This window comes from Miniopterus schreibersii (assembly GCF_964146895.1).
Source record: "Miniopterus schreibersii genome assembly, chromosome: 1".
Classification (NCBI taxonomy): domain Eukaryota; kingdom Metazoa; phylum Chordata; class Mammalia; order Chiroptera; family Miniopteridae; genus Miniopterus; species Miniopterus schreibersii.
Window position 1 is genome coordinate 166,923,832 of NC_138101.1, and position 144,179 is coordinate 167,068,010.

The following is a 144,179-nucleotide window of genomic DNA, read 5'->3' on the forward strand; positions in this document are numbered from 1 at the left end:
TCTGAGATTTGGAAATGAACATTGGCGTGTTTCATGCCTGGCACTTATTCCTAACAGATGCTATGCTGAGATGTTGGATGAGACCCCAACCCCTGCCTCAAGCCCCCCACACCCCCCAGGGGTGCATGACTGACACGTAAAGAGATAAACATGGCAGGGGGGGAGTCTAAGGAGGCGGGTACGAGGGGGTATCAGGGCCTGCCCCTGCTGCCTTATGACAATTCCTACAAGGCTGAGCTTTCCCCGGCAATGCAGCTGCTCTGTTTCGAAGCTCACCATTCTTTTTGATAGTTTAAAATCCTGGATGAACTAGTAGAGTCCACGAAGATAATTAGAACTACTAGTCATTTATGAACGTCCTCAAAAATAAGTGGTTGTAACTAACCCAATGTAAAAGTTACCAAAAAAGTTAAAATAATAAAAAGATGTATCTTCAACCAAACTAGGCAACATCTTAAATTCTGTACTAATTAGGAAGTTTATGACTGCAAGTAACAGAAAGTCTGACTCAGAATGATTTAATAAGGAAATATAACTCATGTAATGGGAACTCCAAGATACGGCAGGGTCAACAGCAGCATCAATCACCCAGATGTTTTCTGCCTCTCTTCACTGTTGTCCATAGGATTCCTCCGAAGGCGGGCTCCCTTTGTGTTCCTAATGTGGCTGCCCACAGCAGTTTTGGCTACACAATTCTTTTCCACATCCACTAGGTGGGAGAGCAAATGAAAGTCCTGACGGGCCAACTTAGTTCACATGCCTGCCTCTGAACCAGTAACTGTCACCAAAGGGGCTGCTACTTGCTGTTTGGCACAAACCTCTGTTACTGAACCAAAAACTGGCAAAAGGGGGAGAAGAAATTACTGTGATTGGTTTAGGTCAGAGCACCTTCCCTGAGTGGGAATGGATGGGCTGGAGCCCCCTTTCCCTGAATGTCCTGGGCTGCCAGTGGAGGTGCTGGAAGGCCTGAACAAAGTTTGGGTTCTGTTAAGAGGGAGGGAAAGAAGGATGGATGCAGAACAGGCGACCAAAAGTGATAACGGCAAAGCTCTGATCTACATACAATAATGTAGAAGCGCTGCCAGAGGCAGCAAAGGTCAACAGGGGCTGGTGAAGACACCAGGGGGACAGCTGCAGGGAGGTCTCAGACACATGTCCCCTGTGGTAGCCAGGAGAAGGAATTCAACACTCCCTGGTTAGGAATGAAGGGGACACCATGCTGAGGCTCTGCAGGACTTGCCAGGTGGCGCTGAGCCTGGCAGGGAAGGCGGGGTTAAATGAACACACACGCTCGCTGTGTTCGCAGGAAGCAGTCAGTCAGTGAAGTAGGGTAGGAAAAATACGTATGAATTGTGAATAGCCCCACAGTTGTTGAGCGCTGCTGACTGGGGTGCAAAAAAGGCAGAAACGTCACCACACACACACACACACACACACACACACACATCTTTGTGTTACAAGAACAGGGGAGAATTTTTGCCAGCTGAGAACAACACTTTCGTTCCCCCTTCACTCAAACCTCCTACAAATTGCTCTTCCAGGAAAGCTCATCTGATGATCTCATGTCTGTTTCTGCCACGCACTGCCTGCCTGCTCTTGGAAAGTCATCTAACCTCTCTGTACTTCATTTTACTCTTAAGTAAAAGAAAGATAATAGTGCCTACCCTCATAGGGCTGTTGTGAGGGTTAAGTATGTTAATCTATGTAAAGCACTTAGGAAAGCACTTGGAAGTTAGTAAGCACAGTGTGAGTGATGGTGGTGGTGGTGGTTAAAAGAGGGAAATATATATATGAATCAGCAGGAAAAACAAAAGAGAATAATATTGCCATTGAGCCACGGACATATTAAACAAACCTAAACCTGTGAAACGCTATGGTCCGTGGCTCCTTTGTACCTCCCAATTTCCTCCTTTTTGAATGAGTGTCTCCAGCCACCATTCTGTCCCTGTCCCACCACTGTATGTTTTAGGTGTCAAGGCAGATGACTGGTCACATTAGTTTCATGGGTCCACTGGGGGAGAGGCCTTGTGCTCCAGTTGGTGGACTTCGTGAGCTACCTGAGGAGCCTCCGCCACACTTGGGCATGACTTACATGACGAGATTGGGGACTTCCAGGTGCTGTAATGGGATGAGACTTTTGGAGAACGTGAGAGCAGGTGAGTGCATTTTGCATGCGGGAGGGACATGAATCATAGAGGGCCATTGGGTGGACAGACTCAAGGCTGACCCCAGTGAATCCCCATCTCCTAGTATTCACTCCCTGCAATCCCCTCCTCTTGAGCGTGAGTGGGACCTGTGACTTGCTTCTTATTGACAGAATACGGCATAGATGATGGAATGTCACTTCCATACATTGGATAAGATTGGGTAAGACCGTAACTTCCATCTTGCTAGTGGACTCTGTGGACTCTCCCCCTTGCTGGCTTTGATGAAGTGAGCTGCCATATGGAGGGGCCCAGGTGTCAAGGAACTTACAGTGGCCCCAGCAGCCATCCAGCAAGGAGCGGAGGCCCTCAGTCTGACGACCTACGAGAAACTGAATCCTGCCAACAGGATCCAAGCAAACAATGCAAAGGAGAAGGGCAGAGAAGACAGTGCACAGAAGAGAAAATACCAGGGCCTCTCAAACAAAGATAAAGATGCTCAGTGTCACTTGTAATAAGAAGAAACCAAATTAAAATAAGATACCATTTTTTAACCTATCAATTGACAAAGGTAAGTAAGTTGGATAACCCTGAGCTTGAGGAGCAGGGGAAACAGGCTCTCATGCATGTGAATATAAGTTGGTATCATCTCTACGGAGGGCAATTTGATAAAATACCTATCAAAATATCAAAATATGATGTAGCAATCCCATTTCTAGAAATTTTACTTACATATGTACCTGCACATGTACAGATATTCACTGAAGCACAGTTAGTAGTAGGGAAAGGCTGAAAATAACCAACATGTGTATTAACAAGGTACCGTTAAACCAGTTAAAATGAACAAATAAACAAGGGAGTTCTATTTGTACTGATACAGAACAGGTTCCAAGGTTGTTAAAAACAAAGAATGGAACATTGCGTAACATATGTTATTGGTGCAAAAATTTACACGCATTAGGCATGCTTGAACATGCAAAGAACACTTCTGGAAAAATACGCCAGAAACAGGTAAACAGTCCTTGCTTCCAGGATGGAGAACCAGGTGGCCGGGTGGCCAGAAGTGAGAGAGATACTTCTCATTCTCTAGACTTTTGAATATTTTAGACAAAAATTACAAATGTATCTTCTACTCATAGTTAATAAAAATTTGAAGAGAGGTTTTTGACGTCAAATGCCTCCTCCAGGACTTAAAGGGAGGAGTGCCTGCAGGCAGCCCGGGCGAGCCAGCGAATGCCCCTCTGCTGGCGCAGGAGGGAACGGCCACTGCATTTTTAAAGGGCATCTTAAAATAGTGTGTTCAAAGCTCAGTGGGCTGAGCCCTTTATGATTGTTGGTTAGAGGACGGCCAGAGATCATTTTCCAAGAGCCAACTTGGCGTCCTCTATGGTCCAGAAGGTGGTTTTTCCTGGGAAATGTTTAGGATTTGGAGAATGTGGCTGGGAGCGCTGACAGGCCCGCACAGACAGGCTGGGGACGGACGCCTCGGAGGAGTGCTCCCCATACAGCTTTGTTGCTCATTTTTTTTCTATGTTCATTCCAGCCAATGCCACTGCTCCTTTTTGCCCTGGGTCCAGCCTGTGGCACGGGCTCTGCAGCTGCTGCCACCGAGCCCCCCTTCCTCGTTCCCTCGTTCAGTCTGGAACGGTCCTTCTCTGGCACCTCTGCAGCTGTGACTCATTGCAAATGCTTTGCATTCCGGGATGTTCTGCCGGGTTTTGGGTCTCCCCTGTGGCTTGAAGCATTAGGCAAGTTGAAAGGGAGTTAAAAAGAGGCCCCACAGCTGCCAAAACATTGCAAGGATGAGGGGGAAAATTGTTAGGAAAACCGAAAAGGTTCTGTGCCGCCAGGACCCCAGCCAGCTGCTCCCTGGCTTGGGCCTGCCGGTAACCTGATCGGGCTGGGGGACGCCGTGGAGGCTGATGGGGGTGTCCAGCCCCAGTGAGGCCCATTCACACATCTAGAAGCACCGCGCACCATCTGGAGACCATCTCCATCTGTCCGGGAAGGCCTGGGTCAAAGCTACTCTGAAAAGCAGAAGTGTGTGTCTCATTCAGAAATGTTTGCAAGCATTAGTTTACCTTGGATTCACTGGAATTATTTTGTTAGCTCATTTCTCCTCCCTGCCACCTACGGCTGTACACAATTTATGTTTATATTCAGATCAGTTGACATCAACTTTTAAAACAGTAGTAGTTTTTTTTTTCTCCCTTAAAGCTATGGAACCCTATGTTGAAGACGGAGTAAAAGACGTAAATGCCAAACTGCCCAGGTTGATTACACAGGATGGGTAGGAGCTGGGGGAGGGAAAAGCCCTGCCCACTCCCCTTCCCCTTCCTTTCTTCCCTGTTGCTCTATGCAGACTCCAATGGGGCATAATTTAAAAATAACCTTTTAAATATATTTTATCAAGACAAATTTGCATATAACAAAATACATTTTGATGAGTTTGGGCAAATTTATAGACTCATGTAAGGCACAATTTGATACCACTGGCTAGCTCTGGCCGGGTAGCTCAGTTGGTTAGACCGACATCCCCAATAAGCCAAGGTTGTGGGATCAATCTCTAATCAGGGCACATACAAGAATCAACCAATGAATGCATAAATAAGTGGAACAGCAAATAGATGTTTCTCTCTCTCTCAAAAAAAAAAAAAAAATCAATCAATAATAATAATAATAATAAAAGTAACCACTGGCTTAGTAGATATAAACATGATGGAACAAATGTATATTTTTAAAGGGGGATCAACAGTAGTTAATACTCAAGCATGTTGTCCTAACCCCAGTGGTATGACATCATCACATTAAGGCCCTTCTACTATCTAACAAGTAATACTATTCAATTTAGTTTCACTTGGATTTCATAGAATAACACAACTTGAATTGAAAATAAAATTGAAGTGAAATGGAAAGAAATGCTCAATTTCCAGTTTTTTTCTTCTTTATAAGAAATATTAGCTCCTAAAAGATTAAGAAGAGATTTTTGCAAGTCATTATGTATTTTTTTGAACCAGATATTTTAATTTCATACATTGATTGACCCCTTCTAGAAAAGGTCAGTATAATAACATTCTGATACATTCTTCCATCTTCATTTCTTTTCTCCCCAACATTTTTTTTTTAGATTAAAAAAATATATATCTTTATTGATTTCAGAGAGAGGAAGGGAGAGGGAGAGAGAGACAGAAAGATGAGAGTCATTGATTGGCTGCCTCCTGCACGCCCCCTACTGGGGATCGAGCCCGCACCCCAGGCATGTGCCCTGACTGGGAATCGAACCTCGATCTCCTGGATCCTAGGTTGATGCTCAACCGCTGAGCCATGCTTGGCTGGGCTCTCTCCCCAACTTTCATACTCTTATTTTTGTATTGATGAGTTTGTAACATTAACATTCTCTTCAGTGACAGCCCAACAGTTTGTAGGGGTCTACATTTAGACGGATTTGATGTTCGCCAAAAGCCCTTTATATATGGCTTCTGTGTGCCTTTTTTTCTTGTTTTAATTCTCTTAAATGCCAGGATATCCCCGAGTAGTTTTTTTCTGAGAGATGCTCATGGGTACTGTGTTTCCTGATTTTTATGGGTTTGGGAAAGTCTGTTTTGCATATATACCAGAATGACAACTTCTTTGGAGATCAGATATCCTTGGGTTACACTCCTTTAGTCATTGCTCCTGTTTTCTGACATTAAATTTTCAGGTCAGTCCATCCCTGGTAGCTAATCTGATGTTGCTTGTCTCAACGCCTGAAGAAATCTTTTCCTTTTGAATTTCAATAGGTAGGCCAACAAGTGGCTCAGTGTTGGGTGTTCTCCCATGCAGAAGTTTTCTGAAACAATGTGTTTTTTAACTCTGTAGACTCACTTTTCTTTGTTTCAGGGATGGTCTCTCGAGTGTTTTTGTTTAATTTAACGGGTTTAATATCTCGGGGACACCATTTGTGATTATATTAGATAATCTTTAGTCTCCATTACCTATCTCCTTCGTTTTCCTTAGTTTTTTTTTAAACCTACATTTACTGTGATTACTCAAAACCTTGCTCTATGTTCGGAATTCAAGTTTTAGCTCTTTTTACTGTTTCCTTGCTGTTTTTACTTTGTTTTGTGGCTATGTTCTTTTGTCTCATTTTCTTTCAGCTCATTCTGCTTTTCACTTTCTTTTTTTTTTAATCACAGGATTTGAGCTCTTAATTCATCTTCTTAAAATATTAGTTTGTGGTATAAAGCACTTGTAGGCAATTTCTGTGTTTCTAGGGTTATTCTAAGTTGAGCCCTTTATCTGTTGTGTTTATGACCTTTTCCTTTTCTTTGAATTGTTAAAAAAGCAAGCATATTTGTAAAATTGCTTTGAAAATTTTTTTTCATTCTGCTGACATTTTATTTGGATTTTCTACTTTTTATTTGCTTTGAATCAGGATCCTCGACCTCTACAAATTTCTGAAACAAGCTTGTTCCCCTGTCTATTCCAGTTTGAGGGGTGGAAACATGTCTTCCCACTTTTCTGTTGGTGACCTAGCTGATGGCAGGGCGTGGAGGAGACAGGCTTCAACTGAGGCGATAGGCAGCCAGGACATTTGGGCTCTGCTTTTCTGAAATTTTGTTAACTATCCTGTACCAATTTTCCTCCATCCAGTTGCAGGATATATCTTCTTCTTGGGTGTGGGGGAAGGAATACTTTGAATTTGGAATTATTAACATATAGGATTAATCATCTAGACTGGGATTAAATAATTAGTCATGTGGATGGTTTAAGAGCCTTCCTCTGGCAATTAGTTATTGAAATCCATGGATCTGCTGGTAAATATTTGTTTTACTATTAAAAAAACTATGTGTTCACTTCATCAGGCATTGAGGTTTCCTTTTTCACCTGTATGTCTCTACTAGCCTCTGCATTTTAAATGTTGAAAATAATTTTTATATTAAATAATTTCAAAAGTTGCAAGAATAGCTTTCTAAGCCATGTGAGAGCAAATGCCCTGGAGCTTACTTTCCTGATGTGAGCATGAAGATTCCCCTTCCTGCTTCTTTCATTCTACTTGGTCTATTGAGACTAGTAAAAAAACAAATACAAGGAAAAACAATAACTAGAAAAATAATACTGTAAAATTAATATTTATTTCCCAAAGTTCAATAGTTTACTTCTAATTCCCATTATCTTTGGGAAATGAATAGAAAAGTTATGTTTTAAATTCTTGTTCTCTGATCTTATTACCTCTATACTTCTGGTGGCTACTGGACAGAACCTGTTAACTAGCAAAATGGTAGGTAAGGCTACTGGTGGAGATCTAGTATATCTAGATTTTTGCAGGGCATCTGATAAAACCTTTCTTAATGTCTGTTATTTAAGTGGCAGGATGGAGGTGTGTGTACAGGGTGATTAGGCAACTAGAACCATAGCTGTTGGGACAAACATTTCCTGAAGAGTAATGTGGTTCTCAAATCAGAGGGAAGCCTGGTCACAATGCTTACTTCCGACCCTATGCCGTGCAATCCTTTCATTGAGTCTAGAGAAACACAAAAGACTAGCTTGGAAAGTGTGTAGCAACAGAAACTTGGGAATGCAGACTATCTAACTGGATGGTAGCGTGAATGCATCATTGCTTGAAAGATATTATTTTCAAGTGATAAGTCCAAATTAACAAAATGAAAATTTGCATATAGATATTTATAATTTGGGTTGCCCGGTGTACGAAAGCATTTGTATTTGGGAGGAACCCTAAGAAAACAATAGGGAAGCACTATGGAGGAAAAATGGGCAGTTAGCTCCCTGGGAGCATGAGCCAGGACAGGACCTAAGCACAGCCAATCAAATACTGTCACCTGGGACTTTATATCCTGAGGGGGTGGCAACAAGGCTCAGGTCAATTAGGGTCTCTTCAGGGTGGCTCGGAGGGGAAGAGAATCTGGAAGGGCGAGGTGCACAGTGACAGCAAAACTTAGCACAGGCTGGTAGGCATCCTGGGTGCCGGCACCAGGCGTGGGGCACTGAGTGCCTTGCTGGCGAGTGGCATGTCCTGAGCAGCATGTTCCTGTGGTGACAACTCATCTGAGCCTTGCCTCCCTTGTCCTATCTGATCCATTTCCACCTTTCTTTGATTCTAGAAGCTACCAGATACCCATCCAGTACATTCCATTTCTGCCTAAGGAACCATCGTTGGTTTCTGTTATTTACAATCAAAGACCTTGACAAGTACAACATATCTGAATTCAGGATCCAAAATTCAACCGAGAAGACCTGGTTATTGGCCATTAATGTGGAAAAGACCTAGGACTTTTAGTGCACTGTGAGGTAATGGGTGCCAGCAAAGCGGCTACAGCGGGCAGGACAAAAAAGGCCAGAGCCTACTTCATTCTGCTGCTCTTGTTAACTGCAACTAGAGTATATTTAACTGCTCAAAGGGTTTTATTTTAATGCAGACAGGGACAAATTAAAGTGTGTACAGTTGGTGTTATGTTACCACTGCAATAATTTCATGAAAATGTAACGGTACAAAGACAGATGCAAAGTGGCCTTAAAAATAGAACGACACCCCCCACACACGTTCTTGGCTCTGGGTGTGTATTACAAAGAGGGAGAGAAAGTGAGAGCTGAAACTTTCCAGATGGGCCAAGGATGAGAAATGAGTGCTTTTGGACACTAACTTCTATCACTAGTAGAATGAGCCCAGAGGGACCATTTTCTGGGCTCCAACCAGACTAGAAAACACTTTCCTCTTAGGGGCACTTATTTGTGAGGTGCAGATATCTTCTTCCCCCAAAGTGCTCGTAAACTAACTAGTGGGACCAGAGATTCCAGATGACCCATTGTCTCCATCAGGGAGGAAATACAAAATCTAAATGTACTGAAATGTTCTAAAGTGTACTATTGTATTCTTGCTTTTCCTCTGGTTGCCAATGTGTTCAAATGAGTGATAAACCCCAAACCCTGTCCTTTCTTTGCAACATCATAATAAATCTAAGTCCACTTCTATCCTCAGAGTGTCCCTGAGGAGGATGTCGATTTTTAAAAATTTTTTAGACTCACTTGAGGACATTTTTTCTATTGCTTTTCAGGGAGAGAAAGAGAGAGCAACATGGCTGTGCGAGAAACACATTGGTTTCAATTGGTTGCCTCCGCACGCACCCCAACCAGGGCCGGGGATCGAGCCTGCAACCGAGGTATGTTCCCTGGGCCAGAACCGAACCCGGGACCCTTCAATCCTCGGACCTATGCTTTAACCACTGAGCCCAACTGGCCAGGGAGAGAATGTTGATTATTTTGAATTAACTATTTCAAGTAAGAAATAATAAATGTATCTTTTGAAAAATATGTTTTTATTGATTTCAGAGAGAGGAAGGGAGAGGGAGAGAGAGAGATAGAAGCATCAGTGATGAGAGAGTCATTGATCGGCTGCCTCCTGCACGCCCCCGACTGGGGATCGAGCCCGCAACCCGGGCATGTGCCCTGACCGGGAATCGAACTGTGATGTCCTGGTTCCTGGGTTGATGCTCAACCACTGAGCAACACTGGCCAGGCTAATAAATGTATCTCATCTGTGCATATATTACTTGCATATTTCTTCCATCTTCTATGTAGAATGTAAAAATTAAAATGTTTGAGGATATTTTATGAGAAATCAAAACCTCTGAAGGTAGTTAAACTCTTTGCTAGCTTATATGTAAACTGGTTCTACCACTCCCAGAATCCACTAGCATCAAGAATGGAGAGAAATGGAGAAATGGAGGCCTCTCCGCCTTCAACTCTCCTTGGCAGAGCACGCAGGACCAAGGCTTCCCCTTGGGAAATACAATCTGGGAATTCAATACTGGCAGAATTTGGAGAGCCAAACAAGAGCTTCATTCAGGCCCATGAGGGTTTCTACAAATAATGCTGCTGTGAGAATCTTCCTGACTACTGAGCATGCATATTAACCAGCTTAACTTTTGTTCCTTGTTTTTAGTTATGGCAAATAATCTGGGTCAAGCCATTCGCCCTTCTCCCTGTCCTGTCTTGTGATACATATTTCTACAAAGTCTGATGGAGGCTAGTGGAGCAACCTGCACCAATAGGACAGGCTGTGAGCTCCTTCAGGTCGGGGGTGGGAGCAGTGGGAGAGGGAAGCTTGGCTTAATGAGTTTTCTCTCTCCATCACTTAAGACAGTCAGAGCACCAAGTAAAAAGCTGTTAGACTGAATTGAATGAAAAGAAACAGAACTAACTGTTTCATCATAATATCAAAATGACACACAAGGAATATCTGCTAGGTTGCTAAGGAATTAGATGAATAGATACAGAAACTTTTTGGCAGGGATAGAAGCTAGGGATGTATTTTTCCTTGATCTTCAGATTATAGCTTGGCTCATTGTATAATAATTTATTAAGAAATAAGGGAACAGAGGAAGGCCATTTTAAAGAAAGTCAATAAGAACAGCATATTTTTACTCCGATTGTTTTATTAGATTTGTTGCTTAGGAAAAATTAATTGCCAACAATTCCAAAATCAAAAGCAACAAGACAGTTAAATTTATAATTATATTTACCTAAAAGAAAAAAAATGAGAGCTTCATTGCACTTCTCTTCACTAAAATTTAATTCTCCCCCTTTGAAAAAATAAAAAAACCAACAAAGTTACTAATTAAACCATTTTTAACCCTTTGCGGTCATATTAAATTTGGACATGAGTGTCGTACTGGTAGGAATTAATTTCCATTGAAAGAGCAGTGATACATAACATGCAAGATTATGAAGGATAAACAAGAGAAATTATGAACTGATACATGAATGGAGTTAAGATTCGTATGGTTCCTTGCTGTGGTGGCTGAGAGCAGACATACAACCGCAAAGGGTTAATGGAGAAAGCACACATACTAAAAATAGAAAATGGATTAATAACCACAGACATAGGGGAAATTAAAAGACTTCTAAAAGCTAATTTTGCTCAGCTCTATGCAAATAAAAATTTTTAAGTGCACAAAATGGATGTCTTTCTCATAAAATATTAATTGCCAATGTCATCCCCAGAAGAGATAGACAAAACACAGCAATTACGATGACTTTTGTCAACTTCCCTACAAAAATAAACACATAAGTAATGCCCTAGTCACATAATTTTACTAGTAAATTCTACCAACTTTTAAGTAATAGATGACACCAAGTGTTCTAAAAACATGTAGAAAAGAAGGAAACCTGCATGCCTCATGAGGAAGCCAGACTATAACTGATACCAAAACTCAAAAAAGGTAAAACAAAACATAAACCAGAGACAAAAAGCACTTATGAATATGAATGCACAGATGCCAAGGAGTGTATTGGCAGATAGATTCAGCATCACACAAAAAGAATAGCACACCATGATAAAGATTCATGTAAGAAATCCAAAGATGATTCCACCTTAGGGGATATATCCATATACTTCACCATATTAGTGTTTAAAAAGAGAAAAGTTGCCCAGCTGGGCATGGATCAGTGGTTGAGCATTGACCTAGGATCCAGGAGATCGAGGTTCGATTCCTGGTTGGGGCACATGCCCGGGTGGTGGGCTCGATCCCCAGTTGGGGGGGGCATGCAGGAGGCAGCCAGTCAATGACTCTCTCATCATTGATGTTTCTATCTGTCTCCCTCTCCCTTCATCTCTCTGAAATCAGTAAAGATATATTAAAAGAAAAGAGAAAAGTCATATAATTATTTCCATAAATGCTGAAAAAGAATTTGAAAATTTCAATCATTCTTGATTGAAACACTTAAATATGTATACATATATTATATTATATGCATGTGATACAACCAGAAAATTGATGCTGCATAGGGAAATACCAGGATCACTACCTTTACCATTATAATCAACCATCATTGTTCTAGAGTTAGCAACCTACACAATTAGACAACAGAAATAAATAAGAGGTATGAACATTGGATTTTAAATATAGAGTTAGGATTAATCATTATTTATAATTAATATAATTACACACCTGAAAAACTCAAGAAAGTCACCTGAAAAACTATGACGAATAACACTAAGGTAATTATAAACAAAGTAAATATAAAAAAAACGCATTAGTATTCCTATTAGGAAAGCTATATGGTTGCCAATGTTTAACTAACCTTTGTTTGGCTCACAGAATCGAATATTTCACATGGGTCAGCCTAACATATACAAATAACAACCACCCAGAAAACACAACGGGTAAAAGGGGCCATATATAATGGTCGCGAAAAGACAAACTACTTCAGGATAAAATGAAATAATGTTCACAATCTATACAAATAACACTTTCAAAAACTCTAAGGGACACAAACCAAAACTTAATGGAAAAGCACATTCTTTTCTTAGGCCAAGGGCTTCAATATCAATAAAGATATCTTCCTCCTCCCAATTAATCTAGAAATTGGACAATGTCAATGAAAACACCAAGAGGAATTTTTTAGAAGTAGAAAGGCTGATTTTGAAGTTCTTATTGGAAAACAAAACAAAACAAAAAAACCTCAAAGTAATAACTGAGAACCTTACTTTAAAAAAAAAAAAGGAGAAGCCCTGGCTCGTGTGGCTCAGTGGTAGAGTGTTGGCCCGCGTGCCAAAGGGCCTTGGGCTCGATTCCCAGTCAAGGGCATGTACCTGGGTTGTAGCTTCATTCCCTGGCCCCATCATGGTGTGTGTGGGAGGCAACCAATGGGTGTGTCTCACATCGATGTTTCTCTCTCTCTCTCTCTCTCCCCTCTCCCCTGTCCCTCCCTTCCACTCTCTCTAAAAATCAATGGGGAAAAAATCCTCAGGTGAGCATGAACAACAACAAAATAATAAATAAATAAATAAATAAATAAATAAATAAATAAATAAATAAATAAGTAAATAAAATAAAAGTAGTACAATTAGGGGAAAGCAGCCCTAGGAGACAGCATAACATTATAAAACTATCACAACAGTGTGCTTTGTGAATGAAGCCAATGGAATCGATTGCAGAATCCAGAAATAGACGTATACATGAACCATTTTAGCATGATAAAAATGGCATTTTAATTAAATAGGGGAAGGATAGATCATTCAGTAAAAAAATGTTTCAACAGTTAACTGAGTATGTGAAAAAAATACTTCACTCTATATACCAATATAAATTTGAAGTAGATCAGCAGATTTAAGTGTCAACAAACTGATTCATAAAAGTACCAGAAAAAACAATCATGGAAAAATTTTTATGAGTAAATACTTAGGAATTTCTTTGGAGAGAGAATTTAAGAAGTTCTTTGGAGGAAGCAAGTATTTAAAAAAAAAAAAAATCTCAGGAAAGTCCTAAGAAGTCTGACTTCCTAGTTAAGAACTGGACTAGGTTAGCCTAACCCCCTAAAGGAAGGAAGGAGTGGGGAATCCCAAGCACCCCTATGTGCCTGCTAATGCTGTTGATAAGTAAATGTATTGCCTACTTCATAATCTCGCTGTGCAGGCTTTGAGTGGAGGGAGGTATAATCTGGATGTCGGTCGGATTATTTTCTCCTTTGAAATTCAAAGGAAATTAGCTCAAGCTCTTGGGTCCCTCCTCAGGGAAATTTGGGCATTTAATTTAAGCATTTTCCAATCACCTCTGGATTTGGAGAATTGATTTCTCAACTGTTTTGCCCTACTACATGCTTTTACTATTACATTGCTTTCTCCCAAGTGAGGAATATCAGCCCTTCCCCCTTGTTCCCCTTAAATTATCATTCACACAGGCACCTGTCCGCAGGGCCACCTTTTCAGAAGGCTGCTTGGTTTCCACTTCCCTTGGAGACCCTTTTCACATCCCCCTACCTTAAATTTACCTGGGCTCTAGGGTTCTCTCCTCCTCAGCTCAGTTCTCTTTACATCCAGAACTATTCTGATCTTTTCCAGGCCTGCCTTTGAATACCCCAAAACTCCTTAGTGTGTTTAATGAGCAGTGGCTCCTCTAAGGGAGGAGCCTTGGGCCTGCGAGGTGAAGTCCTGGCAAAGGCTTTGTGTGTGGCTTTTGTGTGAAATTGGGAGCAGATATTCCTCCACTGGTAGAAATTATTGTTCCATTGTCTTGAGAAGGCAGAAGTGGCTACGGTCAGGTGTAACCTTCTATAACTTGCTGCTTCTCCATCACAGAAAGAACGAACCCAATTTCACAGCCGCCTGGGTACATTTCCCCCCTTGCCCAACATTTTTCGCCCCAGGAAAGAAACAAACAATTCAAATGCAAAGCAAAAGAAAACAGCAAACTCACTGTGGAGTTCCCAGGTCCTCGAGAAAGCGCTTGATCTAAATCCCCGTGAGTGTATTTAAATCCCGTTTCTCCAGTGTTCGGGCCCCTCCAAGCCTAGGATTCACGGGCAAGTGTTATGATTTTAAAAGTTATTTCAGTTATTAGATTGACTTACAGCCATGTCTGGGCCAACAGTTGTTACTGAAGTTCTTTCAGAAGACTGGGAGAGTTACATCACCCTACTTCTAAAGATCCCAAGCCTTTATTTCTCTAAATGTCAGGGACACTTCTTCCTATTTCTTACATTCTACAATCTCCCAATGCCTCATATGCCCAATACTCTCAAAAGGAGGAGGAACATTTACATTCCATGGTATTTAGACTGTGATATGTAGGTTTATTGTTTGTTGTTTCTTAAAAACATACAAAAGCTCTTTGGGATAGGCAACTCATGCATACAATTAAAAATTTAAAAGGCACAAAAGACTACAGAGCTAAAAGGGAGTCTCCCTCCCCGCTCCTGTCCCTCAGTTATCTAATTCTAATTTGCAGAGAAAACCACGAGGATTAGTTGATCTTTCAGAGGTATTTTATATTACCCCTCACCCATAATAGTATACATTCTATATACTCCACACTCCACATTCTATACATACTGTTCTGCATTCTGGTTTCCACTTAACCATATAGCCTGAGGATTGTTTCACACCTGTGCTTGATAGAACTGCCTTATCTTTAACTTTTTTAAACTTTAAGCTGCATATCATTCCACTTCATGGAGGTAACATCATTTATTTAATTATTCCCAATCGGTGGCCATTTACATTGTTATAATCTTTTGTTGTCACCAATTCGGCAATGAATTACTTCATATGTAGGTCATTTAGCATGCACGAGAATATCTGAAGGATAACTTTGTAAAAGCAGAATTGCTGAGTTCAAGGGTATGGGCATTTTCCACTTTAATAGCTGTTGCCAACCTGCCCTCCAAAGGGGTTTCCTGTCTCCACTAGTGAACATCTGAGGGTCCCTGTTTCCTACTACTTTGACCAACAGAGTATGTTATCAAGCTTTTTGAACTCAGGCATTCTGATAGTTGAGAAGTGGTATCTCGTACTTTCAATTTAGGTTCTTTTCACGGAGTGACTTAAAATGTCACCTTCATATACTAAATCTGTCTATTTGATGCATTTCTGGTTGTTCTTGTTTACTCCTTTGGTCTCTCTGGTCTTTTCATTCACTATTACCTTATCACAGCAGCTCCTTGCTGTGTCTTACTCTACAGTAGACATAATCACCTATATTCTTCTTCTTTCTCCTAAGAAACTTCCTGGATATTCTCGTTTCTTTCTATATGAATTTGAGAAAGTTTTTCTGGCTTCAAAAAAACATCCTGTTGCATTTTTATTGAGATCACACCATATTAATAGATTATTTAGGAATACTGTTGCTCACTTGCTAAAGCTTCTCATTAAAGGCTTACCATTTCTTGTCCATATCTTTTGAGTCATGTCTTCCTTGTGCTTAAAACATCTTAAATAAAATGCTTTATTAATTCTTCACAGCATCTTTGGAAACAGGGAAGACAGAAGATAAGGGATTAGCCCGAACATAGTTGAAAGAAAGTCCTAATCCAGTTTTACATCTGGTATTTGATAATGCCTCACCAGTAGGTTTCAAGCAAATTCAAACACAAAACAAACTTTGAAACCAAGGATTACATTTTCTCATAGCAAAAAGCTAGCCATCTGCAAGCACAATTCTGCAGTACCTCTTGGATCATGATCTGTGGCCAAGCACTGTTGAAGGCATTTCGATCATTGAGTAATAATCTCAAAAGACTTTTGAAACCAGAATTGGCTTGAATGCTGTACAATGACACCCAGGATCCTGGCCTATTTCCCAAAATTCTTTTTTGGTTTTCTAGCAAGTTTGGTCATGCTTGGGAACTCGCTGAATATGGTACTTGGACCAGTGACTTCCTGAATGGGACATTGGGATCAATGGCATTTGTCTGCCCAAGGGTTTTAGGACTATAATTTTTAACATACTGCAGTTCCTTACTGAACTGGTGCCCAGGCAGCCCTGGCACAGGGTGCAGGCAGGAACGGCAGTTTGTGAATTGGTTATGGAAGGCAATGATCTTAAAAATGTTCTATTACAAATAAGGAGTTACATACTTACATACCTGGGCATACTGGCATTGCTGCTGGAGGGTGGTCAAGTCTTTAAATAAATAGCTAATGGATTTAAAAGCTATCTTTGTGCCACTCACTAAAGGTCAGCCAGACTTGATAAACAGTTGGTTATCTGCAGCAATCTAGGCACTTCCTACCATCACCCTGGTTCAGGTAATACAGGGAGAGTGGAGAAAGAGCCTGCATTAGTTACTGAATTACTTAGGACACACGTATGTGTTGACATACGTCTGAGGGCATTTTTGGATTGCATTTTCACAACAAGTATTGTTTTCATAATTGTGTTTCAGTCAACATGTTTCTTCTCAATGCCATGTGTAATTAAGAGCCTATTTGGGTAAAGTATTTTTAAAATGTATAGCAGTATGATATAGGTAACGTCTGAGGTTTTTGCTACCACATAAATGAGAACATTCTTTAGCTGGTTCCTCTGCAACAAAAAGACTACTGTGTTCTGAACTGGAATGTTATGCAAGAATCCAAACAGCATAGTTTACTGAATGCTCAGCCTGTTTAGTGCCATACCAAAAAGTAGGACAAAGGCTAAACGCAAAAATGTGGGGCAAGTTTTAAGCAATGAAGTTAAAGGCATATGGATGATGAAATATTTAATTATCGAGGCAGAGACTAGGCTGTAAAATCTAACTATAAAAGTACAGAGATGAGCTGTGAATGGGACAGCTGTTTGATTCAGTGATCTCACTGGTTCGCTGAGCATTAAGAGTGTTGCCAGAATCATGAAATTAGACCCCTCCAAACAGAACGGTGATGGTGTCGCATATCACTTGCCTTGTATTTCCACTATAATGGCAACACCTTAGGCCATAAATATTAACGACTTATACAGGAGAAATTAACGGTGAGGCAAAAGGAGTAGCAAAAGAAAACTGTTACAGTAAACGAGGTATATGGCATTTTCAAGCCTAGACAAATAACATAACACAAACTTTATGGTTCTTATATTAATAAGATTTTGTATCAACCAAGTCATGAGACATACTTTTTACAAACAGGCCTGTGCTCCCGAGTCTTAAAATTTACCTTAAGTATAATTAAGTTCTGAGGTCACAGGACTCAACAAATCTCAGATGAGTAGAAACCTGAAATGGAAAACATGATTTAAACTAAAGGGAATTCCAGTTTCTCTTGATGACAGTTTTTTATTTCCCTAGGGGCCCTGTGTGGCTGAGAACTGAGTGCCTTTGTATATATGAATTATTCTAGAGAACTGTCTGAAAGGTTTCAGGGTCTGAATTCTGGAAAAGACGGGGATTATGACAGGTTATAATACAGGGTATATTCTTAAACCTGGGGAATGTGGACTGACCATTCCCGAGACTATTCTACTCCTGGGTGAGAATATTTAGCTGCTGTCTGCACTGAAAGGAACTCAGATAAGATTACATTCATTGGGCAACTCACTTGTCAAGACACCAGCCATTCTGCTCATAGCCCAGACGGAGGCCACGCAGGATGTGATCACATTGGCTTATTCCTCTCGAGAAATATGCTTGTTTCTCTCCCACTTGCAGGCACTGTGGTTGTTTCCCCAGCAATCGAGACCACCAGCAGAGGAATTACCGAGAATTCTGAGTTACAATCCTCAGGCCTCTCCCTAGGGATGTGTATGTGGGGTCTGGTCCCAAGGCCCACCTAGAATGCTCTCCCCACACTGCTGGGGTAGGAAGCCGAGCGCAGGCTCAAGCTCTGGCACACGGCTGCGCCACCATCAGCTGGCAGCTGTGTGACCAGGGTCCCTTTACCCGAACCTTTCTGTGCCTTGCTTGGTTTCCTTGTTGAAAACGAAGGCCTAACTACAATGTTTACCTCATAGGGGTACTGTGCACATTAAACGAGGAAACACATCGACAGCCTCTAGAACAGCACCGGGTTGGATAGATAGCAAACTGGTCAATGTTAGCAGTGACTTTAATCGAAGCCACATGATGGGCGATTTTATCCATCTGGCAAGCCAGCAAGCTGCCACCTGTGTACATAGAGGGGAAAATCAGCAGAGAAACCTTTGAAACAGGTAGCAGCAGCAAATCTTCACAGCCATGCGTGCCATTGAGAAAAATTCCCAGGATTTGAGGTGTCAGAAACAAATGCCCAACTTGGTGTTCTCTGAGGAGCAGGCTCAGGCAGCCCCCAAACAAGATGCCTGTTGCTCCCATTGCCCAGGTAACTTCCACGGGCTGACTCCCGACTAGTCCTTGCCCTGCGCTGGGCTGTGGTGTTCTTTCCCCACAGAAGTTATCTTTAGTACATGTGGTCAGTGACTCATTAGAGGCAAAAGTTTCGTGTAAGGACAGATCTTGGGGTGCATTTATATGTAGGTACAAACTGGTGATCTCTAGCCTCCAAAAAGGTTGTGGACCCAAAGTTAATGGCTATTTGAAACTTAGAATACAGTCTCTTCTTTATAAATAAAACAAAACATGTTAGTGTCTCTCACAAAGGCACATTAATTGACCAACTCTCACTTCCCATGAATGTTGTTTCTTTCTTTGCCTGTCTTTGCTTCCATTACGTTCCAGGTGCAGAGAGGGTAAGTCCTAAGTTACTGTCTGGTAGAGAGAGAAAACAGTCTACAGCTGGAAGGAACTGGAAAAGCACTGGGGATCCCCCCATCCCAATTGTGAATGCAGTGATTACTTCAAAATAAAAGTTCAATAAATGGGGGGAAAGAGCAAATTCAGGGGTGAGAAGACAGCATGTGCAAAGGTAAAGAGCTGTGAACACACCTGGTTCTGTTTAGGGAACAGCTTATGGCAAGAGAAGGAAATCCTTCCTGGTCTCTGTAGGAAGCTGTCACTGAGTCACTGTGGGGCACAGGTTGGGAAGTTCCTGTAAGTCTAAATATCTAGTTAGGCATTTTTGGTTGGCACAGGTAGAACAGTCCTTTGAAACAGCACGCCCAAGTTCAGGTCCATCCTGACGGATACTTCATGCTCTTCCGCTGCATCGCGTCTAACAGCTATTTTACCTTGTGCTTTCTTTGGTTGTCTGGTTCCAGGTAGTTTGCCTTTCCTCAAGGATTCTTCCAGTTCAGCAATTTCCATAAATTCTGGAACATACCTTTCCTACTAGAATGTAAACTCCATGAAAGCAAGAACTTTTCTGTTTTTAAAGTCATGCCCATTTCTAGTGCCTAGAATCATAGTACCAGTCCAGATACACATGGCAGAATAAACTGAAGCACCTACAACGGGGCGCCCTGTGGAAGGCCCAGTGATGATTAAGGTGCGCTCCCTACCGCTAAGGAGCTTGCAAAGGAGTCGGAATAAGACCTGTAATCAAACCCCAAACCAAGGCAAATGAGTGCAGTGCAACTATTGAGGTAAACATATAATGGTGGCGCTGCCAACTGAATGTATCTCCCACATTCACGAATCCCCGTGTCGTAGTGTTTGGAGGTGGAGCCTTTGGGAGGTGATTATTAGGTCATGAAGGTAGAGCCCTCCTGAATGGGATTAGTGCCCTATAAAAGGGACCCCAACGAGATACCTTGCGCCTTCTGCCTTGTGAGGTTGCAGTGAGAGGACAGTTGGCAGTGAGATGGAGGGCTCTCACCAGACACCAAGTTTGCTGGTGCCATGATCTTGGACTTCCCAGCCTCCAGAACTGTTTATAAGCCACCCAGTTTGTTTCTTTTTGCTATAGCAGCCCGAAGAGATGAAAGGAGGCTCACAAGCAATTATTCATCTCAGAGGACTGAAGAAAGGCTTCCTAAGGCACTGTCCTCAAGGGCAGAATTTCCATCAGGGGTAGGGAGGCTATTTTTGCTTAAATGATTACTAACTTGAACTCTTCTGGATCTAGGGGACAGATACCCATCTCAAAATAGCTGAAACTCATAAAAGGAAAGGGTAACTGGGAAATCTAGGGACGTTTGCTTCAGCTCCCCAGGACCTCTTGCCCTGTTCCCATGTGTGAACTGCGTTCTCCTCCATAGCATATGGACCAATCCATGTTGTGTAGGAGGAAGGGATGAAGTTTGGCCACAGATGACTCCATGCTCCTATCATACCACGTGCCACTGGATTATATTTATCCGCATATCAGGGCCAGCAAGTAAAATCTTATGGAAGGCCACTGCTTGGTCTGGTTTGGGTCATGCGCCCATCTCTGGGCTCCTCACTGGCTCACGGGGTGGGAAGTATAAAACTCATCACCTGGCTGTACACAGTGCTGTGACTGAGCTGTTAATAGGGACTTATACAAAGCAGGAAATAATTTTAACTGAGCAAAGTTGCACAAAGATTGTTAAAGGATCGGCAGCCCTATTAGAACCACATGGCGTGCCCAGGTCTAGGGCAATACTTCATAAGGAGATGGAGAGAGGACCCAAAAGGAGGAAGTTTGTTGGGCAGACAAAAGCAACAGGTAACCACTACAACAACTAAAATGCATGCACTCTTACGTGACATGCAGTATGCTGTGACAGAAATCTGACTGCTGAAGACAGGCAGTGGCAGATCAGGCCGGAGTCAAGTTGGACTGGGTTGGGGGGAACCTCCAACAGTAAATGCAGCTGTCAAAGGGCTTCAGCTGAGGGAACGCTGTAATCAGACCTGTCACCCTATTCCCTTCTCAGAAACAGCTTCTGGGCTTACTTTTCTGAAATGTCTAAGCCGTCAGACTATCATGAACACGCACCAAGTCTCCTTCCCTCTCCACGTTTGCCATTTCTTCCTCCCGTTCGTACACTGTCCCACCTCAATTCTGTGTGTAGTCCCTACATCCTGGCCCTTTATTTCCCAATCTAACACCATTTTGGGGAATGACTGTCTAGCACGGCAGTTCTTGGATTCTTAAAGCATACATCTAAAATTCCACTTTTCGGTCTGTCTGGCACCTCCCAAAGGGTGGAGATGGGAAGTTAAATGGAAAGGCAGCAACCGTCTCCATCTGCATGGGCCCTCGGGCTTGATTTCCTACTAGTCATTCCACATTCAGATTAGCCTGAGAACTGTGTCGTGAACCCTGTGCTGAGCAGCTGTGGATGGGTCACACCCAGTAAGACCAGAATGTGCGTCTTTCCTTACACATGCACTCCATCCTGTTCTCCAGGGAGCCACCACAGCCAGCAGCCCTCCTACGGGAGGTGTGGCGACCACACCTCATGAACAGGCAGATTTTAATATCAGCTATTCATGGACTCTCTGGGAGGATTAGGTTCCTAAGAATGCTTAGAACCCTGGCCGGTTTGGCTCCGTGGCTGGAGCGTCAGCCTGCGGGCTGAAGGGTCCCAGATTTGATTCTGGCCAAGGGCACGTACCTCGCTGCAGGCTCCATCCCTGGCCCTGGTCAGGGCGTGTGTGGGGGCAACCAACTGATGTGTCTCTCTCACCTCTCCTTTCTTTCCACTCTCTCCAAAATGCGATGGGAAAAAATATCCTCGGGTGAGGATTTAAAAAAAAAAAAAAAAAAAAAAAAAAGCTTAGGTCAGCCTATTCTCAGAGGCTGTTTACTATAGGGTGTAATTACTTGCTCTTGGTGAACAAGATGATAAATGGATCAATTTAAATAGAGAAACAAAGTGTAATCCAGAAAACTAAATTTACCTTACTGCCTTAAAATTATTCAGTGTGCATGTACTAGTTCCAACTGAGAAATAGAAACCAGACAATTCTAAAATCAAAGCTATGGTGTTTTGTTTTTTGCTATCCAAACTGATCACTGCAGAGAGAAAACAGGAATAATCCTTTGGTAAAACCCAGGAGTCTGAGAAATTTAACCTGCCTTGACTATTGAAAATGAAAGGTGCCCGGCCAGTGTTGCTCAGTGGCTGAGCATCGACTCATGCACAAAAGGATGCCGGCCCAATTCCCAGTCAGGGCACATGCCCGGTTGCGGGCTCAGTCCCGTGGGGGCTGCGCAGGAGGCAGCCAATGGATGTTTCTTTCTCCCTCTCCCTTCCTCTCTCTAAAAATCAATAAAAACATTTTAAAAAATTGAAAAAAACAAAACAAAATGAAAAGTAACAAAGGAAAGGAAAAAGAAAAAGGCCATTTTCTTAGTGTTCCCACAGTCACTGACAGCGTTTAGTAGTGTTAAGGAGAGTGAACATAAGAAAAGGTCACAGAAGCTGAGAAAACAGCTTAAGGGTCCCAGGAGAGTCACAGTGCCAGCAGCTTCTGAGAAATGTACCTAAGAGCCAAAAGCAAAACTCCCCAGCTCTCACTGGCAGAGTTTGTATTTATTATGACAGCCTTAGAACCAGAAAGTGGTTACACCTTTCTAACACGAAGCTCTCAGGAAATCAACTATTTTCAGAGATCAAGCAGAGGTGATAGGGGTGTGGGTGCAGTCAAGGGAAGGCATGAATGATGCTCACAGATATCTGACGTCTTCCAGGAGAAAGTGTTAAAGGTGAAGTATTAATATACTTGTTTTTCATCTTACTCCAACAGAAGACCAGATGTAAATTTCTAAAGAATAGCTCTCCAACATATCCTGACCACTGTAGGGTGGGGAGGAAGCAAGTTGCACTCTGTTAAGTATAAATGAAAAAACATAAGGTAACAGACAATACTAAGCACACTCCCACCCCTCGTCAAACACAAAGGCAGAGGAAAAGTTCATGCTAGTGATTTGCCAAGAGACTATTTTTGGGGAACGCGCACACACACGCACACACACATACACACCCCAACAGCAGCAGCAAAACCTTTTCTCCTATTCTCCAAAACCTACAGTACTTACATTTTAAAATTTCTATTAGTTAACCTATGTTGAAACTGTTTTAAAAGGGACCAGCTTGTAATGAATTGATAAAAGGCTACATATAAAGACTAGGAAAAGAATATTAAACATTTGACACTGTGCAACTTGTTTCCCTAACAAGTTTGAGTTTGTCACCAGAATGAAAAACCAGCAAAATATTTCCTGGGTCTTTTGTTCTAAAATTTTTTCGTCCTTTTGCTTTTCATCTTCCTGAGTATTCTGAATCTGAGACATGAAAGAAAATCTGTCTGGACCAGGTAGGGCACTTTTTTCAAAAGGGTCAGGGAACAAAGGGGACCCCCGGGGGTACTGAAGCCCAGAGGTATTTTGAGTTTGTAGCACCTGAAGCATCAGGTTACAAAGAGGGCTGGGGGCATGGGGAGGAGGCACAGAAAACAGAGGCAGTTTCTCCCTTCAGGATTCCCTACCTATCGGGAGAAGGAAGGCAACAGGCAGTGTGGTCTTCGACATAGTCGGGAACTGGGACTATGTTCTCATTCTGACTCTGTCTTTGGCTGGCCGTGTGATCTTACAGGGTGGGAGCGGTCACTTGTCAAATGAAGTAATCACAAGAAGGGATGAATCTCCGTAAAATAAAGGAATTAAATGTTACCAGCATTTCTCTAAGTATATTCCAATTTTAAAAAGGCCTGGTTAAATAAGCTTAGAAAAACTCCCCTTCCTCCACCCCCCAAAGTACCAGGTAGATTCACACTGCATTTAGTGTATGAAAGGCTCCCAAAGCCTTGCCATAAAGAAATCTTCAATTCGACATTTCCCAACTTATTTTCTGAGAGGACATCTGTTAACATCTGCAGACCAAGCTTTGGAAAATGATCTCTGTAGCCCACCCCGCTCTCGAATTCTGCTGTTAATGATACTCTTCCTTAGAGATGCCACCTCGTCCCTCCTCTTCTGCTGTGTAGTCTTACACTGAATCCCTGGGCTGAACCTAACATACTGCCCATTCACTTTCCTCTCCATGACCTTCATGCTATTTAAATGCTCGTGTGAAACTAAAACAGGGTTGGACTAAATGACCTCTAAAATTTGTACAAACACTAAAATTTGAAGAGTTTTTTGAAAATGATCACAAACATCCACTAAAGTATGAAACAGGACATACATAACCCAGCTGTTCCCATCCCAGCACTAACGTTCGCTAAATGAGACTTCTGAGATGAAATTCTATATCCTGCCATTCTGTATACTACTCTAAGGTCAATACTATAAATATTTCCTTGGCGATTTCCTTCTCCCCTAATGCAAAAGGAGGAATGAGGGAGACAGTGTGGGAGTTCCCTAGACCCATCCTAGAGGTAACAGAGTTAAGAGTTCAATGGGGATGCTTCCTGCCAAATGTGTTCTTTGCAGGTAAATGATAGTAAAATGTTAGGGGCCTAGATGTACTGCCCACACCTAACCACAAAAATATTCAATACATATGTTTCCAATTCAGCCAGAGTACCATCCCATTGCTGGCAGAGGCTGAGGCCCAGCGATGGCAGCAGAGTAAGGATAAGAGACAATTTGAGACTAACTGCAGAAGTCAACTATTCAACACTCAGTTTAGTCAAATTCTAGTTCTTTCTCCATTGTCTGAGTGTCATGTCCTTTTTTTACCTCTGCCCTGACCTTCTTTAACATCGTGCTTCTTCTTTACCCCTATTTCCATGCTAACAGAAGATTAAAAAACAATAGTAAGATACACTCAAATTAGTTTCCTCAATTGTCCCAATGCCTTATTAGTAACCAAAAAGAAATAGTAACCAACCTAACTAATCAGAAAGCAATTCAACAATCTTCCCTCTATCACAGGCCTTACCATGAAACCCCTAGGAGGGGTCTGGCTCCATCGCAGTGCCTGGTGGCACTGGCTGGGGCACTGCACTGATGGCTTTTCTTTTCCTGTCTCCTCTTCGTGGGAACCCAAAGCTGGGATGTGGTGTGTTAAATCAATGCTTGTAGAGCAGGATGCTTCAGGACTTAACAGAAATACAGTGAGGGAGAGAATGGGCATGAACGTTTACACCCCACTGCCTGAGGGCTTCCATAGAACATGTTCAGTGAGAGAATTTTCAAGGGCTGACAGGTGCAGTTTGATAGAAAGAAATGAAACAAAAGATTCCTACAGCTTGCTTCACACATAAAGGAGTACTTTCCGGAAACAGTACATTTTATAATTATGTTATAAAACACAGTAACACTGGATTATCACATAAGTGTAATTACTATTGAAAATAAAGTTGTGAACAAAAAGCTTTAGCAAAAGCTAATTTTAAAGTAAAAATAAAGCAAGATTTAATCCAAAACATTCTCCTTATTTTTAAGTTTAAATAACTTTGGGGAAACTGACTGGATTAAAATGGAAGAATCTGACCAATACTCAGAAGAATCATCATAGCATGAACACAAAATAGAGAATAAAATTTTAATGGTATCAAAAACAAACCTTTTTGGCCAATTTAGTACTTGCTGGAATAAAGTTGTAAATGTTACTCAGTAACGGACTTAGCTCCTAAATCAAGCCAGAATTACACATACTCTGTATATTATGGAGTCTATACAAGTACATTCCATGATAACATGCAGACATGGGGACAAGAAGAGTACCGTAAAATCAGAACTGCCACTTCCAGTGATGAAGTAATGAATCGACGCGCAACACCTGCCCAGTAATCTGCACTATCTCACTTTGAAAAGGGGGATGTGAGTGCTGCTCTTAAGAACTCAAATCCCATGTGGTTAAACTTGATTTTTTTTCCTCAGTATGAAAAAAGAGAAGCAGATGTGTTCTTACGATTATGGGAATAGAATTTTCTTTTTACTCCATATTAAATGTAACGGGCTGATAGGCTTTCTTCTCAGGTAAAAAGGGCTCTCTACATTCTAGTGGTTAAGAATGAATTCCTTAAAGCTCTTAGGCATTTGAGAGTCATACCACCCACAGCAACGTATGCTCAAGTGCATTTAAACAGTCATATGAGATGAGTTTAATTTTCCTGAGAACTAAATTAGACCTAAGAAATAAACACGGTATGAAAATGACCTGAGCTCGGAGGAATCTCTAAATTCAAATGAGAGATTACTTCAGCTTTGTTAAGATCTCATCAAAAGCCTTTTATAGCAAGGGTTTCTTAGTCACACATTTGGTCATGGAGCCTTGGAATCTTTTTAAACACTAAAAAGGAGTGTTCTATGTTGTGCAAATTCAATGAAAGGCCAAAATAGACAACAGGACTGATGGTGTTGGTAAAACCTGCAGGTAAGCCACAGATCCCACTGTCTTATAAAGAAAGGGGGTGAGATGTACAACTGGCCAACTGTGCACCCAGTCTGATGATTACTGGAAGCTAAGAAAGATCCTTGTACGATAATGGAAGACAGCACCTTAAGTGGAACCTAGTGGAAGCCACTCAGAAGTGAGGGTTGGTCGGGGCAGAGATGGCTACTGATCCCCTCTAGGTAACTCTTCCTTTGTGAGAACCCGAGAACGTGTAAGACAAGCAGAGTAAAATATTGGCTTCGCAGTCATTTCTCCAAATTATGAATCGCAACTTCTGTTATTATTATTGTTTACAAACTACTAAGAGGTAACATGTGAATTATTAGTCACCAATATAAAAGAATACGTTCTGGCTTCAATCTGAGCTCTTCTGATTTGCTCTGTAATCTAATTCAAGGCACTTTAAATGTTTTGGTGCCTTAGTGTATTAACATGGAACATAAGAATAACACTCATTTACTTACCTCAAGAAGCTACTACATAAAATATTGAATCTTAAAGCACTTTGAGCTCCTCAGATGAAAAGCACTGTGGAAAAAATTACAGCTGAGGAAAACTCTTCTAATGCCTTGGAATCCTATCTATTGTGCCTTATGTCTCAATCATGTTTTCTTAAACACTTTTAAAATAAAACCTGTTAGTGGCACGCCATCCCTTTATATATGTTGTTTGGCACATAGATGTTTATATATTTAAAACAGTTGTCATACTCCTGGCTCCAAAGAAGTTTACTGAATTTCCCAATAAAGTTAATGAAATGTACTCATTATGGCGTACTCTGTTAAGTTTAGAAAACTTTAGCTTCCTCTGAGGTACATGTGACATAATAAAAAGTTCATTTTTTCCCCTCAAAATAATTCAACTAGTGTTATCTGTGTGAAACTACAAGTTTTTAATGAAAAAAAAAAAAACCTCAAAGTATGCCACAGTGTCTATATTCATCTGAAGAGTACAAAGATGAAGTTCTGAAAAAAAAGGGTCTTAACACTATAGAAAAAAAAATGTGGTTCTCAAATTGTTCAAAGAAAACATTAAAAAAAGTAATGTTGCACACACTGAAATAGAGCAATTTGTCAGAAATAATAAATTATAAATACAGTAGTCCAAATATTGTTTCTTTTTCAGCATTAGTTTTGCTAAACAAGTTAAATTCAAAACATTAGATCTGTTATACTCTTTCAAAGAACTATAGAAATGGAAGCTTTCATAGAAATCGAAAACAATGATACCATCTTGTGATCTTTACACAGAATACACTAGATCCTGACCATTTTAGATTTATAACATATTTTGGTTAATACATTAGATTCAGCGCATTAATATGCCTTTCTGTTTGGGAAAATTAGATGTGATTTATAACCTTGCAGTTCACCCAAATGTTCCTTACTTCTAGGACTTGCTTGATTCTCTGCAGGGGGTTCTATCAGATTCATAATTAAAATGATGAAAACTAAATAACTTCTTTTGGACTGAAAAAAGTTTTGTTTTTAAATAAAATAAAGTGCTTTTAAATTCAAATATTTCTTGCTCTAAACAAAACTGAAACATACTTAAATGTGAAATCTCTATATCTTGACACACATATTTTAACAGAAAAAAAATCAGTATTGGGCCATTAATGTCCTTCAAGAGTTCAAATTGGATCTAAACTGGATTTCGCACTATCATCGTGCTCATGTTTGTACATGAAGGTTAACAGAAAGAGGGCAACATCCAAGGATGACCAGTAGGCAGTATGCGACGTGACAGCTGACCAGTAGCGGCTCTCCACGAGTCCTTCTCTGAGTTCAAAGTCAATTCTGTGATCCAGTTCCACTAATGAAAGAAAAAACAAGAAATCAAACAAATGAATAAATATTACAATGAGATAGGTTCTATATAGACTTAACCAGAATTTAGGATAAAAATTTAGCTAATAGAAGTGACTCAATGATAGATTTGTATATATATTTTAAAGTGACTTTCCAGTCTAATTGTATGGGAAAACACTCAAAAGAACCTTATTACCTTGGGATTCTATTTGGTGAGTCCTTTCTTTGTATGCCCAGGTTAATATGGAATAATAATGGAACAAAACAAAAAAATCACCTGGCATCACAGAGCATGTTTGGGGTAAAGAAACTAGGCTCAAATGCTGACTTTTCCATTTAAAATTTGTGCCTAATCTGCAAAATAAGGAAAGCAGCCCTGCTGCAGAATTTTGGACCAGACTTACATGCAATAATGCCTGTGGGAGTGCAACAGGTCACAAAGGCCCCTTCACTGGGGAGGCCCTACACCCCAACTGGCTCTGTGGGGATACGCTAGTTCCACAGTGTTTTCTTCCCAACTTGGCTGGGTTCCTCCAAGGCAGCCTCGATTCTGTCCAGTCAGCAGGGCCTAACATGTGCCTGGAACATACACATGCTCAATAAATATCTGCTGTGGCTGGGAAAGTTAAACTGGCAGGAAGAGTGCTGATCCTTGAGAGGAAGGCTTTAATTTATAACACTGCTGTACTCAATTCAGTGAATAAAATAAAATATTTTCTAAAATCCACAGAAGTCCTTGCAATACCGGTTAGAGAAAAGTCACCTTAACAAATCAAGGCTACAGGAGAATTTCAATCGATTCATTTAATAGATCCTTAGAGAAAAACACTTAGAAAAATGTTTTGATCTTCAGGAACTAATTCCTTTAAAATTGTCAGGGAGCCATAGTCAGTATTTTGAAGGGTCCATCTTCAAAACAGAAAACACCCAAATCACTACTATTGACACTCAACGGCTGTTCTTTGTCCAGAATGCTAGAGGATGTGAAAAGTAAAAACTGGCAAAAATTTAGGAGGTTGGAGAAAAAGGTGGGTTTTGTGTTACACTGGGAATTTGGTAATTGCATGGAGGAAACCATATCACTCTAGAGAATAATTTCATATAAATGTTTAGCTAATATTTTCTAAAAAAATTTTTTTTAATTGATTTTGAGAGAGAGGAAGAGGGAGGGAGAGAGGGGTAGGGAGGGAGGGAGAGAAAACCCCCATCAATTTATTGTCCCACTTATTTATGCATTCATTGGTTGATTCTTGTATGTGCCCTGACTGGGGATTGAACCTGCAACCTTGTCTATGGGGACGCCAAGATAGCTCTAACCAACTGAGCTATCTCGCCAGGGCTACAATTGTTACTTTTCCATTCAAATGTTCTTTTCTGACAAGAAATGTCCATGGATCGATCTAAAGTGAAGGTTTACACTTCAGCAGGATAAAATACCAATTAGGTTATGAAATCATTTGTAAGTTATACTGACATAGGCTTTTTATAAGGTTTTAAAAAACTGTTATTTTCCTCATTTAAATTATAATAAGCTAATCCATAAGTCAGAAACAGTTGAAATCCGCATGTGGAGCTGTGGAGAAGTAATGTCTACATCTTTTATCTTCTGTATTCCATGGGACATTTGTGTTAGATTTGTAGGTACATTCTGGTACAACAGACAGGAAGATGACAAGAGAGGAAACTGGAATTCTCAGCATGAAGAGGAAGAGTCAAGGTGAAGTTAGTTATAAAGAAAAGGGGAAACACGGAGAAACAGAAAAGATGGGAAACCTATGCGTTAATATTGGTGACGACCACTAAATAATTTCTAAGAATTCCCTTTCAAATGCCACTGTAGAATGTCTTACTAGTTCAGCAGTCTTTAGTTGAATTGTTGTTTTAAAGTAAAAAAATGTGAGATTCTTCTTGTTATGACAAGTGTTATTTGGCTTTGCTTTATGTACCTAAAATTTATTCTTAATATGCTATTACTGTCGTGCAATACTGCCTTTCACATACTAGACCCTGAAATGCCTAATCTAATCGTCTCCCTATTATATACGTGTTAACTGACTGGCCCTCCCTATCCATTCTATTTATCTTAGTTGGTCCCTATCAAATGGGATCTAGGTAGCCAGCCTGTATCTGATGAAACTATTTTAGTCTCTCACCTTCCTTAAACAGTTTACCCCAGGCAGTCTGGCTGCTGGTGTGGTTAACCTCACACTTGTGTTGACTCTGCAGGCGGATGGATAGAATTAGATGGGCCTATGTCTCCTCTTCTCTCCCCGGTGTATACAGATTTCCCAAGGGGCTGAGGTTCCACAGGACAGCGCCATTCTCTATGTATGTGCTGTGAGATGTGCTCTTGGCCAAAGTGGGCCCAAATCGACATGGAGTTCCCTGGAACCTACTTTCTTACTATTACCATATAAAGAATGGTAGCATCACACAGGCTGGTAGTTTCTGTGCAGTTTCTCTCGCTGAGTTAGGTCAGAGAGAAAGGACAGAGAGCCAGCACTTTGCCCTTCTTTCTCTTTCTTCAGTGCCCAAGTACTAGAACCTTTCTATTCACAAAGAATGAGATTCCCAAACTGCTGAAGAGAAGTAAAACTGAGGAAAAAATGGGGCTTTTAACAATCATTAGCAGTTTGCTTATACATTTTAAAACATGGATTATTTTCTTTCCTAGGGAGTCATGCCTATAAGCCTATTTCCCTGCCTATTCCCCCCCCAAAATGTCTGCAATCCACACCGTGTGAAGGTGAAGGGTCCTCAGTACTGTGTTTCATCAAAGAATTCAATCCCTCTGTGCACTAAACTTGTCAACGTGGATACGGTATTAAAAAATAACATGTGAACAGAAAACAAGCATCTTAGTATCATAATGTGTACTAACCAAACAGGTTACTACTATTTAAAGGAAGCATCTTAACTTCTCCAGAGAGAAATTTTTAGAAACTTAATACATCTTAAAAGTTATCTGATTTGTAAGTAATAATTATGGTCATAATTGCATTAGTTTTGGCTCCAGGTAGACACCAAGAAAAATAAAGTACCAGTAAAGAAAACTGTGTTTCCAAATGACTGGGGAAAGATTCATTTGTAACAAGGAAGATCATGCTCAGAGTTCTTGTATTTAGGAATATTCTCTAACCATCCCTTACTTGAGAAAACTAACAAAAACTCTAAAGTGAGTTTTATAATCAGTTGTCATTTCTGCCAAAAAAGTTTCCCAACACTCACCTACCCTGAAAGTTATTTAAATACCTAAATTTGACAACAGATGGCCTATGTGGGCAAATATAGGTTCTCTGGGTAAATCTTGAATACAAAGAACCTGCAGGGGATGGCCAGATTTGTTGGACTCTCTACAATCTGGTTTAAGAAACTTTTCTAGTCATATTCAGAACTACTCCCTTTCACTCATCCTTGGTACTTCTCAAGAAAACAGACTTCCGGTTCCTTACACACTCCATGCTTCACACCTCTGAGCTTTTGCTTACGCAGTTTCTTGTCCCTGCAATGTTTTTCATCTTTGCATGTCTAAATTCTACTTCCACGAAGCCTTTTTTAATTTCTCCAGATGAAATCATTTCCTCACTCCTTAGAACTGACGAAGTCCTTTACCTGTACCTCTGTTGTGTGGCTCATCATATTCTACCACATATTATAATTATTTATGTAGTTATCTACCTTTCCTACTAAAGTATATGCTCTCTGGAAAATACTTAATTTCCACAGCAGCATTTAATATCTTTATGGGTGGCACTTAAGTCTGTTTCATCCTGGTATCTTTTCTAGTGACTACCTTGGCATCTCAGCTCATGGTAAACATTTAATAAATAGTTGAAGATTGAATATAAACACGGGAAGAGAAAATAGAAAACATATACATATTACCAACTGAATCAGTTTGGTGTGGTTATGATTAGTGGTCTAAAGGCTATGTAGTTGGGATGGCTTCAAGACAGTGGATATAAGGGCTGCTTGAATGCAGGGCAAATGTATGAGTGGACTAATTTTCCTTTCTCCAACTAAATATGCACAAATCGAATTATTTCTTTATGGAAGTAACTAACAATTACATGAGCAGAAACCAGAGTGAGCACTTTAAGCTCATTTCTTGAGGGGAACTCACTGAGTTAGATCAACACAAACTGTGGCTAGGGAGAAAAAACAAAAACCCAAATCAGCTTGTTATACTAAGCAGTTTGAAACCTGTATCAAGTAAGAGTTGTTTTGAAAACAGAAAAAAGGAAAAGAAAAATATATTAAAGTTAGCAATTAAATACAGAAATTGTAAATTTAGATATGGTTAACCTATTCAAAGAAAAACCTGTAACATATCTTTTGTTAAAGACAAAATCCACTATTTTTTAAAAAAATGGAAAAACTAGGGAGTTGTAGAAAAGGAATTAGAAGTTAATTGATAAAAAAATAATTCACACTGCTAAGATTAATTCTTCCTGATATTTAGAATCTGTTGAAAGTTGAGACTGAAAACATCTCTTGCATCCAATAATACTTAATTTTTTAAAGCAAACCTACCCCTCTAAAGAATATTAAATATAGGGTATCCCCCCAAAATGTATATATACATTTTGAATAATTATAAAGGCAGTGTTTATTAAAATACATTTCACTTTCAAAATTGAGCTATCAGCTGTTCAAGTGTGTATACATGTTTTAGGGACACCCTGTATTTGTACTGAAACCAGCTATTAGGTATGGCACACTACAGCCCTAAGTAGTAGTGTTACTGATATTGGAAATAACTAGAAATGATTAAATCCTTTACACTGTGAAACCTTTTATACCTAGTGTAGTACATGAGAAGTATAGTGAACCTCTTTGAAGCCTTTAGGACAATAGAGAAGAAAAAATGGCTTATGCTTTTCTCCCTTCTCTAAAAAGTTCCTTCTTTGTAGGGGTTCATAGCAGTATCATATATTTTAGCACATAAGTCATCAGTCAACAGTTGGGTTTCAGGATCATTACCATTTAAGATTAGAAAATACAGAAAGAAAGTACATATAGAATAGTCTATAGGCTGATTTCATAGAAGAATTGATCCGATGTTTCAATGAGCAGAAGGACTCTCTAAGTAGATCATTTGCATAGTATTTTGGATGCTATTCCTGACATATACCATACCGAGGGTATTATCTTTATTCTGCATTACATTTCCCGGAAAAAGAAGATGTGGGAGATTAAAGAACGACTCCTGAAGTCTGAAATCTGTGAAAAAAAAAACATAAGATGCTGTAAAGTGTTGGCTAATAGTTACAAATGGCCTTCAATGATGCAGTGGCCAAAAGTAGAACAATACTCCCAAATAAGCTGATTGAACCTAGCACACATAAAGAAGCACACAGCTTGATTTCTGTGAGGAGCTCTTTCATGGAAAATGTAAGCTTAATTAATTTTGAAGTATAATGTTATAATCTGTTAACACCCAGATATCTCCAAAACATATATATAGTTCATTTAAGTTCTGATCTAGAAGCAAAACAATGCTAAAAGAAACAGATCTTTCCTATTCATGTTATGAACACAGAGGAGCATAAGAAATGAAATAGTAAAACCACTGGAAATGAGTCTAGACTTTTTATAAAGAAATGAAGAATAGTTAGTGGCATCAACCTGATGACCACTGACAGCACTCGCTCTTCAAAGAGAGAAACCTGGATTGATCATGAATTCAAAGTCTGTGTCTATCTTACCCTCAAAGAAAGAGAATCAGAGTTGGTAGCTTCAGAATATAGGTTATGGAGAAGAACTGAGGTAATCAAGGTGAGCAGAAAGAAGTAAAGCAGCCAGAATTACCTAATTACAACATCCATATTCCAAAGACTTAAGGAAGTTTTATGATTTGCAAGAGATAGCCAAAATAGTAATTAAGGCTTAAGAAATTTGTTTAAATCAGGATTACACAGAAGAGCATATCATTGAAGCAAGTCCAAGAATTAGTAAGGCAAATCTCGAAGATCTGATTTAAAAGGCAGAATTCTACTGTAGTAGTAGTCACCCAATTTTAACAGTTACATCTGTATCTAGAGATGGATATAGGTAGCCAAGATTCATGATTAGCTCAGATTCAGTTGAGTGTACAGATGACAAGAAATTTACCATGAGGACCAACAAAGAATTTATATGTAAGAATGAGAGCAAATGTATTTTGTTAAGCTATCAAAATATAATGATGCAATACAGCTAAAGCATCTCTACTCACTGTTGTCCTAAACAAATAGCTTTCTCTCTTATCGTTTTGAAATTACTGTGTTAAGTAGTTAACAAAACAAAACAGCACTACAAAACAGTTTTCCTCCCTCACATCCTACATCTGCGTCATTACCTTTCTCCCAGGCTACCCCATGCAGCTCTTTTTGTTCTCTTGTTCATGCCACTACTTGCTAGCATCTTTGCTGTGCATTGACATTACAAGGAACTGTGACTTTTAACCTACCATCTTACAAAATTCTTTGAAACTGTTTTTCCTCAGAAGTTTAGTTTTCTTTTGACATCTGCATGTTACAACAGAATTTTATATTTTCACAACCACAATCCTGATATTAAGTAGAAGTGAGTGCTTCAGTCAGCAATAGTATAGGAACTCTTATAAAAAGGTATGAAATTTGTACAAATATCAAAGTCTAAAATCAATTTTCTAGGCAGTGTTCAAAAGGCTTGCAATTATAAAATTTTCAGTACTCAGAATCTGACAAAGATAAGTTAAAAAACTGCTACTAGTCTAAATAGAAATGCCCAGTATGATTAATACTGGGGTGGAGTTGGCTGTGGAGGAAGATCCAGTCTCTAGGGCTGTCGCAACTGAACTTCCTAAGTAAGTTTTATGGATGGTGATGAATGCAGGTCACTTTAACATTTAGAGCAGCAGACCCAGTAAGAAAACAAGTCTTTAAGTATCTGATATAATGTTTAAAAATTTTTAGAGAAAGAAAAGTTTTCCTCTTCCCATAGTTACAGAAAGGAAGTAGCTAGTTTCAGAACCTACATTTCCTTATATAAGCTAATGGAAAAATAGGACTTGACTTTTTAGTCCTACTTTACTGGACACTTAAAAGTGAGGGTCAAGTTTAGACCCTTGGAAGTAAATATATACTAAGTGTATTAGTGTTTCACAACAATTCAGGATTTTAAATCTTATAAGTCCACTGGAAAAAATTAAATAGTGTCATTCTAATGCCAAATCCAGCATCATAACTATCCATTCATTCCCTCATTTCTTGAGTACCTGCTTTGTACTAGGTGGCTGGGATAGTGCTGTGGATCCAGTACTAACAGAAGCATTGAAGGTTTTATAATTAGGTTGGATAAAAGGAACAGTGGAATTAGCAGCAGAATGTCTTTGACGTAGCAGTTTTTAAAAGGTATCAAGAGTAGATACAGCATAGGTGTGATGCAACTACATGAATTTTTAAGACTGAGAAAACCATATTTTAAATCTACTTAATAAAAACCAGGGGGGATGCTTACCTCAAAGAGATTTGTTTTATGCTTGATGCTTAAGACCCCTGTGCCACAAAGCCCTGATTATTAATTTAGCAATGCAGAGAGTAAACCCACATTTATCTGGGATTAGTCTTAAAAATATAAGCAGCAGAAAAACATTTTTTCTTTAAAAGCTTTAGATTTTAGAGTTAACGGCTAGTGTTAATATCTTAATCCTCTCTGCTCCCCTCAATCTGAAAAAAGATATAGTATAGACTTAAGGAAAGAACAGTATGAACTAACATGCAGAATCAAGAAAGCCAGAACTACTGTGTGGAAGGGTCTGTGTTGCCACAGTGGTGGTAGAAGGCGGGACAACTGGCTTCTTTTCATCTTCCATTGAATCTTTTGATGTCTCAGATGGCTGTGATGTAGATGAACGTCCAAATCTTGAGAACAACATTCCTCCAAGTCCCTTTCCAATGCTAGCAGCCCCTGCATTTCACAAAACAGGGCAGTCATTCTGCTGAATTACACCACATAGCAAGCTACAGAGCACCACCCATAATTACAGCCAATTGGCAGAGGGACCAACCCCTAGTCATGTTTTTCCAGTGTGGAAACATAAAAAAGTTACAATTTATATTTTAGGTTTCTAAGTAAAAATGGTATTGAACAGAATGACAAGTGTACAAACTCTAGGAATATAGCTTACAAAGAAATAAAGATTCTATTTTATTCATGTGATCATTATTTATTAAAGACTTTGGTAAGATTAAAAACTTTAAGAACCATGCCAATGACATGGGCATTTATTTACTGTTGATATCCTCAATACTGAAGTTAAGTAGATATGTTACAAAAAGTTATCAATAAACAATCTGTATGATGAGGTGACGTAACAATTAAACCAGCATGTGAAGCCTATTTATAGTGCCACCTTGTGGCATTTTATATTAAGGCAACTTGTAATCAAAAGCAATGGACAAATTCAAGTGGCACATAACTGAGCTCCAGCGCTATGCCGAACATTGTGGCTGGTACTGGAGAGCATTCAGAGACAAATTAAATATCCTTGTTGCCCTCAGGAAGGACACAGTTGAGGGACATGGATCAGAGAACTAGATGGCTGGGGCACCCTTAGAACTCAAGTACCTCTTCATTGCACAGATGAGGAAGCATTAAAATTTATGCGACTTATCCAAGATCTCACAGGAAGTGGTAGGGCCGAATTAAAATGAGGGACTTGATTCCCAGTCCTTTGCTTGTGCATCTCATAATCTAAAACTACAGGATCTGATCTAATTAAAGAATTTCAGGGCTTTTGGCTCTCAACTATGAACAGTGAGAGAGTAGTTCATTCTAAACATGGGGATTAACTGTTGGTTTGTAATACATAGAATATTTCCAAATACCCCAAATTTAATGCCTGGATAAAAAGTACTTACAGTCATGATAAGGGATACTGATGAGAAATTACCTAGTATGCTTGCTTTGCCTATATTTGTTATAGATTCTCCATAGTGTCGGCGAGACAAGACTGGTGAGGTCACAGGGCTTGGTATTGTTGAAATTCCTTCATTCTCTGAAACTGAGGTAGGTTCTTTGGATGGGTGGAGAAAGCTCGGCTTCATATGCTCATAAGGTAGAGGATTGGACGTATTATACCAGTGGATCTGGACAGGTGAAATGTTGCTGTAGTGTTTCAGTATTAACGGTTCTAATCTATAAGCCTTGATTAAAAAAAAAATTCAAAGAAACACAACATGAAGGCTCAGATTTTAGTAAACTCTGTTTATTCTTATTCCATTGCATACTCAGCAGGCCTTTGCGAGTTTTAAAAAACCTGATATTTCTAACATGTATTCCTATTTGTTCACTCTTAATAATATGTAGTTGGTCTAATATTTCCTTAATGATGGGACTATGAAAAAAATAATTAGAGTTAGTCTAGGCTAACAGTACCCATTAATTAGTCTTTCAGAGAAATAAATTGGAACCATCTAACATTTATATTTGTCTCACAAACAAAGCTGATGCAGTAAAGAGTAAACTGGAACACAACAAATAAGGTCAATTATTATCTTAGAAGCACTTAGTAAACTCTACTTTCAAATAGATTAACACAGTAACACACAAATCAGATGCCAATAGAAGACTGTCTAATGTGAAGTGGAGATGATACAGCAGAAATGGCAATGGATCTGGTGTCACATTCTAGCCTGTCACGTATGACCTGCATGACACCAAGTCACAAGATCTCAGAGCCCTGTTTCCTGAGCTGTAGAAAGGAGATAACACTTCCTACCTCACAAGGATGTTGGAAAGAACAGATAACATTTGTAAAAACTGCCTAGCACAATTCTGACATAAACATTAAAAAAGCAATACTTTAAAAAAACCAAAAATTATAAAATGAAATATAAAAATAACTTATATTAATGAAATGAGTTTGGAACACTCCTTTATAATATAGCAAACTTTAACATCACACAAAGGACACTGAAAGCTCAGAGTTCGCCTATGAACTCAAGTTCACTCTCAAGTAATAAAAAGAATGAGTAAAATGAATATATATTAATGAAATACTGAACATCTAGCTAGACATTTCCACATATATAACACTTAATCCTAACAACCCTATGAGGTGAGTATTATCATCTGCATCATATAGAGAAGGATCAGTTTCTGAAGTGACTTGGCCAAGACTGGGCAGTCTGTATTTAAATCTTATATTAAATTCCAGTTCAGTTAAATTTATTTCTTAAATATAGCAGTTTTGATTCTTTATTATATGGGAAAATTTCTGAAATTCTAGTGTTTAGTTGATGTTATATTTATTTGGTACTAGCTAACAATCTTTTAAAAGACTTTACACAATTATATAAAGCTATTTTTCAGAATGCTATTTAAAATAGTTTGTTTTAAATTTAGTTATATCTAGCCTTGTCCCCCAAAGGATTTAAGGAAGCATTTTTTTTCCATCTGAAAAATGATGTATTAAACTGTTAACCTGTAATCTTGGAGTGTTTATATTAAAAAATTATTTACAATATAAACATAATAGAACATGTAAAGATCCAAAATTTTATAATTCCACCAGGCTAAAACAAACTCTTCCACTTTTTCATGTTTCATACATAATATTTAAATATTTTCATTTCTAAGGTGATCTACCAAACACATTTCACTAATATAGCATGCTTTAGAGAACAAGTAGTTAAACTGGGATTCTTAAAATTTATGATTGCTAAGTTATTGGTATTATAACTGGTTATGGTTTGAAAGTATGGAAGACTCCTGTCCCTTATATTAATTATCAAGAAATATTTTTACATTATACTCTAATACTATAACATAAACAGGTCATCTCTAAGGTATTTTACTTTCTGAGTCCTACATCATCCAAAACACAAATATCTTAAAAATATGAACCTATGCAAATATAATCAGATAAATGAATGCCTTCTCATTAATTCAGTGGTACCTTGTAAGATTTCTTACAGATTCTTTTAGGAACAATTTAATATTGAGAGAAAAATGTCTATATGTGCAACTCACCACTGGATCTGTCGGATGAAAAATATTTAGTAACCGGTTACAAATCTCTCTGGGCAAAATATGGTCTTGACTGCCAGTGTTCCCTGGGCGAATGCCACGCAATGCCAAAAATACCGCTAGTGGGGATCCCATGCAGAAGAAATTCTCAACCTAAAATGATAAAGTCATTGAAAAATTTAAAAATGGTGAAGTGTTTTTTAACAGAATTTGGGCACAATATAACATATGGTAAAATACAAATAATAAAATTATCTCCAAATATGTGTCTTTTTCTATAAGTTTTGTCAAGATGGCATCTGCATTATTTGTCAACTATATGCCAATCATTAATTATTCTACACAATCTATTTCTGGGAACAACTTCAAATATAATAGAAAATGAAGACTGAGAAGAGAAGGGCAAGGAGAAGAAAGGTAACTTCGTTGTGTTTCTACACATTAATCAAAGATTAAGCTGCTATTTGTGTGAAGTAACATACTTGGTTCTATGGAGTCTATAAAGACGAGTAAGGCAGAGCTGCTGCATGCAGAGTTCACAGTCTTGTGTGAAAGGCAGAATAAAATAAGTGCATAGGGCAGGGAAAGTATGCTGTAAGACAGTGATTTTCAACCATTTTCATCTCCTGGCACACAAACTAATCACTAAAATTCTGTGGCACACCAAAAATATATTTTTTGTCGATCTGACACACACAAAAAAGATATAATTCTAATTCACTCACACTGGGTGGCTACTGTTGTGTTGGCTGTTGTCGTTTTTACAATTTAAGAGAAAAGAGGTCAATGCCCCTGACTAAACAGTCAGGTATGGCATGTTTTAAAAATTCTTTCGGCACACTGGTTGAAAATCGCTGTTTATAAGAGAACAGAGAAAGGAATAATTCATTCCAACTCCGAGGGCTTTACAAAGGAGGAAGCATTTGCATGGGCCAAGAGAGGTGAAAAGGATTTCCACGGATGGGGCTGGTACACTGGGGCTGGAAAAGGAATACTCCAAACTCATTAGTTTGGAGCCACATGAACTGAAGCAGAGGCGGGAAAGAACCTGGCTTAATTAGAGAACAGAAATAGTCTGACATGGCTGAAAAACTGGGTGTGGGGGAAAATGTAGCTTGGAGTGAGAGAGTGTTACAAAATCTTGGCTGTCTGACTAAGAAAGTTGGACTTAATTTATTTTATAGGTAGTGAAGGAGAATAGGATTTGATCTACGTTTCAAAAGGTTAGTAAACTTGGTAGTAGCTTGCGGGTAAACAGGAAAGTTGAGAGGCTGGTTCCTTGGAGACAAGGTAGGAAACTACTGAAATAGTTTAGGCAAAAGATAATCTGAAGCCAAGTAGGACTAGCCGTCCCATTCAGAAATGAAATGAAAATATGACAGGTCAGGTAGAATCAACATGAATGAATGGAGATGGGGGATGAGAAATGAGTCAGAGGCAATTCATAAGATTTGGTTCTGGCTGAGTGGGAGGCTAGTGGTTCCATTACTTGTAACAGGAAACCCTTAAGTAAATTCTATTTTTGTTCATAATAAGTTTGGGGTATCTGTAACATACGTAACAGGGAGCTGAAAATTTAGGACAAGAGATATAGAATTGGATATGTCACCATCCAAGCCTAAGTGTTAGTTACCGTTATAGAAGTGACGTGTAAAATCAAGAGAATGGGTAAGATTGCTTAGTAAGTGCACAGAATAAAATGGCTTTAGGTAGAACTATGGGGAATGTCTACATTTGATTAGCAGGCAGAGGACAAACTACAAAAGGGAGAGTGAAAGGAGAAAGAGAACCAGGGAAATGGTATCATGGAAGCCAAGGGAGGAGAGGGCTTCAAGAAAAACAGGGTGGTCAGGGCACATACAAGAGTCAGCCAAAGAATGCATGAATAAGTGGGACAACAAATCAATTCTCTCTCCCTCAAATCAATAAAATAAAATAAAAAAATAGAAGACTTTATATTTTCTACCATATCAATTCTATGTATTTGACACTGATTACAAGTAATAATTGTGGTAGAGATAGAACGCAAATTCCAGGTGGGGATGATTCCAAAGACCATATTTTTATGGCCTTTAAATGTATGTTATAACTTTACTTATGGCTTTTAAATGTATAAGTTTAAAAAGAACATTCACAAGTCGTGAAGATAGGTTCTATAAGAAAATTCGTAATGTTTTATTTTATATATTTTTCAATTCCAATTTACATTCAATATTATTTTGTATTAGTTTCAGATGTACAGCATATTGATTAGACAATCGTATACTTTACAAAGTGTTCCCCCCAATTCTTACTATTTAAAAAAAATTCTGCATCTTTCCATTACTTACCCTATATGTTAAGTTCCTGTGATTTAAAAAACACAAAGATCTTAGGAAGAGATAATATAGTACACTAGATACCGGCATACATTCAACAGAAGAAGTATTAGGAAACGCATGCCATACTCCATTTAATATTACAAACAAATTATTTTTCACCCATAGGCTATGTTCTTTTCAACAGTCAGGTGAATGTTGACATCTCTCTGTCACTTTTATTCTTCTAAACCACTGCTTTTGACAGCTCTGTTCTAATGCTCAAAAACCCTGAAAAAGTTCCCATTGCCCACATCCAATATAAGTTCTTTATTTCTAGCTCTTCCTGCTCTTTCACAGCCCCGAGTCCTGTACATTCCAGCCAAACTGGTTTGCTCACCCTGCTCCAAACTAACCACGTGTATCCCATCTTGTGCTTTGGTTATAGACTTTTCATTGACTGAAATGCAAGCTTTCCATCCCCAGAATCATCAGTGCCACTTCCACATTTTCCTTACCACCTACAAATAGCTGGTCACCAAGGTTTGTTAATTCTAAATACTAAATATTTCCCAGATCTGTCTCTATTTTCCCCCCACTACTTGAAATTATTTTGTGTTTCCTGGAGGTACTATAAAGCTATATCCCTCCACACCTTTATGTTCTTTCTTTTACAAAGAATAGCATTTTTCCTTTCCTCAACTTGGCAACATTCCAATTTACTGATAACAAGTACAAATGTCATTCCTTTGTAACCCTTTATAGCCAAAATTAAAGCCCCTCTCTCGTACACACATCATTCTGCATACTTCTAATAGCACCAACAACACTGTTATATATCCTAAGGGCTGGAGAATGTCTTATCCATTCTTTTCTTTGTAGAATACAGAAACTAGCAGTGTGCAACACACATATGTTCAATATATATTAATTGGAAAAAACAATAATTTAGATTTAATTTGAATCCTAATGTCATGCTTCAAATGCTGTTTGGAAAAAAGTGAGACAGATAATGAAAATCTCATCAGTCTTTCTTTACCTTAAATTTTAAGGCAGGTGTTTGTATCATAGACGATGCCTTCAATCCATGTAGCCGTTCTTCTATTTCTCTCAGCCTAGGAAACATTATAAAATTATGTACACATTTGTATTTATTTCATAAATATTAGATGCTCACTAGTTCACTAAAGTATAAAGAAGAAATTAAAGACCCATTATTTAATCCCTTAGATTAATCCCTATTGATAATACTTAATAAACGCACCTGCTGTAGTATAGAAAGTCTCTAAAAGTTTATAAAATGATTAGTAAAAGTACCCCAACTCTTCATAATACCTGCTGTTAGTAGCTTTTTTGCTGTATTCTTTAGTAAAATGTGGGGCAAATAAAAGCATATGTAGATTTTTATATCTCCTAAAAAAATCACACCAATGCTCACACTATATACATTGTTCTATGCCATTCTTTTTTCTATATTTAATCATGAGTCTTAGAGATCTTTTCACTTGTTTCCTGATCTACTTTTTTGTAACAGCTGTGTAATAGTCCATCACACAAATGAACCACAATTTATTCAACCCTTCTCTTCTAGTGAACATTTGGGTTATTTCGATTTTTTCCCATTACATGTTCCATATCTACTTACATTTAATAAACAATAGAACTAAGGTTAAAAAAGGGTGCAGTTCATTTTATAAGACTGTTGAAAAAAATTTTTTTTGGATTTTGTATCTAAAATGCTGTTCTGAGGCTTGCCAATATGACATTTTCTTTCAAACCTATCAATTATTTTGCCACTGTATACTTTATGTGTCTAAAATCTTACTAAATTTTATTTAGTAAGATTCTAAATAAAATCCTTAAACAACTTCCATAAGACTAAAACAAACCTATGGCTTCCTGAGTAAAAATTTTAGTCAACTAAATTGGTTTTTATATAATGCTAACTATCCAAACGAGTGACTTTTCACTGTTCTATTAAAATCGATTGGATAGTCATTAAGAGGACAAAGAAGAAAGAGCATGTAATTACAGATGAAGATAGGGATGTAGCAAACTAAATGATTGTATCCACAAGGCCACAAGTGATCACATAATTATAAAATCTGTCAAAAATAGATTTGCCAAGAAAAAAAGGGCTTGAAAATTATTTCCAGAACAGTAAGAAAGGTAAGGGCACATCTCTAAGATTAGTAAAACTACAAAGGGTTATAAACTGTTAAATATTTTCAACAAGGATTCTGCACAGTGACTCAGCTGGAATAAGTTTTAGGTTTCACTCCTAATAAATTGTGAAGAATAGATAGAAAGAAAAAGAGGCAGGTGACAAAACTATTTATTTTATGCTATGGGAAAAAGCATATAATTAGCATGAAAACAGTCTCTTCTTGATGGGGCATGTTATCTAATAATCTTTGAACCCTGAACAATGTATTTTTCCTTTATCATGAAAATCTTCAAGTTTTCTCCTAAGAAGTCCAGTAATTCCATGAAGACATTTTCAATTGTTTTAAGAGACTAGGGTATTTTACCGTCGTTTTGTTATGTAGAGTTCATCAAGAAGGTGGCGTTCTTCATAGCTCATCCATCGTTCATCTGGCAACTCTTCTTCCTTCTGCAGCAACTGTTCATAGAGTCGAACTGGATTCCAGCCAGTCATTATGTCGTAAGTGATTACACATCCCAGTGAATGTGACACTATTGAGACTTTACCCCCTTTTTCTTCAAAGTCTGGATTCCGAGAACAGAAAAGGGAATATAATCGATTCAGCTCTTGCTGAAGGCCTTTAACTAGCTGTTTGAAATAAGAGAACATTATCATATTAATCACTGACTACTACGAACTTTATTTCTAAACTCAAACACATTAAGAAAGAAAAACACATATTACTGGCCAAATATACCTAGGTTATTAAAATTAACTCAGGTGCTTCAAAACCTTTCAGGAAATGAAGATATATATTACTATAACCCATATCATCATTAAAGAATAAAGGCAGATATTACCCATACAGATCCTTTCACAGTCCTTAAACCAACTATATATATGAGCCAGCCGTTCCACAGATTAAGAAAAACAGTTCCATGTAGATGCCAGTAAGATTTTCAAAGAGCCCCTGGAAATTACTTCTTCACTGCAACTTACATACAATTCTAAATTTTTGTTCCTTGCAATTTTTAGGCCATATCTGGGTTTATGATAACAGGTATACTAACACAGTATATATGTTATTACACTATGCATTTAGATAAGAATAATGTAATGAAATGTCACTGTACAATTAAAGAAAAAGCTAACATCTATCTACTTGATATTCCAAAATTCCCAAAAGCTGGTAATATAAATATGAGTAAGAAGTTGTTTTATACGGCTGGAAAGCAGAGCTTTTTAAGGTTTAGAGGTTAATGATGTGGGACGTATCTTAGTCATTTTTCTTTGTAAAACTGTTTTCTTTGAAATTTAGCTCTAACAAACATTGCTGAAATGTGCCATAAAGTCAGAAGAATAAGGTTCTTACTCAGATCCACACTGGTTCCTGGCCTGAGTTTTAAGGTAGTTCTCTATTCTTTGTATTATTGCTGACTACTACAATTAATGGTAAATTTCCTGTCAATTTCTCATTTCAGTATTTCTTATGCCAGCTGTTACTCAACATACAAATATTAGTTGTGTGTTGCTTCCATTTTCAGTCTTATTATTTTGTCTCAAGGACATCTAGACTCCATCAGATTTTACTGAACATTCTCTACCTGCTGACATAAACTGAAAATCATTTGAGCATTCACGCGTAGCAGGATTAGCAGTGACGTGAATGAGGGCATGGTGTTCTCTTTGCTGACATCTGAGCTCTACAAGCTACACTGAGGGTTTGGTTAAAGCTACTGAAACCACGTATTGAGTCTGATGAAATACATTCAGCCAATGAAGGAAGAGAAGGACAAGATGAGCTGGTAGCACGTGGAAGGATGATAAGCTGCCCTTTCTCCAGGGAGGAATGCAAAAATGCTACTTCAATTGGACATTTTAACTTTTTTTCTGAGGAAACGCAAAAGAATCCCATGCCTTAATGCAATGTTTTTCCAACCTTCAATGTGCATCACAGTCACCTGGAAGGCTTGTTAAATACAGATCACTAGGCTCCACCCCAGAGTTTCTGATTCAGCAGTTCTGGGGGTCACACTTTAGGAAATACTGCTTTAGTGGCAAATGCATATAAAAGCCCTGTAAAATGTGGGTCATAGGTAATTCCAGTCAACATAGTTTCAGGAGTAGGCAGTGTGATATGAAAGTACATGCTCTGTTCAAAGTGAGCTATAATTTTCCTGATGTACAATCTAAAGGTGTAGAAAAGCTAATGTTTAGATAAAATAAGTTCCTTTAAAAGCTACATTTGTTAATAGCTTTTATTTTTGAAGGCCTGGTTTTAAGACTCATACCATGTAAGTCTAAAACACTAAAGGATACATACTTAAGTACTCTGGCAAAAGGTATCTAATTGGTTTGTTTTTAAAAATATCAACCCCCTCTAAATGCTTTAATAAGTCATCCACTCAGCAGCAAAAGGAAAAATCCACCTCTCTGTTGTATCCAAAGAGTCTACTCTCATTAGATTTTTTCTAATTAGGTTTCCTTTCTCCCATCTGATCCAATTACATTCTCCTAGCTAGGATCCCTGTTGTGACCAAGCATATTCATTTGGGGTATCTGGATCAAGATTAATGATACATCCTGTACTCTTAATTTTATTAGCTCTACAATATTATCTAATCAAGTCAGCTAACCTCTTACAAAGTAGGCACTGGATGGCCTTTCAAAAGCTTAAGAGTTTCTAAATCTCGTAACCACTGCCTAAAAGTTAAAATTTACGAAGGAAATCAACCCAAAAGGAAAAAGCTCAGCATTTTAAAGAGAAACTCCAAACACATAAAATATGGCTGATGAGTATAATTAACCCTTTGTCTTCCCTGCTTCAGGAAATTTTAATAAGAAAAATTATTTAGATAGTTTTAGTCATATATATATCAATTAAACAATTCTTTCAAAATTACAGTAAGTCTCTTAATTACAACAAAACTCAATTAAACAATTTTCAAATAGCAATGGCAAGATACTGCCATGACAATTTTCTTTATAATTCTTCACTTTTAAAAGCCATTGAAAAGAGAGTTCAGTTGTATGCAAGAGATACAGTTCTCTCTGATTTTTCATGCTACTTTAGTTAAGGCTGAATAAGGCACAAGGGCTCTCCAATGATGTTCTGAAAGTCTGATATTAGTTGTTTTAAAAACTAGTCCTCAGGAAGTATGACCTGAGAAGTACTGATTCATACAAAAAACTTTTTCCCTAACGATGGGTTTTCAGTGATTATTTGCACAATCATGAGTTAGGATCCTCCCATGAGCACCTCAGAATCTCCAGTGAAAAGGGACCTCGGAGGTGATCCAATTTAAACTGCTGTGAAGGGAGGAGTCCCTCCAGTAGTCCCCCTGATAAGCTGCTCAGCATCCACCCCAGTGAGTATCTCTACTCTACAGTGGTCATTTCTACTTAAAATATTTGTTTGTTTTATTGAGATATATAATTCACATATAACATTATATAAGTTTAAGACATACAACACGATTTGATATATGTATATATTGTAAAATGACCAGCACAATAAAGTTTAAAGCCCATCACCTCACATTATTTACAAACTTTTTTCCCTTGCGATGCTTCTTTTTCAAGGCAGCTTTAGTTATTACAAAGTCCTTCGTTAGTAAACAAATGTGTTCCTTTCCATATTTTCTTTCTTTTTGTTGTTAATCCATACCCGAGGATATTTTTCCATTGATTTTTAGAGAAAGTGGGAGGGAGGGAGAGAAACATTGATGTAAGAGAGACTCATTGATTGCCTCCGGCACACATCCTGACCGGGCTGGGGATCGAACCTGCAACCCAGGTGCGTGCCCTTGACTGGGAACTGAACTCGATACCCTTTGGTGCATGGGCTGACGCTCTAACTGCTGAACACTGGCCAGGGCCTTTCCATATTTTCTATTCACTGACACTTATTTCACTTTCTACAGTTAAAAAAATAAGTCTATCCATTTTTTAAAAATGGTAGCCCTTGAAATAAAATAAAGACATATATACTTAATCAGAAGATGAAAAGCTAAGGACAAGGAAGTACACTGGAAACCATATATACAGAGTGGGGCTAAAGTAGGTTTACAGTTGTTCATATAGAAAATAACACAATAATTAATAAAAAATAATACAAGAATAAACTGCGCTTCGTGTACTCAACAACTGTAAACCTACTTTTGCCCCACCCTGTTTATATGTATATCTTTAGTCCTCATGGCAACCTTTATCTGCCACTTATTTTATGTCCATTTTCTAAGTGAGGAAACTGAGAAAGTTGATCTATGGTCACATAGCTACTTAAGTGTCAGGTTTTGAATCTATTTGACTCCAAAACCTGAGTCAAAGGGGAAAAAGAGGAAGGGGAAAAAGGCTTTCATATGCCTGTCAATCAACCCAACAAGGTTCATCCACCAGGCATGAATGAATCTTGAAGAACTGCGGGCTGTTATTTATCACAACTTCCTTAAGAAAACACATACTGTTGAAAAATAGTTTATTCTAAAATACTGCCTAATACCAATTTTGTACCAGATGGACTTTGATTTATAGAATGAGTTTTCCTTTTTAAAAATAACGATTTTTTGCCCACTTCCAAGTTTTTCTTGTTTTTCACAATGCCTTAGCAATGTTCCCCGAACTTCTCTTATGGTATCACCTGGGAAACTGTTCAAAAGACAAACCAAATACACAGGCATGCCCTGGTCAGTGTGCTCAGTGGTTAGAGTGTCAGCCCTCGGACCAAAGGGTCATGGGTTCGATTCCTGGTAAAGGGCATGTACCTGGGTTGCAGGTTCCATCCCTGGCCCAGTTGGGGGCGTGTAGGAGGCAACCAATTGTTGTCTCTCTCACATCTCTTTCACATCTCTCTCGCCTCCCTCCCTCCCTCTCTCCCCCCCCACATCTCTCACCTCCCTCCCTCTCTCTCTCTCTCTTTCTCTTCCTCCCTCTCTCCCTCCTCCCCTCCCTTCCCTTCCTTTCTGAAAATCAATGGAAAAAATATCCTTAGGTGAGGATTAACTAAAAAAACAAAACAAAACAAAAAACCCCAAACCAAACAAACACAGGCTCTACCTTGGACCCGCTGACTTCCAATCTCCAGGGAAGGGACCTGGGAAACTTTCTGTCATTTTCTTAACTCTCTATTTATTTGAAAATAATTTCAAATTTATAGAATGTTGCAAAATAAAAATAGTACAATGCTCTTACATGTACCTTTTACCCAAGATTCACCTATTAGCACTTTAGCCTATTTTGGCACTTGTTCTGTTTCTATAACACAGCACGCACACATGCACACACGCACAACTTTTAAAAAAAAACATTTGAGGATATATTACAGATGTCATGATCCTTTACATCTAAATACTTCAGTGTATATTTTCTAAGACTAGGAATATTCTCCCCCATAAACACTGTAGTTATTAACTTCATAAATTTACTTTGATAAAATATTTCATCTAATCGAAAATCCACATTTAAATTTTGTCAGTTGATTTAATACCATCCTTGTAGCATTTTACCCCACCCAGTGCAGAATACAGTGCAGGATTCGATGTTGTACTTAGCTATCATGTCTCTTTAGCCTCCTTTAATCTGGAACATTTTCCAAAGTCATATTTTGTATTTTATGATTTTGACGTTTTAAAAGAACATAGTGCCATCCTACTTTTTAATTAGAACTTCCTCCTTTTGTGTGTATGTGATGTTTCCTCATGACTGGAATACTGCATAAATGATGCTGTGTCCTGAGTGTCCCTCAGTAACACCCAGTAAAGGTGTCGCCTGAGTTCCCCACTCTATATCTTTTCTCATTTTTTTTTTTTTTTAAATATATCTTTATTGATTTCAGAGAGAGGAAGGGAGAGGGAGAGAGAGTTAGAAACATCAATGATGAGAGAGTCATTGATCGGCTGCAGCCCGCAACCCGGGCATGTGCCCTGACTGGGAATCGAACCCCGATCGCCTGGATCCTAGGTTGATGCTCAACCGCTGAGCCACGCCCAGCTGGGCTCTTTTCTCATTCTTTAATAAGCAGTCTATAAGAATACACATCAAGACCATGCAAACATCATGTTCTCATCAAAATTTTGCCCTCAATTTAGCATCCAAGATGATTCTTGCCCAGTCCTCCCTTATTTGATCCTACCATGATAGCTGCAAATTAAGGATTTTACAACTCCAGCATTCCCTCCACATTTAACAGTAAGCCCTTGGCATTCTACTGTAAGCAAAGGACCTCCCTTTCCCCGTTTGTTTATCTATTTATAATCAATATTAACTTATGAATTTTTCAATGATTTAGAATTCCCTTATTATATTAGTCTTGTTATAATTCTGTATTAAAAGTACTACTAATTCCTTACAATAAGTAATAATTACTTAATTATTTTGTGTTCAAATTGTTCCAGATTTGGCCAGCGGGATCTGCTTTTTCAATCTGACTCCTGACCTTGTAACCTGCCCCTTTATTCTTTTGAGCATTTTTCCTACTTTTTGTCATAACAGGTTGTTTTAGCTTCAACTTGTACCTATCTTGTCCCAGCTCTGGGACCAGCCATTTTTTCCAAGTAACTCTAGTTCTTTCTGGTGGGGAATACTAAGGGAAAAGATCTGGGTTCTAGTTGTGTTCATTAGATTGGGATGTCTGCTTCTTGGACCTTTCAGTGCACAGAATTAGGAAATATATAGATGTGTAAACAATATATACTTAAATACATAAATACACACACATTTTCAAATCATAAATTCACATTAATACCCTAAATTCCAAAGTTCCCCCATGGGGTTCCTTTATGCCTGCATTTTTAATGAGCCCCCCAAGTGATGTTCTAATTAGGGATGTTTGGGAAACATTGCTAAAGATTGCTGATGAATCTCAGCCACAAGTTCTCAGTGCTTTTCCATGAAATTCAACTGAATCAAAAAACTAATTTAAAACAATGGGTGTTCTCTTTCCACTTCCCTCATTCTACTAAATATCTATCTTATTGACATAGAAGCATGGAACAGACTGAGGGATCTCAGAGGGAAGGTGGGGTAAGGGGAACGGGTAGGGAGAGATTAAAGAACTTATATGCTTATATGCACAACTTATGGACACAGACATTGGTATGGGGAAGGCCTGGGGGTGGGGTGGATGTGGGGTGGAGGGGATCAATGGGGGGAAAAAGGGAACATCTGTAATACTTTCAACAATAAAGATAAATTAAAAAAAAAAAAAGATATCATGCCCAGCCAGGTGTGGCTCAGTGGTTGAGCATCGACCTAGGATCCAGGAGATTGAGGTACGGTTCCTGGTCAGGGCATATTCCTGGGTTGCGGGCTGGATGCCTAGTTGGGAGCGTGCAGGAGGCAGCTGATCAATGACTACTCTTCATCATTGATGTTTCTATCTCTCTCTCCCTCTCCCTTCCTCTCTCTGAAATCAATAAAGAAATATTAAAAAAAAAGATCATTACACACACACACACACACACACACACACACACACACACACACCCCTTATTTAATTCCATTCTGAGGATAATTATCCTTAAAGATTATAAGAGTAAAATAGAAAGTGACCACTTTCTTAGTCATCATTAGCCAATGGCCAGAGCTTTGAGTCTGCCACTTTTCTCTTTCTAGTTTTTGTTGCTATTCATGCAAACTTAAAACTTAAAAAAAACACCACCATTACTACTTTTGGGGAACACATCTCAGTACATTTTTAGCCTTGAACATTCAAAATACCTTCTTAGGAGTACTACCAAAGACATATGTGTCTGTAAGGCATATATATACATGGGGTGTCTGTGTGTGTGTGTATAGTAATGCTTTCAACCATTCTCTTTTCTTTTTTTCCTTCTCACTGGTTTCATTTGCAATACTACAGTTCACTTTTCTAACCTTTAGGGCACAGCTAACAATGCCCACTACACACTATACAGAATTATGAACATGTGTATTATTAGTATTCTACTTCACCAACTAAGCCTTCCTAGGCTAGAATTAGGTTCAAAACAGCAGTTCTCCTTGTAGCTTCTTTTACTATTGTAATCAGATCAAGGCAGATCTTGCCCAATACAGGTGCATGGCGATGAGGGGATATAGAAAGAGGAATGAAGAAAAATCCTAAGGAAATGGTAGCCAGAAGAGAAGGAAGTTTCAGTGGCAACTAACCAAACATATTTCTGTAGCTATGTAAAGGATATCCTGGATGGAGTCAGGCAATGACTTCCAATGAACAAAATCAGAAATGGATTGTCTTGGAGCAACACAGAGCAACTCTACTGGTAATTACTCCTTACACCCCCTTCTCCATCTTTCAAATAAGGATACTAATCATACCTACTTCATAGGGTTCTGAGCAGGATTAAACAAAGTTAATACATGTTAAGTAACTGACAAGGTTATTCCTATAGAACAGAATTCTTTTTCTCTTACTAATAAAGTGACAAAACGCATTGGTAGATTCTCTCATCCCTCTAAAAAACTTTCAGCTCTTATCCCCTTTAGGGTTATCTTTTGTGATACATAAGCAACATTACCGTTTACATGAATCCACTCCAGAAACATGAATAAAAGCAAGTCTATTATAAACAAATAATTTGAAGGAAATTTCTAAAATTCTTTAGTGAGAACAACAATCATAGATATAATTAATCAGATTTATGAAAACTGTATTTTTCAGAGAGCTATTTTCTAACCAATCTTCCACTTCCAAGATTACTCATTTTATTAAGGGTCCAATGTGCAGTTTGAAGATGATCCAATTCACTATTAACACAGGCTATTTACAGATTAATGGATTCTCATAATTTCTCATTTGTTTGTAAAAATAGCATAAAATGTTAAAATTCAGGACACATATTCTATAGCTCTAAAAAATACCCAAAAGCAACAAGATAATCATGATACTTACTTCATCTCTATAAAGTGGGCTAGTATAATACATTATGTCCATTGCACTGCTGTTCAACATATCCCTTAAACCTCGTACTTTGTCAGGAGTAATGGAATCAACAGTGTCTACAAATAAAAAAAAAAACAAAACTTACAGAAGGTATGTGTTTTAGGGAAAAAATAAATTGTGAAAAAAGTTACATTCCCTAAAACAACAGCTCTTTAAGTAAACATTTCAATCTTCGAGACTGGCTTTGGATCCAATGATCCTTTCCTTCTTGTAAAATATAGCAAGAAAAAAACAGTAAAAGACAAAAGGGGACACAAGAAGAGAAGGAACAGTAAAGGATGAAGGCCATTATCAAGTCTATAAAGCCTGGCCATTTTTTGTATGTACTGGCATGTGCATGACACTCAGAGGTACCCAGAGCAAAATCAGGACATCTCTATTCCTGGAACAAGTATTAAGAGACACAATCTGACTCTTTCTGCATCTCCTTTTCTGTTTCCTTTCTCTTCTTCTTTGGAATATGCACCTTGGGCCTGGCAATCCCCATGTGGAATGCCTATAGGCACTGGTGGCAAACCAGCAACAAATTAAAGTTTCCTTACACTTTACATTTATCTATCATTAGTGAAACAAAGATCCTATGAGGAACAGCTATCAAATTACAAATATGCACAATGGCAAATCGGCAATGCGCATCTGCAGTAAACAAGATAAAGTTGGTGTAATTTACTTTAGGAAAAAACCTGTTACATAACCTGCATTGCAAATGCGTGTAGCTTTCTCTGAGTTACAGTTAACCTATGGAAATTATACCATGAGAAAACTATTCTATTAATGCCAAACAAAACGATTAGAGATGCAGAAAAATTTGCATTTCTTATAGAAATACAAAGAAGTACTATGCTTGGCTGAATATCATGACTTGAAAGCACAAGGTAGGCAAGGGAAGACTTGCCTAGTACAATTTCTAGTACAATTGTCTAGTACAATTTCTTTTATCTTCACTGCACTGGTTTAAATTATTTTATTTTTATTTTTTTTCCACTTTTATACAATCTAATAATGACTGGAAGGCAATGATTCAAGCAAAAGCCAGAAGTGTTTTTAAAGATTTAAAAGGGAATACTGTTGCTATTCATGGGTAGCACAACATATTTATAGCCTGTGCCTATTTTTAAACTGTAAAAGTGAAAGGTGTGACTACCATGCTGATACAAAAAGTTTAAATGTCATTTTAATGAACTTCCAAAAAGATTTTACTGTGAAATACACATACAGACAAAAAAGATATTACTACCTAGCTTAATATTGCCAGGATCTCTGAAACCCATATATATCCCTAAATGATAACACATCCCCAAAAGTAACCACCAATATGAGATTTGTGTTACTCACACTATTGCTTTTCTTTATAGATTTCCTTCATGCCCATTAATATTAATAACTTTAGCCAATTCTGTACCATTTATTGTGTACCTGAGCCTAAATAATTTATTTCATTTTGCTGCTTTGAACACTGTGAATCGAGTTATTGTCCACGGTTTGTTTCACCTTCAGTGTTGTGTTTCTGGGATTCATCAGTGTTAATGCATTTAGCTGTAATCTGTTCATTCCAAGCTATACATATCTCACAATTTATCCATTTTCCTTTGAAAGACATCTGAGCTGTTTCCAGTTTTTTTGCTAATATAAAATATGCTCCTAATAACACTGTTGTACATGTTTCCTGGTGCACATGTGTAAGATTTTCTTTAGGGCACATATATCTAGGAGTGAAAGTGCTGTGCCACATTCAACTTTACAAGATAATACCAAATTGTCCTCTAAAGTGATTGTACCAATTTATATTCCCACTAATAGTGAATAAGAATCCTCACTGCTACACAGCCTCACCTTATATTTTTGCTAATTGATGGGTGTCAATGATACTTTATTGTGGTTTTAATTTGCATTTCCTTGATTACTAGACTAGTGAGATGTACATTATATATAGTATGTAAAATACATATTTAAAAATATTAACTTATAAAACACATAAATATGATGTGTGTATATCTTTCTCCATTTAAGTTTTCTATTTTTTATTCTGTATATTTAAACTTTGGTGGTTCTATCTGTTGCTTTGTTGCAGCATCTTTTCCCAGTTTGTGGTCTGTCTTTCACTGTTTATGTCTACGTAGAAATAGAAGCTCTTAATTTTAATCAAATTTATCCATGTTACTTCGTAGTTGTTTTTTTCTGTCTTAAGGAAATACCCTCCTATATTTTTTCTGATACTTTTAAAAGTCTTGGCATACATTGTCCTTGATGTATTTGGAATGTGAGGTAGGGACTGTTTTTACTTTTTTTCCCCCCATAGGATAACTGGTTACCAAGCACCATTTATGGAACAGGCCATCCTTTCACCAATGATCTGCAATGTGAGCTCAGTCATATATCAGGTTTTCAAACTAAACGCAGTTCTATTTTATGGAGTCTCTAGTCTGGTGCACTGGCCTATCCTTGTGCCAATACTAGATTGTCTTAATTAAAATAAAATGTTACATAATAGGTCCAGCTATCTACTAGAACATGACTCCCCTCCTCCTCCTATTGTTCTGTATCTTGGCTATTTTGGGGCCTTTGCTCTTTTATAATAATTTGAGAATCAGCTTGTCAAGTGTCATGAAAAACTCTGTTGGGATTTTGATTAGAATTGCATGAAATCTATAAATCAATTTAGGAGAATTAACATCTCTATAATATTGAGTCATCCAATCTAAGAAAATTATCTTTATATTTACTTAAGTTGTATTTAATACCCTATAACAGTTTTTTCATTTTTAATAAATGTACATATTTTATTATAATTTCTAGGAAATATATATACACACACACATACACACACACACACACACACATATGGACTGATTTTAGAGAAAGGGAGGGAGAGGGAGAGAAACATTGATTGGTTTGGTCCCCCAAGTGCTCCAACCAACCAGGGATAGAACCTGCAACCTGGGTATGTACTCTGATGAACTGAACCTGCCACCTTTTGATGTACTGGACGACACTCCTACCAACTGAGCCATACCAGCTAGGGCAAAATTTTATATATATATATATTTTAAATATATCTTTATTGATTTCAGAGAGAGGAAAGACGAGGGAGAGAGACAGAAACATCAATGATGAGAGAGTCACTGATGGAGCCCGAAACCTGGGCATGTGCCCTGACCGGGAATCGAACCCTGATCGCCTGGATCCTAGGTCGACGCTCAACCGCTGAGCCATGCCCGGCTGGGCCAAAATTTTATATTTTTTAAACTATTTCTAATTGTGCCGGCATGTAGAAATGTAATTATTTTTATAAAGGGTGGGGCAAGAGTGGGTTTACAATAGATCTTCTATTTCACAACCTTGATAAGCTGTCTTATTAATTCTAATAATTTTTCTATATATATTTAGTACATTCTGTGTAGACAATTATATGGCCTGCAAATAAAAAACACCCTTTCCATTCCTTAAAACTATTATTTCTTTTTCTTACTGTACTGGCTAAGACTTCAGGTAGAATATTTGTTAAAAGAGTGACATCCTTACCTCTTCCTGAGTACAATGTTTGCTATAGGTAAATATCTTTTATCATTATTTAAAAATTTACAAGCAGTAAAATTAACTCTTAGTTTTAATGCATATATGGTTTTACATCACTATCACCACGATAAAGATACAGAACTGTTCTATCACCTCAAAAAACTCCCACATGCTGCCCTTTTAAATTCAAACCCTTGCCTTCCCATAAACCCTGGCATCTACTGATCTGTTCTCTGTCCCTATAGTTTTGCCTTTTCCAGTATGTCACATAAATGGAGCATAAATTATGTAACCTTTGAGATTAGTGATATAATAAGAAACATATATTTATACGTTTTGTACCCAGTTTCTGACACAAGATTCCTAAAACCCTTGTATTTTCCTGAGTGATAGAGGGTGAGAGGTATGTCTTTTATTATTCATAATAAGCCTCTTTTAATTATACCTAAGCTTATGTTAATGAGGTGACTCTTGGAGGGTGGGACTGGTTGCCAGAGGAACCAACCAAGTAATTAATCGAGGGTTGAACTTCCTGTGCCATTCCTTCACCTCTGGGAAGGGGAGAGGGGCTGGAGATTGAGTCAATCGGCAACAGTCAATGATTTAATTAATTATGTCTACATAATGGAACCTCCATAAAAACTTTAAATAACAGGGTTTGAAGAGCTTCCAGTCTGGTCAACGCATGGATAAACTAGAAGGGTGGTGTACTCGAGGGGACATGAAATCCCCACACCTTGCCTACATAGGGCTGTCCATCTGTATTCTTTGTAATATCCTTTAGACATGTAAATGTAAGTAAATGTTTCCCTGAATTTTGTTAAGTCATTCTAGTAAGTTATTAAACCTCAGGATGGGGTCATGGGACCCCCCAATTTATAACAGGCGAGAATCTGGTACTTGTGATTAGCATCTGAAGTAGGAGTCATCCTGTGGTCCTGTGCCCTTAATCTGTCTGCACTATGTCTGAGTAGTGTCAGAACTGAGTTAAATTGTAGGACACCCAGTTGGTGTGCACTAAGAATTAGACAATTGGTGGTATGGAGATAGTCACACCCCAACCCCCTTATTTGGTGTCAGAAGTATTGAAAATAGAGAGAAGCGGCGGTGTTTTTCCTTTAGCTTCTTTCCCTCAGCATAATGCCACCTTTAAGATTCTATCCTAATAATTTAAACCTAACAGAAAATTACAAACTCTTGGGGATTTTATTAAATGTAAATTCATCCTTGTTGTTTACATTCCTGAGCAGCCTAAGGAACTTACCTGGATGAATGGGAAAAGCCCAAAAGATAGTGTTTGTACACTAGAATTTACATATGAGCTGTTGCTGCTGAGAAGTCTTCTTTGATCACTAGCTTTTTGTTTTAAAGTTATTACAATTTTTGATGCCATTTTGGTCTACTAGCTATAACCGACATTCCTATGAGACAGAATCACAGACTTGGAAGAATTCCTGGAAATAGTCCAAGGATGCTGTTTAGCAATGTGATGAGTAAGCACTCTGGCATCAAACAAACCTAGACTCTGCTTGCTATTCTTGGTTAAATTCCCCTTCTAATGAGTTTCACTTTCCTTAACAGTAAAATAGAGAAAATGAAGAAGGTATTCATACATTTGTGAGAAAGTTAAATGAGATATCCTATGAAAAATGAACTGCAAAGTGCCAAGCACACAGTAAAGGCTCCACAAATGGCAGCTGCTATTGTATATAGTACAACTCTTTTTCCAGGTTATGTAAATAGCCTAAACATTCTATTTTAATGGTTTTCATATTAAAAGGATGCATTTTGTGTAAAGATATGCATATTTTGACTAACAGATCTTCAAGGAAGGAAATAAACATGATTTTACTTAAATATTACCAGGCGAGGAAATGTAGGAAAAACAACAAAAGAAAACAAAAAAGGAAAATCATCAGGAAGAAAATGTAAGCTCATAAGGAATTGTGACAATGTTTCAATAGTACTGACAAGTTAGGTGGCTCCATAGCACCAATGGATAGATAGTGCACTGGACTTATAAAAATATTGATGAACTACTTTTTTGTCAAAAACTTTAGAAAAACATTTTGTTCCCTCCACATACCTCCCACTCCCACCCCCTAATCCACAGAGGGCATGTATGAAAACTGCTATCTGTGAAATCTACATGGTGCTCAATATAGAACTATTTTTAAAAATCAATGAATTTTATTTTCTAAAGTAATCTAAAACAAATAGTGAATATACCTCAAGGCAACTAAATTAAAGACCCTTTGTTCCCAATGAGCATTATTTTGTTGCCACTGGCTAAATCAATTAATTTTTAAACATAATGTACCTCCATCAAGAGCGAGTTTTGACCTCCACTCAACAGGCAGAAATTCAACATGTGTTGCATGGTTGGAAAAATGCCTTTCTTCTATTTTTCTAGCAGCTTCTCTCATCCTAAAAAAGCAAAAAACAACATCAAAACAAAACAAAACTTAGAGTAAATTCACAAATGTATTTATATGGCATAATGTGCCTTTAATTATAAGACAATTGCTTAAAACTACATCCAGTTATGTTTCAATTACCACTACACTATACAATAGTTCATTTCAAAGCATATTTCAGTAATGCCAAATGTTCCTTCATATTTGGTCCTATCCAAAATGTCCAGGCTTAAGAAAATGTTGCTGGGTTTAAACAGCCCATAACGTTTATTTATGCTTTTGGTTTATAGGATTATTACATAAAAGATACTATCATGCTTCATTGATCCAATAATTGTGTTGTGGTTGTATGCCAATAATATCCCTTCCTGCACAGGTAGCCTAGCTGGTGATGGCACATGGGGTTAGGCAGATGGGTCAGCATGGACCACAAGTCTCAATGGGTGTTTTGGACAGGAGCAAATACCAAGAATCGTTGGGTGTGGACCAAATGTCTCTATGGATGTTTTGGACAGGACCAAATGTCTGCTAATCTCATGGATAGCACAACCACAATCAAGATACAGAATAATTCTATCATCCCCTCAAATTCCTTTATAGTAACACCTTTCCCCCATAATATATTAAATACCAGACAACATATTATTTCATCTGTAGTTTAGTATTTGTTTATAAAATGCAAGGAAAACAAAACCTATTCAGTACTATTATTTTAAAAAATTTAATAATTCTTTATTTTCAGCAAGTATGTAGTTCAGTGGTCCCCTTTTCCCAGTTAGACTATAAATGTTAGTTTATAACAACACTAAAAATATTTTTTTACACTTGTTTAAACTGAGCTCCAAATACAGCCCAAGCATTGTAATTGGCAGATGTCTTAATCTACAGGTTCCTCTCTTTTGCTTTGTAATTTTTTTATATGCTGTAGTTTCTCAGAGTCTGACTTTTAATGACTGTATCTCCATGGTGTTATTTAACATGCTCTTTGTCCTCCATTTCCTGTAACCTGGTAGTGAGATACAGGGGTTTGATCAGATTCAAGTTCTGCTGTTTTGGCAAGACTACTACTCCATAGGTATAAAAATCTGGTTTTCTATCTTTTTGGTGATGTTAGGAGTTATGATGATCACTGATTAGATCCATTAGTTTATTATGGTTGGAAAAAGATGCTTCTTAAATGCTATCATTCCTTATACTTCTAAAAAGAAATTTCCTCACATCAGATATTTGGCTGTTTTGTGATACAAATAGTTTCTCAGAAAAGGCAAGATAAATGGTTAATGCTTCCCTTTAATTAGCAATTTTCAAAAATACTGAGTTGTTAGGTTTTATATATATAAATATTTTTTTAATCCTCACTGGAGGATATTTTTTATTGATTTTTAGAGAGAGAGGAAGGGAGAGAGAGAGAACTATCAATGTGAGACAAACATCGATGAATCAGTTGCCTCCTGCACGCACCTGGACTGGGGATCACTGAACCTGCAACCTAGGTATGTGCCCCGACCTAGGGAATCGAACCCAAAACCTTTTTGGTGTATGGGATAATGCTCCAACCAACTGAGCAACCTGGCCCTGGCAGGTTTTATATTTTTTGACATCATTACTAACTCATAGACTTAAAAATACCTGAAGTGTTTAAACTCACTGTAATTATCATTCTTGTCTCCCTTTTTGGTCAGTGAGTCTCTTAAAGTTGGCTTCTGTGCCCTTTTGACACAACCTTACTAGTTTTGTTTCTTTTTACTTTATTTATTTTTAATCACTACCTGAGGACATGCTTAGAGGAGGGGGGGAGAGGGAGAAGAGGGGAGAGGAAGAGAGGGAGAGAGAAGGGGGGGGAGAGGGGGGGGAGAGGGAGAGAGAGAAACATTGATCAGTTGCCTTCTGTACGTGCCCCGACCGGGGACTGAACCCGAAACCCAGGTATGTGCCCTGACTGGGAACCAAACTGGCAGCCCTGCATTGCACAGTACGACCCTCAACCAGCTGAGCCACTCCAGCTCGGCTGTTTTTTTTTTTTTTTTTTTTTTTTTAACAATTCAGTGGCTTTCAATATATTCACAGAGTTGTACAACGATCACCACTACCTAATTTCAGAACACTGCCATCACCCCCAAAAGAAACACCATCCACATAGCAGTCATTCCCCATACTTCCTTCCCTCAGGCCTTGGCAGCCTGTCTCTATGGATTTGTATATTCTGGATATTTCATATAAATGGAACCATACAATATGTGGTCTTTGGTCTGGCTTCTTTCATTTAGCATGATGTTTCAAGGTTCGTCCACATTGTTATCATGAATCAGTACTCCATTGCTTTTTATGGTGGAATAATATTCCATTGTATGAATATACCACTTTTGTTTATCCATTCATCAGCTGATGAACATTTAGACTGTTTCCATTTTGGGGGCTATTATGAATAATGCTGCTATGGATATTCTTTAAGTTTTTATGTAGATGTTTTCAATTCACTTGGGTATGGATGCAGGAGTGGAATTACTATGCTAGCTCTACATTTAACTTTTGAGAAAGTGTCAAACTGTTTTCCAAAGTGGCTGTACCATTTTACAATCCCATCAGTGAAATGAGGTATTTAATTTTCCACAACCTTGCTAACACTTTTCTTTTTGATGAGTCATCATAGTGAGTATGAAGTGGTATCTCTTTGTGATCTTGAACTGCATCTCCTTATTGACTAATGATATTGAGCATCTTTTTAATGTGCTTATGGGCCATTTGTATATTTATTTGGACAAATGTTTATTCAATTTCTTTATCCATTTAAAAAATTGGGTTATTTCTTTTACTTGAATTGTAAGAGTTCTTCAAATATCCTCGATGCTAGGCCCTTATACATAATTTGCAAATATTTTCTCCCATTCTGTGGGTTTTCTTTACTTTTTGTTTTTTTTAAATTTTTAAAAAAATATATCTTTATTGATTTCAGAGAGAGGAAAGGAGAGGGGGAGAGAGAGAGAGTAACATCAATGACGAGAGAGTCACTGATTGGCTGCCTTCTGCACGCCCCCGACTGGGGATCGAGCCTGCAACCCAGGCATGTGCCCTGACTAGGAACTGAACCCCGATCCCTGGATCCCAGGTCGACGCTCAACCGCTGAGCCACGCCCAGGTTTTCACTGAAGAACAAAAGTTTTAAATTTTGACAAAATCTAATTTATCTATTTTTTTTTCTGTGGCTTCTAGTTTTGATGTCATATCTCAGAAACCATTGCCTAATCCAAGGTCATGAAGATTTGCTCCTATGTTTTAAGAGTTTTATAATTTTAGCTTTTATATGTAGGTCATTGATTCATTTTGAATTATTTCAGTACATGGTGTGAGGTAGGGGTTTAACTTCATTCTTTTGTATGTGAATATCCAAGTGTCCCTGTACCATTTTTTTTTTTTTTTAAAATATATCTGTATTGATTTCAGAGAGAGGAAAGGAGAGGGGGAGAGAGAGATAGAAACATCAATGAAGAGAGAGTCACTGATCAGCTGTCTCCTGCACGCCCCCAACTGGGGATCGAGCCCACAACCCGGGCATGTGCCCTGACTGGGAATCGAACCCCGATTGCCTGGATCCTGGGCCGAAGCTCAACCGCTGAGCCACGCCCGGCTGGGCCCTGTATCATTTCTTAAAAGGCTAGTCTTTCTTCATTGAATTGTTTTGGCACTCCTGTCAAAAATCAAATAAACTCTCAATTCTACTCCATTGATCTATGTCTATCTTTATACCAGCCAGAACCACAATGTCTTGATTAATGTAGCTTTGTAGTAAGTTACAAAATTGCGAAGTGTAAGTTCTTCATCTTACACTTTTATTACTTGTCAAGACAGTGTGGGCTGTTCTGGGTCCCTTTTTTTAGCTTGTCAATTTGTACAAAAAAGACAGGTGGAGTTATGATGAATTTGTAGATCGATTTGGGAAGTACTGCCATCTTAAAAACATTAAATCTTCTAATGCCCAATCATAGGGGCCTTTTCCATTTATTTAGCTCTTCTTTAATTTCTTTCAGTGATGTATTATAGCTTTCAGTATGCAAATCTTGCACTTCTTTTGTTACACTTATTCCTAAGTATTTTATTCTTTTTGAAGCTATTGTAAGTGGAAATGCTTTCTTAATTTAATTTTCAGATTGTTCATTGCTAGTGTATAAATAAATTGATTTTTGTATGTTGATCTTGTATCCTGTAACTTTGCTGAGTTCATTTATTAGCCCTAATAGTTGTGTGTGTGAATTCCTTAGGATTTTCTGTATATGAGAGTATGCGATCTGCAAACAATTTTATTTCTTCCTTTCTAATCTGGGTGTCTTTTATTTCTTTTCCCTGTGTAATTGCCCAGGCTTAATTTAAACCTACAGTAGAAGGTTGAACAGAAGTGGTAAGAGGGAATACTTTTGTTTTGTTCTTGATCCTGGAAGAAAGCTTTCAGTCTTTTGTTATTAAAGTATAATTTTAGTTGTGGACTTGTAGATAGCCTTTATCAGATCGAGGAAATTCCCTTCTATTTCTAGTTAAACCACATGTGTCTATTTTTCCTTTTGTTCTATTAATGTGGTGTAGTACTCTTGGTTGAGTCTTTTAAATGTTGAACCAACCTTGCATTCCTGGGACAAATTCCACTTGGCCAGAATATATAATCCTCTTTACATGCTGCTGGTACTTTGTTGAAAATTTTTGTATTCATAAGTGATATTTACTTTTATTCATAAGGTCCATAGTCTCCTTCCCCCCCCTTGTGATGTCATTATATGGTTTTGGTATTAGGGTAATACTGGCTTCAGAGAATGAGTTGGGAAGTCTTCTTTCCTCTATTTTTTGGAGAGTGTGAAGAATTGGTGCTAGTCCTGCTTATAATGTTTTGTAGCATTCATGGTAAAGTCATCTGGTCTTGGGCTTTTTAGTGTTTTTGGAAGAAAGTTTATTATTAATTCAAATACTTTACTTGTTAAAGGCCAATTTGGATTTACTATTTCTTGTTACTTATTACCATATCAGTTTGTTAGTTTGTGTCTTTCTAGAAGTTCGTCCATTACATCTAGGTTATCTGATTTGTTGACACAGAAATGTAAATAGTATTCCCTTATAGTAATGTCCCCTCTTTCCTTCTTGATTTTAGTAATTTGAATCTTCTCTTTTTATTCTTAGTCAGTCTAGCTAAAGGTTTCTCACTTTTGTGAATCTTTTCAAAGAACCACAAAAAAATAGATTTCTTCACTGTTTTACAAATGCATAGTTTATCATCATATTAATATAGTTGTAGTTTATCAACCAGTCTCTTACTGTTGAACATTTAGGTAATATCCTATTATAAGCAATGCTGCAATTAATAGCCTTGTGTATATATCTTTTCGTATATCTTTAACTCAGAAGCAACTCTGCTGGGTTAAAGGAAAAATGCATATATAATTTTGATGGATATTGCCACATTTTCTCTCCTTCACTGCTTTTCACTAGCACTATAAGAATGACTATTACCCACAGCATGGCCAAAAGAGTATACAGTTAAATTTTGGGTTTTTGCTAATCTAATAATCAAGAAATGGCAGCTTATGCAATTTTAATATACATTTTATGAGCATGGTTGAATATTTCCTTTCCTGGGAATGGTTGGTCAAATCTTTAGCTCATTTTTCTGTAAGGTGGTTAGACATTATTTCTTTTATTTTTAGAAGTTCTATATATATTAGGGATATTAACTGTTCATCTATGATATAAGCTGTACATGTTTTCTCTAAGTTTGTCTTAATTTTTTGCCATATAGCTTTTTGGGGATGATCTAATATTTGTCAATATTTTTCCTTACTGCCTCTGGATCAAGCCATAGTTAGGACAGTTTTCTCTATTCCTAAGGTGCAGAAGAATTCAAACTCCCCTCAACCCTATCTTTTAAATCCATAGTTCTTGTATGGTTTCATTTCGTATGTTTATTTGTGATCTAACTGAAATTTATCTTAGTGTGAAAAAGAAACCTCATTTTATTTTTATCTATATTGTTATCTAGCTATCCCAATACTATTTTGTTAAAAAGTCTTTCTTCATTTTAAATTTATTTTAAATGGCATTATTTACAATATAATACAGTTGACCCTGAAACAACACAAGTTTGAACTGCTCAGTTCCACTTATGTGCAGATTTTTTTCAACTGACCTGCACAGTTCAAATCCATGTTGTTCAAGGATCAACTAGTGGTTGGGAATCTTCCTACATGGAGGGCCAACTATAGTTACACACAGATTTTCAACGGCAAAAGATGTCAGAGACCCTAACCCCTGTGCTGCTCAACGGTCAGAGGCCAACTGTAATATTTTATTGATTGTATATCCCCAAAGTTGTTATTTTAAAAGGTCTAAATACATTCTGAATTACCAAAAAGTAAATCTGCTTCCCTTATTCTCACTGAAAATAAAAAAGATAGCGAAAACTTCAGACTTGAAGGCAGGATCTCTCTTACTACCTATGGAGTCTAAAAGTACCCCCCCTCCTTTTTTAAACAGTAGACACTCAAGTAATGGTTACAGATACATTTTTTTAAGTTTCTTTGTCATCTTCTCAAATGTTTAGTATTAATAAGTATGAGTATATACAACAAAAAACATACTTTGATTTCTATTATTCTACTCATTAACTTTTGATGGCTGTACAGTTCTATATATTTCATAATGACATAATTATTAGGATGTGTTATCATCTGAATTTACCAAAAAAAAGTTCATTTACACTAGTGGTTCTCAACCATGGACATTTTTTTCCCTCCAGAGGCCACCTGGCAATGTCTGGAGACATTTTTGGTTGTCACAACTAGAGGTTCTATTTGCTCTAGTGGTAGAGGTCAGGAATGTTGCTAAGCATCTTACAATTGATAGGTCAGCAACCCATAACAAAGAATTATCTGGTCAAAAATGTAAATAGTGATGAGGTTGAGGAACCCTGATTTTGAGTTACAAACTCAGAAACACTATATTTGCTTAAAATACTGTCCTTTTCTACAGTAAACTTACACAATCCTATACTCTAAGCATTACATAGTTCTCAAAAGCAGATACTGATTAGGCAAGCAGGCATGTCTAATGAATCATGTAGTTGTAATTATCTGGAGACTCTAAAAAAAAGGAAAGTAAAGATGAAAGAAGATAGTGAGGAACAAAGTTTGGATTCTAGACTAGATGGAGAATGTATTCATCAAAGAACTCACATGGCCGTATTTTTGATAATTCTTCCTTGGTCCATCTTCTGACCAATGCCATGCACAACAAATACAATATGTGTAGTCTGTGATGGCTTGTCTTCTAACGTGGCTTCTTCTACATAACCTCTATGAAGTCTGGTCCCACTACTTGATGCTGTAAAAATATTATGACTCTAAGTTTACAGTTTATTCCAAAAAATAGCATTCTCATAATACATTGGAAAAAAAATAAAGAAAATATTACTAAAAAATTTCACTGGGTTGGGAAGGCATAAAATTTGTAAAATGATGTATATTGATTGGCTCTGATATGAAGTGCTAAATTGGACAGGACACCAAAGCCAGAAACCATAAGGAAAAATAAAAGGATGAAAGGAAAAAAGGAAGGAAAGAAGGAAGAATTGAACACATAAAAATTTTAAACTTCTCTATAAAAAAAAATACCAGGAAGCAAAAATAAAAGATGAATAACAAACTGGGAAAAATTTTACAAAATATTATGCACAGTAAGTTAATTACCTGAGTATACAAAGAGAGTTTACTTATCAAAAATGAAAGGACAACCATTCAAGTAGCAAAACAGGAAAAAGATATAAGGTAATTCACAGAACGAATACAAATGACTAATGAACATATAGAAAAATATTCAAGCAAACTTGTTATCAAAGAAATTAAAACAAAAAATGGGATAATAAAATTGTATCAGATTTGGGGGAAATTTTTTTTAAATTTATTTTTTGATAATGCTATCATATCTTCCTCAGGTACCATTCCCTCTTTTCTTTCCTTTAGTCTTTAAAGAGTTGTCTATTAGCCCTGCCTCCACTTCCTCATCTTGTACTTAAGCTTCAACCCATGCCACTTTGGCTTTTGCCCCATCAATCCATCTAAATCACCAATGACTTCTATTTCATTAAATCCAATGAAAATTTTCAGTCGTCATCTTCCTTAATATTATGTTGCCATCACTATGTTTTATTTCCACACCAGTACCTTGTGTTTGACTGCTTTTATGCTTTTAGGAGTATAAAAGACATTTATAAATCTTGTCAGATCATTCTAAATATATAATTACTCACTGATGAATACATGTCAACTCAATCACCTTAATCAAAGTTTCATTTAACAGGGCAGTAACTGTCATTAAATATAATACATATTTAAAATATGCTAAAAATAGAATTTGAATAGCCTATTCTAAACATAAGAGAAAAAGATTCCCCAAGTTTTGACAACTGAAAGTAATATTTAACAATTTACCTTTAGAAAATCCCAGTTTTTGGGTAACTGTTCTTGCAATTTTAGATGTTGTTGCATCACTATAAAGATATACTTCATCCATACTGTGCCAGTCCACATGGTTTCGACTCAACTTGAAACTATGAACAGCTGTTGCAAAAAGGAAAAACTAATTTGAAGGACTCCAAGACAAACCACATTTGTGTAAAAAATTATAATACACAGATTTTTGAATCCACATTTGGACTTAGTTCAATAAAAAACTATTTCATTGAAACACATATTGATGCGAAGCAAGTAATGGATAGGGACTTTATTTTATAAATGATTAACCATGCTATATGAATGACAACTTGTAACAACACAGAATAAGTAGCTTAACTGCCATAATTTAACCTCTAACATGTAGTTAATGTGTTTTGATGATTAAAGTACTGCCTTCCCAGGTGATGTCATTCCTTAGGCCTAAGAGACATATACCTTCATGAAAGTCCTCAATAGTTTTGAACAGAGAAACTTAAGTTCCATTTGTTCTGTTGATTTTATTTTTGGATCTGTGAAAATTTCACTCAGTGCAAAATAAAACAAGACTCATATGGGAAAAAATTACCTTTAAACTGGGAAGAAAATAATCTAATTTATTAGAGTATAAGGTGTTTCTGGAATGGATATTAAAGCCCATTATCACTGGATATTGCTCACCATAACAGAAACTCAAAGCTGAAAGATGTTTTAATAAGAAATCAAAAAATTTTTTTTCCATTATGATGTTCAAATCAGTATAGTTATTGCATTTCTGTAACTACCATATACTTGGTAAAAATGAGTTTTAAAAAAGTCAAATCTATATACTCCAGAAATACATAAGCTCTGTAAGGCAGAGACTATGTCTTAATCATTTTGTATAACTAGCACCAAACACAGTGTCTGACATGCATCACAAATTTAGTAATGTTTGTGGAAACAACAAATCGAGAAAATTGTCATTACGTCACCAATTCATAATTTGGTAATTCTTATATTTTTAAGAACTTAAATGTTTCCTCTCTATGGTATAGAAGAAAGAAAAATCCACATATGCATCTTCAGAAAACCAGGCACCTTCAAATCATTATGCCTGATTTATTTTCTTAAAATCCTCTTTAAGCAAAATATTATCTTCCATTATATATAAAGACACAAAGGTACAAGGAGATTAAGTGACTTGACACAAAGCTAGTTACTAGCACAGTCTAACTCTTTTGATTTGAAGATGGGCTGAAAATAACCTCAAGGTAAATATGAAACGATATGGCCTTGGTCAAGATCTATGATCCTAAGACATTTTTATGTAAACCTATTTCCTACTAGAATACATAAAAAAGTAAATTCATTCCAGGAAAATGTACTTACTAGTTATATTACAAATGTAATTAAAAAATTTATGAGAAACCAATTTATATTTAACTTACCTGCCAGGACACATTACTAACATTGAACACAAGACCAAGATGCAATAACATAACAAACATTAATAATAATATTTTCAGTTCCAAAGAAAACAATGTACAAACTCAGCTTTTTAAATAAAAAACTTTTCATAAATTAAAAAAATCATTTGCATAAGTTTAACAATTATTTACTTTTCTAATTCTATGTCCAATCCAAGTCACTATTTTTAAGCCTTTTTGTCCAATGTTTCTAAACCACATTTTTGTTAAAATAGTTTGGAGCAACACATGATTAAAACACTGAAACTACAAAATCAAGATATTAAGAGAATAGTGTTAGGCCAATAAAAGTTCATTCTTAATATTGGCGAATATACCATTATTGGACTATACACATCATTTACAAATGTTTATACCACTTATAATTAACAATAAATAAAATAGCACAATGCATACATTTCTATGCTTTAAATACTAAAACTAATAATTTCTATGCTTTAAATACAACTGACTGCTCTAAATATAAGTAAATGCTATAAGCCAGGACTATAACTACATGGAGAAATAAAACTACGATTATTACTGTACCTTGGGAACGCTTTCGTTTAAGACCTGCCGCATCTGTACTCTCCTTATATCCTCTCCATTTGAACAGAGAAGGGAGGGAGAAGGGAGGGAGGTGGTAGACAACTAAGAAAGCAAAAACACTGAGCTTCAAAGTAAATTTTAAATAAGGTTTGCTATTTTGCCTTTTCATTTTATTAACTTAAAAAAAATGAGTTATATTTGACAAACATTATTCTAAATGTTTATATAATTTTTAATTAAAAGTCAGCAAAGCCTGGCCGGTGTGGCTCGGTGGTTGAATGTCAACACATGAACCAGGAGGTCATGGTCTGATTTCCAGTCAGGGCACATGCCCGGGTTGCCGGCTTCATCCCTCATAGGGGGTTGTGCAGGAGGCAGCTGATCAGTGACTCTCCCTCATCATTGATGTTTCTATCTCTCTCTCTCCCATTCCCTTCCTCTCTCTGAAATAAAAACATATTAAAAAAAAAAAGTCAGTGAAGCAAAATATTAGTTTAATGTTTATCAAATATATGCTTTACTTTTACTCAGAAAGCCAAACGATATCTAAATCTATCAGTTAAAGACAATTACGCAATCACCATTTTTAAGGTCTCTATAAATAGAATAAAAAAATAGAGCACAGCAGTTTTGTATGTGCAAGAGATTTATAATCCCTATCGTTACAATACTAAGGTTATTTACTCTCACCAAATTTGTGGCTATGACAGCTAACAACTAATGTGCAAATTGAGAATGTAATAAATAACATTTTAAATATCTAATTCAGTTTTCCTGAGAAGATACCACAGTATACATTCCACAAGATGCTTTCGATTACTGAAGTATAATGGAGCCTTCCCACAGAAATACAGTATCTTTTTCACAACTCTGTTCAAGTTGTTAAAAGACTTCTAACAAATTGGAAGCTCTACTTTTAAGTGAGTTATTAACGATAAAATAATGAGACTAATTAGTGATAGAATAATGAAAAAAGGTCACTAGTAAAAACATATGCTGTGCCACCTCTTAAGCATGAGACAGACTACACAGAGTACAGCCAGACACAGACTTGATATTTGGCAAATCTGTAGATAACCTTACAGTCAACATTTCTCCTATTAGATATTGCTAGTTATAGATCAATAATTTTTTATTTATATTTTAAGGAAGCAATTATTTTAAAATCCACTTGAACCTAAAAATCAATTTGTTAATAGTTCAGTTAATGAACCACAGAATCTTTGTGATTTAGTTCGTTTGTTTTAATAGACTTGATTTTTATCCTCACTCCCTTCCACATTAATGTAACATTCAAAGGTGAAATACCGTGCAGATGTGAGAATATTTAATTCCTGTTGTATGGTACTAGAAATATTATAAAAAACAAAGCCTGTTGCATATATAGATGAAGTATATTTGAAGGTTTGTACAATCACCGTAATTGAGAAATGCTTACAAGGCACTTAACTATATGTGACTAGGTGCATAAAAACTATGGACTAGTGTTAAAAGATGGGTAGTGACATCAAGATTATAAAAACACTTCATTTTCACAGAGGGGTGGAAAACGACAACTGAAACAATTTTCGTCACTGAAAATGTTTCTTTGTTCATGTGCCTCCTGGTCAGTTACTGAGAAGATGTACCACTTGTACAAAACATTCTTAAGCAAAAAGAAATTCATTAGGAAAAAGCTAACATGTCCAAGTAGATCAATCTGGCATAGATTTGAGATTTTATTACTCAAAGAAACAGAACCTAGATTTTCTAAATCTACTAGTAAAACTAACCACAGACCAATTCCATATTTACAAAAAGAGAACTAATGGGAATCATATGAGCCATATGACCACACTTTAAAATTATGCAAATGCTTTCAGAAAGCTTGTCAGTATACAGAAATGAAAGGCTTTCCTTTCTAAAGAAACAGTATAAATTAGGAATTTAAAAAGGGGCAAACACCCTACTGTACTAAAAACATTTTTACAAAATTAAATAGACATGATTCTTTACCTTTTCTAATTTAATTTTTATTTTCACTTGAAAGTCATTTGTTCTATTTGTTATATAATGTCCTTGTCAGCATAGAGAGCTTAATTTTTTCAACCCTAAGTACCATAAAAGTACAGTAGAGACAAAAAGGGTTTACTGTTAACAGAAATCTCTGTTAAAAGAAATTCAAGTGCCAGAAAGCACTACTTTTGTTCTTTTTCTAAAATAAAGTTTTAGTTAAGAATTATTATGTCATGCTAACAAAAGTATATACAAACTCAAAATACAACTGAAAGTGCTAACTTTTTAGATGCTAACATTTGATAAAAATATTCTTGTATACATTAAAGTCCTACAGAGAAATAAAAGATTTAAAGTATAAAACATAGTATTTCCAATAAATTTCTTTAATATAATTCATCTCTTAAAGAAACTTTCTTCAATATATAATTCTGAAAGCAATAGAGTGCCAAAGCCGGGGCTTGCTGATGACATACTAATCCCTAGAATGGAACAACCCAATAACTTTTCCCTTTATAAAAGCTGGCAACCTGGCCCTGGGTGGGTGGCTCAGTTGTTTGGAGCATCATCCTGTACACCAAAAAGATTGTGGGCTTGATTCAGGTTAGGGCACATTACCTAGATTGCAAGTTAGATCGCCCTTGGGGCGCATACAGAAGGCAACTGATAGATGTTTCTCTCTCTTCCCCTTCCTCTCTAAAAATCAATAAAAACATATCCTTGGGTAAGATTAAAAAAAAAGCTGGCAACCTGGGTAACCTCAACTTCAGGGGAAGTAGGCTTGCACATTTCAAACCTGCCAAATGTAATGAGAAAACTGGTGATCTTGGATCTCAGAGAAATTAAGTTAGATAAATTTATAAAAATTAAATAACTAAAAACTAGATGGTGGGAATTCTCTAACTGTCCCCCATTTCTCTCCTGGCCCAGTCTTTCTGACTTTTGAAATTCTATACTGACACTTGGGACATTCTTATCCAGCAACAGTAATGAATACAACTTTACATGCCAAATGTTTAATGTAAAATCCTTACAGATCCACCAACAGCTGTACTGTCACAGCACCCAAATTAGCTTGAACAGTAAAAAGTCCATTTTAAAACTTTCAACCCATCTGTGACTATATTTATACTGTGACTCTTATAGACAGCATAAAGTTGGGTCCTACATGACTAACAAATCTGTCGATCTCTGACTTTTAACTGTACTGTCAGCCCGCTTATACTGTAGTTATTGATATGGATAAATTTAGGTCTATTGTTTCCCATTTATTTTCCCTTTTTTACATCTGTACTTTGTTTCTTGTTTCTCCTTTCCAGTATTTTTTTTTTATGGTGGAGGGTTAATTAAATGGTTTTTACTATTTTATTTTAATCCCTCTCCCTCTTTGTAAACCTTTTTATTATGAAATAATTTTAGAGTTAAGAAAAGTTGCAAAAATAGTAGACAGTTACCATATATCCTTCCAGCTTCCCCTAATGTTAGCATAGCTATAGTACAATTACGAAAACGAAGAAATTAACATTAGTACAATACTATCAATATCAACTAAAATAGAGACTTTATTTAGGTTTCTCCAGTTTCCTTAGTAATGACCTTTTCTGTTCTAGGATCCAATCCAGGGCAGCAGGGTGCATTTTGTTGTCATGCTTCCTTAGTCTCTTCTAAACTGTGACAAATTCTTTAATCTTTCCTTGTCTTTCATAACTTTGACATTTAAAAAAATATTTCAGTTTTAAAGTATAATTAACAAATAAAATATTTAAAGTATACATCGTGGTGATGATATACATTGTGAAAGGATCCCATCTAGTTAATTAAGTTAATTTGCAGAATGTCCCTCAATTTGAGTTTATCTGTTTTTTCACAATAGATTGAGGTTATGCATTTTTTGGCCACAGTGAGGTGCAGGAGTAACCTTTTTAGTTCAACTGATTTTTACTGATTCCTGCTTTATAAAGATAAATTATAAAATGAATAAAACACTAATCTAGTATTAGGCTGAAGTATTTACAAAATTACTTATTTGAAGGCCTGATTTTATTTGTATGATTCATCCCCAGTGGGACTCTAGCTTTTATTTCTTTGGCTTCTAGATAAATGTCTCCTAGGAGGTGGGGGTAATAATTTTAACTCTCAGAAAAAAATGAAATTTATACTAACGTATTTAAATCACAAATTTTTATTTGTATGCTAAAAAAGTTATGCACAATCTATTTCATCAATCTATTCAATTCAATGTTTACTTTGAGATTAGGAAAATTAATGAGAAAATATTAAACATATCTAATATACTGGTGGCAATAGCTACCCTAACCAAAATACATACAGGTAAGGTCAGAAAGAAAAATTAGCATTTTATTTTAATGTCTTTCAAAGCAAGAACTCTATTTAGTTTCTTAGAAATTCCCAGTAGCGCTTAAGTGTTCCTAAATACTATATTTTAAAATGTTTTCATGAAATAGGATTTTTCCAGAAAGCCTCACCTGAATAACTCCACTGCTCTGTAACCACCAACTCTCTTTATTCCAAATCTCTTCAGAATGCATACTATTCACTATCTACTGTGTTATCGTGGGCTTACTCTTTGTAACTGTTCTCATCTGTAGACTTTACCTTCCCCAGTAGGCTTAAAACTCCAAGGGTAGAAACCCTGGCTATTTCTGTCACCAAAGTGCCTAGCACAAAGTTCTACCTGCACATGAAAGCATCCAAAATATCCTGATGATATGGAGAGTCAAGGCTTTATCATATATACATGAGAAAATTTAGGTGGAAAAGGTATTTTTCCTCCTCAAATGAATGAAATATGAAATTTCAGAAGCCTGACGCTAAGCAAAACGAAAGATTATAGTATTTGTATCTCTGTAATCGTGGTAAATTTGAGTTATCGTTCCAACAGTGGTAGCTTTTTGGACAGCAACTGTTCTTTCCTTAAGGCCAGTGATAATTTTCAAACATACTACCAAATTTCCCATAATCTTCAAAGTCAAATGTCACATCTTAACACATAAATGTATGTTTCACATAACACTGAATCAATCAATAAAATTGGTTGGAAATTTAAGACAAAGTATATATACTGAATTGAACTTACAATCTTTGTTAATAGTGTAACATGCTGATATTTTGCCGATATGCCATAGTATATTTTTAAAAATAAATTTTTCACCCGGCCAGGCGTGGCTCAGCGGTTGAGTGTCGAACTAGGATCCAGGCGATCGGGGTTCGATACCCAGTCAGGGCACATGCCCGGGTTGTGGGCTCGATCAATGACTCTCTTATCATTGATGTTTCTATCTCTCTCTCTCCCTCTCCTTTCCTCTCTCTGAAATCAATAAAGATATATTTAAAAAAATAAATAAATAAAAATAAAATTTTCTTCTAATGAACCTCAAAAAAGATTAAAGTGCAGAGGTGTTTTAACAGTTTAACAATTTCCTGTTACTACTAACTAGAATTTTACCACTCAGTGTATATTCTTAAAGTTAGCAAAAAATATTATAATATCCTACCATTGACACTCTAGAATCGACATACACACTCAAAGGCATAATGAAAATCTACTCACACAAATAAATCTACTCACACATGATAAACATGCTGTTTATCAGACTTATTTAAATGACTGACTCATAAAATCAGGGCACTTTGAAGAGAAATGAAGTATCCCGCTACATTTAACTTTTTAAGAAATATATGTTTTTATTGATTTTAGAGAGAGAGGAAAGGAGAGGGAGATAGAGACAGAGACACAGAGAGAGAAAAACATCGATGTGAGAGAGAAACATTGATTGGCTGCCTCTCGCAAGCACCCCAAATGGGTTCCGCAACCTGGGTATGTGCCCTGACTGGGAATTGAACCGGTGTCTCTTAGGTGCAGGGGACCATGCTCAACTAACTGAGCCACACTGGGCTACATTTAACATTTTAATAGGGAGTAGAAACAAAGAGGACACATGAAATTCTAATTTTTACTGAATACAGGGGTGGGGAATCTTTTCTCAGCAAAGGGCCATTTGGATATTTATAACATCATTCATGGGCCATACAAAATTATCAACTTAAAAACTAGCTATGAAAAAAGCTCCTAGATTTATTGAATTTTGAGCTACATGAATTCAAGGTGGGCTACTTGAATTTTGGTTGCCTTGGCAAAGCCAGACCAAATGATTGGCCCGAGGGCTGGATGTTCCCCACCCCTGCTGTAATAGAAACAATTTTCCTAGTAGATAGGATCTAGAAATGAAACATAGCTGTCGATGAACCTCCAGAAGATGAATTAGCAAGTGGGGAAAAAAATGTTTTGAAAACAGATTGAGAAAGGGAAACAATCTACTTATATTTTTATTATTCATACTCATTCTTTTTCTACTCCAAGCTCTTGGGTGTGTGTTTTTTTTCACACATTAATAGTAAAGAATCTGGATGGGTAAACTGGGCTTGTCAGAATTGCCATTTTTGAAACAAGACTTAAGGAGAACTAACAGAACGAAAAAAATCCAGAATTCAGCCTTCTCCAATAGCAATGAAATTATGATAATAAGGTCAGTCCTTCAAATACTATAAAGTAGGCTTTTGTGTTTATTTTGGTAGTGGTGATGAGAGGTTACAAAATACTTCAGTCACTAATAAAAGAACACAGATATATACAATTTACTATTTGTGCTGTAACTGACAAAGCATTGTCTCTACAGCAATCTAGACGATATACAAAGAGCTCTGCTCTGTAGATACTGAACTGCTCTTTATATATTGATATGTAAAAGCCTTGACCTTGGCTCTGGCCCATCTGGTTCAGTTGACTGGCATGTTGCCCTGTACACCAAAAGGCGGTGGGTTTGATTCCCAGTCAGGGCACGTACCCTGGTTGTGGGTTCAATCCCTCGACAGGGCTCGATAAGAAGCAACCAATCGATGTTTCTCTCTCACACCGACCTCTTTCTCTCTCTGTCTCTCCCCTTTCCGCCCCCCTTTCAAATCAATAAAATAAAAAATAAAAACCTTGACCTTGGATTTTACACTGAGATAAGTACTATTTTACTCTGTAAATTAGGAAAGTGAGATATTTAAAATTCTGAGTATAGTACCTGGCACAGAATGAATAACTATTATATACATTTGTTAGATTTAACTGCCAATTTATTCAGAAGCCACAACTTTCCTCAGTTATGCAGACTTTTAATCAACTAGATACAAAAGAGATTTTAATTTGGTATACTCTAAATTATACAGTTTCCATACCTCTGTGTGTGTGTTCAGGGAGAGATAAAAGAGAGTAAAGAGTAGGACAGAGAAAAGACTTGGGATGTTTCTTATTACTAATAAGAAAAAAATAAGCCAATTTAAAGCTTACTGTTTTGCCATTAATTATATTATATAAACAATTACTTCTAACCACATAATTCACTTCTTCCAAACTGCATTCTGTGAATTACTTGATCAATATTTAGTTTTTCTGTTTTGGAGATGTTTTTGAGGGGAAGAAAACAAATAACTTAATTCACCGGATTTAGAACAGCTTGCCAAGAAACCTCCCAAATAAAGGCAAGCATGGATAAAGAAACACTTAAAAAAAAAAAAAAAAATTAGAGAAATCTGCAAATTCTAATTCACCTGGTCTGTTATACTCACCAGAATAGTTGATCCCACTGCCTGCAGTAAATGGAACAATAGAAGTATTTTAAAGTTTACCACATATTTTGAATTTTACTCAAGATCAGACATAACAAAACATAGTAATCTTGGCTACTATATAAATATTTTAAACTACTGCAAACATATTCAAATGCTGAATAAGAAAATATAAGGAGTAGATTGTTTAAAATTAAAAGTTGGTTATCGATATGGATACATCTAAGAGATACTTACACAAAAGAAATTAAAGTTTTTCTTAAACTTCAGGAAAAGAACCAAGCTTAAAATATTAACAAAACTTGCCCTGGCTGGTTTGGCTCAGTGGTTAGAGCGTCGGCCCATGGACTGAAGGGTCCCAGGTTCGATTCCGGCCAAGGGCATGTACCTCAGTTCCATCCCCAGACCTGGTCCAGGTGCGTGCAGGAGGCAACCAATCAATGTGTCTCTCTCACACTGATGTTTCTCTCTCTCTCCGTTCCACTCTCTCTGGCAAGCAATGGAAAAAGTATCCTTAGGTGAGGACAAAAAAAAAATTAACAAAGCTGCTCTTTTGATATAATGACAAGGGATCATTTTGTAAGTTCAGTTTTCTTCCATAACTAAAAACTACTGGGGGAAAAAACAAATTTAGAGAGTGCATTATGACAATTTGTCTTTTATAGTTTAGCATGTTATGCCACTGAACATCACATTAAGTAAAATAAAAATTGAGATAGTTCAGAAATTCATAGACATTTTAAATTTTAAAATAATTATCAAATGTTTAAAATAATGAGAAGTTTTATAAATTCAAACACTCCTAAATTACTATGTCAAACTTAGAAACAACTCTAAACTTTATCAACAACTTACTTGGTTTACATAAGATATTAAATGTATTAATCAGCCTTACCATCTTTTCCATCTATGGACTTTGACACTTCAATATCAAAACTTTCTTGTATCTGCTGACCTCTAAAACAGCTGAGATGTTCTTGCTCAATTAAATTACTTTCTTCTTCTTCTAGAGGCTGCCAAGTACCATCAATAAACCACTGTCCACGCATTACTGGTATTTTATCGGCCTCTAAAAAGAGAAATCATGAATTACATATACATTTTAGGATCCAACTTCCTGTAAAGAAACACAGTAATTACAATTTTATGTTTTGCTACTGCTGTGGCAAAAACAGACTTTCAGGACTAACGTTTTAAATTTCAGATTTCAAGCCACAAAATATAATTTTTTTTGGTATATAAGTTTACTTGTATTAAATATTACACATAAAAGTTACTTTGGTATTGGAAAGGTACATGAGCAGTTATCTATATAATTGAGGTTTAGAGTAACCAAAAGTAGGAGGCCAAGGGGTTAAGACAAATTTCATGCAAGACTGCTGAGAGTGCCAATGTGTTAGAAAGTATTGCTCTAAAACTCCCAAAAGTAGTTTAGTAATAACGTGTGTGCACTTTTTAGGGCTACCTTGGAGGTTTATAGGTTCCCAGTTACTATACTGGAAAAACGGAAACCTTTAATTGTAGTAAGTTCCTCAATTTTTAGAAAATAATTGAAAACACTTTCTTGAATAAATAATTCTGCTCCTATAAGACTCAGACTTTTACTTGCTATTTATTTAAATAAACTGTCAGCTAAGCTATCTTGAATCCTTAAAATTTTAAAATAAAGCAAAAACAAAACGGAAATAACAAAGCCCTAAAAATAAAAAGGAAAATGAAACAAATGAACTTAATTATGTTGTGAGTTGGTGGCTTAACCACATGTGCAGAAATTATTTCAAATGATTTATTTAAAACAGTAATTTGTGCATGTATATTAGGATATTTGCTATAGGCAAAAAATGCAAACATATCTTAAACCTTTTACAATACCTACAATGTTATAATTGTTAATAATTTTACAGTACTGTTAATTTGAAACTGTAGGTTAAGATGACTGCATTAACTTTGTTACTATCATTAGGAACCAAGATTTTTTGCACAAGAAAAAAGAGATACAATATAAAAGTTAAAGAAATAAAAGTTATATAATTTTAAATTTCAATTAGAAATGTCACCATGAACTAATGATGCATTTTCTCTTTTAAAAATGTCCTAAGCTTTGTCCACTGATAAGGCCTAAAATAAAAAACCAATCCAGTATAACTGAGCACTCCTGACACAAAGACTGTGATCTCTAAATGTCATTTCCTACTAAAAGAAACCAACAGTCCTCGAAGAAATGGCTAATTTCAGGTCTGGGATAGGAAATTAACTAGATGGTCCAGAAACATCTTGTTGTACTAGACTTGTACTGTGATGTATTCAAAATCCATTATTTGTTTCTATTTCTTCGTGCATTATCCTATACAGTTGACCCTCAAACAACATGGGTCTGAACTGCGTGGGCCCACTCAGACACAGGCTTTTTAAATACTGTAAATGTATTTTCTCTTCCTTATGATTTTAATAACATTTTCTTTAGCTTTTTATTGTAAGAACACAAGTATATAATACATATGACATACAAAATACGTGTTAATCGACTGTATGTTATCAGTAAGGCTTATGATCAACAGTAGGCAATTACTGTTAAGTTTTGGGGGAGTCAAAAGAGTTATAGTACCTGGATTTTTTACTGTATGGGGGTCAGTACTCCTAACCCCTGGGTTGTTTAAGGATTAACTGTATTCTGCCATAGAAATTTTGCTATATTTAGGTGTTTGTTGTGTTATTTGGTACATAAGAAACTCAAAAATATTATAACTTACTTGCGAATTGTGGCTTTTAACATTAAAAAGCATACTCTGGTCCTGGCCAGTGTGGCTAAGTTGGTTGATGTGTTGTCCTATAAACCTAGGGGTTGGCAGGTTTGATCCTCAGGGGCGTACAGGAGGCAACCGGCTGACATTTCTCTCTCACATGCACGTTTTTCCCTCTCTCTCTCTCAAATCAATAAACGTATCTTTGGGTGATGACTTAAAAAAAGTATACTCTGTTGTGTTTAACATTTTTTTGGCGTAGTTTCTACTTTATCCATCGAGATTGCAACCTTTGCCTTCAGACTGTTTCCGTTTGCCTGTGATTTTTTTTGCACGCCCCTTTATTTTTAACCTTTTAAATCACTGTGCTTTAGATGTGTCTCCTGTATATGGCATAGGCCTGGGTTTTGCTTTATGGAGCTCCTGAAGCTCTACTGGATCAAGTCACTTACAAAGGATGTAAAGCTGAATAGGAGGATCTCATGCTAACTGATATGGACTTGCACAGATATATATTTAAAATGTCAACGCACGTTACACAGCAGACTATGCAGACTGGGACCAGAGAAAAAATTTTCACAGGGTAATGGATGTAACAAATATGTTGGAACTAGATTAATAAAGTATTACTTTTTCATTTATAACACAATCATTGAAAGTCGATTTAAACTTATATAAAGATTAGTACATATCATTGCCACCTGCCTATCAGAAAATAAATAAGTCATTATTCTAATTATAACTCTTAGCCAAATCATGATAAAAGAAAGGACTTGACTGAAATAAAAAGAAAAATGTGGGTTCTTCTGACTAGAAAACAGTAGTGAAGTCCATTTTCCCACTGTGACCACTTCCTTCATTTAAGCAAAAGCCTGAATGGATAGGGGAAATTTGGCAATAAAGATTTTTATGTATAAAAATTATACATATACCAGGAGGCAGAAGAAAAATTGTAAGCTTTTTAAATGACTATTTTCAAGAACTATTTCAACCCACATTATACTGTGCATATATGATATGTATAGAGAGGAAATCTTGACCCTTTTTCTCCAGCTTACCTATGCCCCGCCCCCACAGCTTTACCACTTAGGGTAGAAGGCATGCCTATAATTCACTGCTGATCTAGAAACTTAAAGAGCATATCTGACCACATAAGACTTAAAGAGGAAGAAATCACAGAGTAAGGGAAAACGGGACTGGAAAAAAATGAGGTAGAGAGATAAATGCTTTGTCATTCATTCTTAAGGTTTGTTGTAAACGTAAAACCTGGGAACTCTGAATATACTACTTGTAGAATTAATGCTATAAATGGTGACCAAGGTCCCAGATCAGCCCCACAGAGGTCTACTTAAGACAATATATGCCTAATGTATTGATGAACTATTTCTACCAAACCATCCTTTACAACGGAAGAGGAAGGGGTTTCTCTTCCTGGTTCCAGTGTGCTCACCTTATTGGGTTCTTGCAGGATGTGAATTTCACTTTTCAGCAGTGCCCAGGTGCTAACAGCAATGGTATCTTCCCATGGGCAGCTTTCCCAGCACCACTTATTTTCTCACAGCTCTAGAGGCTAGGAGTTCAAGACCATGATGTTGGCAAGTTTGGTTTCATTACCCCCTAGGCAGTATCATAGTGGAACATTACCTGCTGGGCCCCTCTCCTTGGTCTATTCCTGCAACCCTTTAGGCAGCTTGTGTAAAATTCTGCCACTTTGCTGCACATTGTGACCACTGCCACACTCTCCAATGAAGTCAGAATCTCAGCCCTGAGAGGAAATACACTCTTCCTTGGGTGCCCTATCTTAGTCTAACCGATAGTAGCTGGAACCTGCATGTTGTAATTTCTGTATTCTTCATCGAGTTCCCTTTGCCCTGTTACTTCATTCCTTTATGTTACACTTTCTCTGTTGAAATTACTGTATGGTTTCTGTCTCCTGATTGGACTCTAACTGATAACAAGATTTTCACTACAGTGGAAACCCAAACTGTCAATAAACCTGTAACATGAAATGTGCTCAGACTGATGGGTAATTGTCAGAGGTGGAATTTGAAACAGTTCTTTTTCTAGGTATATACTCTAAGAAATTCTGGCACATTTGGGCAAGAAGATGTATATTGAATTTTTTATTATAGAAATGTTTATAATAGCAAAAAACTGCAACCAACCTAAGTGTCCAAAGAGGAAAACACACTGTGGTACATTCATGCAGTGGAATACTACTACATACAGCAACAACAAATAGATGGAGTTATGTGTGTCAGCATGGATAAATCTCAAAACACCTAACCTGAACCAGAAAGCAAACTGCAGAAGGATATAAAGAGAACGGCACTATTTATATAAAGTTAAAACAAGCAGAAAAAAGAACGCCACTATGCATAATAACCTAATAATCTAACAAATGCACAGGAATACATGATGAATTTAGGAGGGCAATTACTTTTGTATTGAAGAAAGGAGAATGGGAGGGTCACAAGAGACTTTGATTACACCTGTAAGGTATAGTTCCTTAAGCTAACTGAGGGGAAGTACTACTGATTGTTGGTTATGTTATTTAGACTTTGATATACTTGAGATATTTCATAATAAAATCAATAATTAAAAATAATAACTTGACAGTTCTCAGAAGGTGGGTGAGAAAGCAAAAACATTATGTACAAAAGATAAAGTTTAATTGCTAAATGAAATGAAAGGTAGTAAATAAGGAACTAGATATCAAAATGTTACCTTCTATTTGAATACCTGAACACTTGCTCATTCACTAGACAGGAACTATACTCTGGAGGAATAATGTACAAAAATAAATCATTATCCTAATCATCACTTAGCCTGTCTACAATGTTATAATTGCAAAATTGGGTTAGTAGTTAGCAATCATACAAAATTCTATCTTAAGAAAGAAATGATCTATACCTCAAAAATACATTTGATCACATTTGAAAGTAACAATTACACTAAGAATACTAAATTATGTTTAGATAATATCTACCACTCACCAAATTTAAACTGATTTTATAGAAGTAAGAAACTCTGACAATATAATTATACCTTAACTACTGTTTAAAGGCCAAGGCCACAGACTTTTAAAACCTACATATATTTCTTAGTTCTTCATTAGTGAAACTATAAAGTTGTATAAGTGGCTTACTGTCCTTGTATTAGTTTGCTAGGACTGTCATAAAAAAATACCACATTCTGGATGGTTTAAACAAAGGAAACTTATTTTCTCACAGTTCCAGAGGCTAGAAGTCCAAGATCATGGTGTTGACAAGTTTGGTTTCTTGTGAGGTCTCTCTCCTTGGTGTGCAGATGACTACCTTCTCTGTAGCCTTACTCGGTCTTTTCTCTGTGCATGTGCATCCCTGGTATCTCTTTGTGTGCCCAAATTTACTCTTTTTATAAAGGACAACAGTCAGATTGAATAAGGGAATACCCAAATGACTCATTTAAATTTAATCAAAGGCGCTATCTCCAAATACAGTCACATTCTAAGTTAGTGGCAGCAAAGGCTTTAACATGTGAATTTGTTGAAGGGACACAATTCAGCCCATAACAGTCCTCAAAAGTTTTCATTACATAATTCTTTCAGGCATTCACAATACATTTTCATCCTTTTCTCAAATTTTAATTCTAGAAGGTGGATTTTAGATGTTGTTAGCAATCTCTACATTTTAAAATGGAAAACAAGCTTTAAATCAGAGGCCCTTTTTTCTTACCCTTGGGAGTTTAATATTTTGGTAGTTCTAAGCAATGCAGAATTTTACATGCTTAGGGGAAAAGTGCTGCATATAATCTGCATAGGTATGGGAGAGAAATCTGTGCCAAAAATGGAGTATATAATATTAAAACAGACTTTTGAATTTTCAATGTTAATTTTAGCTTAGTAGAGATAATGCAATGCTGACTATGGACATTCTATCAGATTATTAAAATAAAAAATGAATTAACATAGTTGGAACTTTTAGAGTCAGCAGAATGTCACTCAAACCTGTCTATCTTATCTTCTCGCATATATCTTCTCATTCTAGAATCAGCAGTGTCATTCAAATCCATCTATCTTATCTTCCCCTAGCTTCTCATTCTATACTCTCCGTATCTTCCACGGTTTTAATCTGTGGCTCTCAAACTTGGTGATTAATTTAATTCAGGTGATTACCAGAATCACCTGAATTAAATTAAAAGATGGAATTTTTCAAATTCCTTGCTATATACAATAAATCAGCCTCTGGAGATAGGGTTCAGAAATGTGTATTTTTTAAAAAGTTCACCAGCCTGGCCAGTGTGCCTCAGTGGTCGAATATTGACCCATGAACCAGGAGACCAGGGTTCAATTCCCAGTCATGGCACATGCCCCGGGTTGCAGGGTCGATCACCAGTAGGGGGCATGCAGGAGGCAGCCGATCAGTGACTCTTATCACTGATGTTTCTCTCTTTCCCTCTCTTTTCCTCTCTCTGAAATCAATAAAAACATATCTTTTAAAAAAGTTCTCCAAGCTATTATATTAAAGGCAAATGCTCAGAAGTGACTACCCAGTTTAAATTAGAAATCTCCAAACATATTTTGAGTACATTCTCACATACACACACACACACACACACTTACAAATTATGCATATGTATTACTGTTCTAAAATGTCTTATACATTATAAAACATATAGAAATAAAAAATTTGAAATGAAACAAAAAGTAAATTATAAATTCAAATATTTTCATTTGTAATACTTTCAATAGAGTGTTTGCATACCCCATAAATTATGAGGATCTCTGCATCTTTAATTTCAGTGCTATTTTCTTCTGAGCTCCATATATGCTAATATTCACTAGATGCTTCTATAGCTGGATATATAATAGGCACCTTAATCAATATATCAAAATAAACTATTATTTAGCTTCCCTCTGCCACCCTAAGGTGAACCTGGGTGGGAAACCTCCACAACCCACCCAAGTTAAAAACATTATAGAGACAACCTGGACTACCCTTCCACTTACCCATACTGCACTGATAGTGTACATATTCTACTTCCTTAACATCTACCTCCACTCCAGTAACCATTCAAAGAACATCCTCCTAGACCCTCACTGTTTCTCACTTGCACTCCTGCAATAACTCCTTAACTAGTCTCCCTGATTATGATATCACTTTTCCAGCTTTCCATTTATGTTCTACACTGTTGCCAGAATGACAACTTTGAAACATAATCTGATCAAGTAATTTCCCTATTTTATACCTTCTAATGTTTCACTCTCATAAAATTTAAATTTTCAGTAGGAAAAGGTCTGTCCTGATCTAGACTCTACCTATCCAGTTCCTTTTTCTACCCTTTTCTACCATATTCCCAATGCTTCTGGTCAAACAGAATCCCTGGAGTCCTCCTTCACATGTCGAAGCTTTTAAACTTGCCATTCTTTCTGCCAATAACATCCTTCTTTAATACCCAAATCGAGCATAAATTTCTCTGGAAAGTTTTTTGTTAACTCAAGTTAGTTCAATTCCCTTCTTTTACCTAGTATACACTAGATGAATATTTGTGGAATAAAGGTAATAGAAAAGCAAAACTCTTTTGTAAAAAGGGAGGAACAGGGTAGAAAAAGGAGAAAAAGATTTGTGTAGTTAAAATTCAGAATGCCAGTGCCCTGGCTGGCTGGTAGCTCAGTTGGTTAGAGCACCGTCCCCATATGCCAAGGTTGTGGGGTCAATCTCCGGTCAAGGCACATATAAGAAGCAACCAATGAAAGCATAAACTAAGTGGAACAACAAATCAATGTTTCTCTCTCTCTCCCCCTAAAAAACAATAATAAAAAAAGTAAGAAATAAACATGCAGTCCAGCTGTTTACAGCTGTAGACAGGACTGATTTTTTTTTTTTTAATTCCGAATGCCAGCAAGCATAAAAGCAAAAACTTGAACACATGCAAAAAGAAGCTGAGGAAATCATTCCTAAGACTAAAGTCACAAGAAACTTATTTGACAAATATGTTTAGAAAATCATCAACTAGAAGGAATAAGTAGCAATAAAAGTAGGCAATTCTTACATAGGTTACGAAGTAATCCAGGGTATTAGGTACTGTTGGCATATAATCTTCACCTCTGCTCAGGTGGCATAAGTTGTGAGCTCATACATGGTATACAGGAGAAAGGAAACTGGTTAAGGACTTAGAAGGCATAGGCTCTAATTCCAGTTCCATCCCTTAACCTCTCTGAGCCTTAGTTTATCATCTGTAACATGAAGATAGTCTATCTCACATCAGGGTTATAGTAGGAATCACTAATGTATGGGAAAGCACTTTGTAACTATAAAATCCTATTCCAAATTATGGCATTATTCTAACTTACATAATATCTCTTATTACTTTTAAAAAATGTTTTCATTGATTTCAGAGAGAAGGAGGGGGAGAGAGACAGAAACATCAATGATGAGAGAGTCATTTATCAGCTGCCTCCTGCACACCCCCTACTGGGGATCAAGTCTGAAACCTGGGCATGTGCCCTGACTGGGAATCAAACCATGACCTCCTGGTTCATAGGTCGAAGCTCAACCATTGAGCCACAGACATAATATCTTTTAAAGTTTCTAAAACCACATGCCGTGGTTAAATCTGGCTATATGATAACTAGCCTTCTAGAATCCTCATCCATTTGGCTTATTAAACTCCCTTTCCCCTAACATCTCTTCCAAAATGAAAATCTCACACTTTAACGACAGGAGAAACAGGCTCAGAAAATAAAACACTAAATATAAGCTAAGATCTGAGGATGAGCTCACTATAGATACACTGTGACTGGCAGGTTAACCCTGACTTACTTCCTCATGGTATCAGTAAAAGGTGGGTCCTTTGATATGAAAACAAGGATCCTTAAGAGTCTGCTTTTTATAATGAGTTGTAAAAAATAAGAGAAAAAGAAAGGTGGAGACTAGGAAGTGTGAGAAATTAAATGCAGAGACTGGTTCAGTTCATCACAGGTATTGTGCCAACAAAAAGAAGCAGCAGCAAAGAGTTCTGAGGCACAAGTCTAACAACCGCTTCTATCCTCCAGCCCATGAAAGCAGATATGGAAGACATCCCAACTTTACTGTGTGGCAAACAGCCACCTGATGCAAACTAGTGCTCTTCAGGTATTATTGCTGTCCATTCCTACATTCCTGGGCAGGAAGGCTAGAGGATATGAGAGTATCAGGTTGTGTTTAACAAAGAGAAATAAAGACAAGACCACCAAGAATGGAGAAAGTAAATTAGTTTGCTAAATGGGATGGAGAGACTTCTACTTCCAGCCATAACAGAGTAACACATACTGGATTTACTGTTCTGCCTTAAACAACTAGAAAATCAGATAAAATATATGGAACAATGATTTTCAGATATTACAAAATAGGCAGAAGAGGACAGTGATTCCTGAGAGAACACCTATACTGCCCAAGCTTAGTGCCCAGAGCTTTCAGCACGCAGTGCAGGAAGAGGTAACCCAAATAAAGCCTAGCTATCTTGCTCAGATGTGAACTAGCTCAGAGTTCAGGGAGGCCAAGGTGGCTAGAACTATGGGACAAAATACTGCAAAGTAGATGGCTCTACAGAAAGTGAGTGCTGGAGATCTCTGGAGGAATTACCTTGAGTCTTCGGTTGAACACTTACCAGTTGAATACACACACTGGACAAAACTACCTGAGGCCAGGAAAAATGACCACTGGAAAGGAGTCAGTAGAACAATCTCTAGAGCTCATATAAGGCTTGGAATAGTTCAAGTTCCAATGAGCCAGAGTGAAAAAGACCTAATCCATGGGGCACTGAGTAACGTCCTCAGAAAGATATTATTGCCTCAGTTGTAGGGGTAAATTATCCCAAAACTAAAGGCTGTTTCTGACCACCTTAATAAAGCTCAAAAGAAGGCCTTGTTAGGATCAAACTAATGTGAAGTAACTTAACTGTGTACTGGAACACAGCCCAACAATATTAAAGGAATGCTACAAAAATCCAGCATTGTAAATAGAAAATTTACAATGGCATCCAAAAAATTAACAGGTATTCAAAGCTAATAATAGAAATAAAAGAAAATCATAACACATACTCAATCCAAAAGAAGGCAGGAAAAGAGGGAAGAAAGGAACAGAGGAAGGAAGAAAGGAAGAAAGGGATAAATAGAAAACATGAGCAAGATGGTCAATTTAAACTCAAACAGCATTAACTACATTAAATGTAAATGGCCTAAGACATCAAATAAAAGGCAGATTGTCAAAATGGATTTAAAAAAGGAACAACTAACAGATAGGAAAAGACATACATAGGTTTAAAAGTAAAAGGGCAGAAAAAGATAAATCATAAAATACTAATCAAAAGAAAGTTGGGCATGGCTAAATTGGTATCAATGTAGACTTTTTAATAAAAGAAATAAACCATAGATAAAGGGGGCATTTCAAAATGATAAAGGCATTGTTTCATCAAAAGGATATAACAATTCTAAATGTGTATGTACCTAATAACAGAGCTTCAAAATATGTAAAATAAAAACCAATAGAACGAAAAGAATCAATAAATAAACCCACAATTACAGTTGGGGGACTTCATCCTTCTTCTCAATAATCACTATAATGATTTTACAGAAAATCAATAAGGATATAGAAATTTTAAATTGGAAGGACAGAGCAGAAATAGGGAGGTAGAAGAAAAACCAAGATGAAATAAAGATACCAATTTGTGGGTTGAATGCTAGTTCCTCTAGAACCCCTTGAAATGCAACCTTAAACTGGCTGAACTGGTAATTCTCTGGGTGTAAGTGGAAACAACTCAAGATGAAGCAGCTTTGAGCCATTTAGACTGGAGGAATTAATGAACAGTGTTATTAATGTGAGGCCTATAAACCCCTGCAATCAGAATTACTTGGGATGTCTATTAAAGAGGAAAGATTCTCAGGCTCCAGGTTCAGATCTCTTGAATTTAGTATCTTGAGATGATCTGAGAATCTACATTTTTAACAATCTTCCACTTGACTGTTAGGCTCAATGAAATCTGTAAACTACTGGTCGGCACGATGCCATTCCACAGGCAAGGGAACCCAGGAGAGAATTCAGAGGCTGAAGAGTATTCCACTGTCCTCATCTCATCTGACTTTTCATTTTGTTCAACCTTAGCATCTACAACAGTAATCATGGTCCCTGAATTGTGATACGTAGTGATTCCCAGAATTCTCAAGGGGTGAGATTAAGCAGGTTTAAGATAGATAGACATAGACACACACACACACACACACACGGGAAGAAAGGGAGAAAAAAGAAAGCAGAAAAAAGAAAGCAGAAAGAGGGGAACGGGAGATGGGACTATGTGTATATGTATGTGTTATTTGTATATATGTCATCAAACAGACTGAAGTAATTTTGGCAGACCCATGGATTCCCACTCTTCTTTTTCATAAATAAAACAGATCAACGACATACTTTCATTTCCAGAAGCCAGGCTTCTAGTTTAAGAGGAAATATACCAGCCTGGCTTAAATAAAATAGCTAACACTTATTGAACCAACTGCCATACTAAGTGCTCTACGTATGCATATTTCAAGAAAATATTCATAATAACCTCATGAAGCAGGAATTATTATCCCTATTTACAAAGGAGAAACTGGACCACAAAGAGATTGTAACTTACTCAGTCATATGGCTATGGTAAATCAAGGACTCAAATTAACAGATTTGAAAACAAATACCTGTTCTTGAGCCCACTTGGCATTTATTGCCAATGCTGCTTCATACCCCTGGACTAAGTAAGGGGTAGACTGATATTTGAAGCTAGATGTTGCACTAGGTGCCAGAACCCAACTGTCACTCCTACCACTCATGGTTCAACTGCAGGTCAATTAAGAGAAATCCCTCAAAGTTTTCATGCTGAGGTCTCCACTGTAAGGGGAATTATAGGACATTTCTGTCTTGCCAGCATGGCAGAAAGCCAAGAACACTACTGGCTCTGCTTCCACTGAAAACTGAGTAGTCTTTTAGAAAGCTGTAAAGTTCTTTATTGTATCAAAAGCCCTAGTAGCGGATTAGAGATGCTCTAAATGAGCTCTTGGGATGAAGTCAATACCTCCCCACATCTGGTGACAGGATCTGCATACCAAAAAAAGTAGATGGTCAAGAATTTAGAATGCTTTTTTTGAGAAAAAATTTCTCCTTTCCCACAGGAAAATTTGTAAAAGGATGATTGGTGCACTCCTCTGTGTCCAAGCCAGGAAGAATCAAAACAACACAGCTCTTCCTGGGGTCTGAAAGACTAGGCAAAAATCAGTCACAGTTTCTCACAAGAGCAGGCAACAGTTACAGGGGTTCTAGGACTATGCCTAGTTGAGAGTCAATTACCAAGAGTCAAAGCCAAGAAAACATTAAGTCAGTAAAGAGACAACAAATCAAAATATGAAAGCTGAAAGCCAAGAATGTAAAGTGGGTTATAAATTTGAAAGACAGAAGAGTCAGGCAAATGGAGAAGTAATAATAGCTAATTGTTACATAGAGCTTACTATTTATCATGGGATGTTTAAAATCTTTAAATATTTTAACTCATTTATTACAACAATCCTAAGAGGTAGGTACTATTATCCATATTTTACAAAAGAAACTGTGGCACAAAGAATTTAAGTTGCCCAGTTAGCAGATAGTATATGGCAGGGCTGGAATTTGGGCCCAGACAGTCTACACTCAGTGGTCATCTGCATTCATAAACATTACACAATGCTGCCTCTCTAGAACAAGTAAGAACTGAAAAGAGATGAAACTGATGAGCTGAGATAGGGTAAAAGTTGATTTGAAAACAAGTGTAAACCCGGTTCACCCTATCAACACACTTTGATGGGTTCTACATCTGTCCATCAAAGACCGAATCCTACAGGGCAATCAGAATTCCAAACAATACAATCCAGTATTCCAGGATTAGGAACATTCATTATATGTGAGGTACAGTTACACCCTTCTCCACCAAAAATAAGTGTAATAATGTAGTTTACATCAAATAACAGGCTAAACAGTAAACAGGTTAAAAACAAACTGCAACTGCCCTAGCTGGTTTGGCTCAGTGGTTAGTGTCGACCCTTGTACTAAAGGGTCACGGGGTTCGATTCCAGTCAAGGGCACGTACCTCAGTTGCAGGCTCGATCCCTGCTCATATGGGAGGCAACCAATGGACGAGTCTCTCTCACATCAATGTTTCTCTCTCTGTCTCTCCCCTTCCCTTCCACTCTCTTAAAAAAAAAAAAAAGGAAAAAATATTCTCTGGTGAGGATTAACAACAACAAAACCCTGCAACTACATAAAAAAGATATTCTAAAATATAGGGTCCCAGTTCTTTTTAATGAAAAGCAAAGAGCAGAACCATAGGTGGTGGTAATCTTAAATTGGTTATACAATAAAAATGTCAAGCAAAGGCATGTGTCTGTTTATAAACCTTATAGACAAGGAAGACCTGTCTCATTTAGTGCTAGCCATATAGTAAGGGTTCAATTCAGCAGTGGATAGTCAGCATGGAAGACTGAGTGCCACGGAAAGTGCTTGAGCATCCAACCTGTACTTTCCTCAGTTTGAGTGGTCCTCAATAATCTCTTTGAAGTAGACTCTCTCTTTCCAATGACTATCTTTGATTCACAGCAAAGATTTTCTTTTCCAAAACATAAACAAACTTGGGGTTACTTAATGTTAAAATATACACTGGGTGCTAACATGCAATTCTACTGAGGTGTAGGTAGGTGAATATGGTGGACATGAGCTACAGAAGCAACTCTATAAGATGAGAAAAAAATAATAGATTCAGTCAATAAACTGCTAGCTAAAGTTGATCATTTGTAATAAGTAGGAAAATACAAGGTGGGATTGCTTTCAACTATGTCTATATTGAGGTTCAGAAGTAATTCTAACTCTGCTCCCTATGCATCATCTACAGATCCTGAACAGCACATTTCATGGACTATGATTTAGAAGTCTTAATGTTTTAGCACAGTTCATCCAGTTCTTTGTCCTGTATCCTGTGTCCCAAGGGCTATCCTTCATCAATGTTCAGAATGATGATTCACTGAGAGGTGCTCCGAGGGAGTATTATTAGAGATTTTCATTCCTATAGTTAAAATTATACTCTAGCAAATAAAAGATTAATTCTCAACTATTTGAAAAAGCCATCCATTCAGATGCAATTTATATTTCTTTAAGATTTCCAAATATTTGAATTCTCAGGGTAGAGAAGTACCAATAACAATGTAATTTTCAAAGGCTGGCCTGGTCTCCAAAAGTAATTCAACAGATTTTATTTGAACATACAAGTGCAATGATTATAAAGATCATCTAGATATAGCTTAATGCAGTAAGACAAATATTAACGAGTGCATAATTTATTCTTATGTGAAAAGTCTGGTAAAATCAGAAAGCAGTACATAAAACAATTATTCTTATATGGTCATATCAATATTTCTGTTTTTCTTTAGTTCTCTGGCACAGATGATTCCTACTTTTCACCATCTTGAATTTCACTTGTCCCCTAAGCCAGGGGTATCAAAAAGTATCTGTATTACCCTTTTCATCCTATTAATCCATTCATTTGTCAGTTATTCAACATCTTTTGTCTGCACAATTTCCCTTTACTAAGGCAGACTTAAAAAAGTAGAATTATAGGTTACAGACAGTGGCTATAAAAAATGATTTTCCTTGTTTCTACTTTTAACTGAGCTTTTAGGAATGCATTGTCGCAAAAAAGAGACTATCTATACCCTCCATCACTGTTGAAGTTCTTCTTGATAAAAGAAAATATGCAGCCTGGCCGGACGTGGCTCAGCGGTTAAGCATCAACCTGGGATCCAGACGATCAGGGTTCGATTCCCGGTCAGGGCACATGCCCGGGTTGCGGGCTCGATCAATGACTCTCTCATCATTGATGTTTCTATCTCTGTCTCTCCCTCTCCTTTCCTCTCTCTGAAATCAATAAAGATATATTTAAAAAAAAGAAAAAGAAAAAAAAAAAGAAAATATGCACAGTTTAAATTCCATCACACTCATGAAAAGATAAAGGTCTTGAATCAGATTCCCACACAATCAGGGATTCTAGAACTGCCTACCTCCCCATCTCTTCTGCCAAAAATTTTCACTGTAGGCTTCCTGTGAATACACCTCCCATTTCTCTCTCTCCTTTCTATGCCCCTACTCTCTTCATCCAATGTCCATAATTCTCAGAGGATTCTGTGAACAGCACATCCAGCTTTTTCTTGCTCTCTACAGGAAAGCATCAGCCCCAGGGTTCCAGATATCAAAGATCTTAGCAAAGCAGAAACTATAGGGCATGATGAGGAGATAAAAGTCCCAGGAAATAAAATATAGAAGAGGGAGGAGTACAAAAGGTCTCTTTTATGACAAAATAATAAAGGAGGAAAGAAAAGAGGGCACCACAGATGGAGGAAAGAAAACCATACTAAATATCTTGAACATTTACATACAGCACTTGCATGACATGCAGTATTACATTTGAGCAATACACAAACAAGGTGGATCAATAACTGGCATTAGATGAGTTTTTAAACTAATGTACATTGCAAAGGGAAAGAAAAGTCCTGAATGCCTTTGTCAGGTAGTGCCAAGTCGTGTGCTCCATACATGTCACTCACTGATCATTCATATCCTTTTGCTATTTCAGTAGGTCAATGAAAAATGCTGTCTAAAGTAGGGTTGGTCTGGAATGGGCTTCTCAAAGACTCTGCCAGGGTTCCACAAACCTGAGCAGCCAGGATTCTAGTGCCATATGAATAGTTGCCCCACCTTGTATTATGAAGACTAGTTAACTTTTAAAGTGTCTGAAACTTAAAATGGTTTAGAATTGTAACAAATACACTGGAAAAGGGAGAGAAAGCAAGCTGTGGCTTATAGTTAATAACTGCTTCTGGAAACTACACATTCATATAAATACTTGATCAATTATGTAACTATAAACTTAGTCAATGAATGGGTATTACATACCCCCTAGTGCACACTGCACATTTTACTCTCAGAATTGCTATACTACTCTAAACTCATCAAATATCTCTATAACACTGCATATGTCTTCCCATAGCTACTACTGTTCTGACCACTTTCCTGCTAATATTTTTTATATCATTTTGCCTGTGATGAGGTACAACTTTGTACTGGTCAGCCTTATTAACTTTCATGTGAGTTTCTACAAGTGAGGTATAGTTTTCTTAGATCCACAGAGACATAGTTAACACCTAGCGCTTTGTGCCAACCACTGTTCTAAGCACATTATAATTAATTCTTAAAAAAAGCCTATGAGGTAACTACAAGCAGCTTAGGAAGAACACAGGGAGCAAGGGAGGAGTTCACTTATTAATTTTTATCTCTAATGTCCACATGCAGTCAGAAAAATATCTGAACAATGAAACAAATTTCCCATAATTAATACTTTTTTCATATGCAATATTTGCTTCCTATCTATAGAAGATGAATTCTGTATCCCTTCTGATTCATGCACCCCTAAATTGGTTCAAATTTTATCTGCTAGTAACAGTTCAAAAAGAAGAGTAAATATAAATTTAACTCAACATCTTTCTTTTAGACTAGACATAGATAACTTGTTGGCCTTGACACCCAGATGCAGTGGACTCAATTAGGTCACAAAAGTCTAAATGGCCACTGGAATGCTTCCACCACTCTCTGAAGGAAGTTGTTGGACTTCTTTTTTTAAACCTTTCATTACAACTATTCAGAAAGTTTCTAGAAGGTTTAAAAAAGTTAAATGGGACAAAGGTCAAAAGCTGCCAAGTATGAGAGTTCTTCCATTTCAAGAAAGGCTGAAGAGACCATATAAACTGGGAATGAACACTCCTGAGAAGGTATAAAGACTTAATACACAAAGACCTAAAGAACCAATTAGGTCAAAGTTACATGGGATTCTGTGAGAAGTGGTAAATTTAGGATCAAAAGCACTATTGTATTTTCACTGTAGCTCATATGAAGGCCTGGGACATCCACAGCACTGTATCCTGTAGAAAACTATTTAGAAAATGCTAAAATGACATCAAAATAGGTGTTGCTGTTTCCTTTCAGGTTTTTTTGTAGGCCCTCACTGTTTCTCACTTGATTTATAATATTAGCATTCTAAGATATTCTCCAACTCTCCAATTCAACCTTTGTGTTGTCACTAACCACCTAAGTAATAGAGAACCTTCAGCTATCTGATTCCCTGTTACTCACAGAATAAAGTCCAAACTCCTTAGCACTGCATATCCACCCTTGCTCTTTTTCTAGCTACTTTCCCAGATGTGCCATTCACAGGCAGGTGCTCCTTTCAGAAGCTCCTCCAGTCCCTTACCCAACACCTCTGTCTCTGTGGTGGTCAAATCCTAAACCTACCCTGTGCAGCCCTTATTTCCTCAAAATGCCATGCAGTTTCATGCTTCTGTGTCTTTGCATATTTTACCCCACCTGGCTGGAATTACTTTCCTTCCATCCCCCCATTTCTTCTGTGTGATTAAATTAATCCTTCAGGACTTAGTCTTACATTATCTGGAAAGCTTTCCCTATACCCTCACCCTTTGGTGGGTCAGATGCTCTTTGGACACTGACTGCACTAGACTAAGAACTGCTTTACCACCTTCTAGCTGCATGACCTTGTGCAAGTTCATTCATTTCATTGAGCCCACTTCTTCATATATAGAATGTTAGCATTCATTTGATATCACTATAAAAAATGAATGTGAAAAATCACTTTGTAAACAGTAAAACACTCTGCAAGCATTAACAATTTTATCATAAGCCAAAAGAACACATAGTATTATAGGTGAATACAGTTCAGTTGACCTAAGGGTAAGATTCATTTCTTGGTTTCCAGTCCCTTCTCCAAGGATGCCTGAAATGTTGATCCAACTTTCTGGCTCCACTAAGTCCTTGTACCTCTACCTTCCAAGGAAAAATATCTATAGTGATGTCTAGGTCATTTGAAGAAAAGACTAAGAGGAAAGCTCCTGAAAGGTAAGGGTTGTCCTTTTTCCCACCTTTCCTAATGCTTTCACAAGAGTACTGGGTTATGCACACACAAATACTCGGTAAAATAAAAGAGCTGAATGAATGAGTGAATATAGCATACCCTGTCCTTAGTAAGCTTATAGTCAGAAGGAGTGAGTGATGCGACAGATCCCATTTCAAATCTGGCCTTGTGAAAATGGTAGATGCCTTCAATGTCATCTTAAAGTACAGTAAAAAATTAAATTTCCTAATATGCTTATTTCATTTGGGGATTTGACATACACTGTGATTGCTATTAGAGTGACTCACAGTTAACATATCAATGTTTTAATATTATCTGAATCACTTATGCAATTCAATGCCTACTTAATGATATTTACTGCACTAAGCCCTATAACAGTACAAGATAAAGGTAATGGACTCTGCCCGCAGATGCTAAACATATAGAAAGAAAGCTAAGTCATCAATAGCTATAATTAATACTAGGTAGAATATTGGAATATGTATGGAGTACCTAAGGCTAGTGACAATGAGGACATGTGAGTTAGGACACTGGGCTCTAAATATTAAAATTGTACATTACAAATTATTGGTGGCTAATAGCTCCTTTTACTATAGGCTACTACCTATTCTGCTACATGCAGTGGCAGATATTTCTGATTGCCTTCTTCCTTAATATAATTATACACCTAATTGTGTTGTCTAATGAATAAGGATCCATTGTTAACACACATCACAGGCATGTGCCAAGCAGTTTCAAGCCTTTTAGATGCATTATCTCATTTAATCTCCCCAACAACCCTACGAAATAGAAATCCTATTTTGCAGATAAGGAAACCAAGCCACAGGCCTTGTAATTTTTTCAAAGTTGAGGCAAAAATAAAAATATGTAAACAAGGGCCCGAGTGACAAAAAAACCCCCCCAAAACCCCAAGTATTTCATAGTGTGTGTGGACGCACTTACACCTCTCCCAAATGCACCCGGAAGGAACCACCTCTCTCTTTTCCTCTCCCGCTAGGGATTCATTTTCTTTACCCGAGTTAATACTGAACTGTTGATTCTCGAGCAGATCCTTTCAAGCACTCTCACTCCACAGGACAGGCTGCCATTTAAATCACAGGCGTTCAGGGTAAATGAGACCGAATCAGATCCCCCGGTGGACAAAGCTCAGGTAGAACCACGAAATTAAACCTCTGGGTTGGGCATCCGTTCCTGGATCGTCTCCAGGGGATGGCAGCAGCACCGGCTCACCCAGGAGACGCTACCCGAGCAGTATCCTCTCCTCCTGACCCCAGGCGGCTTGAATATTGCCATCTGCTCGTCTACCCTTCACCTGCCGTCGCAGCCTGCAGTCTCCAAACTGCTCCCACCAAGCACCAGGCCTCAGGCGCCGCCTCCTCCGCGGGGGTCACGTCCCAAACCCACCCGGGTGCGTGTCGGTCCCGGCAGAGGCAGCCCGTCCCGCTCCCGCTCCCGCCCCCGGCCGGCTACTCACGGTTCCAGTACACCGGGTAGCATTCTCCTTGGTTCAAATCCACCTCGTAGAGGCCGCCCCGCACACACACCCGCTCCACGGTCACCAGCCGCTCCATCTCGGGCTCGTGCCCCGCGGTGCGCGGGCAGAAGCCGCAGACGCCGTCCTCGTCGTCCAACCCGAAGCTGGAGGCCGGGCCCGCGGGGGAGGCCGGGCCGCACACATGATCCCGGTCCCGGTCCTCGGCCTGGGCTCGGCCGCCCGTGGCCTGCAGCAGGGTCCGGAAGGCGAGCTCGATGCGGAGCGAGTCGTAGCCGATGAAGGGCTTCCAGGTCTTCTTGTCCTCCTTGTAGAACCAGCGCACCTCCTCCGGGCCCAGCTCCGTCACCACCTCGTAGCGGTGCCGGGCGGCCGCGCCGCCGGGCCGGGTGCGCTTCCTCTCCCCGGGACCCCCTCCCGCAGCCCCGCTCCCCCCCGAGTTCGACGGCAGCGGGGGCTGCTGCGGCGGGTGCAAGGACAAGGAGCTGCCGCCGCCGCCGCTCTCGCCCTCGCTGTAGTAGCGCAGCGAGGAGCCGGAGTCGGCCGAGCTGAAGTCATAGTTCTCGTCACTGAGGCAAGACTCCAGCGCCAGGTGGTGGTTGTGATCCTCCGCGCTCGGCGCCAAGCGCAGCCCGGGCTCCCCGCGCAGCAGGGCCAGGGCCACCTCGCCGTCGCCCGGGTCCCCGCCGGGCAGGTGGTCGAAGCAGCAGACGCTGCCGCGGAACGCCGGTTCCGCATCCGCGCCCAGCTCCCAGGCGGCGCCGCCGCTGCCCCGGCCGTTATGCTCGGGGCTCCGCGGGGACCCGAGGCCCGGGTAATTCATGCTGTGGGAACGCCGCCGCCGGCCGGCCCGCGCCGAGACGTGGCCTCCAGCGCTTCCGCCACATTCAACGCCGCCACCCTCTCCACCGGGACTTCTGAGGCTTTCAAATCCCGACCGGGGCTGCGGCGGCGGCAGCCGTGGCTCCGCCCCCCCGAGGCCCGCGGCCGCCGCGGCCGCCGCCGCGTTCCACCGCCCGCCCCATTGTCACGCAGCCCGACGTAGGCGGTGTTTGGCCCCGGCCCCGGCCCCGCCCCCCGCGTGCACCGCCCCGGAAGCCCCTTCGCCGGCCGTGCGGCGGGCGGGCCGCGCCTGTCGCTCCTCCAGCAGCTGGTTCGGGGTCAGCTCGGGGCACCGGCCGCCCGCCGAGCGGGGCGCGCGGCCGCTCTTCGGACTCCTCGGTTCTCTCCCGCTTCCCCTCTGCTCCCTGCACGGCTGCCTCGGGCCTCGCCCTTCGGGGGGGGCCCGAGCCCAGATGTGCAGATGTTTTACACCAACCCTGCAGCCTGGGCCCGCAGACCAAAGGTTCATTTAAGATACAGATCGAGAGGGCCCGGGTGGTTGGAGTCTCCTGACCTTGGTTTAGTGACCTTAGACCTGCCTTCGGCCCAGTCACCTGGTTCTGGTCCTTCCAGAATTCTCGGCCCACGTGCGGACACTCCGCCCCAGTTCTCATGCCTACCAGTTCCTATCGCCGTCGTCACACTCCCACTCGGAAACCCAAGTCTAACCCTCCCTTCAAATGCCACCGTATATTATTGCTTGTCTTTCAATATTTATTTCCTGTTTTCTCAACCTCCTTGAAAGGCGCTTGATGGACACAAAGACTGTATGTCTCAACCTCCCCCACACAGGGGGTACACACTGTCTATTGTAATGATGGTAAGTCCAGCAAGCTGTGTTAGATTGTCAGATTGAAAGCCGGAGGACAGCTGGGCTCTAGGCTTACTTTTGCTAACTAACCCCAGGCAAGTCACTTATCTCCCTGATGTCTTTGGGTTCCTCATTTGTAAAATAAGGTCATTGTTGGATTAATGAACTCTAAAGTCTCCTCTAGCAAGGAAATTCTGTGGCCTTCAAGGTTTCTTCCTGTTCTTTATGTACCTCTGATTCTGTAGCTCATTTTCCGGGTTCAGGTGGGACGCTGAGGCTCCCTTGTATGGTTCTTTTATATTAAAAAAAAAGTTTTATAACTATCACCTTACGTTGAGAATCCAGCGAAAATCTCCAACTACAGTGTAGTCAATTCAAGACAATATTCACTGTTACTCCCCCCCTCCTCCCCTTTGTGGTGGAACCAGATTTGAAGGACAGTTTTTATTGCTGGGATATAACATGTTAGAGATTAAGTAGTTAAAGCAGGACAGTCTCAAGCTTGTACAGTGTCTTTGTATGAGTTTGGAGAGAAAAAAAAAAAGGAATTGCTTCCCGTGGGCAGATACAGAACCGTGTTCATGGACTGGTTTTCTGTCCCAGTTTGTGCCCTTGGCTGGGTAATCTTGTGCAATGAACAACCTGCCCAACTGGACATTACAGCCCTGACACAGAGCTTCAAAGATCAGAGCTCTTGATCCCATTTATATTGCTGAGTATTTGCTTATCAGTTTCTTCTCCAGTCTTCCTGTTGACAATGTGCAGAATATGAAATTGGGTATGAGCTTTGATTTATTTACTACTGATGAAAGTGTTCATTCTAATGTCTGGATGGCCACCAATATGTCAGGCATCTCTGTGTTAGTTTCTGATACAAAAGAGAAAGAGAGAGACTCAGTTCATTCTTTAAGGGCCTTAGAACCTAGTGGGGGATGCAGAAAAGTGAACAGGTACATTATAGTACAGTGTAAAGAGTGCTATAAAGGGGATTTAAAACAAAGGCATATCACAGCATTTAAAATATCTGTATCCCTTTAGGTTTCTTGATGGAACATAACCTACGTGTATCTGTTCAGATTATTTTAGCCAAATTTTAACTATAAAGTATAGTATAATTCCCACTAACGAATATTATCCTCTATAAAAACAGTTACTTCCTGTTCTGTATTGAATGAACTTTTCCATTATTTAAATGTTGTGCTTTTTAGGTTATATTGAGAAGATTCTCCTCTGTGGTCCATTGCATAAGGCCACACTCTTTTAGGTAGCATAATCATTCTTGAAGATGTTGATCCTCAAAGATAATAATAATAAAAAACCCCACCTCAAATCATAGGCAGGAGAAGAGAACCCCAGATTCTCTCCTGACCTATCTTGGTATAGACTTCGGTGAGGAGAGATGCAATCAGTGTTTGTGGGAGTTGAGATTGCTTTTGCCCCTTGGAGGTGAGCTGGGGGCTAGAAGGATAGACCCAAGTAGTCGGTACCATGCTGACAGCGAGTAAAAGATACTTAAAAGTATAATATCTAATTTCTCTTAACTGTATGTGTTAATTTCCTTGTTATTCCTTAGCCATATCACGGCAAAGGCCACACAGCTGCTCTCAACTTTCTTTTCTACTTTAAAGTCATTCTTTATCTGATTCTTCCTGCTATTATTAGTCTTTCTAGAGCATCTTTCAGGTCATATAATCCTGACAAGAGGGGAAAGGATTCCTCTATTATAGTCCCCACCTGTTGGAACAGGCGTCAGGTGGCTTCCCACCACTACATTAATAGTGTATGCAATTGACACAGCAGTTTCTGAACTTCCGTGGTTACATGGAAAGCCCTTTATTGTATTTTACTCATTCCCCAAGACCAAGCCTCCTTCATCTAAGAGAAATAAGCATGATTGATTCAAACTTCTGGCACCTGTGGATCCATGCTGCTGCACTAAGCAGACGGATGTGGAACCAAACCTGAAGGTGTTCTCTTGGTGCAGGAGAGAAAAACAGGCAAAGCCAGCTGGTTTGTATTATAAAAGACTGAAGCAGCTCATCTGCACGTCCTGCCATCTTTCCTTCCCCATTAGGCATGTGGCAGGGGCTATCTAACAACAAGGGCCATCTTCCCCTCCCCACCTCTTCAGAGTTACATGGTGCAATTTGGTGTCACCTTTCCCTTTTCTTCTCCCATAAAGGCTTTCCTAATTGTTAATTTTAAAAACACACACATATCTTTATTGATTTCAGAGAGAGGGAGAAGGAGAGAGAGATAGAAACATCAGTGATGAGAGTCATCATTGATTGGCTGCTTCCTGCACACCCCACAACAGGGATCAACCCTGCAAACAAACCCCAGTTGTTAATTTTAAGCCATTTTCACCTGTTTAAAAAATGTTAGGGGTAGCCTTATGCCATGTAATTTATTGAGCCAATTACCCATACTTGCACTTGAAATGGCTTTGCCTAAAGTATATAATGAAATATTTAGAATGAAGAAAGAGGATGGTCATATAACCATACACCTATCTGTTGTGTATCCTGTTTGATAAGTCATCCACCTCATTTAAAATTTTCTTTTTATTTTTAATATTACTACTTATCCAGTTTCTTAAAATGAGTGTGTTTTAGTCTGTTTCTCTGGCTATAACAAAATATCATAAACTAGATGACTTCTAAGCAACAAAGCAACAAATATCTATTTTTCACAGTACTGGAGCCTGGGAAGTCCGAGGTCATTGTGCCAATAGATTTTATGTCTGGTGAGGGCCTTCTGGTTAGTAGATGGTCATCTTTTCATTGGGTTTTCGCATGTCAGAAGGAGCTAGAGAGCTCTTTGAGGCCTCTTTTATGGGGGCCCTTATGACCCAATCACCTTCAAGGACCCAACTCCTAACACCATCACCTTAGGGGTAAGGATTTCAAGATGTGAATTTTTAGGAAGACGCAGAGCACAAAGTATCTTTGGTGCAGAGACAAAAATGGAATGATAACCTAGACGGAAGCAGGGAACATTTAGTGATATATATTAGATGCCTACTAAGTTTCAGGTACTATGTTATGCCCTACAGTGAAGCATTCACAGTCTAGAGGTGTCTTTAAATAAACCCAGAATGGCAACTTTTTCGTTTGTATGTGGAATATAATTGAAAGGCCAGAACGACCACAGGAGTCATTCGTTTGCTAAAGACAGATCAATAGAGGAAGCCAAATTACAATCAAAAGGTAGCTAGGCGAGCAGAAATAACAAAAGAATACATAATGAATAAGGTCATTTCTACTTCCATTCATTCAACAAATATATATTGTTTAGTGCTATTTTGATGATGGTTTGTTTTTATGTTTAACTGAAAGCACTTAAAATGTAGAAATATCAAATGCATTTACTTAAAGATTTGTAAGAGGTCTGCCCACAAAACTACTTACCAAAACCCCATAATTTTAAAAATATTCTTTCTAGAAATAAAGATCAGTGGTTATTGAAGGTATATATTTAAATGAAAGAAAATGTAAATCAATACAATATTGATGCATATTCTATGAAGGTAGCCACAAAATCCTCATCAGCTTATTTTTATCAGAAAGAGATTTAGCTATGTTCCTGAATTTTCATTGTAAAAAAAAAAAAAAGGGTGAGTTAGATGATAGCATAGGCTACTGTGAGGTTTGTATTATGTGTCCATTGGAGATGAAATTTGATGGCTTTTTTTTTCTTTCCAGGATTCTTTCCTATTTCACCCCAGAGACCAGAGACGAACTGAAAATACACCTTTATTTATTCACAAAGTATGTAACTCATATGGGCCTTCAACAAAATGTAACCATAGTATTGTGCTGAAAAAGACTTAGAAGTAGCATCTTGAATGTGTGTAGTTTACTCTTTCATATGAGTGAAAAAGGAAAGAAGGAAAAGCTCTGGTTCAATATGGATTTCTACTAGTCCACCTAATTTGCTGAGTTTTTAAAGGACTGAATGACAGAATCGATTCGCTGCTTTTGCAAATGCTGCTTAAAAAACTGTGATTATCTACACAGTCAGCATTTCACATGTAAGGTTTCAGCTTGAACAATATATAATTCTGGACTCAAAAGCCCACAGCCCTTTTCACAGCTCTCTCATTGGCTTTTTGAACATATCTTTATTGATTTCAGAGAGAGGAAAGGAGGGGGAGAGAGAGAGATAGAAACATCAATGATGAGAGAATCATTGATCGGCTGCCTAGCACGCAACCCGGGCATGTGCCCTGACCGGGAATCGAACCCCGATCTCCTGGATCCTAGGTCGATGCTCAACCGCTGAGCCACACTCGGCCAGGCTCATTGGCTTTTTGAATCATACTAAAAATACTAAACAGCTAATCATACTAAACAGCTAATCATACTAAACAGCTGCTATGGTCATATAATTAATAAACTAAAATGGGATGGTAAGAAACAAAGTTCTTTTGTTATTCAATTGTCAAGACTAAACAATGTGTATTTTTATTTTATTCATTTTATTTTAATATATCTTTATTGATTTCAGAAAGAGGAAGGATGAGGGAGAAAGAGAGTTGAAACATCAATGATGAGAGTGTCATTGATCAGCTGCTTCCTGCATGTCCACCACTGGGGATCGAACCTGCAACCCGGGCATGTGCCCTGACCTGGAATCAAACCGTGATCTCCGGGGTCCTAGGTTGATGCTCAACCGCTGAGCCACGCCTGCCTGGGCAACAACCTGTATTTTAAATGAGAAACGAGTAACAATGGCTTTGCATCTATAACTTATTTTTTCTTCTTAAGTTCAGAACTTCAGATTCAAACTAACTTTTTATTGTTGTTAATCCTCACCTGAGGATCTTTTTTCTGTTGCTTTTCTGAGAGAGTGGAAGGGAGGGAGGGAGATAAAGAAGGAGAGACATTGACTGGTTGCCTCCCTAAAGCACCCCAACGGGGGTGGGGTAGGGTAGGAAGTGAACCTGCAGCCAAGTTTTGTGCCTTGGCCAGGAAAATCAAACCCAAGACCCTTCCGTGCGCAGGCTGATGCTCTAACCACTGAGCATGCTGGCTGGGCTCAAACTAATTCTTTTTATTATTATTATTTATTATTATTATTATTTTAAATCCTCACACAAGGATATTTTTTTCATTGCTTTTCAGAGAGAGTGGAAGGGAGAGAGAGAGAGAGAGGGAAACATTGATGTGAGAGAGACACATCAATTGGTTGCCTCCTGCACACACCCTGACCAGGTTGAATCTGCAACTGAGCTATAAGCCCTTGGCCAGAATCGAACCCAGGACCCTTCAGTCCGCAAGCCGATGCTCTAATCACTGAGCCAAGCAGATTAAGGCTCAAACTAATTCTTAATCATCAATACCTTATAAACAGTCCTTCATCTGATTATTCATATTGCTTTTCTCCTCAAGTTAGAAATGATAAACCTTGATCACTCATATTACCATTTTTTAAGGTTAAAACTAACTCACAGTTTCTCTTGAGAACATTTTAATGAAGATATAGGGGAATGGTGTATTTTTTCATTTCCTAGGGCTGTCATAACAAATTTCCACAAACTATGTGGTTTAAAACAACAAATTTATTTTCTCACAGTTTGAATATTGGAAGTCCAAAGTTAAGGTGTTGTCAGGATTGGTTCCTTCCAACTTTGAGGAAGAGATTGCTCCATGCCTCTCTCCTAACTTCTGATGGTTGCTCGCAGTACCTGAGGTTCACGTTCCTTGTTTTACAGATGTATTACTCTGCCTACATCATCACATGCACTTCCTTGTGTGTCTTCCTCTGTGTATTATCTCTGTTTTGAAAACAAAATAATAACAAACCAAACCAAAATCCATCCATAGTAGGGAGTATGGACATTAGAATAAAAATAGCAGAATAATTAAATAACTTATTGTCCGTCAATGCAAAGAACAGTTAAAAAGAATGTACTGGCACAGAAAGGTCTCCAAGTCATATTAAGTAAAAATAGAGAGTTACAGAAAAATAATCTGTGGTTTGACCTTATTTTTACATTAAAAATACAACCAAACCCACATTCTACTGTGTATGTATACACATATTTATATATATTTGTACATATTCACCTACATTTATGTAAACTTTGGTAAAAGTTTGAAGGGATAAGCTACAAATTACCCACATAGTTACTTCTGGATGGTGGGGAAAAAATGATGTTGGACTTTAAATTCTCTATTATTTGAACTTCATATGATTAGGATACACTTGTATGTTATTAATATAATTAAATAATAACTTTTGTCTGGCCAGGCGTGGCTCAGCAGTTGAGCATTGACCTATGATCCAGGAGATCAAGGTTCGATTCCAGGTCAGGGCACATGCCCGGGTTGCGGGCTCGATCCCCAGTCAGGTGCGTGCAGAAGGCAGCCGATCAATGACTCTCTTCATCATTGTTGTTTCTATCTCTCTCTCTCCCTCTCCCTTCCTCTCTCTGAAATCAACAAAGATATATTAAAAAAATAATAACTTTTAAAAGAAGGAAAATAAAGTGGAGAATAATATTGTTTAAGTATTAATCACTTTCACAGTGTAAGAGGTTTTTCTTTTCCACGGCAACCTAGTTGATTAGCATATCTGAATAAAATCACTATCTACAGGTGTCATAGAATCGACACAAAGGCTGCAGACAGACCTAGATTCAATGCTCAGTCCCGTCAAAGACTAGCTAGGTGAGCTGGCGCCTCAGATTCATCATCAGTTACATGAGAAAAATGACAACACTTGCCTCCCTTTGTTGTGGTGAGGATTATTTAAGACAAAATGACATCAAGTCTATACAAGCTCTTAAGCAGCCTCCCGCTATTGTCGCCTGCCACAGCTGGCTGCAAGCACACTATGCAACCTATATTTCAAAAGGTTTCCTTACTCTTTTGCCTTTCTTTCTTTTTGTGTATCCATAAGTCTTATGAAGTAGAAGCAGTGGTATTCAGCATCTTATTGATTTACATTAAGTACATCATTTACAATCTATTTCCATTTCAACTAGCCCTGTGATTCCTCAGCTTCTTAACCGTGTTCTTCTCGGAACTGTTAGCCAATCCACACGAAAGTCAAGAAAGGGACTCAGCCTCTCAGTTGTCAAAAGGGCCTGTAAAATTACTCATGTATCGTCTTCTTTGGAGCTGTTCATAAACCTATTTTGGCTCCTCTACCTCAGTGCAACTCCTTGGAGAGGCTGTAGGCCTGAATTTTAGGTGACACAGAGTCCTTACTGCAACTCTGCCCTCTGCCCTGCTTAATACTGCTGGCCTCCTTGATCCCGGTGGCCCAGCCTGTGGGATTAAGAACTAAAATCGAACACACTCTACCCTGTGCTTTGAAATCGTCTCAGGAGTTCAGGGACCCACGGGGTACTTGCAAACTTCTGATCTTCCTCAAAGATCATGAAAACTCTGAGAAACCCATTAGAACTCAATGAATTTTAAGGTAGTGAAACTTCCTTGGAGTTTTCTGGTTTGAAGACTTAGCAGTCTGAGTGAGAGGTGAAAACAGGACATTTGTTAATGTGATTCTCAGGGAAGAAAAAGATGCAGGCAGAATTTTATTCTCAGTGGTATCTTTTGGCTTCTTTAAAGAACGGTCAGACAGTATTTTCCTACTTGTAAAACTAAGGACAGTTGAAATGACCTCTCTCTCAAGGGGTATTGGTTATTAGGGGAAACTGAGAGAAGATCAAGTCAAATGAACAAATATGTATCCAGTGTGATTGTCGGCCAAGCCCTGTGTCAGGGCCGGAAGTTAGACCCCAGTGGGAAGGACAGACAGCTCAACACTCAGCAGGCGGGCTGAGAGGGGCTGAGAGGGGCCTCGAGAAGGGCTTGAAGGGGCTATTGCAACACTTGGAGGGACGCCCCACCCATCTGTGAGAGGGAGGATGGGGCTTTCCGGTCACAGAGGCTTTCCGGGAACAAGAGATGCCTAAAGCAGAACCAGAAAAACTGAATCAAAGGTAGCGGAAAGGGAGTGGAGGTGGGGTACAGAAGAGCACGCAAGTCAGAAAGAGCCAAGGAAGGATCTGAAGAACCAGAACACAGAGAGGGCAGGAGACACGAGCAAATGCACATGATTAGAAAAGCTAAACAAGAGAAAACAATCATCATAGGTACTGTAGATGTCTAAGGTACTTTGAAAAAACAGATACATTATTTTATGTATGCTGCTTTGAGAAGATCACATCACATTGTATTTAAATAGTGGGGTTAGCCCGGCCAGTGTGGCTTAATGGTTGAGCATCGACCTAGGATCCAGAAGATCGCGGTTCGATTCCAGGTCAGGGCACATGCCCAGGTTGCAGGCTCCATCCCCAGTGGGGGGCATTGATGTTTCTATCTATCTCCCTCGCCCTTCCTCTCTCTGAAATCAATACATATTTTAAATAAATAAATAAATAAATAAATAAATAATAAATAGTGGGCTTACATTCCCAGCAATAATCAGAGACATGACTTTCCTTAAATCAATAGAGCTGTCAGCACTTGGATAGCTCCTGCATCACTGGGCACAGAACCTTGCACTTGGTCTATTATTGCTCAACTGGGGTAATTCCAGGTATTTGTTTCATTTCACGACCCGTACTGGTATTATTGTCATTCTTACACACTGTGGAAGTCGTTATTCCACTTTTGATAGGAAAGACATTGCAAAGCTCAAGCTGCTTAAAAATAGTTTCTCAATAGGTCTGCCATGGTGAGTGCTTCCCTCCTACCTGGTCTGATATACAGGGGGGGACAAAAGTAAGCTTACAGTTGTAAGTGAAACACAGAGTTTATTCTTGCATTATTATTTATTCATTATTGTATTATTTTCCATACAAACAACTGTAAACCTCTTTTTGCTTCACCCTGTACACCCCTAATCGAAAGCACTTTTTCGAGTTACATAATGACGACAAGAGCATTGTCCTTACATATGTATCCTTAAAATTTGTGCAACTGGCATGGCCGGGCTTTTCACTTAAGTATAAATGAGGTCTTATTAAGTTTTTATTGCCCAAATTATAACTTGAGCCCCTACTGACTTAACTGCTAGTCAAATATTCCTCCTTGTTCCCAAAAGGATGGCTTACATCAACTCACAATCTGTTCTGTGCACTGTAGTAATCATCCTCACCCACTATGTTCCTTTTCTCTTGCTCTGGCTGTCTACCCATGTGCCCTGCCTGGCCTCCAAGTAGCTTGAAGAAGCCTTGCTAATGGTGCTGACGCCTCCAGATATTGGTGGTGGCCTTACCAAGGTGCTATCTTCTGACTCCCCCTATGCCTCCACCATCCAGAAGCCAGAGAGTGTCAGGCTGAGTTGGGAGGAGGGGAGATCAGCCCTCTTCCCAGCTCCGAGCCATACCTTTCACCTGGAACCTAGAGCACTGCTGCTCTGCCTAGTCACAAAGCTTCTCCTTCAACTCAACCGTCAATTCCCAGTCCCCAGGGTCAACTCTCAGCTCCCCTTCCTCATCTCCATGTCCCATTCCCTTCCCCAAATAAAACCACAAAGAGCCTCAGAGATAAAGCCTGGGGTTAACCAGAACAGAACATTAGGTGATCAGATTGGAACATCTAGCATCTGTGGTCAATTTGACACGCTGACAAACAAGGTGAAGCATCTTAATAGTTTTACCCAAGAACAAAGAAATAGTCTCCTCCAGAGATTTTATCAGATTGGTAGAGGCGCAGAACTCTTAAGGCCGTTCAATGCCACCCCGGCTGGTGCGGCTCAATTGGTTGGAGCATTGTCCCATACACCAGAAGGTGGCGGGTTCAATTTCCAGTCAGGACACATACCCAGGTTGCAGGTTCAAATCCTTGCTTGGGACACATTCGGGAGGCAACCAATTGATGTTTCTTTCTCACATTGATTTCTCTCTCTCTGTCTCTCTCTAAAAATCAATAAAGGTAAATAAATATTTTAAGAAATGATATCTTGAAAAGAAAAAGAACAAAGACCAGGCAATGTCAATGTATGAAGCAATTGGAACCAGAAAACTCTGGGTAGTCAAATATAAATGCGGTAGAAAACGAGAAAGGCAGAAGGTTAGAGGGAAATCTTCCAAAAAAGAGATTTAAGAGATGAATTGTGTCGAAGACAAACTCTGTTTGAATCAATTAAGCTGTAAATATTTTGTCTTTTGAAATTACCCATAAGTTAATATCATCAACAAACTCTGAAAAAGTTGTCATGCATATGACTGACATAAGATTACAAATCTTAATAAAGATTTCCTAGTCATACATTAGAAAAATTAATAAGCCCCCATCAGAAAACTGGGCAGAAGTTATGAACAGAAAATTAGCTAAAGAGGAAATGAAAACTTAAAAAATGGTTAAAAGAATAAGATAAAAGGTTAATTTGGCACATTAACAAAAACTATAAAACAATAATTGCATGCCACTTTGTGCCAAGGTGAATTTTTTGTGCCAGATTGTGAGAGGACCTGGAATACTGTGCTCATAAGGCTAGAATTTATCTGTACATAATAGACAATGACGGATTTTTTTTTAGCAGGAGAGTAACATCATCTCAGCTCCCTCCCTTTTAATTTAATTAATTTATTAATTATTATTATTATTTTTACTCCTCACCTGAGGATATTCTTTCCATTGCTTTTCTGAGAGAGTGGAAGGGAGAGAGAGAGAGACATCGACCTGAGAGAGGCACATCGATTGGTTGCCTCCCGCGAGTGCCCAACCGGGGCTGGGGACTGAGCCTGCAACCGAGGTACGTGCCCTTGGCTGGAATGGAACCCAGGACCCCTCAGTCCTTGGGCCAGCGCTCCAACCACTGAGCCAAACCGGCTAGGGCATCCCTCCCTTTGTGAAAAGGGAAGATGAATTAGTCAGTGGGGTATGGGATGGATTAAAGAAGATGAGATAGTGCCCTGGCCCGGGTGGTTAAGTGGTTAGAGCATCGGCCTGCGCACTGAAGGGTCTTGGGTTCGATTCCTGCTCAAGGACACGTACCTGGGTTGCAGGTTCACCACTGGGTTGGGGCGCATGTGGAAGCAACCAACTGATGTGGTCTCTTACAGTGATGTTTCTCTCTCTCTCCCCTCTCTCCCTACCCTCTCTTACACTCTCTCTAAAATCAATGGAAAATATATCCTCAGGAGTGGACTTAAAAAAAGAAGATGAGATTGCTTGCCATAATTGTAAAGATAAGGGAACAGTTCCAGAAACGGTCTGCGCAGCTGTGCAGGTATGTTGTTGGAGACCTAGCTTTGGGAAGACCCATGAGAAAGGACTGAATTATGCACTGACTTCTTCCATCCATTATATTGCCTCTCAGTGGACTTTGCTGCCTGGTAAGTGAGGCTAATGTACCATGAGACTCTATATAAATTGGCATCACACAAAAACAGCCCAGAACTCATTTTTCAAATTGAACAGAGGTGTCCTTTTCAAGAAACTTAGTCTTTCCAGCAAAATTAGGAGACATTAGCATCACGAATTAAGGAATTTCCATTTTCAGAAAGTGCTTTACTTTCTGTTTTTCCTCAATGTCTGTGACCCATGAGGAACAATTTTCTCAGCCTCCTTCAAATGGCTGTGCCATCCATTTTTAATGGGACTGCTTCATTGCAGAGATAGCCTACTGTAATGAGGCTTCCTTAAATTTGGCTTTACTCCCAGGACAAAGAGGTTTCTGATACATATTTTTAAAAATATTGCAGCCTTCTTAGAAGATGCCATTCTCTAAATGAACATCAATATTGTTTCCTTCTTTCAAAGAAATAACTGAACAACAATTCTGTTTAATTGGCAATAACATTGAGCAAACAGCCTTTTTCTTGCTTAGATTTCTTCTGTTTACTTCTTGTGCTTTAACCATGTTCCCCAGAGCTCACTGAGGACATGGTGATGCAATGACGGCTTACCCTTTCCCGACTGAGGCCTGCTGTCATCCAGGCCATCAGCTGTATTCAAGGGACTGTAGATCTAATTCATAGCTTTTATTATTACTACTGCATGAAAGTATTTTTTAGAACTTTTCCAGGCAGAAATCTAGGTATGGAAAAACCGAATATTTGGGCTATTATAGCTTTCTCTTACTTTTTTGTAGGTGGGCACAGTAGGCCTTAACAGTGTCCTTCATAGAAGCAAAGGACAAAATATTGGTGCTATTGACAGAGATCAGGGGTAGCACCAGTGTTTCAAGATGTGCAGTGAAGAGCAGCACGTGGGGATCAAGGAGTGGCATAAATAGGGGACAGGAAATTAGGAAACCTGGGTTCTAGACTCGGGTGAGCCATTAACTAGACGCCTGACCTCTGGAAACCCATTGACCTTCACAGGGTCTGACTTTTCTTGTTTGTAATATGAGAAATTTGAGCTAAGTTTAATTCTAGTTATGACCTTTTATGATTATTTGCTATGTTCCCAAGTTTAGCATCTATGACTACATTCCTGTCATATATTTGATAGTTGATCAAGGGGTCACTATTGTGTCCCCCTTGTCCCAACCTCAAGCCCCCGTCAAGCCTGCCAGCCCTCTCTCGGCTGTATGTTGAGCACTGTTCAGCTTGAGCCCCACAGTGGAGAGCTCTGTGAAGATGTCCCCGGCCCTCCAGGCAAGGGGTGACATTGTGCAGACATCTCTCTGCTCTCACAGGCTGAGTGGGCAGAAATGAAGGTCCTAGCAGGCTTCCTCTGCTCTCCTGAGACAATGAATGAAGAGGCTCCTAGCTCAGGGGCCCAGGGAAGGGGACGGGGTACTAGGAATTAGAGCTGAGCCTTGAACAACGTGGGTTTGGGCCGTGTGGGTCCACTTATACGTGGATTTCTTATCAATACGGTTTATTTACAGGTTATTCAACCACAGTTGGTTGAATTCGTGGATGTGAGGGGCCAACTGTAGTTAAGTTTTTGAGGAGTCAAAAGTGACACATGGATTTTCAATTGAGCATGTGTACGCACCCTTACCCCCCACATTATTCAAGGATCGACTGTATTAAGTGGGAGGTGGGGAGGAAAGGGTGTGGGGGTGGGTGGGAGTAAGGGAGATACCTCTAGGTTAGTATTTCAGAAAATAACCCCACTACACCAGGAATAATGAGTGTACATTTAATTCTCAATTTTGGGCAGTAATAAACCTGTAAACTATTCTGACTTTTTCATTCCCAAGATGTAACTGAGATAGGATATTGGTTTCAAAAGGCCACTGTTGTCCATATGAATAGTGAACCTGGTAAGGGTGATGTTGCCTGGTGCTTCTATTTTCTTTTCCTTTCCTCCTCTCTTTTTTTTCCTGTCTTTTAATGCTTTCTCTTCCTGGTGTTGCTTCTGTTTCCTGGTTTCTTCCATCCCAGGGAAAAAATGAGAGAAATTCATTCATGCTAAAAGTCTTTGTCCTATAGGAGTATTTAAATGTTGAAAGAGGGTAGTAGGGATAGCTCCATGTTTAACACACTTAAAGTGGAATTTAAGAAAATTGTAGGGGAGCGATTTTTACCTTTTTCTCACTGTAGGAGGAACCACTCCATGGTTCAGGTAAAGGAATGGACATTCTTGCCCCCTTCCCTGATAGGCTGGGACAAATCAGGTAAGGGGGGAACACTCACAGGAGCACCCCCAGGCAGAGGGTGCTGATGTGTGAGAGTGTCTGCAAGGATGTCAGGGGTAGAACTGCAGAGCTGCTGTCGGAAGGAGCTGCTTAGAGACAAGTGTGGAACCAGGCTGGTCCCCTGGACAGTTAGGATGGGCTGAGAAGTATGGAAGGGGCTGAGGGTTCCCCAGGTGTGGTCTGCAACAGGGAACAGAAAAGGAGATTTGCTTTATGTAGTGCGTGGTGTGTGCTGTGGGTTCAAAGACACTGAGCCAGATTGGTTAGAGGTCATAATATGATGAAGGAAGTGGACTATTTTTAGTGTTTTTGGAAAGTCCCTATCATGCAAATGTGCTTATTCCTTGTCTTTTGAAATGCAGTCAGAATTTATTTTCAAGAGTTACTATTTGGCATACTCCTTAAGTACCAAGCAAAGTTCATCTTAATATAATGACTTTTGGATGTATCTTCTTATTAACTATGTAGTCTCAGTACAAAAGCTATAAAAAGTCTTAGTCCATTTGAGCTGCTTTAACAAAAATACCATAGACTGAGTGGCTTCTAAATGACAGAAATTTATTCTCACAGTTTTGTATTTTGGGAAATCCAAGATCAGGACACTGGCAGATTCAGTGTATGCGGAGGGTCCCCTTGCTGGTTCAGAGATAGCCATCTTCTTCCTGGGTCCTCACATAGCAGAAGGGACACGGGAGTTCTGTTGGCCTCTTTTATAAGGGCACTAATCTCATTCATGAGGGTTCCACTTTCATGACCTAATCACCTACTAAAGGCCCTACCTCCTACTACTATCGTATTGGGAGTTAAAATCTCAACATGTGGATTTTAGGGAAATACAAACATTCAGTCTGTAACACAACCTTACTTCAAACATTTTTCAACATAGTTAGATCTTTTCATTCCACCTTTGGCCCAGCATAGTGGGACAGGGTTATTGCAAAAGGAATCACCTAGAATATTCTCAGGCACCCACTGTCCAGCCAGCCCTGCCCACAACTGATTCAATGTCTCCTTCCTAGACTTAGCTTCTCTCATTGCATCTGCGTCTGTTTAGCCAACCCTCCAGGTGATTGGCTGGTTGTGATTCTGGACTTTGGCACCATTTCCCCTGCCTTCCTGATTGCAGGTCTCCCTTCTTGCTCAGATTCTGGATGCATGTTCCAACCCCCATGACCTTCCTTTGGTCTATTATTGCCCAGACATGAAGACTTTGGTTAAGGCTATTAGGATGATGGGGGGAGGGTGTATCAAGATTGGGATTAGAACCCAAATATAGACATTTAAGATATAATCTAATTTCCTCTACTTGTCTTTATTTATTGAAAAAGATACTATAAAAATATAAATAGATTCATAGATACATAAAAACAGTTGATGATTTCCAGAGTGGAGGGGGGTTAAGAGGCTGAGTGAAAGAGGTGAGGGATTAAGAAGTTCAAATTGATAGCTTACAAATAGTCCTGGGGATGTAAAATACAGCATAGGGAATGTAGTCAGTAATACTGTAATAACTATGTGTGATGCCAGGGGGGTACTTGAAATATCGAGGGGAGCACTTTGTAAAGTATATGATTGTCTAACTGTTATGCTGTATACCTGAAACTAATACAAAATAATGTTAAATATAAGCTGTAATTGAAAAGTAAAGTTAAAAAAGAAAAAGATACTATATTTTGGATACTAAGCATAACTCCATACAAACTTCTTAGTTTTTACAGTTTGTTTGTAGCCCTACCATGACTGATGGTTAGTTAACTGAAATAAAAGAAATACTTTTCTGTGCTTCCATTTTCCTAGGTGACAAGCCAGCAGAACACACCTTTAGAATCAGATGCTTTTTAAGAATTACTAGCAAAAGGGATGATTGGCTGAAGATTTACAAAGCTTCCCTGGAAGCCTTTCCTGAGGTGAACTGAAAGTTAAGATGAGTCAACTGCAGACCAAAGAGGAAATTGATGCACTGAAATAAATACACAGCCCATTCCTAGCTTGGGATTTGGGAAAAATGACAGGAACAAATAAGCCAGCCAAACGCTTAAGAATCCCAGCGGGGCAGGTGGTCCTTTCTGAGACAGGTGTTAATTAGAATGAGTTTCAAAAACACAGCCCGGTCTTGCCGAGAGCAGTCTTACCTTACCCAGCGTTACTCAGAGAGCAGGAGGTCAACTAGCACAATGGCCAGAGCTTGAGTTTTGGAGCCAGGAAGGCCCTAGTTGGAATCTCATTTACCAACTGAGTGCTCTTGTGTGAGATGACCAAATCTGCCTCATCTCTGGGTAGTAATTCACATCTGAGAGGTATTGTAATGATCAAAGACAATGCATAGAAATCTCTTGGTCATTCAATGATTGCTCTTATTTCAGTGAAGGAAGATTAAATTCTAGTCACTCCCACGGCTGGCAGGCTCCTTACCGGGTTTTGATAGATAATACACACATATTCCCGGATTTGAAGGCCCAGCTCAGGATGCTCTGTGATTGCCAATGTGTTTCACAGAGGCCCTTTCCAGACTTCCCTTATTTTTGCCAAGTAGAGATAAGTGCTGATGGAAACTATCACTTGTCACATTCCCCGGAGCCAGGCATCTCCCTAATCTCGCTGTTTCTCTCCAAGCAGGGCTGTCAGTAAAGGCAAATCAAGAGTTCAGACAGCAAGGGGCTGCCTCTTTGGCATTGCTCCATTGCTCGCTCATAGAGATGTGCCCAGCTCTCAGAAGCAGCTTGGAGGAACAGGCTGGAGGAGCCCAGATATTTTAATAGTAAAAAATACTCTCACGCATTAATTTGAAGCAAAGGCTTATATGTTGGCTTGATAAATATTACACTTTCAGTGCGTCAGTGTGACTATGGCCAGAATCAATCACAGTTTTATCTGCAATCCTGGGAAAATGTTCTGGACTTTTAAAATTCATCTCGATAAAATCTGTAGAACTTCCAGTTATTATTGCTGACATGGATTCTCACTTCCTTACTACTTCTCATTTCCTTATTTCATTATCAATTTATTTCAAATTATGAGTTTACCTCCCGCTGGTGACCATCAGAGTGACAGCGATTTCATAAGGCCATGAGGTTTGTTTTTACTCTGTCTTTTCCGTTGTCTTTCCCCTGTCAATCATGTAGAATGGCTTGTTCATTTAGTGCCTCTACTGCCTCAAGTCAAGCCATGGAGAATACCAGAATCACCATCACCACAGACATTGTTATCACTGAGTAGTGCTTATCATACATTCATCACTGTACGAGGCCAAGGGAAGGCAGGTAGGCAGAGTAATTAATTGCCTGTGAGTAAAGACTTTAACACACAGATCATTTCACAGAGCCCTCCACACTCCTGTGAAATACAAAACAGGACCTTGATAGGATGTTAATTTGCAAGAAAGGCGAATTATATAAATAAAGGGGCAGGAGAGTTGGTAATATTCTAAAAGTTATTTAATTACAAAATATATATTGCTATATCCTTACCTTTAAGGCCTTAAAAAAAAGGAAAGTGGGATGTAGTATACTATGTTCAGTGGTTTCTAGATACATGCTTTTCATGAATTAAATTTAAAAACAAAAATTGGAGGGACTAATATAAAGTTGCCAACTTTTTTGCAAATTTTGTTAACTAAGGAAATTAAAAAACAGATTTTCTATGAACTATTGCAATAATTCCATAAAGAAAGACATCTGAATACCAAAATTAAAGGGTGGATATAATTTCAGAATAAAGAATGGTCCTTCAAATTGAGTAAGAGTGGCTAACACTTATGGAACACATATGTGAGGTGCTGCTCTAAGGCATTTGAATGTACTATTTTACTCGTACAACCTTGTAAGATGGATACTGTTATTATTCCCATTTTACAGATGAGAACATTAATGTACAAAGAAGTAACGTGTCTAATGTAACACAGTGAGTATTGGTGGTGTTTGGATTCATTTCTCCAGAGTCTATGGTTTTCAAAACTGTGATTAGCCTTACCAAGGCCTTACATACATTTAGTTTCACTTAAAAAAAAGGTGTTTACATAACTTATTTTTTAACTTTTGACAGCAACAGGTGAAAACCTTGTCACAGACCTGCACTGGTTTGAACATTAGTGTATCTCTGGAAGAAGGGACAAGAGGTATTGGTGAGAGGAGGAATCTGGAGTAGGCTTGGGCCTAGCTTCATGAGGGGCCTCAAATTTAGACTTTTGATGTTATCTTCAAATATTGTTATACATATAGACACAAAGAGACAACAATTGGTTTAAAAGACAACCGAACAAGTCATTCACCAGACTTCTTTGTACTTGCACACTATTATTAGACATACTACCTGTAGTGATCTATGAATTGATATTTTTTAAAGTAATTTTTGTAATTATCTTGTTAAAAGCGTCATTCTACTGGCATTGTGGGGGAGAGAGTACTAGTTCCCATTCCTCATTGTTTCCATACAGGGGATGTACATCCATTTCCTTCCCAGAAGGGTCAAGCTTGTCAGGATTCCTTTTATCTTTTGTCCCCTCACTCTCTCCTCCTCCAGGAAAATAAAATAACTTCCCTGATGGGTGAATCTGCTCGGCTTTGTGCCTTTTGGGTTTATCTTTCAGATCCAATCTGTTCCCAAGATGCCCACTTCCTCTGTTTTCCCTGTGGTTCACTTACTGAGGCAGCTCTACCCCTAAGAAGAGGCCTGCTATTTTGGAGTTGGGATGAATTCACTTTGGGAGAGTGTTGTTATAAGCCCCTTTGGCTTCATATCTAAAGTCACATTATCCACCTGGTGGGTGTTGCTCAGTGGTTCAGCATTGGCCCATGCACTAGGAGGTCACAGTTTGATTCCTGGTCAGGGCATATGCCTGGGTTTTGGGCTCCATCCCTAGTGGGGGGTGTGCAGAAGGCAGCCAATCGATGTTGGTGCATTGATGTTTCTATCTCTCTCTCCCTCTCCCTAAAAAATCAACAAAACCATATTTTATAGTCCCATTATCCAATCAGTTTTTTCTATTATAAAGTTAACAGGTTTTCTGTCTCTTGTGTTTTATTTCTTACTTGGTTGAAGATTTTGGAAGGGAAGAAAGGAGCTGTTATTTATTTAGTCCCTAAAATTGAAAATTATATGGCATCATACAATTATAAGTTGGAATTTGGATGGGACCTTAAGAAGTCATCTGGAACCATATCTAAGCTAAAGACTTCTGCAGAGTAATCATCCTTAACATTTTTCTCAGCACTTACTCTGTGACAGGCACTGGGCCACTCACCTTCTGCATGATCTCATTTAATTCTTACAGCCATCCTTCAAGGTGGGTACTGTTGACAAAGCCATTTTACTAATTAGAAACTTGAAGCTTGGAGAGGTTAAATGATATGCCCAAAGTTAAAGAGTGATTCAGCAGCAGAGCCCCATGGAGGGGTAGATAGGATAGATTTCATCCCAGCCCTATACAGAGAAGATAGATACCGAACAGTTAATCAAATATATAATTGATGACTGCTGTGATGAGTGCCATGTCAGGTGCTAAGAACACATAATCTCTTGTCTGAAGGGTTGAGGAAAACATTCTTCCCTGACAAAGTGACATTCAATTGTGAACCTCAACAGAGTGTAGGAGTGAGCAAGGCAAAGGGATGGGTGCGTGGATGGAATGGGAGTAAGGATGGGAAGTGAGCGTTATTCCAGGAAGAGGGTACAGGAGCTCGGAGGGTCTGAAGTGAGAAAGGGTGTGGCGGTCTATGGAACTGAAAAAAGGCTTCTGCAAAGAAGGAAAGGGAGGAGGTTGTGCCAGATGGGGTCTTTTTCTTTTTTCTTTTTTTTTAATATATCTTTATTGATTTCAGAGAGAGGAAAGGAGAGGGAGAGAGAGAGATAGAAACATCAATGATGAGAGTCATTGATCGGCTGCCTCCTGCACGCCCCCGACTGGGGATTGAGCCCGCACCCCGGGCCTGTGCCCTGACAGGGAATCGAACCCCAATCGCCTGGATCCTAGGTTGATGCTCAACCGCTGAGCCACGCCTGGCCGGGCCAGATGGGGACTTATGGAGGCTTTGCAGGCAATCTAGAGATTTTGGATCTTATTTTAGGAGCAATGGGATGCCATTGAGATGTAAATAAAGGAAGTGACAATTATGTCCATTTCTCTCTGTAGCATCCCCTGTTTCTATTCTTTGAATTCTGACTACATCATAGAGAAATTTTCTATTAGGTGCTAATTTCTGCTTAACACCTCGTGGTTTTGACGAACTACTCACCTCCCTCTTAATATGGCGGAGTGTGCTTGAAGTCTGTCGAATAGTTCTCAGCCTTGGGTGCTCCTTAGAATCACCTGAGAAACTTTAAAACATCTAATGCAAGGCCTCACTCAAGACCAATTGAGTCAGAATCTCTAAGCACAAGAGTCAAGCACCCACAGCAGCCTCTGCAATTCAGTTTAACAAACATTTATTAAAACCCCATTGATTCTAAATCTAGGCTCTGTGTTAGATGCCCTGCATACAAAGGTGAGTAAGTGTAAACAGCTGTTAACAGTGTGAATGATTCAGAAGTTCTAGCTTCTGCAGCTGCTACAAAAGGCAAGAGAGGTTGGAGCAGCCCCAGGAGGCAATGAAAAGAATCCTTGAAGCCAAAGTCAACAAAAAGAATAAATCATGTGGTTGCATATCCACAGTGTCTCACCTGGTCTTTCCACTGCATCACCACTTGGAAGGAAACCCTAGAAATCAGGAACCACCATTCTCCTGGTGTCCCGTGTGAGAACTCAGAGCCTTTGAGGCAGACTCCTGCTTGGCTTGCTCTCCCTGCCCTTCCCTGGGAGACTCAGTCAGAGACAGGAGGCAATACATCCATTTTTTTTCATTTATCCAAACATTTATTGAGCACCTACTTTGTGCCAGGCTGTGTGTCATCCACAGTTTCTGAACTCAAGTTGCTCACAGAAGACAAGAGATCCAATCTGATTTTTAGTTCATTTATTGAATCAGAATTAAAAATGCCTTCTGAGTACATTTCAAAAGGCTGACCTGTGGATAAAAACACATCATGAATATTCGAGTGCTTTGGGAAAGAAAGAATCCATGATGGGTCAAGAGCAAAGTCTATACCTTGAATCATGACACCTTCAAGGTTTATTATTCAGGCTACTGATTTTAGAAAGTATTTTCAGAGGGTAGCAGTGATTTTCTTTTCACTTGTTTTATGTATCTTCTAGCATTGTGTCAGGCACACAAGGGCATTTAACTATGTTGATTATGATTAAATGACTCTTTCCAAGCTAAAAAGGATACTGTTGCCCGGCCTGGCGTGGCTCAGCGGATGAGCATAGACCTAGGATCCAGGAGATGGTGGTTTGATTCCTGCTCAGGGCACATGCTTGGGTTGTGGGCTCGGGGGCCTGCAGGAGGCAGCTGATCAATGACGACTCTCTCATCATTGATGTTTCTCTCTCTCTTCCTCTCCCTTCCTCTCTCTGAAATAAAGATATATTAAAAAAAAATTTCTAGAAAGGATACTGTTTTTTCTGAACAAAGTTTTGTTTTGTTTTTAAAGTACATTCCAGTACTAAAACAGATCATGTTGAGGCCAGTGAAGTTGTTTTTTTTGGTTTTTTTGTTTGTTTGTTTTTATAAATATATCTTTATTGATTTCAGAGAGAGGAAGGGAGAGGGAAAGAGACTTGAAACATCAATGATGAGAGAGAGTCATTGATCGGCTGCCTCCTGCATGCCCCCCACCAGGGATGGAGCCCACAACCCGGGCATGTGCCCTGACTGGGAATTGAGCCTCGATCTACTGGATCCTAGGTCGATGCTCAACTGCTGAGCCACTCCAGCTGGACACCTTAGAGAATTTTAGAGCTGGGGGTTAGGGCAGGAGGATCTAGAAGACCACCCAGAATGACCTAGAGAGCTCTTTCAGAAATGTGCCTGCCAGGCCTCAGATGCGGAGGTCTGAGTGCATGAGAGTGTGTGTGTGTGTGTGTGTGTGAGATGAAAGAAGAGACAAGGTGAAAGAAGAGAGTCACTGAACTACCGTGGGTAACCAGTTACCTTACTATCACTTTCAAATTCCTATTTGGTAACTAGTCCCTTACTTTTTCCTGTCCTATGCAGCTAGGTCTACTTTTTATTTCTTAGAGACAATGTCATACCACTAATGTTACATTAATTATTACTAGTACCATAAAAAGCATTAAACACCAAGTGACAAAGGGCCAAATTTCCAGAAGCTGAAAACCTTAAGAAAAAAATTTCATGATATGAAGCTATAATTCCCTTTTCAAAGTGTGACCCTTCTAGACCCTGAAACAATTTTCTTCATGCCCTCCTAATGTCACATCTCACCTTTGCACTTTCTGCTTCGTACCCTTAATTCTACAGTGCAATGTAAATATGTTGTGTCCAGTGCATTTAGATGTCTGCTTTCCCATAGCCCCTGATAACCTGGTACCTTGCACATAGTAGGCACTCCAGAAGACTAATTAACCTAAGGGGAGGGGAGTGACCACTTTATAAAGGATGTGGCATAAAACATTAATGTACGGCTTCAACGTACCCAGTTTCATTAAAGGACTTTTCTCACATTACATAGCAATTAGACAGATGCTTTAAGAGGGAACAGGTTTCTTTCAATTGGTATGTCACGTCATGGGACTTTGAAAGGAGATACACCTAATGAATTAGAGAGCTCTAAGGAGAAGCTCCCTACCTCTCTAGGAAAGCTAAAAATAGGAGAGGTGAAGGCCACATGAAAACCTTTATGGAGGCTCTCCTCATCTGTGATCTCCGATACAATAACACGTCAACTTGACAGCCTCTCAGAGACAATATAACCTGGTTCCAAGTATCGACGACCTGAGCTTCTACCTCTGTGGTTCTCAAAGTGTGGTTCTGAAACAACAACTAATGGTTCATGTTGCTTGGGAACTGGCTAGAAATGTAAAACTTTACTGGGACCTAGAGTCAGGAACTCCGGGGTGGAGCCTAGCAGTCTGGTTTTAAATGAACCCTCCTTGCCCGGCCGGGCGTGGCTCAGCGGTTGAGCATCGACTTGGGATCCAGGTGTTTGGGGTTCGATTCCCGGTCAGGGCACATGCCCGGGTTGCGGGCTCGATCAGTGACTCTCTCATCATTGATGTTTCTATCTCTCTCTCTCCTTCTCCTTTCCTCTCACTGAAATCAATAAAGATATATTTAAAAAAAAAAAAATGAGCCCTCCAAGTGATTCTGCTTTAGGCTACAGTTTGCTCTAACCTGACCCTCTCAGTTGCTTCTTACTAGTGGCTCAGCTCACCTGAGGAAACCTCCGTTGGGCCTTGGGGAGAAAGTGAATGCTTGTGGGGAAGGGAATGAAGTTTACTCTCCTTTTTTTGTCCTATTAAAAGAAAAAAATATCCTAAAGGTCTCTCTACCAAAATAACGCTTAAATGATCAATGCTAATTTTAACAGGGATTTGCTAATTCAGCTGAGAGCTGGAATAGTGCTTATTAGACACTGTGACTTGATCTGCACGCACTGGGCTGAGTCAGCCTGAGTCGGCATTTATCTTCTGTGATGTCCATGAAGGAGGGGTTCAATAAGATAATCAATAGTGTATGAACTATTTTAAGACGTATGTTTAATTTATATAACCAAGAAGATCAGAGTTGTAAAAGGCCTTAGGAACTGATTATTTTTTTATCTTCTTATGTTACAGAGGTTTCAGAGCCAGTTAGTGATAGAGCCAGGACCACAAACCAAGCTATAACTATTTATAAATACTTGTTTTAGGGATTCTAATACACTGTCTACAGTGCCTACAGTAAGACATACCTTATACCACTCAGCACTTACATTTCAACATTTTCCTTACATGGAATGGATGGCAGACCTAAATTTTTGGTACACCCATGTTAACATAAGAAATCATTCACAGCCATCTTTATATCCAAGTTCTAGTTGAAGACTTCATTGAGGAAGGACAGTAGGAAGCTAGGAAAATTCCTTAAGTGGAATGGGGAAACTGAGACAGGTAGCTGATTCAAACTGGCCTCATCCAGCACCTTGACTCACTTGCCTCCTTCTCACTTACCTACTCACCTAAGTATTAGCTGTCAGGACAATGAGATTCTCATCAGCATCAAATAATCTTAGAAACAAAGCCTTCGGTCTGCTGACCACAGAGACAGAATTTTGGTCAAACTAGAGATAACATCTAGGCCTCAGCTGTATTTCAGCTCCAGGTCCAGAAAAGCAGCAAAACCAGACAATGCAATTGAGATCATCCCCTGAGAGCTCCCCTAAAATTCCTGCCTTTAGAAAAGAGATAATAATGCTTAAGACAAAAGACCGAGTATGCATGAGTGTGCACGCTCTCTCTCTCTCTAGAGGACGCCCACTCATTCTTTCTTCAGGCTTGTATCTTTGCTTGCTTTCTCCTAAGCTCTAAGGGTTCCCACAAAACTTGCAACTAGGGGAGCAGTGGGGAGCAGCAGCTCATCCTGGGGTAACCCCCTGAACCTGTCTCCAAGGGTCCTTCTTTTGTCTCTGTAAACTTGTTTCCTGAGCCCACGCAGCCCAGCTGGCCCACTTCTTCTGCCTCTGTAACTTTCTTTCTAAAACGCAAGGCAGCTCTCTGAGCAGCCCGCTCATGCTTCTCGAGTGTACTTTTGCTTTGCTTGCTAAATAAACTTCCTTTTGCACTTGAGTTCTTGGCTCTGAATTCTTTCTTTGCCGAACTCAAGAAGAGAGGTCCAATGTCACTGGCAACACTAATTATACTCATTCATTTTATTATCAAAAGATTCCAGGAAGTTCTCTAAAAATCTATTGTATTGTTAAAGAACAAAATTCAGCCAAGTAAATTTGAAGATCTAGTTGGCATAATTAAGCTACTCATGAATGGAGCAGTATCCCATCCAGCAACTAGAAGGGCACTCCAAAGAGTTATACAAAAATGGAAGGTTTTTATAAGAAGAAGGGTGGGACAAGGGTGCTATTAATAAAGAAAAGTAGAGATTACTTTTAGATTAGGACATCTTTTAGGGGGAGGGGAATGACCAGGGTTTTTATCATGAAGATTGCCTCTTCTGTCTGGGGGAGGGGGATGGAGAGGCCCTCGTGACAGAGTAACTTACTAATGTTGACCAGAAAATTCCAGGCTGGTTGATTATTACATTTCTGGGAAAGGTTAAAACAGCAATTAGGTCAAGTATTAAATCTAAGATTGGTAGATTTAGCACAAGCAATGCCATTTTGAACCTGTGTTTTTCTCTTTAACAGTATTAATTGGAATTATTTTGGTTGCAAGAAATAGAAACCTACTTGAACCGAGTTAAGCAAAAAGGGGGTATTTATTTACAGTGGGATCAAAAAAGGAGTTGGACAAGCAGGCTTGGAAGTCCTCTTTCTGGGCTTCTTCTCCATCTGCCTCTCTCTGTTAGCCAGTCTCATTCTTTTTTCTTTTTTAAAAAATTTATCTTTATCGTTGAAAGTATTACAGATGTCCCCCTTTTCCCCCCATTGACCCCTCTTCTCCACTCCCTCCTTCTCCCCAGTCTCTCACCACACTGTTGGCTGTGTCCGTGGGTTTTGCATATATGCGTATAAGTTCTTTGGTTAATCTCTTCCCACCTCTCCCCTTCCCTCGAGAATCGTCAGTGTGTTGTATGCTTTCATGTCTCTGGACATATTTTGTCAGTTTATTTTGTTCAGTAGATTCCACATATAAGTGAGATCATGTGATATTTGTCTTTCTCTGACAGCCAGTCTCATTCTTTTCTCATGGAACAGAGTGGTATTTTTATCTCACAGGAGGCATAGGAGGAAAAAAAGCCACAAATAGTCATTAGTTTCATGTTGCATGTGGCACTACTCACTGAAACACTTGATACTTTTCTTTTTTAAGTTTTAAAAAGAATAGCTTTATTGAGATATAATTTAAAAATTTGCATACTACAAATTTCACTTTTACAATTAAAAAAAAATATATATATATCTTTTATTGATTTCAGAGAGGGGAAGGGAGAGGGAGAAAGAGAGAGAGAAACGTCAATGATGAGAGAGTCATTGATCGACTTCCTCCAGAACGCCCCTAACTAGGGATCGAGCCCGCAACCTGGGCATGTGCCCTGACCGGGAATTGAACCTCGATCTCCTGGATCCTAGGTCAATGCTCTACCACTGAGCCACGCCTGGCCGGGCCAAAATTCACTTTTAATGTGTACAACTCAGCGATTTTTTTTTTTTTTTGTACAGTTACTTATTCATGGGCTAATGCAGAGTGGTAAAAAATTTGAATTGCTGGACACACACGTTTCCAGCTAATATTGAAGCACTTTCATGTGAAAGACAAATGTCCTTTTTGCCGTCAATTTAGTATACTTTTTTTTTGCATTTTTGTGCCTTTATTGGTGATGTTGCTGTTTAAAAAGGCCCCCCAGCACACAGAGCAATATACAGATCTTGTAACATAGAAACCCATACCTGAAACCTTTATGTTCAAATTAACCAGTCACCCCAATAAATTTAATTTTAGAAAAAGGCCTCCCAGTATAGTGCTATGGTGCTGTCTTGTGTTCCTAAGCAAAGAAGGCTGATGGAAAAATACATGTATTAGATAAGCTCTCTTCAGGCATGAGTTATAGTGCTGTTGGCTATGAGTTCAATGTTAATGAATCAACAATACAGTACATTCAGAAAAAGGAGAGAAAACTTGCCAATGTTTTCATGAGGCTGCTCTGAAAGCACTAGACTAACATCTATAGCACGTGACGAAGCTATGGGGAAGATGGAAAGCAGCTGTGTTGATCCACGAGATTGCAACCAGTTTTTCGAAGGCATAAAGTATAGTGGATAGCATTGTTGTGAGGCCGGAAGCCAAGGAAATGTATTGTCACATTACCCAGGCTGAGAAAAACATTCAACTCTTTTTGCCAGAAATGCTGCATACAATTAATGATAACAAATAGATATGAAATAAGCTGTCTTTAAACAGAAACACACATAAAACAAAGTCATGTATGATTAGTTGATGAAATGTTATGACCCAGAAGCTAGCAGGAACTTAATCCTGTATTTCTCAATGCTGAGCAATGGCTCGGTATTGACGAATTCAGTGTTTGTGACAACTTGACAGAACACAACTACCATGAAAAGTGAGAATTTATTGTACAGTCGCAAACTTATGCTTCGATCACCATTATCTTATCCCAGGGTATTTTCCACCTCCCTCAAAGAAGCCTCACACCCACCAGCAGTCATTCCCCATTTCCCTCTATCCATGTCCCTCTGTCTCTATGGATCGGCCCACTTGGAACATTATATGTAAATAGAGTCATATAGTATCTGGCCTTTTGTGTCTTGGTTCTTTTGTTTAGCATAATGTTTTCAATGTTCATCTTATTCCAAAGTGGCTGCACCATTTTCAATCCCACCAGCAATGGCTGAGGGTTCCAATTTCTCCCCATATTTGCCAATGCTTGTTTTATTTTTTATTATAGCCACCATAGTGGGTGTGAAATGGTATTTCTTTGGGATTTTGACTTGCGTTTCTCTGATGACTAATGACGTTTAATATCTTTTCATGCACTTATTCATGTATCTTCTTTGGAGCACTATTTAAATCTTGTTTCCATTTTAAAAATCGGAATATCTGTTTAGTGTCAGAGTTCTTTATGTATTTTGGCTACAAGTCCACTATCAGATATATGATTTGCAAATATTTTCTCCCATTCTGGAGATTGTCTTTTTATTTCTTGACTTTTGAATAAACTTTTGACCCAGATGCCAGAATCTCACTGGTTCAGTTTGCACAGGTGTCCGCTTTTCAGGTGATGGGGCAACATTGGCAATTACTTCCTGTGTGACAATGTGGAGTGGGTGAAAAGGCAATTCCCAGGAAGGAGGGGGGGCAGGGAAGACAGCCAAATAGGGAATCACTACAATTACATAGTAGTTATGTTATTTCCTTTTATTATAGGGAGGTATACACAACTACTCTAGAGATTATGGATCACTAATGCTTAGAGGATCCAAGATATGTTACTTACTGATAATGACTTTCTAAAAGACAATACACATCTTGAATCAAAAACTGATTAAAAAATGCCCGACAGATATAAATATTTAAAAATTAACCATTTTCTTTACTTTTAATAGAGAGAAAAAATAGATGGCATTTAAAAAAAGCATTCTCTTTCTCAAATAATATTCCCGTCTTTGAAGTTTCAAAAGCTGCTCAAATAATGTTCCTAAAAAGTAGCATTGTCTAGGTCAATGTACAATTATAGGCAAAAAATAGTGAAGACATTTCAAATTTGTTCTAAGTCTGTGCTTGAAAGTTAGCAACTTACAACAGATTTCAAAAGAGACCTGTGTTGTGCGTTATCCTCTTTGTATTATTAGGCTCATCTAAGGAGAGATCTAGCTTAATTTTATCCCTTTTAATATAAATATCTTTTTATTTTAATTTTCTTAGTGTTATGAGCTGAGCTGTGTTCCTCAAAAATTCATATGTTGAAGTTGAAACCCTCAGTACCTTAGAATGTGACCGTATTTGGAGATAGGGTCTTTAAAGAGGTAATGATGTTAAAATTAGAGTGGACCCTAATCCAATATGACTGGCATCCTTGTAAGAAGAAGCAATTTGGACACAGATATGAACAGAGGGAAGACCATGTGAAGGCACAGGGAGGACAGCCATCTGCAAGCCAAGGAGAGAGGCCTCTGAAGAAACTAACCCTGAAGACACATTAATCACAGACTTCTAGCCTCCAGAAATGTGAGAAAATAAATTTCTGTTGTTTAAGCCATCCAGTCAATGGTAATTTGTTAGGGTCTCCCTAGCAGACTAATATAATTAGTGTTGCTATAGGATTATGTTATTAGGTATCAACTTTTCCACTGTATCTGAAAAGGGGTGTTACAAGGGCTTTGACTCAGTTCTTGTTTATATGCTAATATCTACTAATTAAAATCTGTCATTAATAAGGCAGATTTAGAGGAAAGGCTGCCTTGACATTCTGTTAAAGAGCTGCTATTGTAAACAATAGAAATGAAGCCACTTTAAAATGGGGCCGGAGCTGTCATACCTGAGGAATTGCCTTGCACATTTTATACCTCAAACTTTAGAATGTCAAAAACAGGGCAAAGTAAACTCTGGACTGGATTTAAGCAACCTTACTTCTCAAAGAACTGTTTGCCACAATCACAAAAAAGCATTTATTATGAGTGCTGGACTCATGACTACCAGACTGAAAATTGAAAATGTTATTAAGAATTAATGTCACTATATTATGTTACCTGCACCAATAGAAATGCCTTCCTTCTATTGATGTAATTGTTCCCCTTCCCCTTCTCATAAATAGTCACTGCCTTTGTCTCCTAATTGAAACATTATTTGGGCTTCTGCCTAAATCAATGATTCCAGAATTCTCATTGATCTCAAATAAATGCCTGTTTGCCTCTTACTTTTTTATTTTTAGGTTAACACTATATATGATTATAAGTAACAGAACTCTTTCAAATTATTATGCAAAAGTAACTTTTTACCAACTGGTTCTCCTAAGTTAAAGTGAGTTAAAGAAGGTTTAATTTTGCTAATTTAACAACCCAGGGAATTTATTTTTATGTTCAAAATTCTTCCTTTTTTCTAGCTAGTCTTCCTTGAGCTTGGACTCTTACATACCTTTGACTATGGGTTGCACTATGGTCTGAATGTTGGTTTCTCCTCAAAATTTCTATGTTGAAATCCTAACCCCCCGAGCTTCCAAGTTCTCAGCCTATGCACGAGCTCCTACCTTTATAATAGCTGCCTCCTACAGAAGCATTAGGACACTCAGAAGTTCTTGAAGCTGCTGACCACTTTTAATAAAATTTCCTATTAAAGTTAAAAACCTTTGTTGTGTCTAAAGCATTCCAATACCATATACTTAACCAAAATGTGCACATGTTAACTCTCTTATTCCAGGTTAATTGACAAGCTTTGATGAAGGCAGTGAGTTCTGCCACTAGCACAGATTTTTGCCTCTGGCAAGGGGTCATATTTTGGAAATGAAGGGAGATCTGTTACAATATACCTTGCCTGGTATTTTCCTGTTTCAGTTTTAAGGTATGACCTGTCAACAAACAAGATTAAGTTTGAATTTTCTAAAGGGATTTTAGTAAATCTGATTGGGGCATGAATCGTTCAAAAGCAGAGTTTGATCAGACATGAGTTTCTTTTTTTCTTCACCTAATGGAAGAATAGCATAAGTTAAAGGACCACGTGGTGAATGGGAGAACACAACAGGATTTTATAAGCGGTAACCCTGCTAGCTGAGAATGTTGAATATTTTTAGTGTGCAACAAAGATTATACAGTATGAATGACCATAAGGTTTACAGCAGACCCTAAAGCCAGGTCAACAGAAACCTCCAATAGTTAAGCTGCTGCAGCTGTTGCCCTTGGACAAAGTCTGTAGATTTTCCACTGAGTCAAGAGACTGAATTAAGCTATTGGTGTTTGATAAATTCCAAGAAGGACTTGTGTAGATTTCTCAAGTAAAAAAGGGTAGAAAGATTTAAGATCAGGCAAGCCCAGGCCTGTTCATGTTTAAGTTCACAGCGAAGTGGTTTGGTTACCTATGACTTAGTTAACTCATATCATAGCATGGCAATTTCAGTAGCTACTGAGATCCAGAAATCTTGTTTCTTATTGCTAGTCTGGGAAATTTTTAAATAGTTTTATAGTCTGTCAAGAGTAAGGGATTTACCTCTGGATCAACCATGTCCTAGCTAATGACAAAATTATAACTTCTTTTTGGAAATTTTACCTCTTTCTAAGCTAAAACAGTAAGTTGATAGAAGGGTTAGTCTTAGAGCTTGTGTTATCTTTGGAACACAGCAAAGAGGCCATCGAAGTATTGCATGGGGCTAGAATCACAGGTCCTGGTTGAGGACTTGTGAAACGTAGGAGGGAACCTCAATAAACCCTTGGGGACTAGCAGATAAGGTATAGTATTGATTTTCCCAGGAGATGGCAAAAAAGTATTATTTTGATCAAAAGGGACACTAAAGAAAGCAGAACACAGGTTTACAACTATAAAATATACAACCTCACAAGCAGCAAAGATGAAATAGTATTTGGGTTTGCTAATACAGGGACAAAAGTTCTGAATCCTGTTTCTTAAAAATAACCAGCTTAAAATAATACCCCAAAAGGCGTATTTGGGGGTGGCAAACTCTGTTTCCCCTCAGTCCTGGCTTTGAAACTTTGAATAAGAAATTTCACATTCCAGACGCTAAGTTGATAGATCGCTCCATATTTCACTGACCCAATTAGTCAGTCCCAAGAATAGGTCAGTTCAGTTAAACAGTCGTGTCTCATTTCAGAAGGTGGTGATGCAGGTGGGCTCCCCAAATTAAGCCTATATTGTGTAAGCAAGCAATCAGGTATGTAATAGGGGCATTTCTATGGAAACAAAAGAAAAACAAAAGTTAATGATTGAGGCAAATCATAAACGAGTTTCTGAGCACGGAAGGCAGCCAGTCAAGATTTCTAGCTGTCAGCCTCAAAGCATCTTTTACAATTTGAAATGTCTCTGATGATGTCGTCGGGTGTTCAGACAAACTTTTTAGTAGCTCTCATAACATCAGGCAGCAAAATTGTCTACTCATGAGCTACTCTGGCCATTCCTCTGAAGTTGATATCAAATCATCCAGCTGCAGTTTGCAAGGTTTAGGAAAAAGGACGACTGTAGTTCTCAACAACTCCCAGTCAAGGATGGGAGAAAACTAGAAACTTAGTCTGGAGAGTTGCAGCCAAATATTTGAGGAAACTGGTAGAATTTAGAATCTGGTCCAGTTTATTTATTTAAGTAAAAATAAAGCTGAACATATTTTCGTATCTTTAGTGACCGGTTGTATTTATGTGTGTGTGTGTATTCATGCCTTCGCACATTTAAAAAATTGTTGTTCATTTTGGTGAGATTTGAGCTCTTTGTCTATTTAGGAAATTATTCTTTAATTAGTTGTGTGTGTTACAATAATTTCTTACACTTCTAAAACTTTTCTGTGGGAGTTTACTATTTATATGTGGTCAGATTGCTTTATTTCTTTATTGCTTCAGATTCCTTTTTTCCTGTATTTTTCTAGACTCTAAGAATATTATTTTTAAAAACCTTCAATCATGTCCTGTTACTTTCATGATCCTTTTTTTAGGTTTGAACCTTTGATATATTTGAAAGTCATTTTGATGTAATATGTGAAATAAAGACCCAGTTTTAGTTTGTCACTTTCTACTTGTTCAATATTGAGGATACTGGGATTGATTGGTTACTTGTTTGGAATCTTTAACTTTGTTTTTCCAAGAACTGTTAATGAGAGTGCTTCAATTTCACTTTAGGGGTAGTCTTTAGCAATTCATTCTGCATATTGTTTTCCCACAAATGCTGGCTGACAGCCAATGAGAAAAAAATTCTATTGAAACTAGAACAGCCGGCAGCTGCCTTCGCATAGTAGGGGAGAGGCATGATTTACAATAGCAAAGATGCCTCTTTGTTTTAAAAAATATCAGCAGACCTTTTGGATGGGAAAGGTGAAGCCCCTCTTTCTCCATCCACCTCACCCCAGGCACAGTCTGGAAGCTGTGGGTGGACTGCTTTGTAGGAGAAAAGCAAAAGGGAATTGAGGGTCAGAGGTTGGCAGCTAGGAAAACCAGGGGCTGGCGAAAGGATCCTGGGAGAGAGATGGGAGAAGACGGCAACCAGCCAGGGGCCCAGGGAGAACTCGGCCAGCAAGGAGCTGCCCACCGGGAGGATGTGCCGTGGTTTGTTAGGCAGCGAGTTTTAGTATTGCATTTTAAGTTGTTGCTCGCATTATGCTATAGGCTCCTCTGTTACCCTTTCCTCCTACAAAAGCCTGTTACACACACCAGCTAGTATTAGGGGTGCGCTATGGGGGAGGAAGGAAAGCGAGGGGGTATTTGCCACCAGGGCAGAGAGAGAGGGCAGCAGCTACCAGGGTACAGGGAGCTGGGGAAGTGGGCTGCGGAGGGGACCCGCCGGAGCAGCCTACCCCGCCCCAGCTTCCCTCCTCCAGACACACAGGGAATGTAAGCTCCGCGAGGGCAGGGCTTTTTCTTTTTTTTTAACCTATGTTTTTTATGCTCTATTTCTAGTGCCTAGAATGGAACTTGACACACAGAAGTCACTCAATAAAAAGTTGCTGCAATGAATGAATAAAAATCCCGCCAGAGATTCTGAACTGCCCACAGAACTTAAGATGAGGGTTTCAGCCAGTGTATTTGGATGTTAAAACAAAAGCAGAACCCAGAAGGCTGGAGACTTGGGAATATACTAGCTCTCATTATATATATATGTATCAGCCCAGAATCCTGGCTGTTTTAGCTCTTGTCTCTCATGAGAGATGTCTGTGCATGTTTGAATTTACTCTCAGTGGAAAAACAATCTGCGACACTGCAGTGATGAAGAGGTTCCCAAACTTCTTTAATTACTTCCTAAATGGAATCTCAGCTGAAAAAGGCCGTTTTACTGCATATTATCATGACACTGTCTCTGTAACTCAAATCAATCCCTCTGGAGTTATTTTTGCAATGAGGTGGCTTTGGGTGCTCAAAGGCAGCCTTTTAGCCAGAAGTTTTTGCTCTCATATGGGGAGCATTTAGTTTTTGGAGGAGAGAAGACATAGGGAGGGAAGGCCTTAGTTCAGGATCCCGTCGTGACCATGGTGACGTACGTTTCATTAAGGAGTGGCCTTTGTGAGTCCAGCAAGATGAGAATTGGAGCTCTGATGAAGAATCCTTTCAGAATCTTGGATGTCTCACTACAGCTGTGGTTCAGGTGATCCTCACGGATCAGGTAAAGCTATTACCATTTTACACTGAGGTAACGAAGTGTGAAATCATCTGTAGAGGTTAAGAACTGCTGGGGAACTTGACGGTTTGGGGCCTAGAGTAGGGGCTACCTATTGTAATATGGCTAAAATACTTGAGGACAATTATCTGGCCTCACAGAGGAGAAATAAGGTAACCTAGTACTTGACCTGTAATTCTTTGAACACACAAGTCTCTAAGATCCTCTGAGCTTCAGTTTCCTCATGCATAAAATGGAAGTAATAATACTAACCCTTTGGGTTTTGGTGAGGTTTAGAGATAAGCTATCTATAAATACCTAGCTGAGTGCTAGGTACCCAAGAAACACAGAATAAATGATAGCTATTATGATCATAAATGTTTTCAGATTTTCTTAGAAATAACTATACAGTAGGCAGTTCAGGAAAATCCAAGAAAAGAGCTTGTGGGAGACCAGATTATTAACATATTAACATTGATACAAAGTACATGACGGACACCTCTCTCCTCCTCCAATATAGGAAGGTAGGTGAGAGGCCCTGCATTTGCACATTCACCAGAGCTGCGGGCAGGACTGCTTCTCAATTGCTAGAAACTTGTTTAAAAGGTAGATTTATTTTCCTGGAAGTGCCTCATGAGTTAAAGGAAATAATAATGAATAATCCAGATGAAATGGTAATTAGCACTTTGGGGCATTTACTATATGCCAGGCCCTGTGCTGAGCACTCTCCTGGCATTTTCTCCCATCAAGTGTCAGCCCTGAAAGATTCGCCCTTCCCAGTTCTGGTCCAGGAGATGCTAGATGAGCTGGGTTAAGAACCTTTATGTTTATCCTGTTAAATTCAATCTAGTTAGATTTGGCCTGGTGGTGCACACGGCTGTGACCTTTCTGTAATCTAATTCAGTCACTAACCGTTATTTCTCTTTTCCATCTCCACATTGTCTGAAAATCTGATCATCTGGCCACAAATGCCCTCATTCAAGCGGCCTAGGAAAGCATGAACTAGTAGGGATAAGAACAGAGCTCCGCCGAATGCTTTGGAAATCTCTCTCCGGGGTGACCTTGACTCATACCTCAGCGTTCTTTGAGTTTCGCTCTACCTGGACTTTTAAGCTGTCCGAATTCATGCATCTTGTCCATGAGGATATCATGATGCTGAAATGCAGGTTTATGATATTTATAGCAGCTCTGTGATTCTTACCACACCACTAATCTTAGAAAAAAACTTTGTCATGAGTGTTCTTGAATTCAGCTTAGGTCCTAGTGATCACAATTTCCTCTTTAATATCTTTTAAAAAATCTTTTAAATAACCCATTCTAGAATTTTTTTCTAGAATTAATGATGGGCTTACCTACCACCCGCTTTGGTTTTATAGAATCCATATTCTTCCCTTTGTTGAAAATCAGGAATAAGAAAGGTATTCTTCATATTTCTGGCACTTCTCTTTTCTGTGCGATGGCATTAATGATGATCTTAGAAAGTTCAGGAAAGAGATTAGATTTTAAGGTGTTAACTAGAAGGGAATAAAAGCCAGGTCTTAGATTCATGATGCTTTTCCTTAACACATTCAAAGCTCTTTCCTGAGTTCAGCCATAAGAGTAAGAATTTCAGTCCATTAGAAACTTATTTCTGGCACTTCTTTTTATGAGGTGGTTACTTCATAACAGCACAATTTATTGAACTTGGCACCATGCTTATCCTTCCTTATATCCAAGTCATGCTTTTCAAATATGTCTTTGATAAGTAAAATTATCAGAAAAGGGACATCATAAGAGTTGTACATAGCCCTGGCCAGGGTGGCTCAGCTGGTTGGAGTGTTGTCCTGTGCACCAAAAGGTTGTGGGTTTGATTCTTAGTCAGGCCACATACTTAGCTTGCAGGTTCAATTCCCCACTCGGGGTGAGGATGGGAGGCAACTGATTGGTGTTTGTCTCTCACATCAATGTTTCTCTCTCTCTCTCTCTCTCCCTCCTTGCCTCCATTCCTCTCTCTAAAAAAAAAAAAAAAAATTCCAAAGAGTTGTACGTAATGAAGAGTTCCAACTATTAGTCTTTCAAAGCTTTTCATTTCAATCTTTTATTCTTAAAGAATGAGACCTGCAAGAGGCTTAATCCCTGCAAGAGGCTTCAATTTGCTCAAATGCATAACTGAGCCTCCCTTTATCATTCTGAGAATCAACTGCAGAACACTAGAGTTTAAAGCATTGGCCAAGTATCTCCACCTAGTTCTGTGTATATTTTCACACACACTCTGGTAAGGGCGACTCTGGAACCTGCTGCTTGGAGCCCAGGAATCAGGGACCTGGGATGGATTATGCAGCCTATTTCTAGAGCAATGCAAAAACAGATCACTCTAGCTCTGGAAGGCTTAGCTTTATCTGGGCTGCTCTTTTAAACACCAAGATTAAAGTCAACCATAACAGCATTCCGTATATTGTGGCACAGACGTATTTGTGAAAAGCTGGTAGGCACCAAGTGGTAGATTACATCACATTTAAAAGATACTCTGGTGGCTTCATAATTGAAAGTATGTATTAAGATCCTTCTTTTGTATTGTGAAAGAACACTCTAATTTATCGCCTGTGTAAATATAGATTTTTTTATTTGATAATTTTACTTAAAATGGATGTTTAAAAAAAAAAAAAAAAGCCCAACTCTGCTTCTTTAAGACAGACTGTGAAAACAATGATCCACTCTGGAAGTCGGCATTTCAGGGCCAGATGCTCTGAAATTGGACATTTGGCATCCATTAATGTTGATAGTATTTTCTTTGGGGCTGCATTGCCCTATTTCTATGAAAAATACATATCATAATTGTAATTGTCTAAAATAGTTACTGATCTTTTTTTAATATTGTAGTTTTAGAAACATTAAGTAAAACTTTATTTTAAAAGCTGTCAGAAAATTCTTTTCTAGCTGGGTTTAGATAACAATATTTGCTGGATAAGGATATGAGTTTATGTTAAGTGATTTAAAGAGTAAAATTATATATCTGGTAGTATTAACATTAATACAATTATAAATAATATTAAACTCCAATAACTTGGACCACATACATGTGGATGTTAAGGAAATTTGACTATATCCTGTGTGATTACTTAGTTATCAACTTTCTCAGCTCTTGTGCATTCGAATCCCTGAGATGCTTTTAAAAGGCACTGATGCCTGGGCCCCACACCCAGAGACTCCGCTTAATTGGTCTGGGAAGTGGATTAGACCCTAGGCTGTCAAAATCCACAGGTGATTCTAATACACAGTCGAGGCTGAGAGCCCCTGTTATAAACTCTGGCAACTTGAGTTTATGATTTTGAGTTGGGATTTTGAAATAGAAGTAGGGGTAGGGCCAGTGGTTCTTAAAGTATGGTTCCTGGACCAGCATCATCATCATCATCACTCAGGAACTTATTAGAAATGCCAATTCGTGATCCTTTTCAGACTTAATGAACCACAAACTCTCAGGGTAGGGGCCAGCACTTTGTGTTTTAATAAGCCTCCCGTGGGATTTTGAGAACATTGGATATAAGCATTTTCTAGGCAGAGGACAGGGGAAAGAGCACTGCAGGAAAAACTGTGCCCAAATCAGGATACAACTCATTCTTAGTGAGTGAAGTTCGGCATGGCTTGAACATGCTGTGTTGACAAAACTGAGAATTTTCCAACAGTTTGCTCAATATTTTGTTCCATGCATCTCTGTTGTTCCGTGAAGCTTAGTCTTCCTCTTTTTAGGTAAGTTTTGGCCATAAGTCATGCTATTAATCACATTTAAAGAGAGAGCTTTGTGTTTGCTTGCATGGTTGGTTGACTGTTTTCTTTTTTGAAAATTAAAAAACTCTACAGTTGGGCGAAAACTCTGCTATAATTGGAAAACATCATGATTTCTATAGAAATGCGTGGGAAGGCCACAGCATAAGGACATTCTTATGTATCTTTAAATAAACCTGTTTTAAATGTTCTTTCTTGGTGTGGACCTGGACTCACATTACCTATGACCTATAGGATAGGGTGAGTCTCTATAAACTAAAACCTCTGGGTCCAATAATCAATTCTAATAATGCCAGTTTTTCCATTTTTATGTTTTATTATAATATCTAGGAAAGAAGAAACATTTTTTCCCTTTTCCTTTCTCTCCATCTCAGGTTGAAGTGCTAATTAGTACCTTGGATGCCAAGTGGATGTCACTGAAGAGAGGAAAGGATCTGGATAATGAGCCATAAAATAGAGCTCAAAGAAAATTCCTGTTCAAGAGCTAGAAGGGATAATAAATATCTAATGGTTCAGCTTTCTCATATTAGAGGCCTCTGAAAGCTTAGATGTGTGCTCAGAGGCACTCTGCTAATGGGGAAGGTGGAACCAGAAACCATATTTCCAAACTCCTTGTTTGATTCTTGCTGTCTAATACACCAGGACACACAGAAGACTGTACCCCAATGGGGGAAAACACACACTGTATGTGAGAGGCTGCAGAACATAACGATTGATTTTTCCCTTTATAGTCCATAAAGGGCTAGTAAATAGATGAGGTCACATTCAATTTGATGGTTTTACCTATAAGTTATCTCTCAAATACTCTGGAATAAGAGTGAGTGGATGATAAAAAGTAAATAATAAAATCAATCAGCCCAGCTGGTGTGGCTTAGTGGTTGAGCATCTATCTGTGATCCAGGAGATCAAAGTTAGATTCTGGGTCAGGGCACATGCCCGGGTTTTGGGCTCAGTATCCTTGGGGGGAGGGGGGTGCAGAAGGCAGCCAATCAGTGACTCTCTAATCATCGATGTTTCTATCTCTCTCTCCCTATCCCTTCCTCTCACTGAAATCAATAAAGACATATTTAAAAAAGAAAGAAAATAGAAACTCAGTCAATACAATGCTGACTTCCTTACCAAGGCCCAGGTTTTATGTTCAATAACCTCCTGAATAGGTCCACCTGGACATTTCATACAGGCCTTAAAAAATAAACATTTCCCCAATTGTATGTATATTATCTCCTAAAACGTGCTTACCGCCCACCCCTTATATTCTAGCATTACTCACTCAGAACCTTTAAGATTATCCTCAACTCTTTCTCTTTCCTTCACCCCACACATCTACTCAGTCAATCACCAACTCTGTCAATCTCATCTCTTGTCAACCTTACGTCTTAAATATTTTTCAAATCCAGTGCTTCCTCACCACCTGCAAATCCATTGTCTTAATTCAGGCCACTCTTTTCCCTTATTTGAGTTATTGTAGCTGGCTTCATCCTGGTCTTCCTGCCTCCACCCTGGTAGCTGGAAATTTCTCTTTCACAGTATTTCCAGAGTGATCTTTTGGAAGTGCAGGGTGGATCACACTATAACCTATGATTAAAACCTACAATGAATGGCTCCCCATCACTAACAGGATAAAACCTTAGGAAAGTACACACAATTTTCTATAATTTGGCCTCGCTTACCACTTTGTCCCCAATTCTGGTCACACTCTTCTTTACATTTCCATGCTCTAGCAAGATCAGATCACTTGCAGCCAACCAAACACTTATTTACCAACTTCGACTGTCTGATGAAATTCTAGTCATTTAGCACAACTCACACATTTCCTTCTCCTTGACATCGTCTCTGACATCTCTCCACTCTTCTCCACAGCTAGAGTGAAATATCTTCTCTGCATCTCTGAGCCTTGCATATCTTCCATACTCTCATGTAATTTTCCCCAGCATTTTATCATGAAAATGTTCAAGCAGACAGAAAAGCTGAAAGAATTTCACACTGATTTTATAATTAACATTTTACTTTGTCATCTCTCTCTCTATCCATCCACCAATCTATCTTTTTAGAATGCATTTCAAGCCCTTAGTTGGTTGGAGCATTGCCCTGTTCACCAAAAAGTTTGTGGTTTCAATCCCCCATCAGGCCACATGCCTAGGTTGTGGGTTCGATCTCTGGTTGGGGAGTGTACAGGAGACAACCAATCACTGTTTCTCTCTCACATCAATGTTTCTTTCTCTCTCTCTCTCTCAAAAAAAAAAAAAAATCAATAAAATGCATTTTAAATAAGTTGCAAATATTAATATACTTCCTTCCAAATAATTCATAAAACATATTTTTCAGGCCTGGCAGGTGTGGCTCAGTTAGTTGGGCACCATCCCGTGCTTCAAAAGGTTGCCGGTTTGATTCCTGGGTTTCCGGCCCCATCCCTGGTAGGGGGCATGCTGGTGGCAGCCAATCGATGTCTTGCTTTCACATTGATGTTTCTATCTCTCTCCCTCTCCCTTCCTCTCTCTCTAAAAATCAATAAAAAATATTTAAAGCAAACAAACCAACAAACAAAACATATTATTCAAAATGCATTTATGTAGAGTTTTATATTTGTTTGCGGCTCTTTGTTTTTTAAATGTCAGATAAAACTTACATACGATGAAACGCACACATCTTAAATGTTCCAGGAGATCCACTACATACATACATATATGTGAACAACAACCTAGACCTCTATCAACTCACAGAACATTACTATCACCCTGGAAAGTTCACTCATGCCCCTTTTCCAGAAGGCCTTGTCCCCTCTCCCTTCAGAGACAATAAGTGTTCTGATTTTCTCCCAATAAGTTTTGCCTGTTATAGAATTTTACATGAATGAAACTGTACAGCATGTACTTTTTAATGTAATACTTCTTTCATTCAGCATAATGTTCTTGAGATTTGTGTTTCATTGTATGTATCAGAAGCTCATTCATTTAAAAAAATATTACTGAGTAACATCTTATTGTATGGATATACCAGTTTTTTAAAAATTCATTGTCCAAATGATGCATGTTTGGGCTGTTTCCAGTTTCTGGCTGTTATGAATATTCTTGTATAAGTGTCTTTGTGGATAAATGTCTTTAATTCTTTTGGGTAAATGCTAAGATTAGAATTCCTGGATCATAGAATATTTACATTTAGTTTTATAAGAAACTGGCAGATTTTCCCCAAAGTGGCTTTTCTTTACATTCCCACCAAAGATGTGTAATTTCACATCTTTATCAACGTTTGGTACCATGAGACTTTTTAATAATTGTTCTGGTGGTTGTGTAATGGTCTCTCATATAATTTTTGGTTTACTGGTCTGTCTCTATAGACTTGCAGGTTCTTGAAGTCAGGTACTTTACTCATCTCTATATTTCCTGTGCCTAATACTGTCTGACATAGAGTAGGACTCAACAAATATTTGTTGAATTGAACTGATCTGAATTCACTTCTCCTGTACACAGAAAAATAAACCCACCTGCTTTAATAATTTTACCTCTTTGGTCAAAGGGCAGAGTGAGATCTTTTTATAAGCAGTAACATTAGCATTCATATTAAGTTTAGGGTGCTAGCCACCTGAAGTGATCTGAGGGGTCAAGCATTCCTTTCCCTAAATATTGGTTCCATTGCCCCTCATTTTATTTTAATTATTTCATTCCTTTGAGTCTTTTTAAATGGCTTTTCCATTTTTAAAAAGCCCTATTAAAGTGATAATCTATGCAAGAAGAAGGTGAATTAATGCTTTAATCACAACCAATAAAGGACTAGAATGTAACTTTACTTTTTGTCCCAAGGGATGTAAAGTGTGTTTGGAGTGGGTAGAAAGAGAGCAGGAATAGTTCATGATCTAGGGAGGGTGCCAAAGTCAAACAGTCTGGCAGAAGGACTTTTTTAGTGTTTCAGAAGTCACACAATGGACCTTTAACCCAATCTCCAGCTTGGGCACACAGTGGCCATATACCTTCCTCTTTCCCTTCTCAGCTCCTTCCCTTTCTGCTTCCTCCCTTCCTTCTCCCGGGTCACAGCTGTATTCCTGGAACCTAGAAGGGTACCTGGCCAAACCTAAGTCTTCCATAAATATGTGTTGAATACATGTAGGCTCTTTCCCAGGGTCTTTCAACTTTATAATATAATAATTAAGGTCAATTTAGGGTCAATTAAAGAGCTAATAGTAGTCTTCTCCACCCTGGAGATATTTGTATGTAGGATTACAGAAAAGGCAATAGAGTTAGCCATATCTTGGCTTGAGTACTGGTACTGACTGTATAATTTTACACATTATTTGAGAACTTTTAATCTGTTTTCTTCTGGGTAAAATGAAGATAATGTCCCTTGATGTTGCAAGGCAGATTTTTTTGACATTCATTTCTTTTTTTTTTTTGCTTTTCTCTCAGGATTACCTCTCATTCTCCCATCTGAATCATACAAACAAAAGGTCAGTTTTAGTTCTGTTCATTGCTTTGTTTTTCTATTTTATTTCTGGTCACGGAGGTGTTTTTAAAATCATTTTTGAAGCCTAGCTAATTCCTTTTAAGTTTAAATTAAAAAAAAAATTGTGGTAAAATACAGGAAATATAAAATTTACCATCAGCCATTTTTAAATGTATAGTTCAGTGGCCTTGAGTACATTCTTATTGTGCAACTATTACCAACATCCAACTTCAGAACTGTTTTCATTTTGCAAAACTGAAGTTCTGTACCCATTAAATAAAGACTTCTCATTCTCGCCTGGCCGGGCGTGGCTCAGCGGTTAAGCATCGGACTAGGATCCAGGTGATCAGGGTTCGATTCCCGGTCAGGGCACATGCCCGGTTGCGGGCTCGATCAATGACTCTCTCTTCATTGATGTTTCTGTCTCTCTTTCTCTCCCTCTCCTTTCCTCTCTCTGAAATCAATAAAGATATATTAAAAAAAAAAAAAAAAAAGAAAAGACTTCTCATTCTTTCCTCGCTCAACTGCTGGGAACCACCATTCTACTTCTTGTCTATTTGAATTAGACACTTTTTCCAGATACTTAATATTAGTGGAATAATACGGCATTTGTACTTTGGTGACTAGCTTATCTCACTTAGCATGATGTTGTCAAGGTTCATCCATATTTTAACATGCCAGAATTTCCTTCCTTTTTAAGGCTCAATAATATTCCATTGTGTAGAGATAGAACATTTGCTTATTCATTCATCCAATGATGGATACTTAGGTTTCTTTCATTTTTTGGCTATTATATATAATGATGTTATGAACATAGATACACAAATATCTGTTCAAGTTTCTGTTTTCAATTCTTTTGGTTATAACCCAGAAGTGGGATTGCCGGATCATATGGTAATTCTATTATTAATTGTTTTAGGAACTGTCAGACTCTTTTCTATAACAGCTATACCATTTTACATTTGCTCCAACAGTGCAGAAGGGTTCCAATTTCTTTACATTCTTACAAATATTTGTTATTTTCTGTTCTTTTGATATTAGGCATCCCAATGGGTGTGAAGTGCTATGTCATTGTGGCTTTGATTTGCATTTTCCTAATGATTAGTGATATTGAGCATCTTTTTAGGTGCTTACTGGTCATAGGTATAGCTTCTTTGGACAAATGTCTACTCAAGTCCTTTGCTCATTTTTCATTCAGGTTTTTCTTTGTTGTTGTTGTTGTTGAGTTGCAGGAGTTCTTTATATAGTCTGAATATTAATCCTTTATCAGATATATGATTTGCTGGTTAACTCTTTTTTATTTTCTCTGTTTTATATTTTATTTGTAGTGATTTTGTATTTAGAAGAGGGTACATTAAAGGATGAATTTACTGAATCATCTTGTCTGGAAGTCCTTACTACTTTTTAAATTTAAAAAACATATATATGTTTGCTTATGTTTTATAAATACAATTACTTTTAATATCATAGCAAAAACACTGTACATAAATACAGAAAAGTATTAACAGTGCATTTAACTATGAATGATTTTTTTTCTACTTGTATTTTTTATATAAAAATGAGTATGCATTTCTATTATGGTGACATAAATAGTCATTATTTTAAAAATGAGTAGTTTTTGTATGAAGGGGAAAATGAGAGAGACAGGCCAAAAGCTAAAATAGATTCCCTGGGTTGCAGGAGAATTTTTGCTGTGGGTTTTGTTTTTGTTTTGTTTTAGTGTATTATTTTTTTTTGTTAGATGGGAGGTCACTGAATGTGTTTACAGGTAAAGTAGAAAGAATTATCAGAGAGACAGGTTGAAGGGTGGGAGGGATAAGACAATGGTGTCAACTGCAGGAGCCATGTTGTTTAGGAAACAGAAGATAAGAATCTAGGGCATTCACAAAGGGATTGGCCTCAATCGGAAAGAAAAACAGTGTCCATCTGGGAGAGTGTGTATGTAAACCTGTAGGATGGGAGGCCTTGAAGCTGAGAGATGGCCTTGGCTTTTTCTAAGCGAGAGAAACAACATCTGTTCAGAGAGTGTGTGGGAGGACGGGCAGGACTGGGGAGGTTATTTTGACAGTCACAGTGAGTGGGAGAGTGAGAGGACCAGGGGCAAGGGGAAAGGTATTTGTGAGTGGCACTTACGTGGCTGCAGGGGGAGAGTGTGCATTTATTTGTGTATCTCAAGAGGATGATGACTGAAGGGAGAAAACATTTGTAACAATAGCTGATGACGCTGCACAGTTCAATTCACAGCAGGGTTTTCTTCTGAGATGATAAAAATGCCTGTGATGAAAGAGTGGATTAAAAAACTAAACAAAAATATCTTTTAGTTAAAGTACTTAAGACATCTTTCACAAGGGAGAAAAAGGAGCCTAATTTACTGAAATCAGAATAATTCCTTGTTTCATAAAAATTCTTATGTGGAAGCATTCAACAACTTCTTTCACAGTGTCCTGAACTTACCATTACTCTCTCTCTCTTCTTTCTATGTAATTACATAGTCCCTTGTCCTATTTCTAAAGTTTGGCTTATTCTAATTTCACTTTCATAGGCTTTGTCCTAAGAATCGAATAGGTAAAAATAAGAAAACAAAAAGCCAAGGACCTAATGTCTGTATATATGCATATAAATAATTTAATCTTACTTTTTCAGGATTTTGATTATAGCATCACAGGTATTGAATCATGTTGGGGATCTTCTTGATCAAAAGAGTGTAGCAGAAAGACCATTGATTTTAGAATCAGAAGAACTACATTTGAATATCACTTTAAATTTAGCTTGTATGAACTTCAGCCAAATCATTTAAACTGAATCTTAGTTCCTCATCTAAAATGGGCATAATATTTGTCTACCACATTTCAAAGGGTTGTTGTACCGACGTATGTAAAAGGACCTTGTAACCATGAAGTGCAGTATGAATATGCTATTTTCAACACCATCATTCCACATGTGAGAAAATCCAGACTAGTCAGAAAGGTTAAGTATTTTCTCTAGGAAACCATATTTGTTAGTAATAGAGCAGGAATTAAAAGCTCAGTGTCCAAGTTCTTAGTGTGAATTATTTTCCATTGACTCTGAAAAGTCAACGTGTTGGAGTTGTTTTTTTCTCTCTCATTTTGTGTGATTGGGTTTTGCTGACTAGTTAATAGGAAAACACTTAAATTGTGTCTTTCTACTTGACAATTTTAGACTTGGACTTGAGGTGCATGTTAACTTCCTGAATTAAAGGAGAGTTCGTAGGTGTCATTTCCCTTTTGCAGACTGTTTATTTGGTTGCAGGAGCCTGATTGCCCTTCTCAGGAGTGGGACATGATTTTGCATCTGGGGAATTCATCTCCATTATGGCTTCTCTGCTACAATAGTTGGTGGCAAAAGATGTGAAAAAGCTTGTCACATAGTGTTTGATTGCATATCTCCAAAATACTCAAAACAATTCTTCCCCCCCCCAAAACAATTCTTAATCTGAAAGATCATCACAGATGGGGTCTTCCAAAGCATCTCCTTGAGGTTAAGGCATTGGATTGAAACAAAGTGTCCTTACCTTGGCCCCTGTGGCTCAGTTGGTTGGGTGTCATACCATGCACCAGGAGGTGGCTGGTTCCATTCCTGGTCAGGGCACATGTCTGGGTTTTGGGCTTGATCCCTGGTGGGGGACGTGCAGGAGGCAGCCTATCGAGGTTGTGCTCTCACATCGATGTTTCTCTCTCTCCCTCTCCCTTCCTCTCTCTTGAAAAATCCATAAAACTATTCTTTAAAAAAAAAAGAAACAAAGTGTACTTTATTCCAGATGAGCAAGATAATGCCCTTCTACAGGATGCCCTGGCCTCTCCTGAGCTTGTTAAGTGGGGGGATAAATTAAACGGGAACAAGGAGACCTGTGCCACAGAGCCTTGTGACCAGGGGGAGGAAGTTTGTCTTAGTGGCAAAGTGAAAAAGGTGTCTCCACAGACACAAAGTGGGTAGGACTGAAGGTGATTTTG

General features: G+C 38.4%; 1 protein-coding gene across 6 annotated transcripts; it reads right to left on the reverse strand.

The window, feature by feature from the left end:
• Positions 1-25,661: 25,661 nt before the first annotated feature.
• DDHD1 (DDHD domain containing 1) lies at positions 25,662-97,948 on the reverse strand. Of its 6 annotated transcripts, XM_081155879.1 has the most exons (15): positions 96,941-97,948; positions 77,634-77,807; positions 76,739-76,759; positions 69,110-69,211; positions 67,113-67,241; positions 65,859-66,006; positions 58,554-58,660; positions 52,667-52,773; positions 44,165-44,427; positions 42,673-42,748; positions 39,340-39,489; positions 37,259-37,511; positions 36,082-36,273; positions 33,481-33,564; positions 25,662-28,345 (listed from the first exon to the last, which is right to left on the reverse strand). In XM_081155879.1, the coding sequence occupies exons 1-15, from the start codon at positions 97,779-97,781 to the stop codon at positions 28,164-28,166; spliced, it is 2,829 nt and encodes a 942-aa protein (XP_081012005.1). In that variant the 5' UTR covers positions 97,782-97,948; the 3' UTR covers positions 25,662-28,163. The 6 variants fall into 6 exon arrangements, with proteins under 6 accessions (XP_081012005.1, XP_081012001.1, XP_081012000.1 ...); XM_081155875.1 differs by lacking the exon at positions 69,110-69,211 and having other exon boundaries at positions 96,941-97,888; XM_081155874.1 differs by lacking the exon at positions 33,481-33,564 and having other exon boundaries at positions 96,941-97,888.
• Positions 97,949-144,179: the final 46,231 nt, after the last annotated feature.

What these genes read in the sequence shown, in the direction of transcription:
- DDHD1 (XM_081155879.1), bottom strand. Translation starts at nt 97,781, where the DNA reads ATGAATTACCCGGGCCTCGGGTCCCCGCGGAGCCCCGAGCATAACGGC. An exon ending in CTACCCGGTGTACTGGAACC is followed by an intron (nt 77,808 to 96,940) that starts GTGAGTAGCCGG and finishes TTCTCTTTTTAG; the next exon opens with AGGCCGATAAAATACCAGTA. An exon ending in AAAACTGGGATTTTCTAAAG is followed by an intron (nt 66,007 to 67,112) that starts GTAAATTGTTAA and finishes ATATTTTTACAG; the next exon opens with CATCAAGTAGTGGGACCAGA.